At 41.9% G+C, this 123,720-nt stretch overlaps 3 protein-coding genes, 1 long non-coding RNA gene and 1 other non-coding gene across 11 annotated transcripts; all 5 read left to right on the forward strand.

Moving 5' to 3' along the window:
* Nucleotides 1–4,447: 4,447 nt before the first annotated feature.
* Nucleotides 4,448–56,616, forward strand: LOC117068569 (signal-regulatory protein beta-1). 7 transcript variants are annotated; one of them, XM_033185929.1, is made up of 6 exons: nt 4,448–6,149; nt 14,115–14,468; nt 17,220–17,537; nt 18,126–18,458; nt 23,367–23,481; nt 24,006–24,952. In XM_033185929.1, the coding sequence occupies exons 1-5, from the start codon at nt 6,074–6,076 to the stop codon at nt 23,477–23,479; spliced, it is 1,194 nt and encodes a 397-aa protein (XP_033041820.1). In that variant the 5' UTR covers nt 4,448–6,073; the 3' UTR covers nt 23,480–23,481; nt 24,006–24,952. The 7 variants fall into 7 exon arrangements, 4 of the variants coding, with proteins under 4 accessions (XP_033041820.1, XP_033041819.1, XP_033041821.1 ...); XM_033185928.1 differs by having other exon boundaries at nt 24,105–24,952; XR_004431174.1 differs by lacking the exon at nt 4,448–6,149 and adding an exon at nt 21,150–23,118 and having other exon boundaries at nt 14,075–14,468; nt 24,105–24,952.
* LOC117068570 (signal-regulatory protein beta-1-like) lies at nt 33,832–56,616 on the forward strand. The gene is given in 6 exon segments (XM_033185932.1): nt 33,832–34,024; nt 43,076–43,429; nt 49,718–50,035; nt 50,623–50,955; nt 55,431–55,545; nt 56,148–56,616. Coding segments are annotated over 5 exon segments (1,191 nt in total). The 5' UTR covers nt 33,832–33,951; the 3' UTR covers nt 55,544–55,545; nt 56,148–56,616.
* Nucleotides 56,617–62,691: 6,075 nt separating this feature from the next.
* Nucleotides 62,692–87,556, forward strand: LOC117068568 (signal-regulatory protein beta-1-like). Its single transcript, XM_033185926.1, has 5 exons — nt 62,692–64,129; nt 67,833–68,180; nt 70,082–70,429; nt 86,582–86,896; nt 87,129–87,556. The coding sequence occupies exons 1-5, from the start codon at nt 64,057–64,059 to the stop codon at nt 87,446–87,448; spliced, it is 1,404 nt and encodes a 467-aa protein (XP_033041817.1). The 5' UTR covers nt 62,692–64,056; the 3' UTR covers nt 87,449–87,556.
* A 4,496-nt stretch (nt 87,557–92,052) lies between these two features.
* LOC117068572 lies at nt 92,053–95,115 on the forward strand. Its single transcript, XR_004431176.1, has 2 exons — nt 92,053–92,247; nt 94,927–95,115. It is a non-coding gene; the product is annotated as an uncharacterized LOC117068572 (long non-coding RNA).
* Nucleotides 95,116–99,914: 4,799 nt separating this feature from the next.
* Nucleotides 99,915–100,018, forward strand: LOC117069210. The gene has a single exon (XR_004431450.1). It is a non-coding gene; the product is annotated as a U6 spliceosomal RNA (small nuclear RNA).
* Nucleotides 100,019–123,720: the final 23,702 nt, after the last annotated feature.

Here is a 123,720-nt window from a genome sequence, read left to right on the forward strand (position 1 = left end):
CACTTTATTAAAGGCACCTTTTGCAAACCACCCTGTACGTAACGTCAATTCTCCCGTCTACTCTGACATTTTAATTTCTCTTTTCCTGATTAATTTTTATTTAGCATGTATTACCATAAGAATTATACCGAATACAGGCAGCCCTAACTTTTCATGGAGTGCAGGATTGCAAGAATGACTGTGCATCCAGAAACCCAGGAAAGCAATCTCCACATCCAATCAGAAAAACAGTGATCATTTTGTGACCTTTACAATGTTTTGTCAAAATATCGGAAACTCTCATACTGTCAGTTTCAAATGTAGAAGGCAATAAAAAATAATAAATGAATATTTATTAGTACACCGTAATTCAAAACATTGGAAACATCGAGCGTTCAAGTATTTTATTTCTTTGTAAAAATGTTTCAAGAGTAGTTGAGAGAGTGCTTACCTCCTTCTTGTACACTTCTGATATGGAGCAAGCATCCTTTCTACCTGGGTGTTTTATCACCTTCCTAAGTTTGGATTTGTTTCTAGCACCTTAGCATTTGCATTTTCAGTGTGGTGAAATCTCTGCAAAAGTTCCTTTCACGTGAAGATTTTTGCTGTTGTCACATCCTCAGGGACACCTTCACCCTATTTGTCAGCACCCCATCCCATATCTGTTAAATTCACCTTCTCTAAGTTCTACGGGCTGCCTATCTGAAGCTTCTCAAACACTACCAGGATCTACGTTGCCTCCACCAGCTATTTATGCTTCTATAACGCCACTGACATTCAATTTGAACCTTACCTCCAGCATTTTCACTGCTCATTTATTCACTGCATTTTCACTGTGGTTGTCCAATCTGTCTTTCAATTATTGGTTTCCCGAAAATGTCACGCGGGCTCATCACCAGTTACATGAGGTTGCAGTCTTGTGTGAGCCTGTGCCCCTGGTCTGTGGATTTCACAAGTGCCTCTCAGTTTTTCCCCCTATGGTGAGACAGGATAGCTAGAGGGGACTGGAGTTGGGTGCTTGCCTTCCCCAGGGAGGTTAGGCTCTGATCAAAGTCCAGCAGATTAGGCTCTGGTAAAATAGTTTCTCCTGAGAGCTGGGCTTGGTAAGAAGAAAGAGCACTCTGGTGTTTTTCAAAATGGTTCACTTTCCCCTCCCCACCCCACAGGAAGCATAAGTGAATATTTCTCTCATATTCACTCTGAGGACCTAATCAAGCTCCTGGAGGTAAAACTCACAACAGTGTTGGAGTTCCCTGTGACTGGGTCCTCCTGGAATCTGGAATCTGTTTCTCAGACTGGCCCACGCCAAGTCTCTAGCAATTCTTCAATTACAGTGCACGTTTTCCTACCCTGGCACTGGTTCCCATGGAGGTTTTGGCTTCAGGAAGTTGTAATTATCTATATCATTTTATCTAACTTCCAGTGTTGGAGACAGTGGTCTGTTCTGTGACCTCATTTCTCTGACAGACCTAAGAAGAGTTGTTATTTCTTATTTGTTCATCTTGTTACTTGATGTTGGCTCTAGGGACTTTTTGCAGGGGTCATCCAGGAGTTTTGGTTCCATCCTTAAAAGCTACTACGATAACAAGACCTCAAACTTTCCACACCCAGAATTTCAGTCTCTGAAGATCCAAACTCAGTCCTTAGCTACAGGGCCCCATGGATCAGGGCTGTCCAATGAGGAAGGGCCATGGGAACCCTGGCATGAAGGGAGTGCCTCTGGGACAGACAGCAGGCCCAGAGCAGTCAAACTCTCTCCACTACTGCCCAAGGCTCCCAGGCGTGGGACCCCCAAAGTGGATATCAGCAACTTCCCAGGAGTGGCAACTGTGCCTGTTTCCTCTTTTACTATGAGGCTGTGCCAGTCTCGTGGCCTTTTCCTTCCATGGCAAATTCCCTCCTCAGATATCATGGCAGGTGGGGCTTCTCCTTTCCTGCAGGGCTTAGAGGCTGGGGTCTCCCCATGATAAACCTTTGAACAGAGGAGGCAATGGCCATAGCTGTCTTCCAGCCCACCTGGACAACCCTTGCCTCTTTATGCTATTGGGACTCACAGGTGAGTGCAGCCTGTTCTACCAAGGTGTATTTATATGTAATATATCCTCACCCTCTCAGCCCATCTCACCCATTTCTATAGATTTCCATTTGGGAACATTTTCTTCTCTCCCATCCCAACAGGAGACAAGATTTGGAGCACCTTTTCCATGAGCATCTGTGCAGACTCTTACTGGGATGTGCCTTTCCCTAGTCATAGTGATTTTCTGAGGCCATGCTTGTACCATGACCCTGGTGCTAGTAATGACTTCGTGACTATAGAACTGGACACATGACCCACACTCATCATGTGGTGGTACCTGCACACCCCCCAGCCATTGGCCAGGATTGTTGCAATTGCATCATAAATCCTCTAGGACAGAGAGTCTGTTTTTTAAAGGTATTACCAAAACACCACCTAATAACTATAACATCTAACTTTTGGAGGACAGTCAGCAATTATTAAGGAATTTGCATATGTTAATCCATTTTATCACCATAGCAAACCTCTGAAGTTGATATGATTATTATTTCCATTTTATATTTGAGAGAACTCAAGAAGCAGAGATGTTAAATAGATTCCCTTAGGTCACACAGCTAGAACTGATAGAACTAAATTCAAATCTAGAAGTTCTGATTCCTAAGACCACAAGCTTAACCTTTGCTCTTCTCAAACATCCACTGACTCCTCACTTGTCCCACAGCCTTATCTCATTATCTGCACCTTGTGTCATGAGTGCAGGGCTATACTTGACAGAAAGAGAATTTTAGTTCATGGTTCCCCAGGCTCCTGGTTTTCTCAAAAATTCAGGCTGTATCTGTACTGCACAAAGTCAACCTAAATTTGAAATTCAATTCTCCACATGATTTCCACAACATTTTTCACTCGAATTGTATCTATGCATCTAATAGATCTTCAATGAAGGATTGGAGTTCACAGGAAGTCATCTTGCTGCTTTAAGTAGAGATTCTGCCAAAGTATGGAAACTATTCTATCAATATTTGAGTCATATATTTCAAATTATAATTTTTGAAGGCATAATATTTTGTGACTCATCTTTCAGGTTAGCTATTACTTTCATAAAAGGAAACATTTGTCTTTCAACTATTTGTGCTTTTTACCTTAAACTACACTTCTTAAGATAGTATTTCTATTGCAACATTTTCAAACTATTTTGTGTTATAGTTTTTGCCATTGCTATATTTATACCTATTGTCATTAGTTTTTTTTTTTTAATTTTTTGTTATACTTTAAGTTCTAGGGTACATGTGCACAACGTGCAGGTTTGTTACATATGTATACATGTGCCATGTTGGTGTGCTGCACCCATTAACTCATCATTAGGTATATCTCCTAATACTATCCCTCTTTCCTCCCCCCACCCCATGACAGGCCCTGGTGTGTGATGTTCCCCTTCCTGTGTCCAAGTGTTCTCATTGTTCATTTCCCACCTATGAGTGAGAACATGCGGTGTTCGGTTTTCTGTTCTTGCGATAGTTTGCTGAGAATGATGGTTTCCTGCTGTATCCATGTCCCTACAAAGGACATGAACTCATCCTTTTTTATGGCTGCATAGTATTCCATGGTGTATATGTGCCACATTTTCTTAATCCAGTCTGTCATTGATGGACATTTGGGTTGGTTCCAAGTCTTTGCGATTGTAATTAGTGCCGCAATAAACATACATGTGCATGTGTCTTTATAGCAGCATGATTTATAATCCTTTGGGTATACACCCGGTAATGGGATGGCTGGGTCAAATGGTATTTCTAGTTCTAGATGCTTGAGGAATCACCACACTGTTTTCCACAATGGCTGAACTAGTTTACCGTCCCACCAACAGTGTAAAAGTGTTCCTATTTCTCCACATCCTCTCCAGCACCTGTTGTTCCCTGACTTCTTAATGATCACCATTCTCTCCCTTCAAAGGAACACAGCTTCTCGCCAGCAATGGAACAAAGCTGGATGGAGAATGACTTTGGCGTGTTGAGAGAAGAAGGTTCCAGACGATCAAACTTCTCCGAGCTAAAGGAGAAAGTTTGAACTATTAAAAGTGAAGGCCATGGAGTGTGACAACCTGTGTTCTAGTTCTAAAAGCTGGGTGATGTTGAACAAATTTATTATTGCCTGTGTGCCTCAAGTTTCCTCACCTGTAAAAAAAGGTTAATAGTAGTGCTAATTTCCTGGGGCCAGACTGATGAATTAATAAGGTAACTGACATAAAATGCTTGGCACAGTATCTGGAGCACAGGACATCTACAATAAACACAGCAGCTACTACCCTTCATGTCATCTAGAGACTAGTTTCTTGTTTTAAAGTGTAATTTGGCATCGATTAACGTGATTCTATCATTTTTATATTCATTTCTGTGAGTGTGGAGAAGGAGGTGATGATTTCACCCTCTGTGCATCTGCCACATTGAAACAGAAATTTGGGTGGAAATGTGATGACTTTTACAATTTCATTTGACAATTACTCATGATAGGTGAAGGATTACAAGCCCAGCATGGGAAAGAGAGGCTTCCAGACAGGTCTTTCTTAGTCATAGATGATGCAGGAGAAACCATTTCTCCTACCAAGGAAGTTTTTCTGAAGCACAAGCATATCAGGGAAGCAGTGAACTCTTCCTGTACACAAATGTAATTATAGCCACAATTTTTTGCTTATAATTAAATATGAATCAAGTCTTCTGTATGGTTTATATTACTCTTACCACATCACTACAAGGTGCATGTTATAACTTCCATTTACATGTAATTAAGTTAGGGCTTAGAGAAGTCAAGTGTCTTGCTGAAAGTCACACAGCTGGAGATTGTAAGAAAAGGAATTCATCTACAGATGGACAAAAAGCAGGGTAAAGAGGATCCAGAAGGAGTGACTGATCTCAGAATGTCAGAGGTAGACCAAGTACACCACATAAGCTGGGTCCCAGAAGTCCTGGGAAGCTGGGAGAAGGCCACTGGTGGGAAACTCAGCATGCAGTAGGAATGCATTTAAAAGCAATATTTGAGTTCCCTCTTCACCTGGCACCATGAGTATCAATAATAACCTACTGAATCTCAGGGATATATAGTCATTATCTCTTTTGATGTTCACCAAAACACGGCAGTGAGACTTATTATCCCAAGGTTAGAAGGCAAAACTGAACCTAGGTAGGCCCAGTAACTTCCCCAACTCCTTAACACATCTTCTTAGCCAGAGTATTTATTCTCCCGCCCTCCTCAGTTCCCATCTGAACACAGTGATGAATGGAATAGGTGTTCTGTGTACAGAGCAAAGAGTATTGAAATTGATGTGACTGCCCCAGGAATCTGCCCTCCAAATTCTCCCCCATAATAAGCCTATACCCTTTCCATAACCCATAATCCCCATCTCACCCCACAAAACAGATCCTTATTACCCTAAGCCCACTTCCTCTCCTGGAAGAAGTCAGGAAATAATTCCTTCTTCTGGGTGCAGGCACATGAAAGTGCTAAGGGCCACCTGAGACTGAATTTGGGTGAAGTTTTGCCAGTTATATTGATAAAGGTTTGGAATAGGGAACCATTTCAAGAGCAGACCTGGTTCCTCTCCAACACTGAGCAGGTCCTGTGATCCCTCCTCCTGTCCCTAAATGAGTAGTACTTGGTTGAGGCTAGTGCAGAATGAGACCACAAGCCAACCACATCCTGGGGTCTTGAGATGGAGAGTTTAGGAAACATTTCATAACTACAGATCCTTCTTGGCTTAACAGCCCCAAATGGCAAATCACCAAGAAGACATAAAGATGGGGTTAGGAGTAATGTGGAAGGAAATCAGACCTCAGGTGGGAAGGAAGCATTATTTCTGCTAAGCCTGTCTGATTCTCCTGAAATGGAGCGTGAGTAACTGCTTGCATTGTAGCTGCTTGCTGTGCCTGACTTCTATTTCACAATCCAGAAGCAGGTTACTGCCTCACTCCATCACAGCCACTTCCTCTTGAACTCAGGGAGGTAGGGCTTGTCTTGTCTCCTCAGAGCAGAGTCTGCGATCTTCTCAGCACAGACGTTTGGACAGAGCAGGCTCTTAAGTTCTCCAGAATGCCTGTCCCAGCCTCCTGGTCCCACCTTCCTGGTCCTTTCCTGCTGTTGACGCTACTGCTGGGGGCACTCACAGGTGAGCATTGCCTTGGGTTAAAATCTTTTTCCCTGCCCACTGAGACATGGCCTGCCCCTGGACTTCCAGGGATTCCAGACAATGACAAGGGCTGCCAAGAAAGGCCAAGGATTAAATAGGCCTTGACTGAGAGCAGAAAATCAAGGAGCTGAGTGCTTTCTCTGTGCATCTGCAGCTGGCTACCAGAGGCACTGAACCACAGGATGATTCAACCACCACTACAATTACTTACATTTTGATATTTCAATTGACAAAGCAGAGAAAAATCATTATTTAAATCCTTACCAGTGCTGAGGCGCTAGGGTCAAGCAACATTCCCAAGGCCACAGACTGAGCTCAGAGGCACCCTAACAGGGTTATGTGACTCCAAGCCCAGCCCTCTCTCTTCACCACTGTGAGGAGATGAAGTCTGTAATGGTGCTCACTTGAGATGGCCAGTGGTGTAGTGTGTCCTGGGAATGTTCAGCCACAGTTCTACCTAAGGGTGCTCCTCACTGTGTCCTCTGTTCCCCCATGCTCCTCCCTCCCCTGTGACCTGAATCTTACCACCCATTTCTCTGTGACCGCTTCCTCTTTAAGAAGTTCCACATTTGCTGCTTACTGGGTCCTATATTCCTTTCCTAGGGCTTCCATGACAAAGACCTGCCTGCTGTGCAGCTAAAACTACAGACATTTACTTCCTTGTGGTTAGGGAGGCTGTAGTCCAAGATCAAGGTGTCAGCAGGGTTAGTTTCTACTGGGGTCTCTCTCATTGGATTGTAGAGGGCCATTTTCTCTCTGTGTCTTAACATATGATCTTACTGTGTGTGTGTCTGTGTCCTCATCTCCTCTTCTTTTGAGAATATCAGTCATGTTGGATTAAGGCCCACCTCTATGACCTCATTTAACTAAATTCCCTCTTAAAGACCCTGTCTCCCAAACTGTAACATTCAGAGGTGCTGGGGATTAGAGCTTCAACACGTGCATTTTGGGGAACACATTCAGCCCATAACAGGTACTACAACCTCCCTTGGTTCTCTTAACTTTCCCTTGGATAATTTCTTTCCCCTTCCCCAAGACAGGCAGGATTGGAGGCTCTTTCCTTGTGCAGCCTGGGAGAGCCCTGCTTACTGCATCCAGGCAAGTTGCCGGTCCTGATCCCTTCTCAGGCCATGGAGCCGACCCCAGAACCAGAGGGCTGAGTACAGCAGCCCCTCAGTTCCCCACTGGGCCCTGCTGTGATGTCACCTCACAGGCCCTAGAGGGCAGGGGTCTCACTTTTCAAATGACTTTTCTCACACGTACACTGTACACAAATGATAGCAGTAAGAGGTTAACAATTGAGCTCTTCCTACCACGTAGACACAGTTACTAGCATTTTGCCCGTTTTAACTCCACTAATCCTCACAACATCCCTGTGTGAAAGCTACAACTATTATTTCCTACTTGCAAACAAGGAGTCAAGAAGAGGGAAGAACTTCTCCATTCATTGTCTTCTACCTCAGTCAGTGGAGCAGCTGGAATTCAAGTCCAGGTCGACCAGCTCCAGAGTTCATTCTTTTAGTCATGTTATGCTACTAGCAGAGATATTAGAAAATGCAGGGAAGTAAACGTAGAATTAATTATTGCCTACCACACTATTTAGCAACAACCAGAGTTACAATTGTGATGTATGTACTTCTAAGTTTGTTAATAACGTGTTGGACGCTTTCTATGGGCCAAATATTTTCCTGAGATTTTAACGTGTGTTGTAATTTTATTTAACACACAAAACAAACTTGTATACTATCACAATAGGTCACACTTTACTATATATTTGTGAATGTATCTATATGTGTGTTTATACATATGTATATATATGTATGTATTATATATATTTGCAAATGTGTGTATATATGTGTGTGCATACATATGTTTATGCATGTGTGCATATAAGTAAGTGTACAGGCACACACAGGAGATTTCATTTTTTATCATTGTTTCTCCAAGTTGCTAATGTCAATGAAATTGTTAATAAAATATTTTATTTTTACTTGAGAAAACTATATCTACTTATCATGTATATCATATTAATGAAATATGTGTACATTTCAGAATGACTAATTTGAGGTAATTAACATATGAACTACCTTGTATGTATGTCATTTTTGTGGTGAGATCTCTTAAAATCTGCTCTCAACAATTTTTGAGAATACAAATCGTGTTATGAACTCAAGACTCCATATTGTACAAAACTGTGGAACTAATTTCTCCTAATTAAACTGAAATTTTGTATCCTTTGACCAATATCTCCCAAAATGCACCCTCTGCCTAGTGCCTGGTAACCACTATTCTACTCTCTACTTCTATGAGTTCAACATTTTAAAATTCTACATATGAGGGGCATTATGCAATATTTGTCTTTCTGTGCCTGGCTTATTGTACTCAGCATAACATCTTCCAGGATCATTTATGTTGTTGGAAATGACAGGATTTCCTTCTTTGGTCAGGCTGATTAGAATTCCATTGTGTATATACCACATTTTCTTTCTCCATTTATCTACTGATGGACACCTAGGTTGAGTCAATATCCTGGTTATTATAAATAATGCTGCAATGGACATGGGAGTGCAGACATCTCTGTGACATGTTGATGTCGTTTCCTTTGGATATATGCCCAGTGGTGAGATTGCCAGATCATATGATAGTTCTATTTTTAATTATTGGAGGAGCCTCCATCCTGTTTTCCCTAATGGCTCTACTAAATTACATTCCCACTAACTATATGCAAGAATCCCCTTTTCTCCACATCCTCTCCAAAACTAATTATCATCTTTTTAATAATAGCCATTCTAACAAGTGTGAGATGCTAGCTTACTGTGGTTTTAATTTGCATTTATCAGATGAATAGTAAGGTTGAGTATTTTTACAGGCCTGCTGGTCATTTTAGTTTATTCTTTTGAGAAATGGCTCTTAAGATCTTTGGCCCATGTTTTAGTTGGATAATTTTCTTAATATCGAGTTGTTTCACTTCCTTACATATTTTGTATATTGACTTTTCATCAGATGTATGGCTATCAAATACCTTCTTCCATTCTGCTGGTTGTCTTTTCACTTTGTTGATTGTTTCCTTGGCTGTGTATAAGCTTTTTAGTTTGTTGTAATTTGTTCATTTGTAATTTGCCATTTGTCTATTTTGTTGTTGTTGTTGCCTGTGCTTTGGGATTCATATCCGAAAATTCATTGCCCACACCAGTGTCATGGCACTTTTCTTCTAGTACTTTAACAGTTTCAGATCTTACATTTAAGACTTTAATACGTTTTGAGTTGATTTTTGTATGTCATATGAGGCAAAGGTCTAATTCATTCCTCTACACATGGATATCCAGGTTTCCCAACACCACTTTTTGAAGAGACTGACCTTCCCCATTGTGTCTTCTTGACATTTTTGTCAAAAGTCAATTGAGTGTAAATGTGTGAGTTTATTTCTGGGCTCCCTGGTCTGATCCGTTGGTCTATGTGTCTATTTTTATGCCAGTGCCATGCTGTTTTGATTACTATGGCACGGTAGTCAATTTTGAAATCAGGCAGTGTGATGTCTCCAGTGTTTTTGCTCAAGATTGCCTTTTCTAGTCACAATTTTCTATGACTAATGTGAACCTGAGGATTGTTTTGTCCATTTCTGAGGAAAATGTCATTAAAATTTTACTAATAATGAATTGAATCTGTACATCTCTCTGGGTAGTATGTACACTTTTAACAAAAGTAATTATCTAATCCACAAGCATGAATATCTTTCCATTATTTGTCTTCTATTTATTTTTCATCAGGGTTTTACAGTTTTTTGTGTGGAGTTCTTTCATGTCCTTCGTTAAATTTGTTTCTCGCTATTTTAGCTTTGTTGATAGTAATCATGAATGAGATTGTCTTACTGATTTCTTTTTCCAATAATGTCATAGTAATGACAGTAATATACATGATAAATAGGTAAATAAAATAGTAAATTAATCAGTCATGAGTGAAGATAAAATAAGGTATGTGTATATAACTTTTTTTACCTTAGAGAAGTTTTCATATATTCCTATTATGGATGTTTTTGTCTGCAAAAGATGTGCACATTTGTCAAATGCTGTTTTACATCAAATGAGATAATCATGTGTTTCTTCTCTTTCTTCTATAAATATGGTGTACTACATTGTTTGTCATTTGTATATTGAAACATTCTTGTATTCCAGGAATAAATACCACTTGCTCATTGTATATATTCCTTCTGTTATGCTGTTGAACTCAGCTAGTATTTGGTTGAGGATTATTGCATCAACAAACCCAGTAATAGTAATGCCAACTGGTAACAGAAAGGTGTGCAGCTCTACCTGGCAGTGATCTTAATTTTGTGTTTTCATGGAAGTTTAGATTGCAATGAGCTCCATTTCAGATAAGCAGAGCATGGCTCTGGGACAATTTATGGTTAATAATTACAACAGGAGAGTATGCTCCTCAGATCTGGACTCTAAGCCAGGAGAGCCCAACAGATAACCAGAAATTTGTTGTTGTAATGGAGTATAGCAAAGGCCGAGAGGGGCATTATATTTGCCTCAAAGGCCCTGGGGAAAATGTGTGGCCATCATGAGTGGTTTAGAGACTTCAAGAGGCATGAAAGACATTGCCAAAATCTCTACTTTTAGGTTGATCATTTGAAGACACAAACAGGAGTGGTTGTTGCTTTTAATTTATAAGTAAAATTTGTAAAGAAGAATATGTTGCCACTGGCACCCCAAAACAACTTAGAGATGCTGGATTATGTGTCATTAATATGTGTATCACTTGAATCTCCTTTGAAGAGGTTGTTATCAGTTTATGTCATCCTGTGCCCTTGAAGAAACGTGGATGTCATTATCGATATTGGAATAGGTCTACACCTTAGGATAGAGTCTTGGTCGCACTCCAAAAGGCAACGCAAAGCTGTACATGGCACAGCACAGGAAAGCCATCAGGGTAAAAAGCCTTCTTAAATTAAAGTAGCCAATCAAAGTAGCAAATCAGTAAGGCATGAACAGTCACAGGGCTTCTCCCAGGAACTTTCCACCCCAATTTAGAATGATTCTATCCTCATTGCCGTTAGTGTTGAAAATGGTAGAGTAAGTCTTGCTGGTTGAGTCTTAAAGCATCACTCTAACAGGGCCATGAAAAGTTATTGTAGAGAGGCATATGAAATGGAATGATTTATTCTATTCACAGGTCCTAGAGGGGGTGGGGCATGCCACACAGGAAGCCATATGGGTGGAGTTCAGGGAGTAGCCTCAACCAAGCAGAAGAAGAGAGATGGGAAGCAATTACCTTTACTGGGAGTCATGATGGAGGACACAAAGAAAAAGCACGGTGGGTTTTACTAGAGTGTTTCAGTGTCACTAGGTCACAGCAGAGGAGGACAAGAAGAGGAATTGTGGCAGGGACCAGCATTGTCACACTGATTACCTCATCATGTGTTTAGGGTGCTCACAGCTTGTTTGTGGGATGTTGAGGCATCAGGAAAATACGATCTTTTTTAAATGTACACATAACTGGACACCTTTATTTCTTCATACAACTTTTAGTTGCCATGTAGCATCCTTTTATTTCCACCTGAAGCACTCCCTTTAGCATTTTTTGTAGGTAAGGTTTAGTAGTAATGGACTCTCTTTGCTTTTGCTTATCTAAGAATATCTGAATTTCTCCCTCATGTTTGAAGAACACTTGTCTTCCCAGGTATAGAATTCGTGGTTGACAGGTTTTTTCCCACGTTCAGCATTTTAAACTTATCATCCCGCTGTCTTCTGGCCTGCAATGCTTCTGAAAAGAACTCAGTTGATAAATCTTATTGAGGGTTCCTTGTATATAAGAAATCACTTCACTCTTGCTGTTTTCAGAATTCTCTCTTTGTCTTTGGTTTTTCAAGAGTTGGAATATGATACGTATTATTGTGGATCTCTGGGCTTGTCCTTGAGTTAAATTTGCATTTCCTCAGCATCTTAATTTCTAGATTTAAGAGTTTTATCAAGGTTTGCAAACATTTTGGCCAATATGTCTTCAAATAATCTTCTGCTCCTTTCTCTCTTCCCTTTTTATTCCCCCTGGGACTCTAATAATGTTATTTTGATTCATTTGATTATGTCCCTCAATTCCCTTAGATTCTGTTCTCTTTATTTTATTCCTTTTTTCATCCATACTTCAGTCTCAATAATTTCAATTATCCCATCTTCCAGTTTTCTGATTTTTTTCTACCAGCTCACACCTGTTGGGGAAATCTCTAGTGAACTGTATTTATTGTACTTTCAAATCCTAAGTTTCCATTTGATTTGTTTTATAATTTTTATTTCTTGATATTATTTTGTTAATGCATGTATAATCCTGTGGTTTTAGTTTTTTATCCATTGTTTCCTTTAGCACATCAATGGCGTGATCTCGGCTCACCTCAACCTCCGCCTCCCAGGTTCAAGCAATTCTCTGGCCTCAGCTTCCCAAGTAGGGATTACAGGCATGCATCACCACACCTGACTAATTTTGTATTTCATAGAAACGAGGGTTTCTCCATGTTGGACAGGCTGGTCTCAAACTCCCAACCTCAGGTGCTCGGCCCACCTCTGCCTCCCGAAGTGCTGGATTATAGGCATGAGTCACCGTGCCCAAAACCACTTCAAACATTTTGAAGACAGTGGTTTTAACATCTGGGTCTAGCATCAGGGCGGACATCATATGTAAGAAAGGTCCTTACAAGAAGGAGGAAGGAGATTAATGCCTAGAGAAGGACATGTGAGGATGCAAGCAAGAGGTTAGAGTGATGGGAAGATGTAACTGCAAAAAAGGAACATGGGCAGCCTCTAGAATTTGGAAAGGCAAAAAACAGAGCCTCCAGAAGACACATAGCTTTACTGACAACTTTTTTAAAAATTGCGCATATGTAAAGCGTAACACATGATGCTTTCATGTGCATGTATTTAGTGAAGCAATTGGAGACACCCAGCATCTCCTATAGTTACCCTGCACATGTGTGTATGTCAAGAGCACATAAAATATGCTTTTAACAAAAATACTGAATTCAACACAACATTTTTAATTGGAGGCCTCATATTGTACCTTCATTCTCTGGACTTCTTTATCAACCATCTGCAATTTGTATTTTCTGACCTACATCTCCCCATCACCTCCCCCAATTTCACCCCTAGTCACCACTGTTTTATTCTCTACCATTGTGTATTTTTCTTTCGTCATTACCCCTTGGTTGTACCACAGTAACATTATTTTGGACTCCTGACCTCTGCAACTATAATATGATAAATTTCTTTTGTTTTATGACACTGAATTTTGGTAATTTGTCCCATCAGCATTAGGAAATTAATGTAATCTGATTAAGCTATGAGTGAGCAATCCCTAGGGGCTTAAAACATTGTTGTGTTTACATTTTAAGCTGAATATTCACTGTGGGTGAGGATTCTGCATGCTATTGTCATTCATGCATTCAGGCTGATGGAGCAAACGAACACCGTCAGAGTCTCCTGGGTCTCTGTGGAAGGCAGAGGTTAATCCATAGGTGCTCTTGCAGTTGAATATACAGCCCACAAATTATACCCATCACTTCTGCTCACAACTCAGTGGTCTAAAGAAGTCATAAGGCCTTGTAGAATCAATGCAATGGTCCAGAAAGTACAACACTCCATGTGGCCAGAGAGTGGAGGATCATACATCTGCCAAGGCATGACACTTCCAAGGAGGGCTCAGGAGCTCCACTCAGGTCCTCAATCCAAAGTGCTACCTTGAAATTGAACCTCTGTGCTTCCATGTCTTTACATGTAATACAGTCATATGTTACAGGCTTGTTGTGAGGGTTAAATGAGATAATATACAGAGTGTGCTGAGCTCAAGGCCTGCTCTTTGTGTGTAGGCAGTCAATGAAAGTCATTGATAAACACTTGAGGAAACCCAGAGGATCATGTAAGGATGAAAAAATGACTGCTTTGTGCTCCTTTTCAGGAGTGTTGGGTGAGGAGGAGCTGCAGGTGATTCAGCCTAAGAAGTCCGTGTCAGTCACAGCTGGAGATTCGGCCACTCTGAACTGCACTGTGACCTCCCTGATCCCTGTGGGGCCCACCCTGTGGTTCAGAAGAGCTGGACCAGGCCGGGAATTAATCTACCATCAGAAAGAAGGCCACTTCCCCCGGGTAACACCTGTTTCAGACCTCACAAAGAGAAACAACATGGACTTTTCCATCCGCATCAGTAGCATCACCCCAGCAGATGCCGGCACCTACTACTGTGTGAAGTTCCGGAAAGGGAGCCCCGACGTGGAGTTGAAGTCTGGAGCAGGCACTGAGCTGTCTGTGCGTGGTGAGTACAGCGCGGGCCTCCTTCGTCCCCTGGTGTGTGACAGTAAGTCAATAATTACATTATCCATTCTTAGAGCAACAATCAGGTGTGGTGGTGGCTGCTCATTTTCATGATCTGATGTCATCCCTTCTCCAGATCACATGAGTTGAGGCTTGGAGATGTCATGGTAGTTGCTCGAGGCACCACAGCTTATGTTTGATGGAAAAGACGGCATCCCCAGTCTGTGGCTCTACAGTTCTTGTCTTTCCAGTCTGACCCAGCCCTTTGGTTTCATAGACGAGGGAACTGACAATTTGAGTGACTTGCCCAGGCACAGGTCTGGACTTTGCCTTCTGCTTCCAGAGAAGGCTTCCCCCTCAGGGTGGCCCAGTCTCTTCTTTATGCAGCAGGCACTCACTGAGACCCCACTGTGCACCAGGCTCTGCCCTGGATGCTGTGCAAACAGCAGTGAATGAAACAGCCCAAAGCACTTCCCCACCAAGCTTACATTCTCTTCCCTTCTAATGAAGAGAAATCCATCCAGGGCATGGAGAGTGTAAATCGTGTCTTTCTTTATTTAATCTTCAGAAACACCCCACGGGGAAGATTCCTGGAAGGTATATTCACTGTTAAATCTGATGGCCTGGTGGGAGGAGATGCCAATAAGTTTAGCATTTGCTGCGGGTCCATTTGGGAAACCCTTGTGGGATTCGGGGACTGAGTCACACAGTCACCACGGGCTCCGAGCAGAGCTGCATCATCTCAGAACGTCCCTCACCTCAGGAAAGAGGTCCCACAACTGGGTGACTTAGGAGTTCCCCATATAAGGCAGCAACAAGGGTCATTTGGGGTTTCCTGCTAGAGGCTCAAGAACCTCGTCCTCACTCTTGAATTCTGGAACGTCAGCACAGGAAGGAACTTCAGACCATCCAGCCCAACCCCCTTTAAAAATGGGAGACTGAAGCCAAGACATGACGGGGCCTTGTCCATGGTCACAGGGCCAATTACTGACAGAATTGGAGCCAGAGTCCATGTCTGAATCGAGGCAGTCTCCTTCCTTCCCCAGTGTTGGATGCTGTCTCCATAGAAGAGCCGGGTGCATCATAGGTGCTCAATAAAAGCTCCTCAAACAGAACCACAGGTCAGAGAGCCAGCATTTCTCTTTTCATCAGTTTCCCACAGGTTCACAATGCACCTCACGTGCAGACACTAAAGTCTGTTGGTGATTGGAAAACTTCTCCCATGAAAATCTTTCCATATGGAGATTCCATATCAGGACATAAAGGCTTGCTCCATTGTTTAAAGCTGCTGAATACTCCAATTAATGGAAATATCAAATTTTATTTTACAGTCTTCTGTCAATGGATATGTAATTTATTCCCAACTTTGAGCTACTAGAGCAATTCTTCAGTGGATGACCTTATACATGTGTCACCCTCTTCAGATGGGAAATTCCAACTGGACGTGACTTTCCTAGGCCAGAGGATATGTATGTTTTCATATTTGAGAATATTGCCCAATTTCCCTCCTAGATGATGTAGCAATCAGGGCTCCCCACAACCCTTGAACATAGGTGGGGAAGGTGGCTTTATCCTGATTGTGCAGGTATCACAGGCAAAGGCACGGAAGTTTCCAGGTGGTGTCTCCCCAGCCCAGGCAATCACAGCCGGTGGCTCAGGTGTGATTCAGACTGGCTAACTCCTAGAAGGGTATTCACCCCTCTTAGCCATGCTGCCGGCCTAAATGATTCTCTTGATGAGACAGGAGGGAGGCAGAGGGAGGCAGAGGGAGGCCAAAGACCACCAGTTGTGCCAGAATCTCCTTAAAACCAGTGCTATGGGGGAGGAGCTATTTGTTGCCTCCTTTAAAGATGAAGACACTGAGGCTCAGAGAGGAGACCTGAGTGGTGAGCAGGCTGGGGAGCCAAAGTTCATCCCCACCAGACAGACTTACAGCCCCTGTCTCCGCAGCACTCACTCAGCTTTACTTTTTAAAGTGTGGAGTAATGCTCCAACCTTCTCTTTCCAAACACTTGCATTATTCAGTTATACAGCAAAACCTATCAAAAGCAAAACAGACTGAAATATTGGTGAAAAGAATAAAAATACGGGATAATTCACAAATACTTAAAGAGAGACCTCTGTGTATCTGTAAAGTCTGGGTTAAAGATAGTTCTGTGTTTATTTTTGAGAAGCATCTTCTGTGTTTGATCCAAAGCAGAACTGCTTCCATTGCCCCATTTAATCCTGGCTACATCCCAGGAAGTAGAAATGCTGTCCTCCTATTTTGCAGATGAGGAACTGGGTGTGCCAGGCCACCTGTCTCCTGAGCTGAGCAGCCTGGTTGCAGCTCTCATGGTGGTGCCACTTTGCCATTTTTCCCTGTATTGGCTCTATAAATGCCCTCTCAGAGGTTGGTGAGCTCTCCGGGGGAGGCCGGCTAGGACCAGTTATTAACATGGAGGGAGACCAGTCAGTAATTTTGTTCCTATGCCCAGACTGGTGGAAGCCACCCTGTGTGGAGAGGACTGTGAACTCAGGCCTGGACTTCCCTCTGGGCCCTGCCCCTACTCACTGTCTGACCATGGGCTGGTTCTCACCTCTCAGAGCTGTTGTGGCCTGAGCTGTAAAAGGAGAATAAGGAGACTGCCCTCCCGACATTATTAGAAAGATTAAAGATTAATGTCCATGAAGGTCCTTAACATGTCACACGCTTATCGTTAGTGATGGTCATCTCAGTCATGTCTCCTGTTTATCGATGCTCCTTTTGCAGCCAAACCCTCTGCCCCCGTGGTATCGGGCCCCACAGCGAGGGCCACAGCTGAGCACACAGTGAGCTTCACCTGCGAGTCCCACGGCTTCTCTCCCAAAGACATCACCCTGAAATGGTTCAAAAATGGGAATGAGCTCTCAGACTTCCAGACCAACGTGGACCCCGCAGGAGAGAGCGTGTCCTACAGCATCCGCAGCACAGCCAGGGTGGTGCTGACCCGCGGGGACGTTCGCTCTCAAGTCATCTGCGAGGTGGCCCATGTCACCTTGCAGGGGGACCCTCTTCGTGGGACTGCCAACTTGTCTGAGGCCATCCGAGGTAGAGGACCCTCAAACCCAGCCTAAGCCCACTTCTGGCTGCCAAGCCCACTCCCCTCTCCACAGGCTACTGCTCTAGATCTTGAATGGCCCAGAATCGAATCCCTGACGATGCTGCCCACCTGCCATGCACCTAGGTGTGCTGGTCACTTACCATCATTTAAATGGCAGCTGTCAGGGGACCAGCAACCACGTGCCAAGCTCTGTGCTAGAGAGTTTCATTTATTTCACCAAGAGCAACTACAATTAGTGAGCACCTACTGGGAGCCAAATCCCTGTGTGCTTGGTGATTTCACTGATTTTGCTACTGTTCTTACCTTCCAACTGCATGCAAGGGGTTGTGCTTATAGATATCACTCATTCTTAGCCTAGTAGGAGCTACCAGTCCTTCAGCACCTACTGTGTGCCAGGCACTGTGCTTAGTAATTTCACTCATATGCAAAGAGCACCCTCAATGTCTGAGCACGTGCTGCCTGCCTAGCACTGTCCTGGTGAGGCCCTCGCCGTGGTGGTGGGAGCTACATTATGGAGCCCTCCCTGTGATCTGTCTGTGCCACAAGGTCAGAGCTTCTGCCCTGTGCTGTTTCAGTTCGACCCACCTTGGAGGTTGCTCAACAGCCCATGAGGGCAGAGAACCAGACGAACGTCACCTGCCAAGTGAGGAAGTTCTACCCCCAGAGACTGCAGCTGACCTGGTTGGAGAATGGAAATGTGTCCCGGACAGAAATAGCTTCGACCCTCATAGAAAACAAGGATGGTACCTACAACTGGATGAGCTGGCTCCTGGTGAACACCTGTGCCCACAGGAATGGTGTGGTGCTCACCTGCCAGGTGGAACATGATGGGCAGCCAGCGGTTAGCAAAAGCCATGCCCTGGAGGTCTCAGCCCACCAGAAAGAACAGTGCTCAGATACCACTTCTGGTAAGGTTACTTCAAATTTTTAATTTTTATCTTTTTCTTTCATGTTAAAATTAATATTTATGTTTGTCATAAAATAAGCTAGAAGCCTATAAATATAAAGTAGAATTTTAAAGTCAGCATCATTCTTCCAAACCTCACCCTCCAAGAGTCATCACTATTAAGAGTTGGAGGTACAACCTGACAGACTTTTTGACATAAATGTATACTGAATGAGGAAGAAAGGAGGCAAAGGGATCCTGTGTTCGTTGCATTCTGCATCTTGCTTTTTACCCCTGACAGTTATTACATTCCCGTTTTTCATCAGCCACCCTGTCTCCTTCCTACTCCTTCTGACCTCTACCTTGTCTGTTCCTTCCTAAACTTTTCCATTCATATCTGTGACCTGCCCCCAGCAGACTTCCGCATCTGCTGTATGAATTTCAGAAAGACATGTGGAGTCTAAGCCTGGACCAGGCCCCCAGGTGACCATAAGTGGTAAAAGCATGGGCCTCATTTGGGTCCTGATGATGATATTTGACCAATAACAATCACAACAGCGCTCTGCAGATTTATTATGTGCAAATTTCTGTTCATCTATGATCTCCTTTCCTGCTTCAACCATCCAGTGAGTCTGGAGTTTTACAGAAGGGGAAACCAGGACTTGGGGAGCAATAGGGGATATTGTTGAAGACAATTAGATCAAGGCATTAGACCAGATGACTGGTCCAAACTAATCAAGGAAAGTCTGAGGTCCTGAGGACAGGGTCACTACCAGCCTATAATGCAAATTTATGTTAGTTTGAGAAATGTTCCCTTTCTGCTGGGACACAAAATGTCCCAAGGATGTGAATTTGGCCAGTGTTCCCCCATCTATGACCAAAATAGATCTTATTTCCCTCTCATATAATACCAGGAGGGGTCTCTATTCCAGAAGACTTTTAGAAGGCCCAGGTTCCTTCCCACATACTCTATGGCATTGGCTTTATCTACTGGGTCAATGCTGGGTTGCTCATTTGTCCATGTCTCTGCCTGCTGGAAGAGTGAAGACAGGAAGTGGAGGACAACAATGTCCCCTATAATCAGAGATGTATGGAAGGTGCATAGTCACGTCCACTGCTCACCCAGTTATGCGTGCCCATGTAGTTGCAAGAGGAGTCCACAACTGGGTGATCTGATAATTGAGGACATTTTTTACAAAAACAATATCATTATGAACAATAAAATGTGAAATTTTTATACCATTAAATTTCATAAAATTGTTAAAATAATTCTCTCACATCACCTAAAATGTAGCATACATTCAAATTTCCCCAAATTTCTTTTGTAACCATTTTTCTGTGCACCAAATTTGGTTTCAATTTATCTTTAAATGTTTGGTAGTATTTTTCTATGAAGTATCTGTACCTCAAGAATATTTTGGGGTACTTTGAAATTATGAATTCACTTTCCTCAATAGTTTAGGGCTATTCACATTATTCATTTCATATTGGGTGAGATCTGGCAACCTGTGCTTTTCAAAGAGTTTTTGGTCCATTTTATCTATGTCATCATATTTCTGTGTGTAGAGTTGTTTATAATATCCCTTATGATCCTTTTGATGTCTGCAGGGTCTGTAGTGATAGCCCTCGTTTCATCCTGATATTTAAAATGTGCCATTTCTTTTTTCTTATTCATCAACCTTGTTATACTTTTTCCCATTTTATTGATCCTTTCAAAGGATCAGCTGCTTCAGTTGGTTTTTGTATTTTTTTTATATTTTAATTTCATTAATTTTCTGCTCTCTTCTCTTTTTATTAATTCTTATCTCTGGCTTGTTTCGGGTTTATTTTGCTCTACTTCTTATAGTTTCTTGAAGTGGGGGATTTATATTATTGAATAGAGATGTTTTCTCTTTTCTGTGTCTTTTTTTGGGGTCATGTTCTATGGCTGGGAGCTCATACTGAGGGGATGGGTCCCAGGTGCCTGGCCTCAGGGCTGTTCCTCAGTCCTCAGGTCCCTAACCAGTCTGCCTTCCTTTTTCACCTTGGAAGTTCTCCTATGCCTGCTCCTCATGTTTCCAGAGTTCTTAGTCTTGCTTCTCGAGGAGGAGCGGGAAGAGATGAATCTGCACCATCTGTCTGAAGCGGAATTTGCTTTTTAGACTTCCATCCACTCACTGGAGCTCCGACCAGGGCTGCCATTTTTGGGTGCTTTCAGTGTGCTGGATGTAGCATCCTTGCTCAAGTACTATGGCTGGAAATGCATGTTAGGTTGTCTAGGCTGGTACACAACATGCAAGATGCCTTATATGATGTGCTGCACCAGCAGTGTGGCAGCCTAGTGAGATTGTGCACTAGGGTGTGGTGAAGGTTCTCTTTTGACCCACAGTGATTTTGCAGTTTGGCATTCTTTGTTCAAGTAATACTCAGAGCCAGGTTTGTGCAAAACTTACTTTTCCTTTTTTGCTTTTTCTTTTGGTTTGGGGAGGTTAGTTATAGAGATAATTAGTTATGCTGCTGCAACTGTCCCCAGAAACCCAGAAGATGACTGATGATCAAAAGTTCTTTGACCCAAACATTCCCTCCCACATCTCAGGGTCCCGCAACTTCCCCATCAAGGCCCTGGCCCAGCACAGCAGCCTGTTGAAGCTGAGATTCATCCACCTCTGTGGTTCTGCTACTCTTACAATGATCCGGAACCCAATCTTCTATTCTTTCTGCCCTCTGGCTCCAGGAGATAACAATCTACACTGCTGCCAAGAAGTCCTCTGGTTTTCACACTGAGCCTTAATTCATGATAAGTTACTTTTAGCTTCTCATCATCTTTCCCCAAAGAATTGATGCCCAGCAACAGCCATCAAACATCTTAGTCCTCATAACTACCATTTCCCAATCCAGTTTCAAATGGCTGATGCCAAGGAATTTCCTTCCTACTTCACTGCCAGCGAAAGTTGTATTGATTGCACCATAGCTGCAAGCCAGGGCCAGCCCAGCTCCACTCACTACCAGCCCTGGGGTCCTCATTGCCAGCTAATCTTGATGAGTGGTCAGTTTCCAAACTTACATTTTAGAGTCTACTTTTCAGACCATTTCCATTGTCAGTTTTGCTAGGAGGTCAACTGGAGGTGGATACAGGAATTCAGGAAGCACGTTAGAGAGCTGTCAGGGTCAATATGCCTGAGGGACTAAGGCAGAAGTGTAGGAAAGGGACGTGCTGAGCCACAGTACAGGCAGGACAAAGACCCAGCTGATTCTTCAGAGAAGCCAAGGACTGAGAGAGTCCCTTAGAGTTGTGTTAATTGAGGAGAGCGGCGTGGCCTTCCTATTTTCAATTCAGCCAGTCTTTCTATGGGCTGCCCCATAGAAGGAGGAGTGAACTTGGAGAGTGCAACTCTCCTCAAGGGAGACAAAGTTCCAGAGAGCCACCCAGCTGAGAACTGCCGGCCTCCAACATTCCAGCCACAGATGCTGAGATCTCCATTCCTTCCTTAAGGACCCATCAGCACCATTTTATTTCCCAGAAAACATACATGAAAACAGAAGTAAACATAACTTCATTTGTTTGCTTTTAACAGCAAAAAAATGCTCATTGTAAAAATGCAAAGAATCCAAATGTGTGCTCCCCCAGACCTGTCTGTCCAACAGAGAGATTTCAGATGGCACCCGCTCTGGGGTCGAGGAGAGCTTGATGTCTGAGTCCCTTCCAAGCATGAGAGTCATGCTTTGACTTACCAGGGTGTTTTCTATCCAACACAGTATATTAGGCCCAGCCCCTCAAGGGCCTCCCCAGCTCTCAAAAACACGGGGTCCCCCTTCACTGCTGGGGCTAAACAGCGCAGCCTGCAAATCTTTCACTTTGAAGCCATCCTCATATAAACAAAAAGCATGTTAGTTGCTTGCTGCATGTAGAATCCAATTAAGGAGAGTGAGGTCTGATACAAAAAAAAAGTGAATTTATTCCAAAGTTAGGCTGGGGAAAGGGCACAAAGTGTCCTGCCTTTAAATGTGCCACTTCCCCTTTGGAGCAGAAAGCAGACACTTTCATAAGGTAATGGGGATGGGACCAAGGGCAGGGGTCCCTCTGCTAGTGCCTGGTGACTTAGCTACCCGACAGTTGAGTTGGCGCCATCCTGGGCAGAAGTCAGTTGTAAAAGTGGCCAAGGGGGCATGCTTTCCATATGCCCTCTTGGTGGATGAAAGTCTGGAAGCTACCCCTGGAGGTGAAGTTTCCGTGGTGGGTATGCTTTGGTGTGCCAACTTGCCAGGAGAGATCTGTCTTGGAGCACACAGAAGAACTTGCCCTGCAGGGAATATCTGGTGAGGGGTAGGTGAAAGGTTATATTTGCATTTCTGAAGGGCTAAGTAGGAAACTGGGAGCAGGGGGAAACGGGAAAGAAAACAAAGAGAAAATAAACTACCTCTTAGCAAACTGGGGGTACTCGATTATACTCATGACCCCTACCTGCCCTTTCATAATTGTTCCTATGACCCTGCAAAATTGGACTTGTCTTGTTCAAAAGGACACAGTCTCAGGAATCATCCTAAGGGACATGATGGGCTTCCGTAAGTTTGGATGCAAGTGACCTTGTGACCCTCCCTCAAGTTTCTGAACCTCAATCTCCCCATCAGAATGGAATAATAAACCCTGCCCTACAGGCTTGTGAGGATCAAGTGAGGGACTCGGGTGCCACACATATGAATACGTGAGTACACATTCTGTCCATTTTGTCCCTCCGGGAGGACAGCCTGGCAGCCTGGGACAGGGTAAGGGAATGAGGAATCTCTTTCCCTGGCTTCTGCCTTATGTTGCAGCTAAGGCAGCCAGGGTAAGATGTAGTTTCCAAAGATTTGGAGCAGTGACAGTCCCAGGTAGCCTCAGATGGGGTAAGTGGGGTCCTCTGGGATGGCATCCTGGGTAGCCCCTTCCTAACTTCTGTCTCCTGATTTCCAGGCCCAGTACTGGCTCCCACTGCTCCACTTCTCATAGCTCTCCTCCTGGGCCCCAAGGTGCTGCTGGTGGTTGGTGTCTCTGTCATCTATGTCTACTGGAAGCAGAAGGCCTGACTGTAAGTGTGGGGGATGGAGGCCTGACCAAGGGCTGCCCCAAAAGGGCAGGGCCAGCAGGAGGGCCCAGCCCACATATCATGCAGCATCAGGGTCAGTGGAGCTTAGAGAAGGTGACAGAGCTCCCTCCACATCCTCAGAACATTCAGGGAACCTTCTAAGAGGCTCCCAAACCCCAGTAAGTATGTGGGTGCTTGAGGAGGCATAAGCCAGGGTGTTCAAATGTTTTAACAGCACCCCAGGGGTCTCATGAGGAGGTGAGAAGAGGAGCCTGAATCAGGGGCTACTGAGTGGGTGGTCCCTTGCAGGCCATCTCTAGATTATTTGATGCTGAACTCCATGGGCCCAAAGGAATCCCCACTGTCAAGTAATGTTGAGAAACCACAGGTGGGCAGCTCTTAGGGCTGTACCCATTCTGACCCTCTTTATGCCTGAGTGGAAGCAATGAGGGAAGGAACACCAGGACTCGGGAAGAGGGCTGAGCCGGCAGAGTCCTGTCTCAGGGCTGCCTGTCCACTTGCAGTAGGCATCCCAGAAGGGGACCAGCACCGGGAATATAACAGCCTCCCAGGAAATGTTTCTTAAATGATGAGCAGATGATTAAATAAGGACATGTTATCCACAGCTCCTTCCCTCCTCCCCTGCCTCATGGGAGCCCCAGTCTCTGCCGCCTCCTTCCTTCCTTGAAGGGCTCTGACTGAAGAAGGGGCTGGTGAGAAGCTTCCTCAGACTCAGCTCCAAATGCCTCCCCTCCCAGGACATCTTCCTGCCCACAGGTTCCTGTTGCTCCTTTGCAGAGTCCTTGATTCTCCAGAGCAGTCTTCATTCATGGTCCTGAGCAGAGGCCATGGGATGGGGCTCTGGGGAGTGACTCATGACACCTCCCTAGGATGTGGGAAACACGCCAAATCTAAACCCATCAGGACACCTCTCCTCCATCATCTTGGACTGTCCATAAGCCACAAACTGCAGTTCAGATTCTCAAGAGTTATTCTACCTTCTGGATTCCTGCCTACCCAATTACCCAGCCTTGTTGAGATTCTCTATTGCCTGCTGAATACAAATTAACACTCATCCTGGTTTTAAGGAGAAAAAATGATTCTCCTTCCTCTTTGTTTAAACATATGATATAGTTTGGATATTTTTCCCCTACAAATCTCAATGTGAAATTTCATCCCCTACGTGGGAGGTGGGGTCAGGTGGGAGGTGTTTGGGTCATGGGGATGGATTCATCATGAATGACTTGGTGCTATTTTGGTCTATTAGTACCCACAAGATCTGATTGCTTAAAAGTGCCTAGCAGCTCCCTCTTCTCTCTTTCTCTTCCTCTCTCCCCATGTTACGCCAACTCCACTTCACTGTCCACTGTGAGTAGAAGCACTCTGAGGCCCTCCACAGCAGCAGATGCAAGTACCATGCTTCTTGTACAGTCTGCAGAACCAAAAGCCAAATAAACCTCTTCTTTATAAATTACCCAGCCTCAGGTATTCTTTAATAGCAACACACATGGACTAAGACAGTGTGCTACTCCTCACACCTAGAAAGAAAGCAGCTCGCCCTCCTCTCTCTGTGATGGAAACACTAGTTTTTCTATCATCCTGCAACCTTCCCAGATCTGTTGCTCATGGTAAAAATACCGTGACAGTCCTAAAGCCGTGGAGTCCTTCTTGATTTCTTCTTTGTTTATACCTCATATTCAGTTCTGCTTCAAAATGCTTACGTCCCCTGGTGAGATGGTAAGTGTTTGACAATTGACTCTTCGAAAGAACAAAGAAGGCTGAATTGTAGTGTTTGTCAATTTCTGTGGGGTGAATACTCCCAACATGGCCCATTTCAAGCTTCTAACACTTTAACAACTAGAATACACAATTCCTGAAAATTTAACAGTTGGCTCTCCTGAGCCAGTCCCAGCCTGCTCCGGCACACACAGGAGTTGTACCCATAACCTGCACACTTCTCACCTTCACCACTCCTGCATGGTCCCAGCCAGCATCATCTCCTCCTGGACCACTTACAGAGCTTCTGCTGGATTGCATTTTTCAGCCTCAGTTATTTTTTGGAAAAGTCAAATCCTGTCATTCCTCGGCTTCCTCCCCGCGACAGCTGCATGGCTCACTCTCTTCTGTCCTTCAGTTTATTAAAGGTAACTTCTGTAAACCACCCTACATAAAATATCCATTTTCCTCTCCACCCTAGCACTCCAATGTCTCTTAACTTGATTAGCTTTTCTCCCTAACACTGTATTATATTGTTATATATATTATACTAAATACAGGGCAGTCCTTACTTTGCATGGCAGTGCAAGATTATAAAAATGACTGAAAACACTGAGACCCTGGAAAGCAACTCTACATCCAAAGGGGAAAATAATGACTCCTCTGTGATCCTCATAATATTTATCAAAATATTAGAAAATATAATATGTCAGTTGCAAATGTAGACAGAAGGGAAAAATATTTAGTTCATGGTAATTCAAAGGATTAGAAACATTGAGGATTAAATTATTATTTCTTTGTAAAACATAGCAAGGATAGTTGGAACAGTGCTTGTCTTCTTGTATATTTCTGATGTGGAGCAAGCATAAGATGATGAGAATACTGGTATATTTTGAAACGGTGCCCTTTCCCCTTCCTCTTCAGAAAGCACTACTGAATATTTCTCTCATACTCACTGTGAGGACCAATCAAGCTGCTGTGGGTAAAATTCGCAGAAGTGTGGGAGCTCCCATGACTGGGTTCTCCTGAGTTTTTAACTCAGACTGGCCCTCACTGAACTTACAACAATTCACCATTCACGGTGCAGGTTTTCTGACCCCAGCAGTCATTCCCGTGGAGGTTTCCAATTCAGGAAGTTGTAATTCTCCATATCACCCTGTCTGTCCCTCTAATTTTGCCCTGTGACCTCATTTCTCCGACAGATCTAAGAGGAGTTGTTGTTTTTTGATTTGCTCAGCTTGTTACTTGATGTTGGTTTGAGAGACTTTTTATAGGGATCACCCAGGAGATTTGGTTCCATCCCCAAAGGCTTCCGAAGCCACAAGCCCTCAAATGTGCCACACCTGGAATTATGGTCTCTGAAGCTGCAAGCTCAATCCTTGGCTACAGAACCCTATAGGTCTGAGCTCTCAAATTAGGAAGGGTCATGGGACCCCTGGCATGAGATGAGAGTCTCTGGGATATAGAGCAGGCTCTGTGGCAGTCAACCTCTCTCCAGTACTGTCCAAGGCTCCCAGGTCTGGGAACCCCAAGCACAGATGTCAGCAACTTCCCAGCAGTGGCAACTGTGTCCACTTCCTCTTTCACAATGGAGGATGGCCCCAGTCTCATGCCCTCTTCCTCCCACAGCAACTTCCCTCCTGGGGCATCATGGCAAGGCGGGGCTTCTCCTCCCCTGCAGAGCACAGAGTCTGAGGTCTCTTCATGACAATCATTCAGACAGATATCCCCAGCCCTGTGTCCCAGCTAGCCTGGACAGGCCCTGCCACCTCCTCTGCTTGTAGGACTCACAGTTGTGTGCAGCCTGCTCTACACAGGTGTATTTCTATGTGATGTCTCCTCTCCCTCTCAGTCCATCTCACCTGTTCCTCTAGATTTCCACTTGGGAGCATTTTCTTGTCTCTTATCCCAGCATGAGGCAAGATTTGGAGCACTTTTTCTATGAGCATCTATGTAGGCTCTAATTAGGATGCACCTTGCCCTAGTCATAGTGATTCCCCCAGAGGCCATGGCTGCACCATGACCCTGGTGCTGAGCACACGACCTCAGCACCCATGATTCTAGGGCTAAGCACATGACCTCAGCTCATCACCATGGTACCCCCACCTCCCCTAGACACTGGCCGAGGTTGTCACACTGCATCATAAATCCTTGAGGGCAGAGGATCTGTTTTTTAAAATTGTTACTATTACTAAAACTCTACCTAATAACAATAACGTCTAACTAATATCTATAATAATAATAGCAAAACTGAATATCTAGGTTTGGGGACACAGTCAGGTATTATTAGGCATTTTGCATATATTAGTTCATTTAATTCCCATAACAATCTTATGAGGTTGGTGTGATTATTATGTCCATTTTACAGCTGAGGAAACTCAAGAAACAGAGAAGTTAATAGTATCCCCAGGGTCACACACTTGGTCGCTGGTAGAGCTTGATTTCAGACTAGGAAGTTTTAATTCCTAAGCCCACAGTCTTAATCTTTAGTCTTCTGGAGGAAGCATCCATGGGCTCCCAGTTCCTCATGTGTCCCAAAGTCTTCTCTGGTCATCTGCACCTATTGTCGTGAGTCGGGGTAAAATATGGTAGATGAAGGGGGAATTTTAGCTCACGGATTCCAGGCTCCCAGTTCTTTCAAACATTCAAATTTTATCCATGCTGTACCAAGTCAACCTAAAGTTGAAACTGAATTCTGCATGTGATTTCCACAAAAATTTTTTACTTGAATAAGCATCGATGGATCTAGCATATCTTTATTGAAGGATTAGAGTTCCTTGAGAACTCCTTGACAGTTCCTTCCTTGGGAAGGCAACCTGCTGCTCCAAGCACAGATCCTGCCATCTTCTGACACTATTGCATCAATTTTAAAAATTTTTGTTGTTGTTTTTTTTTTTTTGAGACGGAGTTTTGCTCTTGTTGCCCAGGCTGGAGTGCAATGGCGCAATCTTGGCTCACTGCAACCTCCACCTCCCGGGTTCAAGTGATTCTCCTGCCTCAGCCCCCTAGTAGCTGGGATTACAGGCATGCACCACCGTGCCCGGCTAATTTTGTATTTTTAGTAGAGCCACGGTTTCTCCATGTTGGTCAGGCTGATCTTGAACTCCTGACCTCAGGGGATCCACCCGCCTTGGCCTCCCAAAGTGCTGGGGTTACAGGCGTGAGCCACTGCGCCTGGCCTATTGTATCCATTTTGGAGTCCTATATTCCAAACTATGATTTTTGGAGGCATGAAACTTTATGTCTCAAGCCTTCCAAGCCAATTGCTATTTTCATGGAAGGAAATATTCCTCTTTCAACCACTGGTGTGTTTTACCTTAAACTATGTATCTTTAGATATTAATATTTCTGGGTTTTTCTTTCTTTTTTGCTTTGTAAACAGTAGACTTTATACAAATATAAACTTTTGCACCTTCAAAGTTACCACTCCAATAAAGACACCTGTTAAAATCAGCAAAACATCTTGAAATATATTTTAACAATGTACAAATGTATTCACAACATAATATCCTGATTAAGAGACTCCACTAAGTTTATAGTACCTACAACACAATTTACAGATGCCTACAATAGTTTCTAGGTTGGTTTGGTTTATAATTAAATCTACTACTTTAAGAAATACCATTAATACAAATGCATAATCTATAACATTCTCATTATAGTAAGAAAAAATATAGATTCGTGAAACAAAATGTCTTTACCCATTATGTGAATATGTAAATGATTATTCTCATTAAAATATAAGAATAATGTGTTTTTAGTAATAAAAGATAAATTTCATTAGGTCAAAGAGCATTAAAGAGCTCCAGGAGGTTCCAAAGTAAAATCTGGTTACCCTCTTATAAAATAAATAGAACAGCACAATTTCTGAGTATTTCTTAAACTCAAACTATGATAATTTCATTTATATTAACTGGGCCTTAAGTAAATGACTTCTTACAAATGAAAATAAACAAAACTTTAGAAACTAGGTAATACCAATTCACTAAATTTGGTTTTTACCCATTTGTGTCTGTCTAAGAAATTTTACCATGAAGTACATATTAAAAATGAACAATTATTTCTAATTTACACATGAGCCATTGTGCTCACTCATACCATGGAAACAAAACTTGCTTCTGAAAACAACCTACAGAAATAATATGTAAACACATAAAGTTTTCAGATACACTAAGAACATCCTGTGTTCTATGGATCAAGTAGCAAAGGCCTACATTACATATACCAATAAACACACTTTGGTTAATTTGGGATATATTGATATTACATGACCTTGTGCATACCTCTGTACACCATTAAATAAATTTGGACATTTGTAGTGACAACACACTTTCTAGCCCCCAGTGCTGGAAAGAAAATAAAACCTTAATATGAAAACTACTTTCATTTGTTTCAAATAAAGTTATCAAGTGAGAAAAAAAAAAAGCCAACGCTTTTTGTTGCAACATAAACTGAGATCTAAAAGGTTCAGACTCAAGAATCTCTTAGGTTGCACCCCAACATCATAAAACACATAAGCTTTCTCCCTCTATTTAAGAAATCCGATCATGTCTAGTGTTTACTCTGAAGGAGAAGAGGGCACTGTATTAGTCCGTTCTCACACTACTATAAAGAACTGCCTGAGGCTGGGTGCAGTGGCTCACACTTGTAATTCCAGCACTTTGAGAGGCTGAAGTGGGAGGACTACCTGAAGTCAGGAGTTCAAGACCAGCCTGGCCAACATGGTGAAACCCTGTCTCTACTAAAACACAAAAATTAGCCAGGCATGATGGTGGGTGCCTGTAATCCCAGCTACTCACGAGGCTGAGGTGGGAGAATCGCTTGAACCCAGGAGGCGAAGGTTGCAGTGGGCCCAGATCATGCCATTGCCCTCCAGCCTGGGTGACAGAGTGAGACTCCATCTCAAAAACAAACAAACAAACAAACAAAACTACCTGAGACTGGGTAATTTATAAATAAAAGATGTGTAATGGACTCACAGTTCTGCATGGCTTGGGAGGCCTGAGGAAACTTACAGTCATGGGGGAAGGTGAAGGGGAAACAAGGAATGTCTTACATGGCAGCAGAAGAGAGAAAGAGTAAGGGGAGAAATGCCGAACACTTTTAAACCATCAGATCTTGTGATAACTCACTCACTATCATGAGAACAGCATGGGGGAACCACCCACATGATCCAATCACCTCCCACCAGGTCATTCCCTTGACAAGTGGGGATTGTAATTTGAGATGAGATTTGGGTGGGGACACAGAGCCAAATCAAATCAGACACTAAAGGCAAATATCACTCACAGCACGGACAGGCCATTAGTCCCAACCAGAAGATTCTTATTTCAGCCTCTAAGACAGTTTTACTCTCTTAAGAGGATGCCTCCCAAGACTCAAATGCCCGATGGCCCTTTCCATTGTCATCAATGTGATTCCACCAACATAGTCCAATCATTACTCTGCCAGTGACATTCTTCACTGCACAAAAGCCACCTGACAAAGAGATCATTGTCACCACACAGTCAAGAAAGCTACTTCTGGGCAATTCATGGAGAAAATAGATGGCAATTGCACTGACTCAAAATAATTAAAGAAAAAGTGATGCCACTGGATATCTGGGTTTAGATTTCCTTGGTCTATTAGTTGTCTACCCTTCTAAATCAAACAGTGAAATATCTTCAGTATAATCATTACTGTGCCTTCAGAGCCAGCCCTGGGCACCGCCACCCTCTCTGCAAGCGCTCAACTCCTCAGTTGTTTCTGGGAACTTTTTTGACACGTTTTGTGAGATATCTTTTGTTATTCCTATATTTACACCTATTTACATTACTCTCTTTAGGTGTGTCTGTGCTGAATCCTAAGGGATTGCCCCACATGATCCCCCAACCCAATAACTTACTACTTACGTATATATTGTCGCCTAGTCAACCTACTACATTTTTTAAAACTGTCTTCAGTAATTATGTTTTCATTTCCAAAGTCTCTGTTTTGGTTATTGCTCCAAGAAACCTGTTACTTCATGCCTGATTATTCCTGTTTCATACATGCCTGATGTTGTTTTATGGATTTACTTCCCTTTTGCTATCTTTATAAGGTTACTATGTATACTAATTTTAAATACCTTTTTATATTTTATTTTTTCATATGTTCTCAGTTGTGAAGTTCTCTTGATTGCTGTTAATGTTTTTGAGTTATTGTTGTTCTTGGATTGGTTAGCTATCTCTCATGGTGCTACTGTTCCCCAAATCTTCAGTGATTCCTTCTTGCGCTGCCGTCTTTCCAGAAATAATGCCCCACCCCATGTGATGGGGTTATCAGGGCCTCCTGGAGCATGGCACCTGCCACAGCCTCACTGTGGGGTGGGGGCTGTTCCTAATTGAGGCTATGGCTTCTTCTCTGCGTCTTCCTGAGGGATGTCTCTCCTTTCATATGACAGATGTCATAGTGCAAACATTAAAAGTGAAGTCTGTGGCATGTGGCAACCTATGCTCTAGTTCTAAAAGCTGAGTGTTCTTGAGGAAATCCGTTACTCTCTGTGTACCTCAGGTTTCCTCCCCTGTGAAAGGAGGTAGGTTAATAGCAGTGCTTACCTGATGGAGTCAGAGTGATGAATTAATGAGGTAACTGACATAAAATGCTTGACACCATTTCTGGGGCACAGGACATCCTCAGTAAATGATAACTGCTACTATTCCTTCACGTCACATGAAGACGATTGTCTTGTTTTTAAGTGTAATTTGACATGGATTAACACAATTTTATCCTTTTTCATTTTCATTTTTGTTGGTATAGAGTAGGACGGGAAGATTTCACCTGTGCACATGTGCCACATTGAACAGAACTTTGAATGAGAATATGATAACCTTTACACTTTCATTTGACAATAACAGATGAAGGACCTAAAACCCAGCAGGTGACAGGGAGGCTTCCAGACAGGCCTTTCTTAGTCATAGATGATACAACCATTTCTCCTAACAAGGTGGTTTTTCTAAAGTGCAACTGTGGCAGGAAAGCAGTGAACCCTTCCCATAAAAAAAATTATAGCCACTTTTTTTTGGTTAAAATTAATTATGAGTCAAGCACTCATTATGGTTTATATTATTCCTACCACATTTCTACAAGGTGCATGTTGGTGCATGTTATAACTTCCATTTACATACAATCAAAATAAGGCTCAGAGAAGTCAAGTGTCTTCTTGAAAGTCACACAGCTGAGAATAGTGAGAGAACAAATTAATTTGTAGATTATAAGGAGCAGGATGCAGAGAATCCAAGAGAAAGCAATTGATCTCAGAGTGGCAGGGATAGTCCAAGTACATCATATAATCTGGGTCTCAGGAGGCCTGGGTTGCTGGGAGAAAGCCACTGGTGGGCAACTCACCGTGCAGTAGAGATCCATTCAAAAGCACCATTTGAGTTCCCGCTCTTCACCTGGCACCATTAGCATCAATAATAACCTACTGGGTTTCAGGCATGGTACAGTCATTATCTCCTTTAATCGCCACTAAAACACTGCAATGAAATACTTATAACGCCCAGTTTAGAGACCAAAACTGAGCGTAGGTGGGTGCAATGACTTCCCCAACTCCTTAGTACACCCTCTTGGTCAGGGCAGTTATACTTCCTCTCTCCCCATTTCCCATCTGAACACAGTGGTGAATCCTGTAGGTCCTCCGTGCAGAACAAAGGATATTAAAGTTGATGTGATGGCCTCAGGAACCTGTCCGCCATATTCTCCCCCAATCATAACCCTATCCTTTTTCCGTAACCCACAACCCTCACTTCACCCCACAAAACAGATCCTTACTAAACTAAAACTACTGGCTCTCCTGGAAGAAGTCGGGAAATGATTTCTTCTACTGGATTCAGGCCCATGAAAGTGCCAAAGTCCAGATTAGACTGAATTTGGGCTACGTTTCGCCAGTTATATCAGTAAAAGCTTAGAATACCCGGGTGCGGTGGCTCAGATCTGTAATCCCAGCATTTGGGAGGCTGAGGCGAGCAGATCATGAGGTCAGGAGATCGAGACCATTCTGTCTAACACAGTGAAACCCCATCTGTACTAAAAATACAAAAAATTAGCCGGGTGTGGTGGCGGGTGCCTGTAGTCCCAGCTACTCCAGAGGCTGAGGCAGGAGAATGGTGTGAACCTGGGAGGCGGAGCTTGTAGTGAGCAGAGATCGGGCCACTGCACTCCAGCCTGGGCGACAGAGCAAGACTCCGTCTAAAAAAAAAAAAAAAAAGTTAGAATAAAGAATCATTTCAAAAGCAGACCTGTTTCCTCTCCAACATCAAGAGGGTCCTTGGGGTCCCTCCTGCTGCCCCTTGCTGAATAGCACTCGGTTGAGGCTGGTGCAGAAGGAAGCAACAAGCCAACCACATCCTAGGGTCTTAAAATGGAGAGTTTAGGGCACAGATCACAACCACAGAACTTCTTGACCCAAGACCCTCAGCTGGCAAATCACCAAGAAGACCTGAAGATGGGGCAGGGGGCCATGTGGAGAGAACACAGGCCTCAGTTGAGGAGGGAGCATTATTTTTGCTCAGCCTGTCTGGTTCTCCTGAAAATGGAGCATGAGTAACTCTGTGCTTTGTAGCTGCCTGCTGTGCCTGATTTCTATGTTACAATCTAAAAGCAAGTTACTGTCCCAATCCATCATAGCCACTTCCTCTTGAATCGAGGGAGGCAGGGCTTGTCTTCTCTCCTCAGAGCAGAGCCTGACATCTCCCCACCACAGACGTTTGAACAGAGCAGGCTCCTGAGGTCTCCAGGATGCCTGTCGCAGCCTCCTGGCCCCACCCTCCTGGTCCTTTCCTGCTGCTGACTCTACCGCTGGGACTCACAGGTAAGCATCGCCTTGGGCTACAACCCTTTCCCTTTGCTGCCGTGGCAATGCCCTGCCCCTGGACCTTTGGGGATTCCATACAACCACAAGTGCTGCCAAGGAAGGCCAAATATGGGGCCTCAGAGCAGGAAATCAGGAGGGAGCTGAGCACTTTCTCTGTGGATCAGCAACTGGCTACCAGGGGCAGCTGGCTACCAGAGTCACGGATGGTTGAATCACCACCACCACAATTACTTACATTTTGATCTATTTGACTAACACAGAACAATCATTATTTAAATCCTTACCAGTCTTGAGACTCTGGGGCCAAACAACCTACCCAAGGACAGAGCAAGCTCAGAGACAGCCTGAGAGGGCTGTGTGACTCCAGACCCAGCCTTCTGTATTCAACACCCAGAGGAAGTGAAGTCTGAAATGGTGCTTTCTTGCGTTGGGCAGAGATGCAGTGTTTCCCAGGGATGTTCAGTCACCGTCCTCCCTAAGGGTGCTCCTTACATTGTCCTGTGTTCCCCCGTGATCCTTCCTCCCCTGTGACTTGAGTCTTACCACCCATTTTTCGGTCGCCTCTTCCTCTTTAAGAAGTTCTGCATTTGCTGCTTATTGGGGCCTATATTCCTTTCCTAGGGCTTCCGTAATAAAGAACCACAGATTGGGTGGCTGAAACTAGACATTTACTTCCTTGTAGTTGTGGAGGCCAAAGTCCAAGATCACAGTGTTGGCAGGATTAGTTTCTACTGAGGTCTTTCTCCTTGACTTGTAGAAGACATCTCCTCCCTGTGTCTCAACCCATGGTCTTCCCTCTGTGTGTGTGTCTGTGTCCTCATCTCTTCTTATGAGACCGTCACTCATATTGGATGAAGGCCCACTCCAATGACTTCATTTAACTGAATTGCTTCTTAAAAACCCTGTCTCCAAATACAGTCACATTCTGAGGTACTAGGGTTGGAGCTTCAACACATGCATTTTAGGGGACACATTCTGCCCATAACAGATACCAACACACACACACACGTGTGCAGTGGTCCCCAATCTTTTTGGCACCTGGGACTGGTTTCATGGAGGATAATTTTTGCAAGGACCTAGAGTGGGTGGGTGGGGTGGACGGTTTTGAGATGAGACTGTGGCACCTCAGATCATCAGGGATTAGTTAGATTCTGATAAGGAGCACACAACCTAGATCCTTCACATGCACAGTTCACAATAGGGTTGACACTCCTATGAGAACCTAATGCTGCTGCTGATGTGACAGGAGGCAGAGCTCAGGCATTAATGCTCACATAGTGGCTGCTCACCTCCTGCTGTGCAGCCCAGTTCATAACAGGCCACGGACCTGTACCCAACCACAGCGTGGGGGTTAGAGATCCCTGCATGTGTACATATAAGTGATTGTAAGTGTGTACACACACACACATGAGATTTCATTTTTTATCAGTTTCTCCAACTTTAATTTCAATTAAAGTTTAAGAAAATGTTTTTATTTTGATTTGAGAAAAGTACACTTCTCATGTACAACATGTTATGACGTGTACATTTCTGGATGACTAACTTCAGCTAATTAACATATGCATAATCTTACACACTGACAATTTTTATGGTGAGAACTCCTAAAATCTATGCACTTAGCAATATTGAAGGATATAAATCATCTTATTAACTATAGACTCCATATTGTACAGTAGATATCTGGAGCTAATTTCTCCTATCTGAACAAAAATTTTGTGTCCTTTGACTAATACTTACCCAGCTGCACCACTTATCTAGCCCTGGTAACCACCATTCTACTCTAGTTCTTTGAGTTCAACTTTTTTAGATTCCATATATGAGAGAGATCACGCGGTGTTTGTCTTTCTGTGCCTGGCTTGTTTCACTTAGCATAATACCGTCCCGGTTCATTCATATTGTTGTAAATGACAGGATTTCCTTCTTTTGTACAACTGATTAGAATTGCATTGTGTATGTATGTAGACCACATTTTCTTTATCCATTTATCTGTTGATACACACCTAGGTTGATTCCATATCTTGGCTATTGTAAATAATGCTGCAATGGACATGGGAGTGCGGATATCTCTGTGACATGCTGATGTCATTTCCCTTGGATATACGCTCAGTAGTGAGATTGCTGGATCCTATGATAATTCTATTTTTAAATTTTTGAGGACACTCCATACTGTTTTCACTAATGGACGGCCTAATTTTCATTCCCACCAACTGTGTGTAAGGGTTTCCTGTTCTCCACATACTTTCCAACACTAGTTATCATCTTTTTAATAATAGTCATTCTAACAAGTGTGAGATGATAGATCACTGTGGTTTTAATTTGCATTTATCTTAAGAATGGTGAGGTTGGATATTATTTATATGTTGACTGACCATTTTAATGTATTCTTTTGAGAAATGACTATTTGGCTCATATTTTACTCCGGTTGTTTTCTTATGTTTGAGTTGTTTGACTTCCTTACATATTTTGCATATTAACTCTTCGTCACATGTATGGTTTGAAAATATCTTCTCCCATTTTGTAGGTTGTCTCTTTACTTTGTTGATTGTTTCCTTGGCTGTGTAGAAACTTTTTAGTTTGTTGTAGTGCCATTTATTTATTTCTGCTTTTGTTGGAACTTTTCTTCTAGTACTTTTACAGTTTCGGATCTTACATTGAAGTCTTTAATACATTTTGAGTTGATTTTTGTATGTGGCATGAGATGGAGGTCTAATTTCATTTCTCCATACATGGATATTCAGGTTTCCCAACACCCCTTTTTGAAGAGACTGACCTTTCCCCATTGTGTCTTCTTGACCTTTTTGTCAAAAGTCAGTTGAGTACAAATGTGTGAATTTATTGCTGGGCTCTCTGGTCTGATCCATTGGTCCATGCGTCTCTTTTTGTGCCAACGCCCTGCTGTTATGATTACTATGGCACTCTAGAAGATTTTGAAATCAAGCTGTGTGATGCCTCTAGCTTTGTTCTTTTTGCTAAAGCTTGCCTTAGCTATTCATGGTTTTCTATGGCTAATATGAACTTAAGGATTGTTTGGTTCATTTCTGTGGAATTTCATTGAAATTTTGCTGATATTGAATTGAATCTGTGGATCTCTTTGGGTAGTATGAACATTTTACAATAGTAATTCTCCAATCCACAAACATGGGTATCTTTCTGTTATTTGTTTTCTATTTTTTTAATCTGGGTTTTATAGTTATTCAGTGTGCAGGTATTTCAATTCCTTGATTAAGTTTATTCCTAGCTATCTTACCCTTTCTGGTAGCAATTGTAAATAAAATTGTTTTACTGATTTCTTTTCCCAATAATTTGCTATAAGTGTATGAAACTACTGATTTTTACTCATTGATTTCATATGTTATATCTGTGGCCTATTTGTTTGTTGATTCTAAAAGTTTTTAGAGATTTTAGGGTTTTCTCTATGTAAGACAGTATCATATGCAAACAGGGACAATTTATCTTCTTCCGTTTTGATTTGAATGACTTTTATTTACTTCTTTTGTGCAATTATTCTGGATAGAACTTCTGATACTATATGTTGAATAGAGATCTTGAGAGTGGACATCTCTGTCTTATTCCTGATCTTAGAGTAAAAGCTGACAACTTTTCACCATTGGGTATGATGTTTGCTATGGATATGTCCTGTATGGCCTTTATTGTGTTGAGGAACATTTATTTGATATCTAATTTCTTGAGAGTTTTTATCATTAAAAAATGTTAAATATTGTCAAATGCTTTCTTTGCCTGTGTTGTATGGTCATATGGTTTTTGTCCCTTGTTCTGTTGAAATAGTGTATCACATGTAGAGATTTATGAATGTTGTACCATCCTTGAATTCCTGGGATAAATCTAACTTGATCATGTGGAAACATAGAGCAGTAGTAGTACTAGTAGTAGTAGTAGTAAGACTTCCCTTACTGTAATCTTCAACTCATTTTTTAGTCTACAGGAAAGCACATTAAAGAGATGTTTGATTTTCTCTGTTGCCCAGTCATTCTCCCTCCTTTCTACCTCAGTCACCTTACCCCTGAAAATCCCCCAAGCTGTTAAGCTAAGCAACAGGTAAGCAGGCTTCTTAGTAAAATACACTTTCCCTCAAAACAGAACTTTTGCGCATTCCTCTCTTGGTGTTTGCTCTTCTATTAATGGTAGGGGTGAAGAAGAAAGAAGGGGATAAAAGTAACAGAGAATCATGCCTATATTATCTATATCTATCATTATATTCATATCCATGTCCATATCCATATCATCACCTAATGTCCATTGAAGCCTCCAAGCCTCAGGAAATCTACCAAGTAATAACTTTACAATTTTTGAATACCCACCATGAGCCAGATACTGTGGGAAATCGCTTACATTTCTGACCTCGGGTAACCATTATATCCAAGTTCACCCTCCAACACAAATAAGGAAACAGAAGCACAAAGTGCTCCTAGGTTACTCACTGGTAACTGGTAGAGCTACGATTTGAACTCAGGCACTTTGACTCTAGAGATCACAGGTTTCACCATTGCTCTTCTCAAACACTTTTGGTCTTGATCTTATTCCATGAAATTTCTGCAGGTGCTGCTCATGAGGGCGAGAAGGTGATGTGGTGTGAAGAGGGTTTGTGGTTTTCTTCTCCTTGACTCTTCTGATTTCTGCGTGTATACAAATCAATATTTTTTCACCAATTCACCCACATGGGAAACACATTTCCTGGCAAATTTCATAAAAGCAATTCACTTAAAATACAATATTTAGTCTCCTGGGAAAATGTTCCACTGAGCAATTCACACATTATACACATATTTAACAAATACCTACTATGTTCCAGGACCCAACAAAGAACATTGTTGAATGAAAAAGAAAAACTACGTGCCCTTTTGTTGCTTGTCTCCACTGGGGAGAATGACAGTAATCAATATACATGATAAATAGGCAAATAAAATAGCATATTAGACAGCAATAAGTGAAAATAAAGTATGTGTATATGACTTTTATTATTTTATAGAAGTTTCATATATTCATTTTATTGATGGTTTTTGTCATAAAAAGATCTCCAAATTTGTCAAATGGTCTTCAGTATCAAATGAGTTAATCATGTGTTTCTTCTCTTTCTTCTATAAATATATATATTACATTGTTGGTCATTTGCACATGGAAACATCCTTGTATTCCAGAAATAAATGTCGCTTGCTTGTATTGTATAATTCTTCTAATATGATGTTTAATTCAGTTTGCTAGTATTTGGTTGAGGATTGTTGCATCAACAAACCAAGTAGTAATAATGCCAATTGTCAACAGAAAGGTGTGCAACTGTACCTGGCAGCGATTTTAATTTTGTGTTGTAGTGGAAGTTTACATTTCAATGGGTGTCATTTCAGATGAGCATAGCCTGGCCTGTGGGACAATTTATGGTTAATGATTTGCAACAGGAGAATATTATCCTTAAATCTGGACTCCAAGTCAGAAGATTCTAGTAGGTAACCAGTTGGTTGTTTTAATGGAGTATAGCCTAGGCCACAAAGAACACTATTTTTGCATCAAGGCCCTGAGGAAATATATAGCCATCATGAGTGGTCTAGAGACTCCAAGAGGCATGAAAGACATCACCAAAGACTCCACAGAGAAGAGATATTTTTGTTTGTTAATTCATTTAAAGACACTAACAGGAGTGCCTGTTGATTTTAATTTGTAAGTAAAATTTGTAAATTAAGAATATGTTGCCATGGGCATCCCAAAAAAAACTTACAGATGCTGGATTATGTGACATTAATATGCATATCACATGAATCTTCTTTGTAGAAGTGTTACCAATATCATTGTGCTCTTGAAGAAAGGTGGATGTCATTATTGATATTGGAACAGGATCCTCGCTTCAGGACGGACACCCATGGCAGCACTCCAAAAGGCAACACAAAGCTGTACATAGCATAGTACAAGAAAGTCATCAGGGTAAAAAGCCTTCTCAAATTGTGGAGCCAAACAGAGTAGCAATTCTGTAAGTCATGAGGAGTCAAAGGCAATTCCTACAAACTTTCCACCCGAGTTTAGAATGATCCCATCCTCATTGCCATTACTATTGAAAATGTTAGAGTGACTCCTGCTGGTTGAATCTTGGAGGATCACTCTAGCATGGCCATGAAAAGTTAATATGAAGAGGCGTATTCACAGTTCCTAGAGAAGGGAGAAGGGCAGGCCATGAAGGAAGCCATGTGGGAGGAGCTCCCAAGGAGCAGGTTCAATCAAGCAGATGGGTAGGCAAGAGAGATGGGATTCCTGGGCAAGTGCCTTTACTGGCAGTCAAGGTGAGGGACACAAGCAAAAACCATGATAGGTTTTACTAGAGTGTTTCAATGTCACTAGGTCACAGTAGGGGAGGACAAGAAGAGGAATTGTGACAGGGACCAGCTTTAAAATACTGGTTACCTGGTCACTGGGCAGGATGCTCACAGCTTGTTTGTGGGATATTGAAGCATGATTCTTTAAAAATATACACATAACTGGACATCTTTATTTCTTCATACAACTTTGAGTTACCATGCAGCATCCTTTCATTTCCACCTGAAGCACTCCCTTTAGTATTTCCTGTAGGTAAGGTTTAGTGGTCATGAACTCTGTTAGCTTTTGTTTATCTGAGAATATCTTAATTTCTCCCTTGTATTTGAAGGACACTTTGCCAGGTAAACAATTCATGATTGACATGTTTTTCCTCTTTTAACGTTTTGAACTTACCATCCCTCTATCTTCTGGACTTCAGTGCTTTGTATAAGAGCTCAGCTGAAAATCTTATTGAGGGTCTCCTGTATGCAAGGAATCGCTTCTGTCCTGCTGCTTTAAGGATTCTTTCTTTGACTTTAGTTTTCAACAGGTGGGTTATAATGTGTCTTAGTGTGGGTCTCTGAGTTTATTTTTTAGTTCTACTTCTGTTTTTTCTGTGTCTTAAACTCGTAGATTCCTGTATTTTATCAAGTTTGTGAAGATTTTTGCCTACTATGTCTTCAAATAATCTTCTATTCCTTTCTCTCTTTCTCTTTTTTCTCCCTGGAACTCTAGTAAGGTGTATGTTGATACATTTGATAATGTCTCACAGTTCCCTTAGATTCTATGCTCTAGACTTTATTCTATTTTCCACCCATACCTCAGTCTCAATAATTTCAATTATTCCATCCTCCAGTTTTCTGATTATTCTTCCACCTGCTTAGACCCATTAGGGAACTCCTCTAGTGAACTTTTAGTTATTGTACTTTCAATTCCTAAGTTTGTTTCATTTCTTCATATAATTTCTCTTTTTTAAATTCTCATTTTGTTAAGACATTTATATTCCTTTAGTTCTTCATCAGTTATTTCCTTTACCTCTCAGCATTTTTAAGACAGCGATTTTAACATCTGGGTTTAGTATCAGGGTGGAGCTAATACATCACAAGGGTGCTTATAAGAACGAGGAAGGAGATTAATTCTTGGAGAAGGACATTGAAACATCCTTGTATTCCAGGATGTTTGCATATGAAGATGCAAGCAAGAGGTTAGAGTGGTGGGAATATGTAACTGTGAGAAAGGAATGTGAGAAAACTCTAGAATTTGGAAAGGCCTCCAGAAGACACACAGCTCTGCTGAAAGCTCTTTAAAAATTGTCAAAATGGAAGGTGTAAAACATGATGCCTTCATATACGTATACATATATATGGTGAAATGATTATTAAAGTTAAGCAAATGGACACATCCATCATCTCCCATAGTTATGCTGCATGTGTTTTATGTCAACAGCACCTAAAATGTGCTTTTGAAGCAAAAATACTGAATTCAATACAGCATTATTAACTAAAACCCTAAGATTGCAAATTTATTCTCTGGACTTCTTTGTCAGACTTACTGCAATTTTGTATCTTTTGACTTCCCCATCACCTCCCCCAAGTTCACCCCTAGTCACCACTGTTTCATTCTCTACCTTTGTGTATTTGACTTTTATCATTTCTTCTTGATTGTATCCCAGTAACACTATTTTGGACTTCTAACCTCCAGAACTATAAAATGTTACATTTTTTTAAGACACTAAGTTTTGGTAATTTGTCACATCAGCATTAGGAAACTTAGGTAATGTGATTATGCTATGGGTGAAAAATTACCAGGGGCTTAAAACAATGTTGTATTTCTACTGAAAGCTACATATTCAGTGTGTATTGGCAGTTCTGCATGCAACGGTCATTCACACATCCAGGCAATGGAGCAGGCCCCATCAGAGCCTTGTGGGTCTCTGAAAGGGAGAAATTGATCCATAGAGGCTCTTGCAGTTGACTGCACAACCCACAAATTATACCCATCACTTCTGCTCAAAACTCAAGGGTCTAAAGAAGTCACAGAGCCCCACCCAATCCAGCGATACAAAAAGTGCCACCTTCCATGTAGCCACAGTTGGAGGCCATATTTGGCAAAACATGGCACTTTCAAGGAGGGCTCAATAGTTCTACTCAGGTCCTCAACCCAAAGCTCTACATTGAAATTGAACCTCTTGGCCAGGCGCAGTGGCTCACGCCTATAATCTCAACAGTTTGGAAGGCCAAGGCAGATGGATTGCTTAAGCCCAAGAGTTAGAGACCAGTCTGGGCAACATGGTGAAACTGTGTCTCTACAAAAAATACAATAATTGGTCAGGTATGGTGGAACGCACCTGTGGTCCCAGCTACTTGGGAGGCCAAGGTGAAAGGATCACTTGAGCCTGGGAGGTTGAGGCTACAGTGAGCTGTGATTGAGCCACTGCACCCCAGCCTGGGCAGCAGACACAGCAAAACCCTGTCTCAAAAAGAAAAGAAAAGAAAAGAAAGCAAACAGAAAGAGGAAAAGAAAATAAGGAAAAGGAAAGTGAACCTCTCTGTGCCTCAGTGTCCTCACTTCTATTGCAGCCTTATGTTACAGGCCAGTTGTGAGGCTTAAATGAGATAATGCATGTAGTGGGCTGAGCTCAAGACCTGCTCCTAGTGTACATCCAGTCAATGAAAGTCATTGATAAACACTTGGGGAAACACACAGGATCACATAAGGATGAAAAAATGACTGCTTTGTGCTCCTTTCCAGGAAGGTTGTGTGAGGAGAAGCTGCAGGTGATTCAGCCTGAGAAGTCTATATCAGTTGCAGCTGGAGAGTCAGGCACTCTGAACTGCACTGTGACCTCCCTGATCCCTGTGGGGCCCATCCAATGGTTCAGAAGAGCTGGACCAGGCCGGGAATTAATCTACCATCAGAAAGAAGGCCACTTCCCCCGGGTAACACCTGTTTCAGACCTCACAAAGAGAAACAACATGGACTTTTCCATCCGCATCAGTAACATCACCCCAGCAGATGCCGGCATCTACTACTGTGTGAAGTTCCGGAAAGGGAGCCCCAATGTGGAGTTGAAGTCTGGAGCAGGCACTGAGCTGTCTGTGCGTGGTGAGTACAGCGCGGGCCTCCTTCGTCCCCTGGTGTGTGACAGTAAGTCAATAATTACATTATCCATTCTTAGAGCAACAATCAGGTATGGTGGTGGCTGCTCATTTTCATGATCTAATGTCACCCCTTCTCCGGATCACGTGAGTTGAGGCTTGGAGATGTCATGGTAGTCGTTCGAGGCTCCATGGCTTGTAAATGATGGAAAAGACGGCATCCCCAGTCTGTGGCTCTACAGTTCTTGTCTTTCCAAAGCTGACCCAGCCCTTTGGTTCCACAGATGAGGGAACTGACAGACTGAGTGACTTGCCCAGGCACAGGTCTGGACCTTGCCTTCTGCCTCCAGAGAAGGCTTCCCCCTCAGGGTGGCTGAGTCTCTTCTTTATGCAGCAGGCACTCACTGAGACCCCACTGTGCACTAGGCTCTGCCCTGGATGCTCTGCAAACAGCAGTGAATGAAACAGCCCAAAGCACTTCCCCACCAAGCTTACATTCTCTTCTCTTCTAATGAGGAGAAATCCATCCAGGGCATGGAGAGGGTAAATCGTTTTTTTTTCTTTTTTTAATTTAATCTTCAGAAACACCCTAGGGGGAAGATTCCTGGGAGGCACATTCACTGTTGAATCTGATGGCCTGGTGGGAGGAGATGCCAATAAGTTTGGCATTTGCTGTGGGTCCATTTGGGAAACCTTTGTGGGATTCGGGGACTGAGTCATACAGTCACCATGGGCTCTGAGCAGAGCTGCGTCATCTCAGAATGTCCCTCACTTCAGGAAAGAGGTCCCACAACTGGGTGACTTAGGGGTTCCCCATATAAGGCAGCAACAAGACTTATTTGGGGTTTCCCGCCAGAGGCTCAAGAGCCTCGTCCTAACTCCTGAATTCTGGAATGTTAGCACAGGAAGGAACTTCATACCATCCAGCCCAACCCCCTTTACAGATGGGAGACTGAAGCCAAGACATGACAGGGGCCTTGTCCATGGTCACAGGGCCAGTTAGTGACAGAATTGGAGCCAGAGTCCATGTCTGAATCGAGGCAGTCTCCTTCCTTCCCCAGTATTAGACCTGTCTCCATAGAAGAGCCGGGTGCATCATAGGTGCTCAATAAAAGCTCCTCAAACAGAACCACAGGTCAGAGAGCCAGCATTTCTCTTTTCATCAGTTTCCCACAGGTTCACAATGCACCTCACATGCAGACACTAAAGCTCGTTGGTGATTAGAAAACTTCTCCCAAACGTACACCCTATCACTCCATAGCGAGATTCCACATCAGAACATAGAGAGCTGCTCCAGTTTCTTTACAGCTGAAAAATACTCTAACCTATGGAAATATCAAATTTTATTTTACAGTCTTCTGTTGATGGATATGTAAGTTATTCCCACCTTAGCCACTAAAACTATCATGCAGTGGATGACCTTGTACATGTGTCACCCTACTCAGGCAGGAGACACCCACTGGAAGTGGCATTCCTACGTCAGAGGATAGTGTGTTTTCATATTTGAGAATATTGCCCAATTTCCCTCCTAGATGACATAGCAATCAGAGATTACAGGCATAGGCCACCACGCCTGGCTAATTTTGTAGTTTGTAGAGACAGGGTTTCGCCATGTTTTTCAGGCTGGTCTCGAACTCCCGACCTCAGGTGATCCGCCCACCTCAGCCTCCCAAAGTGCTGGGATTACAGGCATCAGCCACCATGTTCGCCCTACTTCAAACATTTTTAAGACAGTAGTTTTAACATCTGGCTCTGGTATCAGGGTGGACACAATATATAAGAAATGTCCTTACAAGAAAGAGGAAGGAGATTAATTATTGCAGAAGGACTTGTGAGGATGCAAGCAAGAGTTTAGAGTGATGGGAAGATGTAACTGTGAGAAAGGAATGTGGGCAGCCTCTGGAATTTGGAAAGGCAAAAAACAGAACCTCCAGAAGACACATAGCTTTACTAACAGCTTTTTTAAAAAACGTGTATATGTAAAGCATAAAACATGATGCTTTCATGTACATGTATGTACATGAAAATGTGCATTGCCCAGTAATGTCTGAAATCAGCTCCTCGTAACCCTTCAACTTAGACAGGGAAGGTGACTTTATCCTGATTGTGCAGATAATATTGGCAAAGACACTGAAGTTTCCAGGTGGTGTCTCCCCAGCCCAGGCAATCACAGCCAGTGGTGGCTCAGGTGTGACTCAGATCTGCTAACTTCTAGTAAAGTGCTCACTCCTCTTTGCCACGCTCTCAGCCTAAATGATGAGTTAGATGAGAAAGGAGGGAGGCGGGGAACGGGGCCAGAGAGCAGTGGCTGTGCCAGAGTTTCCTTGTAACCAGTGTATGAGGGAAGAGCCATTTGCTACCTCCTTTAAAGATGAGGACACTGAGGATCAGAGAGGAGAACTGACTTGGGATCAGGTCAGGGAGACAAAGCTGGAACCCCCCAGCCTGATTCACAGCCCTTGTCTCTGCAACACTCAGCTGTGGTTTTTCAAGTGTGGAGAAATGCTCCAACCTTCTCTTTCTAAACTCTTGCATTGTTCAGTTCTACAGCACAAGGTGTTAAAAATAAACCAATAACCCTGTAGGGGTAGGAGGGGTTGACTTTACACTCCCATCAGAAAGGTCCTGCATGTATCCCATCATATGCCAAGCTGGTTCCTAAAGCACAGGTCTCAGCACACGTGAAGCATTTAGGACTCTCCCCTCATGTTATGCTGTTTCTCCTTCACTCAGCAGCATCCATTGAACAGAGTAGAGCCTCCTGCAGCCCAGCAGAGCATATATCTGCCCGCTCATGGCGCTGAGGACTAAGGATAAGCAGATGAGGCAGTTCCTAGAGAGTGTTTGGGGACCATGTGAGCAAGAGTTTAGATTCTCCCCTCTGGCTGTCAGGAGCCCACTTTCTTTTGTTTATGGCTGCAGGGTAAGCAGGTCTGGACACCCAGGAGGGAGGCTTCTCCCTAACATTGCATGATGTCTGGAATCTCAAGGGGACAATTGAGGTGGCAGTCAGTGTTGGGGCTCAAGAACCTAAAACACTTGCTCTGTTAATGGACGTAACTGCTTGGTGGGACACAGGAAATGCCCACTGGGACACATGGAGGATGAGGAGACAATGCCTTCATTTTGTTCAGCCTCAGTTTCCTCATCTGTAGAATGGAGACAATCAAGGACTCCTTTAGCAAAGTGGAAAGGATTTAAGGTTCTCTCTGTAAATCACCTAGCACACTGTAGGCACCCCCAAAGTGAGGTATTATTTCAAGATCATGTGATCTTGAGCCAGTCTTGCCTTCCCTTGAGTCCTTGGGTTCCCCATCGGTGCGATGCTGATTATCATGGCCCCGTTCCGGGTTCTGTGAGGATTGCAGAGGATGCGCACAGAGCCCCTCATGGTGGTGGTGTTCAGGTTATTACTGAGCTTCTGCAGAACGATGGTTAGGAGAGCACGGGCAGTATCCCAGCTGCCTGGGCCTCTTCCCGGCTCTGACTCTTCCTGGCTCTGCCACCTGGGACAAGGCACTTTGCCACCATAGGCCTCGATGTCCTCACCCTTTTAATGGTAACACTGACCTCACAGACTGGGCAGAGTCTGAAGAAGTGAAATCGTGTTAAATGCTTAGGGCATCAACAAGCACACAGTAAATGCTCAATAAATGTGAGCTTGTTAGGGTGAAGCTATGTGACCTCAGACAGGTCAGGGCATCACTAGGCCGCAAGTATAAATGGGGTTTGGGTTGGGGTCCAGTGGCTTTCAACCTTGGCTGCTCATTACAATCACTGGGAAAACTATCAAAAAAAAAAAAGTTAACAAAGCTGGACCCAGGATCCCCCTAAAAATGCCAGTTTAATTGGTCTAACGTGGGCCTGGCATCTAAAGTTCTGAATGGCTCCAGAAGATTCTCACACACATCCCCCTAGCAAAAGTGGTGCCCCAGGTACTGGGGCTTTGAGAACAGCTTTTTGGGCCATGGGTGCTTCAACACAGACATGCTGGGAACATTCTGGGAGGCCCCAGAAGCCTGGACAGGACCCCTCCCATGCTACTGGCCTCAGGGCCCAAGATAGGAGACTGGGACAAAGCCTCGCTCAGATGCAGCCTCAGTGCTGGGGAACCTTCTGTCTTGAAAACGTTTGTATCTAAGCAGGTGCTAGAGTCCCAGCAAATCCTCACTCCTCAGCCCCAGAAGCCTCCCTCCCTCAGCACTCCCAAATGTCACTGAGGTATCTTTTCCCTCCTTCTTCCAAAACGCTTCCAGCTTCACCTGTGATCTTACTTGAAAGCCAGTTCACCAAACATGGTGGTTGCTGCTCCTTTTATCATTTGGGTTTTTCTGGCAGCTGCAGTGAATAGGGTTTGAGCCTTTCCTTGGTGTTTCTGCTCCTCATTGTTCTGTTGCCTAAAGAACAGCTATGCAGCTCCAGTAGCAGTAATGACCAAACCTCATGATTATAGTCACAGGGGTTATTTATTAAGCACCTACTACATGCCAGGCTATGCACTTGCATTTACCCTCGCTCATCTTCCCAGGGTGGGGTTTCTATCTACTTTTGGTCCTTGGCCAGCAAGGATCCTCTCAGAGTCTCGCCGTACACAAGGGCTCACATGAGGACCCCCTCTAAGAAATGGAGGGAGGATTAAAGTGCTGAGATGTACAGAGAGAGCAGCCAGCGTCAGGCGGCCAAGAAGCCCTCAATAAATGGGAACTGAAGAGAGCCTCTCAGCCCTCTAGGGACACCCATGCTGCTGGTCTCTCAAAGACTTGACATCTTCAAGTGACACCCTCCTTACTGTGCTCTCAAAATATTTCACGCATATTAGGGAGCAAGATAATATTGGCAAAGGCAAACATGTGTAATATGTGCTTTCTAAGACGACAGCAGAAGGTTCAAGGTAACAATTAGCAATTTGCAGACACCCTTAAAACTCATCTACAGGGAGAAACCACCTCATTGTTCTGATTCTCCAATGTGTTTGCTTTCAGGGCCCAGAATAGGTTTCTGCCTGTTGGTGTGGCCTGGGTCTTTGTCCCTTGTAATTAATTAACAATGAAAAAATTAACCCCCTTTGGCTTTCTTAGAACTCAGCAATTCTTGTTTTTGACCCAAACCTGACCTAATTGAAGATCCGGATGCCAAAAACAAATTTCCTATTTTCAAATGTAGGACTTGCAGCAGGTTAGAACTACTAACAACAACAACAACGATTGTTAGGAAGGCCAAAGGAAAGAGCATTTATTGGAAAAATAAAGAGGTGCAATTTGGGTACAGTGAGTCAGCAAAACCCTGAATAGTGTCCGGTATGGAAACACAGGAAAGGTTTTTTATAGGGGGCTTTCACAAAACATTGTTTTCGGGAACAGTTCATTAGCTGGTCAAAATTCCTAAACTGCAAACCTGTTCTCATTGGCTATTTAATTAAAGTACTCCAGGTGAGAGAGATCAAAATCCCACGGACCCTGGCTTCAGTTAGTTGTTATCCAGGTCTACAGCAATGTACTATGGCTTGACCTTTAGCAGGTGTCATTCCAATGCTCTTACAAACTGTGGGTTCTATGTCAAAGCTTTATCCTTAATTAATGCCTTTTATTTGACAGAATGAAATATTTGTGAAAATAATAAAAATATGGAACGATTCCTATTTGTATAATACCTAAAGAGAGACCTCTGTGTATCTGTAAAGTCTGGGTTAAAGATAGATTTGTGTTTAATTTTGAGAAGCATCTTTTGTGTTTGATCCAGAGCAAAACTGCTTCCATCACCCCATTTAATCCTGGCGACATCCCAGGAAGTAGAAATGCTGTCCTCCTATTTTGCAGATAAGGAACTGGGTGTGTCAGGCCACCCTTCTCCTGGGTGAAGCAGCCTGGCTGCAGCTCTCATGGTGGTGCCACTTTGCCACTGTTCCTGACATTGGCTTCTATAAACGCCCTCTCAGAGGTTGGTGAGCTCTCCGGCGGAGGCCAGCTAGGGCTAGTTATTAACAAGGAGATAGACCAGTCAGTAATTTTGTTCCTATGCCAAGATTGGTGGAAGTCACCCTATGTGGAGAGGACTGTGAACTCAGGCCTAGACTTCCCTCTGGGACCTGCCCCTACTCACTGTCTGACCATGGGCTGGTTCTCACCTCTCAGAGCTCTTGTGGCCTGAGCTGTAAAAGAGAAAAGGAGACTGACTTCCTGACATTATTAGAAAGATTAAAAACGAACATCTCAGAAGGTTCTTAACGTGTCACACACTTGTCGTTAGTGATGGTCATCTCAGTCATGTCTCCTGTTTATCGATGCTCCTTTTGCAGCCAAACCCTCTGCCCCCGTGGTATCGGGCCCCACAGCGAGGGCCACAGCTGAGCACACAGTGAGCTTCACCTGCGAGTCCCACGGCTTCTCTCCCAAAGACATCACCCTGAAATGGTTCAAAAATGGGAATGAGCTCTCAGACTTCCAGACCAACGTGGACCCCGCAGGAGAGAGCGTGTCCTACAGCATCTGCAGCACAGCCAGGGTGGTGCTGACCCGCGGGGACGTTCACTCTCAAGTCATCTGCGAGGTGGCCCATGTCACCTTGCAGGGGGACCCTCTTCGTGGGACTGCCAACTTGTCTGAGGCCATCTGAGGTAGAGGACCCTCATACCCAGCCCAAGCCCACACTTGGCTGCCAAGCCCACTCCCCTCTCCACAGGCTACTGCTCTAGATCTTGAATGGCCCGAAATCGAATCCCTGACGATGCTGCCCACCTGCCATGCACCTAGGTGTGCTGGTCACTTACCATCATTTAAATGCCAGCTGTCAGGGGACCAGCAACCACGTGCCAAGTTCTGTGCTAGAGAGTTTCATTTATTTCACCAAGAGCAACTACAATTGGTGAGCACCTACTGGGAGCCAAATCCCTATGTGCTTGGTGATTTCACTGATTTTGCTACAGTTCTTACCTTCCAACTGTATGCCAGGGGTGGTGCTTGTAGATTTCACCATTCTTAGCCTAGTAGGAGCTACCAGTCCTTCATCACCTGCTGTGTGCCAGGCATTGTGCTTAGTAATTTCACTCATATGCAAAGAGCACCCTCAATGTCTGAGCACGTGCTGCCTGCCTAGCACTGTCCTGGTGACGCCCCCACTGTGGTGGTGGGAGCTACGTTATGGAGCCCTCCCTGTGATCTGTCTGTGCCACAAGGTCACAGCTTCTGCCCTGTGCTGTTTCAGTTCCACCCTTCTTGGAGGTTGCTCAACAGCCCATGAGGGCAGAGAACCAGGCGAACGTCACCTGCCAGGTGACGAAGTTCTACCCCCAGAGACTACAGCTGACCTGGTTGGAGAACGGAAACGTGTCCCGGACAGAAATGACCTCAAGCCCTCCAGAGAACAAGGATGGCACCTATAACTGGACGAGCTGGCTCCTGGTGAATGTATCTGCCCATAGGGATGATGTGAAGCTCACCTGCCAGGTGGAGCATGATGGGCAGCCAGCGGTGAACAAAAGCTTTTCCCTGAAGGTCTCAGCCCACCGGAAGGAGCAGGACTCAGATGTCACCCATGGTGTGGTTACTTCTCATTTTTAAATTTTGTCTTTTTCTTTAATCTTAAAAGTAGTATTCATGCTTGTCATAAAATAAGCTAGAAGTCTATAAATATAAAGTAAAATTTTAATGTCAGCTCCATGACCCCAAATCCTACACTCCACGGGTCACTACTACTTAGAAGGTTCAAGGTGACAATTGGCAACTTGCAGACACCCTTAAAACCCATCTACAAAAGAAACTGTGCATCAAGAGTTTGATGCACACCTTGATCAATCTTTTGGCGTAAATATACATTAAAGGAAAAAGGAGAGACGGACGCGATGCATTTGTTTATGAAGTCCTGTGTCTCGCCTTCTTCTGCATGTCTCATCAGTGCACCACCTTCCCCTTTACACTTTCTAACCTCTACCTTGTCTCTGTTCTATTCTAAACTTTTCCATCCATGTCTGTGACCTCACCCAGCAGTCTCCGGCATCTGCTATATAAATTTCAGAAAGACAAGTGAAGTTGAAGCCTGGAGCAGGACCCCAGTTGACCTGGTCACAGCACAGGCCTCTTCTGTGTTCCGATGGTGATATTTGACCAACAATAATCCCAGCCACTCTGCACATGGACCATGTGCAATTCTTGTTCATCTCTGATCTCCTTTCCTGCTTCAAACACCCAGTGACTTTGGAGTTTTACCAAAAGGGAAACCAGGACTCAGGAAGTGATAAGGGATGATGTTGAAGACTTCTGGCCATTACATCAGGTTATTGGTCCAAACTAATGATGGTAAATCTAGTCCCTGAAGACAGGCTCACTACCAGGCTATCATGTGAATTTGTGCTAATTAGAGAAACTCTCCCCTTTTGCTGGGCTTTGTCTCAAGGACCCGAATTTGGCCAGTGTTTACCCTCTCTATAACCAAAATATGTCTTATTTCCCTCTCATATAATACCAGGAGGGGGACCCTCTCCTCCAGTCACATGACAATCTTTGAGTGCTTTGACCCAAATATCTCCTCCCACATCTCAGGGTCCCACAGCTTCCCCAACAGGTCCCTATCCCAGCATAGAAGCCATTGAAGCTGAGATTCATCCTCCTTCGTGATTCTGCTACTCTTCTAATGATGGCCGGGGCCCAATCTTCTATTCTTTCTGCCCTGAGGTGCCAGAAAATAAGAATAAGGACTCAGGTTCCTTCCAAAACAGTATGATGTTTGCATCATCTCCTGGTCAGGGCTGAGTCACTGATTTGTTCATGTCCCTGCCTGCTGGAAGAGTAAAGACAGGACATAGAGGAGAAAAAACGTCCCCAATCATCAGAGATGTGTGGAAGGTGCATAGTCATGTCCACTGAAAACTTTGTCACGCACGCACCTGCAGTTGCACGTTGAGTGATCATGTGATCAAGGATATTTTTCACAAAACCAGTGTCATTGTCCACTGACATTTTAAGCATTCAAATAACTAAATTCATTAAGTTATTAAAATAATTTCCTCATATCATCTAAAATGGAGTATACATACAAATTTTACCAAAACTTCTCAGCTCCATTTCCCTGTGTATCAAATTTGGTTTTAATTTATCTTTAAATACTTATGTTTTCCTATGAAAGATCTGGGCCTCAGGAATATTTTTGGGTATTTTAAAATCATAGATTCAATTTCCTTAATAGTTTTGGGTTATTCACACTTTTCATTTCCTATTGAGTGAGTCCTGGTGAGTTGTGTTTTGCATAATTTTTGGTCCATTTTATCTCAGTTGTCACATTTATGTGTGTAGAGTTGTTCACAATATCCTCTTATAACTCAATGGTATCTGCAGGGTCTGCAATGGTATCCCACGTTTCATCTTGATACTGAAAATGTGCCATTTCTCTTTTCTTTTTCTTCAGTCATGCTAGAGTTTTTTCCCATTTTATTGGTGTTTTCGAAAGATCGACTCTGTTTCAGTGGGTTTTTGTATTGTTTTTGTGTTTTCAGTTTCATTGATTATCTGTTCTGTTCTCTCTTTTTTTTTCTTTTTTTTTTTAATTAATTCCTATTACTCCTGCTTGCTTTAGGTTTACTTTGCTCTACTTTTTGTAGTTTCTTAAAGTGGGAGTTTATGTTTATTGACTTGAGACTTCCTCTTTTCTGTGTCCTCCCTTCATCACTTTCCATAGCTGGGGGCTGGTATCTGGGGGTTGGCTCCCTGGTGTCTGGCTGCTGGGCTGTTCCTCAGTCCTCGGGTTCTTAACCTTGCTCTTCCACCTTGGAAGTTCTCCTATGCCTGCTCCTCATGATATTTCTTAGGTTCATAGTTGTACTTCTCAAGGTAGCACAGGATGAGATGATTCTGTACCATCTGGACAAGGTTGAGTTTTTCCTTAGACTTCCTACCACCCACTGGGGCTCAGACCAGGGCGGCCATTTTTGGGTACTTTCAGTGTGTCTGACATAGCATCCTGGCTCATATGCTAAGTCTGGAAATGCATTTTAGGTTGTCTAGGCTGGCAGGCAAACTGCAGGATGCCTTCTGTGACGTGCTGCATCAGTGGCGTGGGAGCCTAGTGAGAGACTGTGCACTAGGGTTGGATGAGAGTTCCCTTTTGACTCACAGTCATTTTGCAGTTTGGCCTTCTCTCTTCAAGTAATATTTACAGCCTGGATTGTGTAGAATTTACTTTTCCTTTTTTATTTTTTCTTTTGGCTTGGGGTGGATATTTATAGAGACAAGTAGCTATGCTACTGCAATTGTCCCCAGCAGCTCCTAAGTTAACTGACAATCTTTGAGTACTTTGACCCAAATGTCTCCTCCCACATCTCAGGGTCCCACAACTTCCCCGTCAGGGCCCTACCCCAGCATAGCAGCCATTGAAAGTGAGATTCATCCTCCTCTGTGATTCTGCTACTCTTCTGTGATGCCCAGGACCCGATCCTCTATTCCTTCTGCCCTGTGGCTCCAAAAAATAAGAATCTACACTGCTGCCAAGAAGTCCTCTGGCTTCCGCACTGAACCTTAACTCATGATCAATCACTCTTAGTTTCTCATTGTCTTTCTTCCAAGGATTCATGCCCAGCAACAGCTAACACCTTAGTTCTTATAAGGACCATTCCCCAATCTGTTTTCAAAAGGCTGAGGGAAAGGAATTTCCTTCCTGGGGTTACACCATCCGCCCCACTCACCACCAGCCCTGGGGTCCTCCTTGCCAGCTGATGAGTAATCAGATTCCAAACTTATATTTTAGAGTCTGCTTTCCAGACCACTTTCCAAGGTCAGTTTCTCTGGGAGGCCAACTGGGGATGGATAAAGGAATGCAGGAAGCATCCTAGAAGGCTGTCAGGGTCAACAAGCCTCAGGGAATGAGGAGGCAGGAGTGTAGGAAGAGGGAGGTGCTGAGCCACCGTGCAGGCAGGACAAACACGGAGCTGCTCCTGCAGAGAGGCCAAAGACTGGAGGGTCCTGTAGAGTTGTTTTTCCCAAGATAGTTGCATTCCCAATGCAGTCTATCTCTCACGTGGCTGCCCCCTAGAAGGAGTAAATTTGGGCAGTCCAGCTCTCCTCAAGGGAGAGAAAGCCCCAGAGAACCACCCAGCTGAGAACTGCCGGCTTGCAACACCCCAGCGGCCACAGATGCTGAGGTCTCCCTTCCTTCCTTAAGGACCCACCAGCACCATTTAATTTAAAAAAAAGAGAGAAAAAATTAATACCTTTGTTACTTTTACCAGCCGAAACCCCTTATTTAAAAAATGCAGAGTCCAAACATGTGCTTCTGTAGATCTGACTCTCTGTGTCCAACAGAAAGATTTCAGATGACATCTGCACTGGAGTTGAGGTGGGATAGATGATGCCTGAGGCCCTCCCAAGCATGATACCCATTCCCTGACTCACCAGGGTCTTTTCCAGCCAGCAGGTTTCATTAGTTCTTGTCCCTGGAGGGCTCCCTGAGATCATGAGTATATGGGGTCATCCGCCTACCCCTGGGGCTAAGAAGGGCAGCGTGCAACTCTCTCACTCTGAATCCATCGTCACACCACCTGCCCACCCTTTCCTAATCATTCTTATGACCCTGGGGTGTTGGACTTGTTTTGGACTCAGGAGTCACCCTTGGGGACATAATGATGGGCTCCCCTAGATTTGGATCCCACTAATCTCCTGGCACTCCCTAAACTCTCTGGCCTCAGTTTCCCCATCAGAATGGAATAATACTCCCTGCCCCACAGGCTTGTGAGGATCAAGTGAGGAACCCAGTTGCCATACATATGAATTCCTGAGCACATACTCTCTCCACCTTTTCCCTCCAGGAGGATAAGCTGACAGCCTGGGACAGGGTGAGTGAGAATGAGGAGCCACTTTCCCTGGCCTTTGCTTTCGGCTGGAGTCTGGGAAGCCAGAGCCGGATGCAAGTTCAAAAGCTTCAGAGCACTGATGGGCCCAGGTAGCCTCAGATGGGGTAAGTGGAGGCCCCTGAGATGAGCTCCCAGGTGGCTCTTCTCATGGCTCCTCCTCTTCCCTGATTTCCAGGCCTGGCACTGGCTCCTACTGCTCCACTCCTCGTAGCTCTCCTCCTGGGCCCCAAGGTGCTACTGGTGGTTGGTGTCTCTGCCGTCTACATTTGCTGGAAACAGAAGGCCTGACTGTAAGTGTGGGAGAGGGAGGACTGACCAAGGGCTGCCGAGAAGGGCCAGGCCAGCAGGAGGGCCCAGCTCACTTGCCATGCAGCTTCAGGGTCAGTGGAGTTTACAGAAGGTGACAGGGCTCCTTTATGACACCTAGGAGTTTCAGGGAACCCTGTGTGGGACTCCCAACCCACAGGAGGTGTGCAGGAGTTGGGATGCTTCAAGGGGGTTCAAAGGTGTCCCCAGTGCCCTTGGAGTCTCATGGAAAAGGTGGACAGAGGGGTCTAAGTGACGGGCAGCTGAGTGGGTGGTCCCTTCCAGGCCACTGCTGGGACTCCATGGGGCTAAAGGAATCCCCACTGTAGAGTAATGTTGAGAATCCCCAGATGGGCTGCTCTGAGGGCTGCTCCTGCTCTGATCCTCTGTGTGTCTGAGTGGAAGGGAGGGAGGAGGGGGCATCAGGACTTGGGAGGAGGGCTGAGCTGGCAGAGTCCTACCTGAGGCCTGCCTGTCCCCCTACAACAGGCATCCCAAGAGACCAGCCCCAGAAACATAACAGACTCTCAGGAAGCATTTCTTGAATGATGAGCAGATGAATAAGTGTGAATGTGTTTTCCCACAGCTCCTTTGCTCCTCCCCTGCCATGTGGGACCCTCAGTCTCTGCTGCCTCCTTCCTTTCTTGAGAGGTTCAACCTGAGAGAAGGAGCCAGTGAGAAGTTTCTCCAGACTCAGCTTCAGACGCCTCCTCTCCCGTGACGTCTGTCTGCCCACAGGCTCCTGTTGCTCCTTCACAAGACGTTGATGCCCCAGAGCAGTGTCTCCATTCATGGTCCTGAGCAGGGGCCATGGGATTGGGCTCCGGGCACTGACTCACAGCACCTCCCTAGAAGGTGAGAAACACGCCAAATCTAAACACACCAGGACTCCTCCCATCCATCGCCTTGGGACTGAACATAAACCACAGACTCTCTCCGGGCTCTCAAGAATTATCCCATCTTCCGGATTCCTGCCCACTCCAACTCCCCCAGCCTTGTTGAGGTTCTCTATTGCCTCCTGAATATACATGAACCCCTATACTGATTTTAAGAAAAAATGATTCTCTTTCCTCTTTGTCCAAGCATCCTATCCCTCAAACCCAAAAAGAAAGAAGCTCTACCTTCTCTCTCTGAGATGGGAACAGTATTTCTTCTAGCATCCTGCAGACTTCCCAGTCCTGCTGCTCATGGTGGAAATGCTGCCACACTCCAACATCGAGGAGTCCTCCTTGACTTCCCTTTACAACTCGTATTCAATTCTGCCTACAAAATGCCTATGTCCACTTACATGCGATGGTAAATGTTTAACAGTGGACTTTCTGAAAGGGAAAAACCAAAAGCTGTTTTGTAGTGCTTGCCAATTTCTCTAGTGTAGTAACTCCCAACCTGACCAATGTCATACTGCCAACAGTTAAACAATCAGATTGCAAAATTCCTGAAATTTAACAATTGGTTTTCAAGGGCCAGTCCAAGCCTGCTGCAGGACACATCTGAGTTACATCCATATCTGCACACTTCTCACTTCCACCACCACTCCCTGTCCCAACCAGCATCATCTCTTTTGGGACCACTCCTCTGGCTTTCATTTTTCAGCCACAGCAATTCTTTGGAAAAGTCAAATCATATCACTTCTCTGCTTCTTACCCAACACAGCCGCATGGCTCCCACTCTCCCTCCTTCAAGTCTCTGCTCAATGTCACTTTGTTAAAGGCACTTTCTATAAACTACCCTGTAGAAAATATTATTTCTTTTCTCTGTCCCAGCATTCTCATTTCTCTTATCCTAATTAATTTTTCTTTAGCCCTTATTTACATAAGTATTATGCTGAATACAGGCAGCTCTTGCTTTTCATGGTGGTGCAGGATTGCAAAAATGACTGTGCAACCTGAAATCTAGGAAAGCATTCTCCATATCCAATTAGAAAAACAATTATCAGTTTGTGACCTTTACCATTTTTTGTCAAAATATTAGAAACTCTCACACTCTCAGTTACAAATGTAGAGGACAATGAAAATATAATGAAATAAGTATTTATTTGTGCACTGCAATTCAAAGCATTAGAAACATTGAGAGTTCAAGTGTTATTTCTTTGTAAAAATGTATCAAGAGTAGTTGGAAGACTGCTTGCCTTTTTCTTGTATATTTCTGATGTGGAGTGATATGGTTTGGCTCTGTGTCTCCATCCAAATCTCATCTCAAATTGTAATCTGCATGTGTTGTGGGATGGGCCCGGTAGGAGGTGACTGAATCATGGGGGTGGACTTCCCCCTTGCTGTTCTCGTGACAGTGAGTTCTCGTAAGATCTCAGTGAGTTCTCATGAGATCTGGTTTTTGGAAAGTGTGTGGCATTTCCCCCTTCGCGCTCTCTCTCTCTCTTCTGCCACCATGTGAAGAAGGTCCCTGCTTCCTTTTCTCCTTCCACCATGATTGTAAGTTTCCTGAGGCCTCCCAGTCATGCTTCCTGTTAAGCCTGTGGAATTGTGAGTCAATTAAACCTCTTTTCTCCATAAATTATCCAGTCTCCGGTAGTTCTTTATAGCAGTGTGAGAGTAGGCTAATACATGGAGCAAGCATCACTTCTTTTTATTTTTTTATTTTTTGAGATGGAGTTTCACTCTTATTGCCCGGGCTGGAGTGCAATGTCGTGATCTTGGCTCGCTGCAACCCCCACCTCCCTGGTTCCTGTGATTCTCCTGCCTCAGCCTCCTGAGTAGCTGGGATTGCAGGCATGCATCACCACACCCAGCTAATTTTGTATTTTTAGTAGAGATGGGGTTTCTCCATGTTGGTCAGGCTAGTCTCAAACTCCTGACCTCAGGTGATCCACCTGCCTTGGCTTCCCAAAGTGCTGGGATTACAGGCATGAGCCACCATGCCCAACCAGGAAGCATCATTTCTATTATACCTTCGTGTTTTGCCATCTTTCTAAGTTTGGACTAGCTTCCAACATGTTATCCCTTGCATTTTCAATATTATGAAATCACTCCAGAAGGTCCTTTCATATGAAGATTTTTGCTGGTATTTCAACCTTTGGGACATCTTCAGCCCTTTTATTACCACTCCTCTCCCATTTGTGGGAGTTTGTCTTTACTACCTCCCTCTGGCTGCCTATCTGAAGTTCCTGCATCAGGGTCTACATTGCCATGGTCAATTATTTGTACTTCTAGAATTCCACTCACATTCAATTTGAACCTCACTTGCGGCATTTTCACTTCTCATTTCTTCACTGTAATGTCATCTTGGTTGCAAAATTCCTCTTTCAATTATTCATTTCTGTAAAATGTCATATGGGCTCATGACTGGGAGACAAGGAGGCAACCCAACTATAGGCTTTGTTGTATAAGTAGGAGATTCATAAGGACCAATCACCAACAGACTTTGAAAGATGCAACATGACTGGTTACTGATCATGACAAGCTTTTGTTATTTCCATGGTGATTTGTGGACTGAAGAGCTAGCCCAGAAATTTGCACTCTATGCAAATTACAGTAAATTTACTATGGCACCTAAATTTTGAGACTTGTGTTGTGGGACTGATGTTACTTAACTAAACTATGGTAAGTGAAATGCATGCATGTCAGCACCAAAGTGAGAGCTGCCTGTATTTGTCTATCTTACACAAATAGAATGTCAGTTCTATCATGGCGGGTTGGGGGTGGGGGAGGATTATCTGTATCCTCAGTTGCCAGAACTGTGTCTGCCATATAATAGGCTGTCAATTTTTTAAAATGAGTGAATACATCATTGAGACCATTGGTTTCTACTAGGTGTTGGATTTCAAAAGAAACACTTCTCTTCATTTGATCACTTGGCTTGTGTACTGTATTCTCAAGTTATTTCTTTAAAGACTACTCTCTCTTCTTTCTGTTTAAAACATTCCATCAAAAATTAAACATCCTCTAGAAAGTAAGAAAGTGCTAAAAAGAAAACAAAGTCAACCCCAAAACCAAAACCCACAGTGACTGGAGTACATCAAAGGGGCACAGGAACCAACTGAAAGAGCTCCCAAAGGACAAAACTGGAACACTTTCAGCAAAAAAATAAGTAAAGTAGTAATGAGTTATAATGCAAAGTATAAAATAAATATCTGAGTCCATACCGATATAAATAAATGATTGAATAAATTAATGGAGAAGAAGAGAAGAATCTCCGGTGCAGAAAAGTCCCAGGTAATTTATTTATACACTCCCCCCTAAAGGAGGTGGAACATAACTTCCACTCCAGAAGTGTGGGCTGTGCGTTGTGACTTTGCAAAGAGTACAGCATGAAAAAAAGGAGAAAAAATAACTTTCCAGTGGAAAAACCTGACAAATACAGCTTCAGCCAGGTGATCAAGAGTTCATCAACAGTTATAAATCAACATTAACAATCATAAATCATGTCACTAATATGTACCTTTAATATGATGTGATGAAGATAACACTTTTCCTCTGTTACCTTCCCCCCAAAACTCACAACCCCAATCTAATCATGAGGAAAACATCAGACAAATTTCAATAAGGAGGTATCCTGCAATACCGGGCCCAGAACTCCTCAAAATGGTCAAGGTCATCAAAATCAAGGAAAGTCTAAAAACTGTCATAGCCAAGAGAAGCTTGAGGAGATATGACAAGTAAATGTAACAGGTATCCTGGATGGGATGCTGGAACAGAAAAAGGACGTTAGGTAAAAAGAAAAGATCTAAATAAACTATGAACTTTGATTAATCATAATGTATCAATATGGGTTCATTGATTACAATAATTTATCATACTAATGTAAGATGCTAATGATAGGGCTCAATTTTTCTGTAAATCTAAAACTGTCCTTAACAAATTAAATCTATTTAAAAAAAATTAACGTCTTGTCCTCAGCTAGATTTTATTTGCCTCTTGCACCCCGTGGGGAGCAATGCAAAGAAATGTGTGGTAGGGAGACTTTGTTAATATTCCAAAGTTTTATCTCACTTCACAAGTCTGAGGTTTCCTTTCCTCTCGTCCTTCCTCTGTCCCCTACCAGAGCTCACCCCAGACCTAGGCACTCAGATCCCAGAGGAAGTGGCTTCTCAATCCCCCGTGATGCTCACCCTAAACTTTTCCCATTAGTAAAACCCAGGTCAGACCATGTGAGATCAGAAAACTCTGGGTTATGTGAGTGAGCTGGGATAGCTCTGAGGACCTGACTATGAGTGAGTGAATAATGTCCTGAGCCCAAGTCTTCACAGGAACAAGTTGTTCCCAAGAGGAGTGTAATGGATGCTGAGAGGCACCTGGCTGTGGAGATGGTCCTCAGCATCAGCCCTATTTGGGATTGTCTCAGCTAAAGGGAGCACCCTTGCTTAGGTCATATCTGGGAACAGACCACATCTCATCGGACTCATCAACCTAGTCGTATAAAGGCCCAGCTCTCTTATCCTAACTCAGAGCAACTCTGGAGGAACGTCTTAGTACCAGGCTCCATGCAAGGTCAGCTGAGGTCTTCACTGGGACTTCATTGCAGCCCAGCTTCTTTTTCTACCCAGTCCTGCTTCCCTCTTCTCCCATTCACAACTGTTGATCCTAAAAGTACTCCCTGAAAAAAAACCTACTTGCTCATCTTCACCCCAGAGTCTGTCTCCCAGGAAAGCCAGCGTGGGACAGTGAGGCTGTGCTACATATCAGAAAGGTGGGGATCCCTTCATCTCTAAGGGAGCAAGTCAGTCACGGAAGAAGGCCTTGTTTATAGTACCTCCGGGTTAATGACAATCCACAAACATGTTTATTCAAGAGAGGGACATAATTAAATCTATGTTGTAAAAAGACCAGTCTGGCTGAAGAAGGAGAAGGAGATTATAGGGAGCAAATAAAAATGGGGATACTCTAGTGAGAAGGCAATTGTTTTTATTCAGGCAAGAGATGATGATAGAGATGGAGAAACAGATTAACTCACAAGGGATTTAGGAGGTAAATCCAATAGGGCCTGGCAGGGGCAAGATATGAGTGTGAAACTATGCCCTCAAAGAGTTAAAGAAACCAATTACTAACAGAAATTCTTGAGTTTACAGGATAGCAGATAAGAAAAAAAAAAAAAAAAACTTGCTAAACTGCGGAAACTTCCTCCACTTGTAAGATAACAAAACTGACTAAAATCTGTTGGAACCAATATGGCCAACTGGATTTTGCTCAGAATGAGCTTGCTGATGTCACAGCCTGAATTTCTACCACATATTTCATAATAATGCCCCAGGGTTTTTGCACATGGGACCTGTGAAGAGGCATGGAGAGATAACCGTACCTGCCCAAGGACTTTCCAGACCTCCCCTTTCCTTTCATAAATCATACTAATCCCAGAATCCACCCCCTCAACTTTTTCTAATAAAGCTGCTGCCTTGAAGCTAGCACATGGAGCTAGATTTGAGCTAGACTCCTGTCTTCCTGTTAATTTGCAATAAAAATCTCTTCGTTTCTCAAAAGCCTGGTGTCACAGTATTGGCTTCTAGCACATCAGGAGGCGACCCCCTTTTACTTGGTAGCAAGTGGATAAGTGAGGGTATAGAGCATGAGTCCCTTCCTGGTTTGACAAACTGCATAGACGATGGTACTAAATACCAAACAGGCATGGTGTGGGAGAAGATAAGGTTTGTGAGTGCAGATCTGAAACTCAAACTTGAATATTTAAGGTATACAAAGGGGCCAGGCGCAGTGGCTCACACCCTCACACCTGTAATCCCAGCACTTTGGGAGGCCGAGGCAGGTGGATCACCTGAGGTCAGGAGTTCAAGACCAGCCTGGCCAATATGGTGAAACCCTGTCTCTACTAAAAATACAAAAATTATCCAGGCATGATGGTGGGTGCCTGTAGTCTCAGCTACTCAGGAGGCTGAGGCAGGAGAATTGCTTGAACTCGGGAGGCGGAGGTTGCAGTGAGCCGAGGTCATACCATTGCACTCCAGCCTGGGCAACAAGAGCGAAACTCCATCTCAAAAAAAAAAAAAAAAATGTGTATATATATATATATATATGTGTGTATATATACACACACACACACACACATATATATATACACACACACACAAATGAAGATATCAAGACGGTTGCAGGATATACAGGCGATTACTCAGCTCCAAGGGTGTGGATTCAGGATTTTAACCTAGATTATGTCTGATTCAAAAGCCGGCACTCTTGGGTACTGACCTGTGAGTACTGACTCTCCAAGGAACTTAGAGTCTAATGAAAGGTGAGAAGATTCCTCAGAGTAGGGGAAGGGGAGGATGAAGGAGGCTGGAGAAATGTTCCTGTCTAGTTCCAAGCAGGGGCCATGGATTGGAATTCCTTTGTGGAATTCATCATTTCAGGACAACGGGATAGGATGATGACATAACCAGGGGATGGGGAGTTTTGTCATCTCAGAGAGAACGTGCCAGCCTGGCTTTGCTTTCTTTTCCTAGAGGGTCTAACACCTCTCCTGGCCCTGACATCTAGCTGGTCCCTGAGGAGGAAGCACAAGTCATGAGGAGGCAATGGGGAAACAGGATGGCAGCCAGTGCCTGCCTATGGGTGCTTGGACATTAAAGGGTCACCAGCTGAGTATGGGCTGAGGGTCCCTGAATACAACCTTTGTGCTTAGGGAGAACCCATTCCAGAGCTGAGAGAGAAGGATGTCAACATGCTGCTTCCTCCCTCTTTCTGGGAGCATTTCTTCTGCCCCTCCAATCCCATCCCTGAGAGCTGTTCCCAGGTCCAGCCCAAGCAGGAGAGGCAGCCCTCACCTTCCCAGGTGTTTGTAGGCATGTTACTCTCCCTCCTAGAGAGCGTTCCCCACAGCTCCGCCTTCCCTGCAGGCCCCGTCCATCCTCTAAAGCACAAATCATCATCACCTCCACAACTTGAATATCTTTCTCAGCCACGCCTGATTCCTCTGCAGGAAGGAAAAAGGAAGCAGTTCCTAGTAGTGTATGGAGGGACCTACAGAAAAACCAAGAGCCCACAGCAAATATTGCTTGTTTTTTTACCTCTGACAACTCTAGAGTGGAAGAAAGGGCATTCATTGTAAAGTTCAACTCTTATCATGTGGATGAGGCTATAGACATCTTGTCTCTTTCTTCAGCTGTGCAGCTCAGAGAGGCCCAGATATTGAGCTCATGCAGGAGCTAGACCCACACATGCCCATCATGAGGTTGTGGCCTTGGTCCAGCCTGTTTGTCTGAGGCTCCTAGATAGGCAAAGACCATGAAGTTGGGGAGAACCTCTGAGATGGGATAAAAGTCAGGAAGGAGTATAAGTCTGTGGGTGTCAAGTCTCCCAGCCCCAGCAATGCTAAATATTTCCAGCAGCAACTTCTTAGCTTGAAGCAACCTTGTCTGTTCAATTTTATAATCACAAAGGAAAAAGTGTCCCAGTCCCCTGACCTTTCCTCTCATCACAATCCCCTTCCTCTGACATCACAGAGGCAAGAACTGTCCTCTCTGCTCAGAGAACTGAGTCAAGGGCATCTCCAGGACAGACATTCAGGCAGAGCAAGCTCCAGGTTTCACCACAATGCCCATTCTTGCCTCCCCACTCCACCCACCTCTGCCTTCCTTACTGCTGTATCTGCTGCTTGAACTGGCAGGTAAGTGGGGCCTCAGTGTGTGTGTGTGGTGGGTTCTCCCCTCTTCCTATTTAGTGAACCCTCCCTCACCTGTTCCCATAAAATTTCCTTTGGGAGGGTTTTCTCCGTCTTATCCCAGAACAGGCAGAACTCAGAAGACTACACTGGGATGGCCCCCAATTCTGACAAAATCTCCCAGTGGCCATGTCTGTTGCAAATCTCTTTGTTCAGGTAAAGGACTCACACCTATGGTCACAGGGCTGGGCACAGCACCCATCTCAGCTCTCACCCTCCAGCCTCTGGAATCAAAGGATGTGTAATTTATTTTATTTTATTTTATTTTTATTTATTTTTTTGAGACAGGGTCTCACTCTGTCACCTAGGCTGGAGTGCAGTGGTGCGATCTTGGCTCACTACAACCTCCACTTCCTGGGCTCAAGTGATTCTCATGCCTCCACCTCCCAAGTAGCTGGGACTACAGGCATGTGCCACCAAACCCAGCTAATTTTTGTCTTTTTTTGTAGAGATGGGGTTTCACTATGATGCCCTGGCTGGTCTCAAACTTCTGAGCTCAAGAGATCCACCCGCCTCAGCCTCCCAAAGTGCTGAGATTATAGGCATGAGCCACCATGCCTGGCCCCTGGCACGTTTTACACTTCTTTCTGTGAAATTCAGTTTTTTATTTCTCTGTTGCCACTGTATTTGGCTACTCTTAAAAAGTACTGCAAACTGGGTGGTTTAAATTACAGAAATTAATTTTCTCACAGGTCTGGAGACTAGACACTCAAAATCGAAGTGTGGGCAGGGTTGGTTCTTTCTGAGGATTGTGTTCTATGTCTCTCTCTGAGCTTCTGGCAGTGGTAGCCTCAAACATTTGTTGGATGGCAGGTGGCACCACTCTCCCTGTATCCTCACATCATCTTACTACTGTGTATGTCTGTCTCTGTGTTCAAATTTCCACTTCATATAAAAACAACCACCATATCGGATTAGCACCCACCTCAATGACCTCATTTTAACTTGATTTTCTCTGTAACAACTCTGTTTTCAAGTAAGGTCACATTCTGAGCTACCGGGGGTTAAGACTTCAACGTATATTTTGGAGGCATACAATTCAACTCATAATAGCCTCAACATGAAATTTTAATAACTTAGATATATTCTTTGTTGGTTTATGTACTGCATTTATATCTGTCTGTGCTTTATACATAGGAAGGCTAAGTATAAAGCTTGCTCTTCTTATTCAATGCAGAGTTAAGGATGACTAAAAATATTTAGGTAAAAGCTAACTTAAGATACTTAAAGCTAGTAAAACTCACTTGAATTTGTAACTGTACTTATTGGGTGTGGTACACAGACTGTAAGGTGACTCCCAACTATCCCACTCTTATGTAAGACTACACTGGGATGGCCCCCAATTCTGACAAAATCTCTCAGTGGCCATGTCTGTTGCAAATCTTTGTTCAGGTAACATGCTTCTATCTGTGTGTTGTGTGTAACATGCTTCTATCTGATAGAATATGGCCAAAGTGATGCACTGTCACCCCCTCGAGTATGTTAGGTTGTATAAGATCTATCACACTAGAGTTTTTCTTGCAACTTCTGGCCTTAAAGAAGCAAGGAGCCATGTTGAAAACTGCCTGTGAGAAGGCCCACGTGGCAGGGAACTGAGGGAAGCCCCTAGAAGTTGAGGGCCCCAGTCCTACAACCACAAAGACCTAAATTCTACCAACAACCTGAGTGAACTTAGAATGAACACTTCCCCAGTCAAACTCCCAGATAAGAACACAGCCCACCTGGCACCTTGAGTGGAGCTTGGTGAGACCTTGAAGCAGAGAACCCAGCTAAGCCATATCTGAATTACAAATTGACAGAAACTGTGAAGTATTAATATGTGTTGTTTTCAGCCACTAAGTTTGTGGTAATTTGTTATTCAGCAATAGAAAAGGAATACACTGAGTAAGATTGCAAAACCATACAAAAATAAAGTCCTCCATTGCTTTGTAGAACTTATTTGTTTTTAAAGGTGTACAACTTGGTGGTTTTTTAAATTTTATTTTGGTTTTAATTGATAAATGACAATTGTATATATTTATGTGGTATAATGTGATGTTCTTATACATGTATATATAGTGAAATGATCAAATCAGGCTAATTAACATATTCATCACCTCACATACTTATCACTTCTTTGTGGTAAGAACTTTTAAAATCTACTTTCTTAGCTATTTTGAAGTATGCATTAACTATAATCACCATGCTGTGCAATAGATCATCAGAACCTATTCCTCGTGTCTAACTACAACTTTATAGGCTTTGACCAGCATCTCCCATTTCCTTGTCCAACTCCCCACCACCCCAGACCCTGGTAACCACATTCTATTCTTTACTTCTTTGAGTCTGGCTTTTTTGGATTCCACATATAAGCGAGATTCCACATATAAGCAAGATCATGCAGTATTTGTCTTTCTGTACCTGGCTTATTTCACACCATAATATCCATGGTGTCATAAGTGACAGAATTTTCTGATTTTTCTTTTCTTTTTTTTTTTTTTTGAGACGGAGTCTCGCTCTGTTGCCCGGGCTGGAGTGCAGTGGCCGGATCTCAGCTCACTGCAAGCTCCGCCTCCCGGGTTTACGCCATTCTCCTGCCTCAGCCTCCCGAGTAGCTGGGACTACAGGTGCCCGCCACCTCGCCCAGCTAGTTTTTTTTTGTATTTTTTAGTAGAGACGGGGTTTCACAGTGTTAGCCAGGATGGTCTCGATCTCCTGACCTCGTGATCCGCCCGTCTCGGCCTCCCAAAGTGCTGGGATTACAGGCTTGAGCCACCGCGCCCGGCCAGAATTTTCTGATTTTTAAAGGATAAATAGTATTTTGCTGTGTGTGTGTGTGTGTGTGTATAATCACATTTTTATTCATTTATACATTGATAGGCACTTCAGTTGTTTCTATATTTTGGCTATCATGAATAACACTGCAATTTTGTAGAACTTCTCTTGTAGACATTTTGTGTATCTGCCATGAACTCAATGTCAGTGTGGCTTGTGTGATACCCAAGAACATGTGACGAGCAATTAAGTACTAAGGAATAAGATTTTATTGGGTAGGATTCAGCATTGACAAACCAACCACTGTAATATCTAAGATATTCCTATACTCCAAAAACCGATTGTCATCTTTTATGGAAAATAGTAACTTCACTGAGAATGCATGCCTCAGTGTTTACTCTGGGAGAGGTGAATGAGTGGCCTTTCACACTATAGAGGACCCGGTATTGGAGGGAGCTGCCTCCATATGCAGGTCACTCCATATGCACTCCGTATGCAGTATGTTGGTTATCAACGTACTGTCCTTAGCTGGGGCCGTATCCCTGATTCTGAGACAATTAGAAAAATCTGACCCAAATTATATTTTGCATATTCTCGTTTAATAAAATATATTCATATATTTATTTAAAATATGTTTATTTAGTGCCTAATATATTTGCAGGCCATCTTCATGCCCCAATGCAGAAGGAAAGCGCCATTCTCCTATTTGTACACTAGTACCCTCCCCTTCACCTCACTTGGCACCCAGCATTGTAATTTTTATATGACTGGTGCCATCACATGATGCTGAAATAAAACTATCATACTGAGATCCCACCTTGACCTATAACCAGACCCTCAGAGCATCTTGAGCCAAGACAGAGAACATGAGAGATGATTCCACGTTTCTTTCCAGGAACTTCAGATGAAGAGTTCCAGGTGAACCAGCCTCAGACTTTAGTGTCAGTCAATCCTGGAGATGTCCTAACCCTGGCCTGCAATATGTCTGCTCTGTCCCCAGAAGGGCCTGTCTTGTGGTTCAAGAGCACTGGGCCAGGACAACAATTAATCTATAGTTTCAATGGAAGCCACTTCCCCAGAGTAACTCCGGTGGAAAACACAATGGTTGATCAAACTGACTATTCCATTCGCATCCGTGACGTGTTGCCAGAGGATGCTGGCACCTACTACTGTGTGAAGTTAAGGGTAGGACACCCTGACATGGAGTTTTTCTCTGGTCCAGGCACCATCGTGCATGTGAATGGTGAGCACAGCCTGACGCACTTTATTCCCTGGGTTTATGAAGATGAATCTTTAAAACCCTTCACCATGTACCAAATCATCACTACATACTGAATGCTGTGCTCCTTTATCCACAAACTACCCTGTAGACTAGGTTTCTACCAATGGCCTTTCTATTAAGCCATTCTGGACAACCTGTGCCAAATACTGAATCAAGCTATGTTGACAAGCCACATCCTTCTCTGATGCCAACCCCACCAGAACCCATGACATAGGAGACACTTACAAATAAAAAGATACTGGGTATGCAAAGTGCAACTACATGTGTGCACGGCATGACCTAAATGGTAAGAAAACTGGGCCCTAGAAGGCTGACTGACTTCCAAGGTTCTAGGAAGAAACCTGGGCCCAGGTATATGCATTGCGTATATTATGACTTATTTCATGACGCCAAACTTCCAGTTACAGATGCTAGCAGCCACATCTTAGCTTCTGATGGAATATCAACATAGGTGAAGTTTTCCCCAAAATGCCCAGTATCTCCTGGGCCAAAACAAAGGGCCCTTCAGGCAGGTAGACTCTCTACATGCCTCCATGATCCCACTCACCTTCCCATTACCAACTGGAATGTGATTGGGGCCTGATGGCAAGTACCTGAGTGGTCACCACAGTCCAGTCTGAGATCACATTCCCATTCCCCATACGAGTCAATGAGTGGATGTGATCTCCTACCATGGCCTGGCACTGTTGGGGAATTCTCAGACCAGAAGTAGGGGTCTTGTGTATCGATCTCTCCAAAGTCTTTTTTGCAGAAAGCCTTCCCAGAGGGGTTGAGTCATTTCCTGACACTTGAGTTTTCCCAGGTCTGTCCTGAGACTTCCACGCCTAGCCCCACTGTTCTTTCATTCCCAGTATTTTTATTCCCGGGATAACCAGTAATTCCTTCTCCTCACCACCCCTGAATTAACGTCATGAAATACCGTGTTATTAGATGTCCCTCTATTCTTCCAGGAGAACTGACCTTCCCAGTAATGTTTCCCTTGAATCCAGACACATTCCATAATGCCCAAATGGCAATGGAAAATCCACAGGTTTCCCTTAAGTTACATAATGTCAATGCAGACTGCTTTCCCACACTACCTCCTGGCCATGCTAACCAGGGGTTCCCTTTCTCTCTAACCTGCTCCTTAGGCAGTCTGTGGTTTTGACAACCAAGCTTAATAGGAGAGATTATTACCAGGACCTGACACATTGTAGGGTAGTGATGATGACTGTGTAGGAGGGTAAAGGGTGGCCGGTTAGAACCTCCCAAATTGTAGAGGGCCCTTGAGGTTCTAATCTCTTTGTGTTGAGGAGAGGAAACCCTCTCCCTTCTTTCTCTTGAAGAGATAAGCAGTGGAACCATATGCTGTTGCCATGACCACCTCATTCTTTAATTGTTTTAACTTCTTCTCCACATCTCTCAGCATGAACTTCTCTACAAATTCAGAGAATAATCACCCTTCAGAGGAGTGAGTAAGGCCAATCCCAAACTCAGTGGAGATGTGGGGTTGAGGGACAGGACTTGAACCCAGTTCCAAATGTACCGAGTGACTCTAGACAATTAGATGGATAGGGGAACTAGTCTTTCTCCATGAACATTACCCATTGATAATTCCCCCTTCTCCCTCCCTGTCCTCCTGTTACCGTGGTTGAGGGCTGAGGAATGGAACTGAGGAGGAATACATCTGGTCCTCTGAACTAACTCCCCTCCTTCAGTACTCTGGGGAGAAGCTGCCTCCATGTGCAAAGGCCTCTCTTTACTCAGTGCATGGGCATTTATGCATGTCGTTAAAAGAATTAATGAATGAGGCCCAACCATGACCTGTACCCATGCTTAAGCCAGAGAAGGGGAAATGAGAAATGATTTCAGTTTCTTTCCAGGAGCCACACATATGTTCCATGTGCAACAAACAGAGATGTCACAGACTGTATCAACTGGGGAGTCAATCATCTTGAGTTGCAGCGTACCAGATACCTTACCAAATGGACCTGTCTTGTGGTTCAAGGGAACAGGGCCAAACCGGAAATTAATCTACAATTTCAAACAAGGTCACTTTCCCAGGGTAAAAGAGATTGGAGACACCAACAAGCCTGGCAACACAGACTTTTCCATCCGCATCCATGAAATCTCTCTTGCTGATGCTGGCACCTATTATTGCGTGAAGTTCACAAAAGGGAAAGCTATCAAGGAGTACCAATCAGGTTGGGGCACTCAGGTGTTTGTTACTGGTGAGTATGCCTCCTATTCCTCATACCCCCTGGAGTATAATATCATCTCAGCAGTTACGTCTTCTATTCATTCAACAATTGCTATGTGCCAAATATTATTGAAGGTACAACATACATCTGATCTTTTTAATTCTCTCAGAAAACTGTGAGTTAGGTATTTTACAGGAAGAAAAAAAGACTCAAAAGGTTGAGTGATGAGTGATGAGAGCTATTTTGGTTGATTTCTCAATATTCAATCCACCCCCTATGACTAACCTAAGCCAACTAGTATAATTCCATGTTCCCTGCTAGAGGTTTACTCAAATATGGGATGAACTTGGCCAGTTTGGGTCTATCAGAGAAAAATACAGGCTTGCAGAGAAATCTGGTAATCTAAAGTAATTCTTCCCCTTCTTGGCTGGAAACAAACAATTGTGCTGGTCCAGGTTCTTTAAGCAGGCATCTTATGACCATGAGGGGAATAAGGTTGAGAAAAAGTCTAGATGAATGCAGATATGTAACCAGTGTGGATTTGACAATATGCACAACCATACTGCTCCTTGTTCCAATCTCACCTCTGGACTTCTAATAATGTGAAAGAAAACATCTCCTTGCTAAGGCAATTTGCTTAAATCAACAATGTCCTAAGGGCTACAAGAATAATAAAGGCCCCACATCCCACAGTGTGTTGTAGTGTGTTGAACTGCAAGTACAAATCTGTGTTTTCTGCATCCAAAGCCTTTTTCTTAGTGTTTTGCTACTTGTGGTGCCCTGTGAACTTTGGGCAATATGCAGCCTGAGAAATTATTAAATTGGTAATACAATAATGCTAACATTTATTGGACATCTACTATATTCCAAACATTTCATCTATATTATCTACACAATAGCATTTGAATTGCTGGATGCTTGTACTCACTGTACAGATGAGGAACCTAACTCAGGGAGATTTCAGAAGTGTACATAGTAGGGAATAAAGAGGTGGGGTCATCTGGACCCAGTCCAGTATGCTCTATATTAGTGAAGAACATTTACTTACAAGAGAGAAGATCAAATGCATTAATTTCAACCAAAAATATGAGTTGATTGATTCTGTACCTGCAGAGAATTCTGGGTTACTCACAGTATTCAAGGCAGAACTTTTGGAACCAGGGACTAAAGCATTGGATTTAGGGCTTAGTGTTACCAAGACTGTGGCTCTCTGACATTGTCTAATCTCTTCATGGCTTTGTTCTTTCCTGCTGCATATAAACCTTCAGTATACAATAGTGAAAATAAATGCAGAAAGTGTTGATATTCATTCCCCCATCTTACAACCGATGTGGAAAGAGAACTTCTTCCTACCGACCTTCACAAATGAGTTCTAGGGAACTATCCACATTAGCCTTTTGTATGCCTTGTGGTCAACATTTTATTCATTGTTGCTAGGGAGAGGAGGTGCCATGGGAGATAACCAGTCAACCCAACGGAACAAATGCTAAGCAGGTTGAAAACAAAATATGTTCATCCACCACATGGTCCACGCCCTACCTTATCAGATGAGGAAGTTGAGCCTCTGAAAGGTTAATGGGCTTGTCTTCCAGGCTATGGGTACTGGAACCCTGATAGACTCTTCTCAGAACCCTTTGGGTTTATGGCTTTGCCTTCTTCTTAATAAGAAGTCTCTAGTTAGAGTGGAGGTGTAGGAGTGCATGACAGCTGTTTAGAGGGAGAATACTGTGAATGAGTTCAATATCCTTATTAACATTCAAATGTTCTGAGTCAGAAATGTACCAAACTTATGCCATTTCTTAATAAATAAAAATGTATACATATATTTTTAAAATACTTAGCTATGTATTAGTTTCTTGTAGTTGCTGTAACTAATGGATACAAATTTGACAGCTTAAAACAACCGAAATAGACCATTATGGGTGGCATAACAGCACAAGGAGTTCCAAGGGCCCACTCCATGGAAACTGGTGAAAATCATTTTTAAAAAATATTTAGAGTCTCTGGAAATAGTATTAAGGGCATATCATAAATGAAGAAATAATTTTTAAACTACTAAAACTGGGGAAGAAAAGTAAAAGTCTGATATTTGAACCAAAACCTCCCTTTTCCCTGTCAAAGTCTACACCCCATGGCAAAGAAGAGGAATCAACTGCACCAAAATAATCCATCCAGTCACTCAACAACTGAACAAGCAGATGATAATAACAAGCCTTGGTGGTTGTGAGGGAGATCAATATCCAGAGTTTCTACAATATATTATGTAAAATGTCCAGTTTCAAAAAAAGTGAGACATGCAATAGAACAGAAAAATATGACACATATACCAAAAACAAACCAAAAAAAGGTATCAGAAACTGCTTGTTATGACCACCAGATGTCAAACTTAATAGGCAAAGCCTTTGATGTAACCATTACTAATATGTTCAAAGAAACATGATTAAACAAACCATGATTAAATAAGTACAGGAAAGTAAGATGATAACGTTGCATCAAATAGGAAATATCAATAAAGAGATAGAAATTATTAAAAAGAACCAAATGGAAATTTTCTTATTCAAAAGTATAACAATTGAAAGAAAAATTGCCCTAGAGGGAATTAACAGTAGATTTGAAGAAGCAGATTTAGCAAATTTGAAATAGATTAATGTAAATTATGGAATCTGAAGAACAGAGAAAAATTTAACGAAAATAACATTTAAACAATGAACAGCGCCTCAGAGAAATGTAGGCCATCATTAAGCACACCACATACATGTAATAGGGATAGCAGAAGGAGAGGAGAAAGAGAAAACAGCAGAAAAAATATTCAAAGAAAGAATAGTTGAAAATTTCCCAAGTTTATTTATTCAGCTGGACTGAAGATTGAAAAAGGAAACTCAAATTACTAGAATCAGAAATGAAAGAAGGAACATTATAAGTAACCTTATAAAAATAAAAAGAAATATTAAATAATACTATGAAAAAATGTGTGCCTATAAACTAGGTTTATATGATGAAAAAGACAAATTCCTAGAAGACACAAAAATTACCAAAACTGGCCCAAAAATAATAGAGCATTTCAAGATACCTATAACAACTAAATAGATTAAATTGGTAATAAAAAATTACCCTGATATCGAAACCAGACAAAGATATCACAAGAAAAAGACACAGACCAAATATGTCTTATGTATATGGACACAAAAATCCCTTAGAAAATACTAGTAAACTGAAACCAGCAACATATAAAAAGCATTATTCATGTTGACCACGTGGGATTTATCCCATGAATACAAGGTTGGTTTAACATCTGAATGTCAATTAATTTAATACAACACAATATCAATAAAATAAAAAAGAAAACCACATAATCCTCTCAAGATGGTAAAAAGAATTTGGTAAAATCTAAAATTCTTCTATTTAAAAAAGTACTAAAAAAACTAGGAATAGTAGGGAACTTTATCAACCTGATAAAGCACATGGATGCAAAACCCACAGCTAACATCATATTTAGCAAAACCCACAGCCAATGTCATAATTAATGAGGATGGTTAGAAGCTGTCCCTATTAGATGAAGAATAAGACAAGGATACTCCTGTCACCATTTCTACTCAACATTGTACCAAAAGTTTTAGTCAGGACAATTAAGTAATAAAAACAATCCAAATTGGAAAGGATGAAGTAAAACTATCTCTATTCACAAATGACATGTTCTTGTATATAGAAAATCCTAAGGAACCCACTAAAAAACTGCTCAAACTACTGAGCAAGTTCAGCAAGCTTGAGAATATAGTTCAATATACAAAAATCTATTACATTTCCACACACTTGTAATGAACACTAAAAATAAAAATACATTTAACAAAAGAAGTGCAAATTTATACTCTGAAAACTATCAAAAAAAGTTGAAAGAAATGAAATAAGATGTGAATAAATTGAGGATTTTCCCATTTTCATGGACTAGAAGATTTAAAATTGTTAAGATGGCATTATTCCCCCAAATTGGTCTACAGATCCAACACAATCCTTATCAGAATCCCAACCTACTTTTTTGTAGATATTGACAAGCTGATCTTAACATTCATGTGGAAATATGAAGAACCCAGAAAAGCCAAAACAATCCTGAAAAATAAAGTAAGATAACACATGTTTTTCTTTCAAACCTTACTACAGGCTGGGCGCAATGGCTCACGCCCATAATCCCACTACTTTGGGAGGCTGAGATGGGAGGATCGCTTGAGGACAGCAGTTTGAGGCCATCCTGGTGAACACAGTGAAATCTCATCTCTAAAAATAAATAAATAAAATAAAAATAAAAGCTTACTACAAATCCACAGCAATCAAGGTAATATGGTACTGGAACAGGATACACCTATAGACCAATAGAAAAGAGAGAGTCCAGAAACAAGCCCATATATCTGTGGTCATGGTCAACTATTTTCAACAAGTGTGATTATGAGGAAAGAAGCATCTTTTCAACAAATAATGCTGAAACAACTGGATAGCCACACACAGAAAACAATGAAGTTGAACCCCTACTTCACACGATACACAAAAATCAACTCAAAATGGTTTGAAAGCCTAAAAATACCTATAAAGCTCTTATAATAAAACATAGGGATAAATCTTAATGACATCAGATTTTGCATTGGCTTCTTAACCATAATATCAAAAGCATGAGAAACTAAAGAAAAAATAGATATATTGGACTTCTTAAAAATTAAAACCTTTTATGTTTCAAAGGACACTATCAAGAAAGTAAAAAGATAACCCACAGAATGGGAAAAATATTTGCAAATTACATATCTGATAAGGGCCTTGAATTTAGAATACATAAAAAATTTCTCCAAAGCAGATAATAAATTTGCCAATAAGCACATCAAAAGAAACTCAGCATAATTAGTCCTCAGGGAAATGCAAATCAAAACTATAATGAGATAAAACTTTGCACTAATAAGGATAGCTAAAATCAAAAATCAAATTATAACAAATGTTTATGAATTGTAACCCTCATACACTGCAAGTGGGAATGCAAAATGGTGACGCCACTTTGGAAAATAGATAGGCAGTTCCTCAAACAGTCAAACATAAATTACTATATGACCCAGCAATTCCACTCCTGGGTATTTACTCAAGAGAAATGAAAACATATGTTCACATAAAAATTTGTGCACAAATGTTTATAATAGCACTCACACTATCTGAAAGGTAGAAACAATCCAAACATCTATCAACTGATGAATGGAAAAGCAAGATATGATCTATACATACAGTGGAATATTATTAAGCTGTGAAGAGGAATGACCTACTAATAATACATGCAACAACATGGATAAACCTTGAAAGCATATGCTAAGTTAAAGAATAAAATAACAAAAGATCACTTATTCTCTCTAGATTCTTCCTCTCTGTGCAGGGCATCTCTGAAAGAAAGACAGCAGCCCCAGTCAGGGGCTTATAGATAAAACTCCCATCTCCCTGGGACAGAGCACCTGGGGGAAGGGGCAGCTCTGGGTGCAGCTTCAACAGACTTAAACATTCCTGCCTGCCAGCTCTGAAGAGAGCAGTGGATCTCCCAGCACAGCGCTTGAGCTCTGCTAAGGGACAGACTGCCTCCTCAAGTGGGTCACTGACCCCCATGCCTCCTTATGGGGAGACACTTCCCAGCAGGGGTTGACAGACACCTCATACAGGAGATCTCTGGCTGGCATCTGGCAGGTGCCCCTCTGGGATGAAGCTTCCAGAGGAAGGAGCAGGCAGCAATCTTTGCTGTGCTGCAGCCTCCACTGGTGATACCCAGGAAAACAGGATCTGGAGTGGACCTCCAGCAAACTCCAGCAGACCTGCAGAAGAGTGGCCTGACTGTCAAAAGGAAAACTAACAAACACAAAGCAATAGCATCAACATCAACAAACTAGATGAGCATGCAAAAATCCCATCAGAAGGTCACCAACATCAAAGATCAAGGTAGATAAATCCATGAAAATGAAGAAAAACCAGTGCAAAAAGGCTGAAAATTCCAACAACCAGAATGTCTCTTCTCCTCCAAAGGATGACATCTCCTCACCAGCAAGGGAACAAAACTGGATGGAGAATGAGTTTGACAAATTGACAGAAGTAGGCTTCAGAAGGTGAGTAATAACAAACTACTTGAAGCTAAAGGAGCATGCTCTAACCCAATGCAAGAAAGCTAAGAACCTTGACAAAAGGTTATAGGAACTGCTAACTAGAATAACCAGTTTAGAGAAGAATACTAATGACCTGATGGAGCTGAAAAACACAACACAAGAACTTCACGAAGCGTACAGAAGTATCAAGAGCCAAATCTATCAACCAGAAGAAAGGATATCAGACATTGAAGACAAACTTGATGAAATAAAGTGTGAAGACAAGATTAAAGAAAAAAGAGCAAAAAAGAATGAACAAAGCCTCCAAGAAATATGGGGCTATGTGGAAAAGACCAAACCTACATTTGATTGGTGTACCTAAAATGATGGGGAGAATGGAATCAAGTTGGAAAATACACTTCAGGATATTATCCAGGAGAACTTCCCCAACCTAGCAAGACAGGCCAACATTCAAATTCAGGAAATACAGAGAATGCCACAAAGATACTCCTCGAGAAGAACAACCCTAAGATACATAATCATCAGATTCACCAAGGCTAAAATGAAGGAAAAAATGTTAAGGGCAGCCAGAGAGAAAGATTGGGTTACCCAAAAAGAGAAGCCCATTAGACTAACAGCAGATCTCTCTTCAGAAACCCTACAAGCCAGAAGAGTGAGGACCCACATTCAGCATTCTAAAAGAAAAGAGTTTTCAACCCAGAATTTCATATCCAGTCAAAAAAAAGCTTCATAAGTGAAAGATAAATAAAATCCTTTACAGACAAGTAAATGCTGAGTGATTTTGTCACCACCAGGCCTGCCTTACAAGAGCTCCTGAAGGAAGCACTAAATATAGAAAGGAAAAACTAGTACCAGACACTGCAAAAACATGCCAAAATGTAAAATCCATCAACACTATAAAGAAACTGCATCTACTAATGGACAACATAACCAGCTAGCATCATAATGACAGGATCAAATCCACACATAACAATATTAACCTTAAATGTAAATGGGCTAAATGACCCAATTAAAGACACAGACTGACAAATTGGATAAAGAGTCAAGACCCATCAGTGTGTTGTATTCAGGAGACCCATCACACAGGCAAAGACACACATAGGCTCAAAATAAAGGGATGGAGAAAGATCTACCAAGCAAATGGAAAGGAAAAAAAAAAGCAGTGGTTACAATCCTAGTCTCCGATAAAACAGACTTTAAACCAACAAAGATCAAAAAAGACAAAGAAGGGCATTACATAATGGTAAAGACATCAATGCAACAAAAAAAGCTAACTATCCTAAATATATATGCCCTCAATACAGGAGCACCCAGATTCATAAAGCAAGTTATTAGAGACCTACAAAGACACTTAGACTCCCACACAATAATAGTGGGAAACTTTAATACCCCACTGTCAATATTTGATAGATCAATGAGACAGAAGATTAACAAGGATATTCAGGACTTGAACTCAGCTCTGGACCAAGCAGACCTAACAGACATCTACAGAACTCTCCACCCCAAATCAACAGACTATACATTCTTCTCAGCACCATATCTCACTTATTCTAAAATTGACCACATAATTGGAAGTAAAACACTGCTAAGCAAATGCAAAAGAATGGAAATCATAACAGTCTCTCAGAACACAGTGCAATCAAATTAGAACTCAGGATTAAGAAACTCACTCAAAACTGCACAACTACATGGAAACTGAACAACCTGCTCCTGAATGACTACTGGGTAAATAATGAAATTAAGGCAGAAATAAATAAGTTTTTGAAACCAATAAGGACAAAGACACAACGTACCAGAATCTCTGGGACACATTTAAAGCAGTGTTTAGAGGGAAATTTATAGCACTAATGCCCACAGGAGACAGCGGGAAAGATCTAAAATCGACACCCTAAAATCACAAAAGAACTAGAGAAGCAAGAGCAAATAAATTCAAAAGATAGCCGAGGACAAGAAATAACTAAGATCAGAGCAGAACTGAAGGAAATAGAGATATGAAACACCCTTCAAAAAATCAATGAATCAAGGAGCTGGTTTTTTGAAAACACTAATAAAACAAATAGACTAGATTAATAAAGAAGAAAAGAAAGAAGAATCAGATAGACACAATAAAAAATGAAGAATGGGATATCACCCTGATCCCATAGAAATGCAAACTACCATCAGAGAATACTATAAACACCTCCATGCAAATAAACTAGAAAATCTAGAAGAAATGGATAAATTCCTGGACATATACACCATCCCAAGGCTAAACCAGGAAGAAGTTGAATCTCTGAATAGACCAATAACAAGTTCTGAAATTGAGGCAGTAATAGCCTACCAACAAAAAAAAGCCAAGGACCAGATGGATTCACAGCCGAATTCTACCAGAGGTACAAGAGGAGCTGATACCATTCCTTCTAAAACTATTCCAAGCAATAGAAAAAGAGGGACTCCTCCCTAACTCATTTTATGAGGCCAGCATCATCTTGATACCAAAACCTGGCAGAAACACAACAAAAAAAGAAAATTTCAGTTCAGTATCCCTGATGAATATCGATGCAAAAATCCTCAATAAAATACTGGCTAACCGAATGCAGCAGCACATTAAAAAGCTTATCCACCATGATCAAGTCAGCTTCATCCCTGGGATGCAAGGCTGGTTCAACGTATGGAAATCAGTAAACGTAATCCATCATATAAACAGAACCAATGACAAAAACCACATGATTATCTCAATAGATGCAGAAAAGGCCTTCGATAAAATTCAACACTGCTTCATGCTAAAAACACTCAACAAACTAGGTATTGATGAAATGTATCTCAAAATAATAATAGCTATTTATGACACAGTCAGTATCATACTGAATGGACAAAAGCTGGAAGCATTCCCTTGAAAACCAGAGCAAGACAGGGATGCCCGCTTTCACCACATCTATTCAACACAGCATTGGAAGTACAGGCTGGGGCAATCAGGCAAGAGAAAGAAATAAAGCGTACTCAGATAGGAAGAGAGGAAGTCAAATTGTTTCTGTTTACAGATGACATGATTGTATATTTAGAAAACCCCATCATCTCAGCCCCAAAACTCCTTAGGCTGATAAGCAACTTCAACAAAATCTCAGGATACAAAATCAACATGCAAAAATCACACGCATTCCTATATGCCAATATTCAACAATCAGTCAAATCATGAGTGAACTCCCATTCACAATTGCTACTAAGAGGATAAAATACCTAGGAATACAACTTACAAAGGATGTGAAAGACCTCTTCGAGGAGAACTATGAACCACTGCTCAAGGAAATAGGAGAGAGGACACAAACAAAGAACATTCCACTCTCATGGTTAGGAATAATCAATATCGTGAAAATGACCATACTGCCCAAAGTAATTTATAGAATCAATGCTATTCCCATTGAGCTACCATTTACTTTTTTCACAGAATTAGAAAAAATGACTTTAAATTTCATATGGAACCAAAAAACAGCTCGTATAGCCAAGACAATCCTAAGCAAAAAGAACAAAGCTAGAGGCATCATGCTACCTGACTTCAAACTGTACTACAATGCTACAGTAACCAAAACAGCATGGTACTGATACCAAAACAGATATATAGACCAATGGAACAGAACTGAGGCCTCAGAAATAACACCACACATCTACAACCATCGAATCTTTGATAAACCTGACAAAAATAAGCAATGGGGAAAGGATTCCCTATTTAATAAATGGTGTTGGGAAAACTGGCTAGCCATATGCAGAAAACTAAAACTGGACCCCTTCCTTACCCCTTACACAAAAATTAACTCAATATGAATTAAAGATGTAAACGTAAGACCTAAAACCATAACAACCCTAGAAGAAAACCTAGGCAATGCCATTCAGGACAAAGGCATGGGCAAAGACTTTATGACTAAAACACCAAAAGCAATTGCAACAAATGCCAAAGTTGACAAATGGGATCTAATTAAACTAAAGAGTTTCTGCATAGCAAAAGAAACTATTATCAGAGTGAAGAGGCAAACTACAGAATGGGAGAAGAATTTTGCAATCTATCCATCTGGCAAAGGGCTAACATCCAGAATCTACAGGGACATAAACAAATGTACAAGAAAAAAACAAGCAACCACATCAAAAAGTGGGCAAAGGATATGAACAGACACTTTTCAAAAGAAGACATTTATACAGCCAACAAACAAATGAAAAACAGCTCATCATCACTGGTCATTAGAGAAATGCAAATCAAAGCCACAATGAGATACCATCTCAGTCCAGTTAAAATGGTGATCATTAAAAAGTCAGGAAACAACAGAGACTGGAAAGGATGTGGAGAAATAGGAATGCTTTTACACTGCTTGTGGGAGTGTAAATTAGTTCAACCATTGTGGAAGACAGTGCGGTGATTCCTCAAGGATCTAGAACTACAATACTATTTGACCCAACAATTCCATTACCAGGTATATACCCAAAGGATTATAAATCATTCTGCTATAAAGACACATGCATATGTACGTTTATTGCAGCAGTATTCACAATAGCAAAGACTTGGAACCAACCCAAATCCCCATCAATGATAGACTAGATAAAGAAAATGTGGTATATACACACCATGGAATACTATGCAGCCATAGAAAAGAATGAGTTCATGTCCTTTCCGGGGACATGGATGAAGCTGAAACCATCATTCTCAGCAAACTAACACAGGAACAAAAAAACAAACACCACATATTCTCACTTATAAGTGGGAGTTGAACAATGGGAACATATGGGCATAGGGAGGAGAACATCACACACCAGGGCCTGTTGGGTGGTGGGGGACAAGAGGAGAGACAGCATTAGGAGAAATACCCAATGTAGATGATGGGTTGATGGGTGCAGCAAACCACCATGGCACACATATAACTATGTAACAAATCTGCAGGTTCTGCACATGTATCCCAGAACTTAAAGTATAATAAAAAAAAAAAAATCACTTCTTAAAAATAATTCTGGCCAGGCGCGGTGGCTCAAGCCTGTAATCCCAGCACTTTGGGAGGCCGAAACGGGCGGATCACAAGGTCAGGAGATCGAGACCATCCTGGCTAACACGGTGAAACCCCGTCTCTACTAAAAATACAAAAAGCTAGCCGGGCGAGGTGGCAGGCGCCTGTAGTCCCAGCTACTCCGGAGGCTGAGGCAGGAGAATGGCGTAAACCCGGGAGGCGGAGCTTGCAGTGAGCTGAGATCTGGCCACTGCACTCCAGCCGGGGCGACAAAGCAAGACTCCGTCTCAAAAAAAAAAAAAAAAAAAAAAAATTCCATTTATGTGACATACTCAGAATAGGCAAATCTATAGAGACAGAAAGTAGATTAAAGACAGAACATTTCTTATGATTTGGGGGATGGTGGAAAGATGGGGAAAATGGAGGTTATTACATGAAAGGCATGGAGTTTTTTTTGAGATGATAAAAATGTTCAAAATAACCGATGATAAAAATGTTCAAAATATCTACAAACAAATATCTGCAAATATTGAATTGTACATTTTAAATGTGTGAATTGTATGGTATGTGAATTACATCCCGATAAAGTTGTTTAAAAACCAGAGTTAGTCTCTCACAGTTCTAGAGCCCAGAAGTCTGAAATCAGTATCTCTGGACTGAAATCAAGACATCAGCAGAACTGCTCCTTCTAGGGATTCTAAGAGAGAGCATATTGCCTTTCTCTTTTGGCTTCTGGTTGCTGCCAGCATCACTGGCCTGTCAGCAGCATAGCTTAAATCTTCAACGCCAGTGTCTTTAAATCTGTCTGTGTTCCATTTTCACATTGCCTTCTCACAATTATGCTACCAGATTATTAACCAATCTGCATCAATCATCTAACAAATTACCTAAACTTAGTGATTTCAAACAACAAACACTTATCGTCTCACATTGTCTGTGAGTCAGGATTCTAGACATGGTTTAGGTTGAGAGACCTTGGTTTAAGGTCTCTTATAAGGCTGCAATCAAGGTGTCTACCAATAGTGCAATAATCCAAAGCCTCAACTGGAGAAGAATCTGCTTCAAGCTTACTGCCATGTCTATTGGCAGGCCTCAGATCTTTGCGGGCAACTGGCTGAAGACATCAGATATCTGCTTCATGGGCTTCTCCATAGGACAGCTCACAACATGGCAGCTGCTTCTCCTCAAGAAGCAGTAGAGAAGGGAAGAAGAAGATACAAGTCACAATTTCTTTATAAGCTATTTCAGAAGTGACATCCTGTTAGTTTTACTTTTCATTAGAAGTGAGTCACTAGATCCAGAAGAGGGGATTACATAGTGGTGTGAATGCCAGGAGCTGGAGATCATCTTAAAGGTTGACTACCACAGCCACTCTCTCAGTAACTAGAAGGACATGCAGACAAAATGTCAGTAAGGATACAAAAGATTTGATCAATGTGATTAACAAATTTGATGTAATTGAGCACTGCACCCAACAACTGAAAAACACATATCTTTTTCAAGCCCATGTGAAATATTAACTAAAATTAATCATGTGCTTGGTCAAGAAGCAAGTCTCAACAAATTTTGAAGTATCAAAATTATATAAGTATGTGTTCTGATCATTGTGGAATTAAACTGTAAATATTTACAAAAAGATAATTAGAAAATCCTCATATGTTAAGAATTTGGGGGATGATCTAAATAACCAGTTTATCAAAAAAGAAATTACCACGGATACTAGAAAATATTTAGGACTAAATAATAATTAAAATACTGCACACTAAACTTGAGGCATGTAGCTACTGCTGTACTTGGAATTTATAGCCTTAAATCCCTGTGTCAGAAAAATAAAAATGATTGAAACCCAGTAATAGAAGCATCCATTACAACAATTTAATAAAACAGTGACAAAGGTTTAATTTTAGTTTGGTCAAAATTTCAACCTTTTCCTTTATGGTTATAGCTTTCAGTGCTTGTTTAAGAAATCTTTCCTTAATCCTTTAAATCCTGAAGACATACTCTTACATAGCTTCCTATAGTTAAGCTTTATAGTTTTGCCTTTCACATTTAGTCTGAATCCCCATATTTGTGATAAGAGATTTTATTTTTCCCCATATGAATATCTGATTGTTCCAACTTCATTTATTTTAAAAATTTCCCTTTTCTTCACTGCTCTGCAGTGCAAACTTGTCAAAAATTAAGCATCCATATGATGGATCCGATTTGGGGCTCTCTAATTTTTTCCATGTTTTCTTTGTTCGTCCCTTCAAACACCACTATCTTGATAACTACAGCTCTGTAATAAGTTTTTGTACTTGGTAGAACAAGTCATCCCACCTTATTCTTTTTGGTTATGCTTGGCCATTTTCATTTCCATGAAAAGTTTAGAATATCTTTCTCAAGTTCAGCACACACTCACATATGCACACACACATAATTTATGGGATTTTAATTGTGATTACACTGACTTTTTATCAGTTGGGAATAATTCAAATCTTTGTATCTTCATATATGCCTATGCATACATTTCTTTATTTTTACAATATTATTTTCTATCAATGAACATGGTATGTCTTTTCATTCATTGAGATCCTTTATAATGTCATTCAATAAACTTTTGTAGTTTTTACTATAGACATGGTACACCTCTTGTCAGATTGATTCCTCCATGCTTTATATTTTTAATATTATTATAAATGAGATCATTTTAAAATGTTTTTAATTTTCTAATGTTTGTTAAAATTGAATTTACATCGATTTTGTACCTAGTAAACTTGTTAAATTCTCATATTATTTCAAAAAATTTGTCTATGGATTCTTTTGGCCTTTCTTAAGGCACAATGGCATCATGTAGTAGTAATAACAGTTTAACGTATTTCATCATAATATTTATATGTTTTATATTCCTTTATGACTTCATAAGCAAACTAGAATCTCTGATGAAAGATTGGATTTAAATTCTGGTGGCAAGCCAGATTACACTGACTTGATTTCAAAGCTTTCAATGTTTTACCTTTGATTATAATGTTTGTTGTATTTTTAAAATTAGGATGAACCATATGATATTGCCTATATTCTATCATTTTTCATATAATAAAAATAGCAATTCCATATGGTTCAATCTAATGGATTATCTCTATCAGATTAATTCACCTCTATTCTTAGTTTACAAATAATTTCTAAACATAAATATTAACATTTAATGTTTTTCCTGCATCTATTGAAATGGTAATATGGTTCTACTGTCTTTCAATTTGGAAATGTGATGAATAACATTATTTGATTTTTTTTTATTTTTATTTTTGTTTTTATTTCTTTGAGACAGTGTCTTGCTTTTTCACCCAGGCTGGAGTGTGGCGGTGCAATCTCAGCTCACTGCAGCCTTGACCTCCTGAGCTCAAGTGGTCCTCCCACCTCAGCCTCCCCAGCAGCTGGAACTACAGGCCCATGCCACCACACCTGGCTAATTTTTGTTTTTTTTGTAGAGGTGTGGTTTTGCCATGTTTCCCAGTCTGATTTTCTAATATTAATTCAACTTTTTATTTCTGAAATAAAACCACTCTGGTGATAGTGTGTTATTCAGTTTGCTGAAGTTTGTCTGAGATTTTTTAACATATATTCAGAAGTAAGATAATAATCTATGTGTTTTCTTTATATTACTCTTGTTGGAATTTTGTTGTTGAAATTTTGCTTCAAAAAATGAGTTGGGAAGTCTATCTGCTTTTTCTATTTTTTAGAAAAGATTACGTAAGATAAAATGTATTCATTACATAAATGTTTGGCAGATCTTTCCAGTGAAGTCATCTAGATCTAGAATTTTCATTACAGGAAAATTTTTTAAATTACTGATTCAGTTTCTTTAATAATTCTGATACTGCCCAGGTTTCTTATTTCTTCTTATTCACTTTTGATAAGCTACATTTTTCCAGATAGTTTTTCACTTTTTCTAAATTTTATATTTTATATTGGCAAAAGCTATTCAATATATCCAATTTTTATCATTTTAATGTCTGCAAGATTTATAGTAATGCCCCTTTTGCACATCTGTGATTGTATCTCTCTCTCTCTCTCTCTCTCTCTTAATATTTTATTTCCTCTCTTTTCATTTTCACCAGAGAATTATATGTTTTCAAAGAAGCAACTTTTGGTTTTGTTGATCCTCTATATTTTATGCTTGCTTTTTGTTTCATTCACATTACCTTATATGTATTACTTCCTTTACTCTCCTATTTACTGATTGCTTTTAAGTTTTGTTTATGTTTCTCATCGTGTATAATTTGACCCTTATTATAGTTACCTTTATAAATCTTTAAAGTCAACTTTACAAATCTCAATGAGTTGTGTTTTTAGGATCTTGTCTTAAAGTTCTTTTCCACCTCAAAGACATATAGATATTTCCTTATCTTTTTCTTCTTATAGTTTTATTAAATTTTAGATTTAAAAATTTAATCTGTTTGGAATTTATTCTGTGTACAGTCAAATATAATAATTTAAAATTTTTTATTCATTTGATTTTCTAATCTATCAGTTTTTTAGTCAGCAAATAGATTCACTTAAGTTTTTTGTGTCAGTTTACATTATATTTTTTATTTCTTCTCAATTATTGTTTATTCATGACTTTTTGTTTCATGGCTTAGGCCAGAATCTTCAGTACATCATTGAATAGATACAATGAGAATAGGTATCCTGTTGTTGCTGACTAAAGGACATTCTTGTAAAGTTGCACATTAAAGATATTTTGTTTTAGGATTTTTGGTAGATAAGCATTAGGCTAAGAACACTTCCTTCTATTCCTTGTTGTCTAAACCTTATTAAATGAGAATGGGTAAGTAGGAGTAATCAATACCAAGAGTGAGAAAGACATAGGAATATGGCTCCTGAACAGAGAAACAGTGTCACCTGAGTCAAGATCACAGGCTGTGTGGTCAGATAAACCTGTTTTCCGGTCCAGGCTTTGCAAATTGCTAGTATTTTTTATTTTACCTCTACCAGCTTCAATTTCCTTATCTATAAAATGGACATTATCATACCTAATCACGGAGTTGTCAGAATTAAAATTTTATAAGGCACATAGAATACTTTATAGCTTACCAACACTAATTGTTTATTCATCTTCCTTCTTGTAGCTCCACCCTCTCTCCCTGTGGTAATAGGCCCCTTGGAGAGGGCCTTGCTCGGGCAGACTGTGAATTTTAGTTGCATGTCCTACGGCTTCTATCCCAAAAATGTCACCCTGAAGTGGTTCAAAAATGGGAAGAAACTCTCATCCCTCCAGACCCACGTGGTTCAGTTAAAGAACAGCAATGCCTACAAAATTGTCAGTACCACGGAGGTAGTCCCGGCTCTAGATGACCTAAACTCTCATGTTACCTGCAGTGTGTACCACCGAAGCTTGCATTACCCTCTCCATGGGAAGGCTGATTTGTCTGAGACCATAATAGGTAGGTAACACCACATTTGCCCGGCTTTCACGTGTCTTTGGAGCATACTTCTTCCCAAATTTGCTCCAGGGAACAGGCTTAAATAATAACAGGTCATTCCAACTACTGAACATCTACTATGTGCTAGGCACAGCGACATGCTAGGTAGGTGCTAAGTAAATGGCCACCAAGCAATAAGCAGATGGATCTGATTGTTTCATGACATCTGAGCATGTGTTCTATGCTATTTCAGTTCCACCCAAGGTGTCCATTCTTCAGCACCCTGCCTCAAATAACAAGATCAATGTCACCTGCCAGGCAGAGGAGTTCTATCCCCAGGACATGCAACTGACCTGGCTGAAGGATGGAAGTGTCTCCCAGAGAGATGAGACCCTGACCCCCACCAAGGGCAAAGATGGACTGTACAGCATGCAGAGCTCCATCCTGGTGGAAAACAATGGCCATGAGGAGGACACTATGCTCACCTGCCAGGTGGAACAAGATGGATGGCAGAAGATCACTGTAAAAATGACATTTTGGGCCTCTGCTCACCTGGATAGGTCTCAGTTGTAGCCAAAAGCAAGGCCTCCATGACTTATTTAAGGAGGCTCCTTCATCTTTCCATAAAACGTTCTTTTTCAGATTTATAAAAGTTTAAATTATAAAAGCAAAGCCCACTCTCTTTCTCATTCTCTTGCTGACTCATGCACTCTCGCTTTCTCCTTTTCCCTCACACAAGTGCATGCACACACACACACACAACCAAAAATCGTATAGGTCTTTATCAAAAATTAAATCTCCATTAGGAATCAAGTACACCCAATCCAACTCCCTAGAGAGATCTCTTATATATTATTTGTTGCCCTTTCTTTTAAGGTCTCATCTATCCACAAACAGGATTTCAGGTACTAGGATTTTAAGGTACAAGGTCATAAGAGGACTAGATAATGTCTGAAACTCCTGCCAAGACAGGGAGTCTGTGTTTCCTTGAATGATCTTAATGGTTTCTTGCCAGGAGATTTTTTAGTGTTTTTATCATTTTCTGATTAAACCCAGGTCCTTCCTGGTGCTGAGCAGAGCAGCCTTGAAATTCTCTCAATAGGAACACATCTACGTTCCACTTACTGTCAGTGTAGACACATCCTTCTGTGCCCTGACGTGGTGGTGTTCTCCCAGGCTCCAGGCTCTGGGTGTCCCAGGTGTCTGGATCTCCTGCCCTTTCTTGATTCAGAGGGGCAGCAAGGATGAGCACAGTGTTTGACAAACATAAGTTTGATTCTCACTACCTTGTGATCCTGGAAAGTTTATAAAATCTCTGAGCCTTGATTTTCTCAGCAACATAGAAATCATAATACCCATCTCATAGGACTATGCTGAGCGCTAACAAGGTAATACAAGGTAGTTAAACGGTTGGAGCTGCCTCCTTTTTCCTGGACAAGACCTAGCCCAGCAGTGTAAGATACATGTGTCCTCACCTGGGCTCCTGTCTCAGGTATTTGTGCTGGCAAGGCACAGTGCAATGGGAACCGTTGTCTAAGATGGGCCCTGCGAGCCTCAGATGGGAAAGTGAAAGTCCTGGAGGATGGACTTCCTTGTGCCCTCTGATGATACTTGTTGCCCACCCTTCCTTTTGTGACTCTCCTCCTAGGCCACAAGGTGCTGCTGGTGATGGAGTCTTCACCCTCCATTCTGCAGGAAGTAGATGGCCTAACTGTAAATTGAGGGGAGGTCCAGGGAGTCAGGACAAGGTTGTGGTCACAGCCTGGTCTGGGATCAGGCTAACGTTAGGGAAGAAGTCATTCCAAGAAGAGCCCACAAGGACACATGGTGCCCAGGTTCATCTGGCAGCAAGAGAGGAGCACATCACTCTTACTTCCCCAGGAATTTCCTGGAATACACTAAGAAGCTCCATCTCAGATGTGGTGATGGGGAAAGAGGGGCTTGATCAAGCATTTGCAAAAGATGTCTTCAGGAAAGGAGAGGGGATTAGGACCCAAGGAGGAGGCAATGTCTCATCTCACAAGGCTAGATATCAACTCTTTGTCCTCCAGCAGCATCCATCCAAGGGAGCATCCAAAATTAAGGGTAGAACCAAGTCCTGATCAAGGATGAGGTAGCTGTGAGGCTACTACTGTGGTTTAGTTAATCAGTGTCAGGCTCCCAGGGTTTCCAGGGATGGGGGAGCCCCAAAAAGGGGTAAAAAGAAAGGGCAACTGTAGGATCCCCAAACAGACAGGGATCCTGTGGCAATAACGCTTCTGGGGAGAGCTAGATCAGAGACCAAACACCTGGGGTCACTGTCAACACTTACCATGAATCCACTGGCCATTTCCTCCTGGGTACAAAACACCTGTTGAGCATTCTCAGTGGGAAAGAGAGCTAAGCCAACCTCTGTTCTCACTGAGGTGTGTGCTCTAGCAAGTAAGGAAGACTTCCAACATAAACATCTGATTACAATTCTTACAAGGTACTAAGGGCACTCTCAGTTTATCTATAACAAGGAGGAGAAGGAAGTGGTCATCTGAAGTTCAGGGAAGAGCAGCATCTTGGGAGTGAAAGGGCTGGCAGCTGAGGCTGGCAAAGCATTTGGAGCCAGATCAGTCAGGAACAAGAGAAAAATCTTCTATTTTCCCTAAGAACAGTGGGAAGCCACTACCAGAGAGAAGCATGGTCAGATTTCTCTAACTTTCTAAAAGTACCACTCTGGCTACAGCGTAAGGAAAAGACTGAAATAGAAAGAGTAAGGGAGGCAAACTGGTAGCCTGTCCAAGCCAGAGATGATAGTGGAGAGAGAGATGCAGGAGGATTTAAGATCGCTATGCACTGAAGGTTTTTGTCCCCTCCAAATTCATGTGTTAAATCCTAATGCCCAGTATGACGGTATTAGGAGGAAGGCTGTTGGGAGGTGATTCGGTCATCAGGGTAGAGTCATGAATGGGACTAGTGTCCTTATAAAAGAGGCCCCAGAGAGCTCTCTTGCCCCTTCCACCATGTGAGAACACAGTGAGAAGCTATCTATGAACCTGGAAGTGGGCCCTCACCAAACACCAAATCTGCCGGCTTCTGGGTCTTAGACTTGCCAGGCTTTAGATACGTGAGAAATAAATTTATGTTGCTTATAAGCCACCCAGTCTATGGTATTCTCTTATAGTGGTCCGAACAGACTAAAGATATATTTAGATTAAAGGATATGGGGAATGGGAGGAGTTATCAAAATCAAAAATGACACCAAGGTTTTCTGGTTTAACAATCAAATCCCATCTCAGTGTATAACATACACTGAGATGAGGACACAGAAGAAAGAACTGATGGGATGTGAGTGATGAGTATGCTCTGTAGTTGCTTAGTAGACAGCAGGGCATAGGCCGGTGGATGGCTTGCCCACTTCCGTGCAAATACCACCTAAGTCCAAGATTCTGACCCACTGTTCCTTCTGGCCCCAAAGCCTGCCTTTTAATCCCTGTATTCAGTGTTCCTGCCAATAAGGAACAACAAGTCCAGTGAAGGAGGCAGAAGCTAACGAGTGGTGGTAGGGAAAATGTTGCCAAGGGTGCTGTCTACTTACTATTGCTGCATGGCAAAACACCCCAAAACACAAGGTAAAAAAAACAGCCATTTTATTATGATCAATGACACTATGGGTAAGGAATTCAGACAGGGTACGAGAATGACTTGTCTCTGCTATATGTTGCCTGGGGTCTCGGTTGGGAAACTCACCTGGGGATGACTCAACTGCTGGGTCATCTGGAAGCTTCTTCTTTTACATGTCTGATGATTGATAATGGATATTGGCTGCATCTTAGCTAGGATGTCAGCTAGAACTCTTACATGTGTCCCTGCAATGTGATCTCTTCATGCGTGTTAGTTTGTGCTTCCTCATAGCATGGTGGCAAGGCTCCAAAAATGAGCATCCCAAGAGAGCCAGGTAGAAGTACAGGGAATTATTATGGTCTAGCCTCAGAATTCACATCACATAGCTTCTGTTACAGTCACAGGCCTGCCCAGACTCAGGGGGAGGTAACATATGCCTACATCTCCATGGGAGGAGTGTCAAAGAGCGTGAAGGAAGAGGGACCTTGTTGCAATCAGCTCTGGAGAATAGAATCTGTCATCAGGAAGACAGAGATTAGAGTTAGAACAATGAGTGCTAAATGGAACACTCTGACCAGTTCCTTGTCAAGAAATCCCTCTCAGAAAAAATGTTTAACAAGCTAGAATAAGGTGTCGAGGGGAGAGGGACACTCATCATGCTACAAAGTAATCAAATTCTATCGCTGGTTGGCCCCTTTCATTCCACCCTTTCTCATCACCAACATCCGGTCAGCCACTGGCAAGGAGGCAGGGGTCAGGAGCAGTGGGGAAACTAAGTCACAGGAGGCAGTGTCTGGCACTGGGCCCACAGAAGTGATGAGCTCATGGCTAGAGGCTCTGGACGTGATTTCATGTGCAGGTGGCTGCTGCTCAGAAGGAAGAGAGGAGGTGCATTCTTGGTGTGAGCATTTCTACAGCTCCTCCACTCCCTTCTCCCAAGAGGTGGCCCCAGACTAGGGACAGACAAAAGAGATACCCCTCCTCCTCCCAGCTGTGTTTCTGCATGTCACTGTTTCTACAGTATGAGCACCGTAAGGCCTTGCACCTCCCGCTTAACACACACAGGCTTCTTCCCCTTTCCTCTAAAGCAGAAACTATTCTCCTCCTCCCAAGATCTAACCCCTTGCTCACTCAAAGCCACTTCCCCTGTAAGTGTACTTTGAAGAGCCAAAGCCGCCCATCAGATGTGGCTTCAGGCTCATTTTCACAACTGACACCTCTGGAGTGGGGAAAAACAGGGACCCACACCTGTGAAGCCCCATTCCCAGGAGCTCTCCTCCTGACTAGCTGCACAGTTCATCTGAGCCCAGGTCTTGGACTATCACAGGAGGCTGGCCACACCCTTCTCTATGACAGACCCTGTTCCTGGGCTCCTGAACGAGGAAGGGTCACCAGCACACCTGACACAAAGTGAGGGTCCCAAAGGACAGAGTCTCGGTACTAAGGGTGTCTGCCAGGCCCCCTCCAAGCACCTTGGGACACTTACATCAGTAACTTCTTAGCTTTTATCTGATTCCTATTTCACAGTCTAGAAACTGGAACTGTCATAATCCCACAGCCCTTTCCTCCCATCATAGTAACTTCCTCTTATATCATGGAAGATACAGTTCTGCTTCTCTCAGCAGAGCAGAATCCAGGACCTCCCCAAAACAGACCTACAGGCAGAGCAGGCTCCAGGGTCCACCACGATGCCCGTCCCTGCCTCTCGGCCCTGCCTGAGAGAAACAACAGAAACGATTTCATCCATCCCTGCTGCTGCCTCTGGCTGCTGGGACTCACAGGTGAGTGCCCCCACCCTCAGGTACCATGGGCAGGGATGCTTTCCTGAGTTTGGCAGCGGTACCATTTGGCCACCTGCAGTGGGGCAGATGAATCTCTGTTGTTCTAGGGCCTCTTTCTTTGCTGCCCCTTCCTCTTTAAGACACTTCCCTAAATAGTTTGTTTTATAACATGTGTCTCCAAAACAAATCCCGCCAGAATTCTTATCGCTTGGAGGGGTTGCTGTCTCTCCTATCCAGGCATTTCCCCGTGACAGGGGTGCCCAGTCCCTCTCACTTCCTACACCCCTGACATCCTGTGAAGGTTCCACAACCCCATAGGCCTGACCTGCAGAACCTGATGCCATCCTGAGGGAAGAAGTAGAGGAGCAGGGTTTGACTTCTCGGTCCCCAGGAGGGAGACAGGGATGCTGTCATTGAGATGAATACACATGGATGGATAGGTGATTAATAGATAGATTAGATAGATAGATAGATAACAAGTACTACACATACAATGTGGAACTATTAGAAAAAAATGCTAAATCATCCTTTTTAGACTAGTAAGTCTCCCAGAATCTCAGTAACCTAGGATTATGTTCTTGATGTGGCCATTTCTCCTGCCTGTCTACTCCCTTCTCTCCAAAGCTGATCTGGACAGTCAGGAAGGGCACCCATCCTTCTCCCAATGGTATTAACATCTCAGTTTAGACTCCACCTAATAAAGTGGTGAAAAGCACAGGCATCTAAAAAAAAAAAAAAAAAAGCCAACAGGCCAGGGTTCAAATCCAAGTTTCATCATTTGTAGGCTGTTTGACTATGGATAAGTTACTCAACTTCTCTGTGCCTCTTTTCTTGTCTGTGAAATCAGGATAAATAATAATGCCTTTCCAATAAAGTTGTGGTGAGAATCAAACTAGTTAATTAATATAGTTAAGTGTTTGGAGTAACGTGTAGCACACAGAACCACCTACGTGAACTCTGGCTGTTACAGCCTTTTAGGGCTTAGGAAGTGCGAATATGAGCACATGAAAATCATCCTGCTGCATCAGGCCATTGCACCACTCACTCTGTGTCTTTGGCAAGTCTATGTCTTCACTTAGAACTCACAAAAGTCATGGGAAATGAGAATAGTCCATCAGGCTTGGTAGAAGAAGGAATTGAAAGCCACAGAATGGTGTGGGCTTCCTAGAATTACCAGGTTGTCAGGGCTGGAAGCTAGCCTACTGGACTTGTGGTTAAAAATGGAAAGTGCATTTCACAGAAGTCCTTCTATGAGCATAGTCCTGAGGGTTTCTCAAAGATTTTCAGGTTTCAGTCTCACAACAAAATTGCATGAGAAGTTTTACTTTCCATGTTGTATACATTACATAGATAAGAAATCAGAGCCTCAGGGAGGTTATTTTCATCAATGTCATCCATTTTCTGTTGCTTAGAATAGAATACATGAAACTGGATAATACATAAAGAAAAAGAACTTATTTCTTATAGTTATAAAGGCTGAAATGTTCAAGGTCAAGGGGCCACATTTGGTGAGAGCCTTCTTTCTGGTGGGGACTCTCTAAAGAGTCCTGAGGCAGCACAGGGTATCTCATGGTGAGGGCACTGAGCATGCTAGCATACTGTACTTGGGTCCCTCTCTCTCTTCTTGTAAAACCAACAGTTCCCCTCCCATGATAACCCATTAATCCATTAATTTACGAAATAATGCAGAGTTCTTACGACCCAATCACCTCTTGAAGACCCTACCTCTCAATAATGCACATTGAGGATTGAATTTCCACAAGAATTTTGGAGGGGACAAATATTTAAACTATATCAATCAAGCAATAGAGGAGGTATTGAAATCTGGGTCAATGGGATTCCACTAGCTCTTACTTTGACCTCTTCACTGTGCTGCTTCTATATACATCGAACTTTTAACAAAAATAGGATTACACAAAATATGGTGATTTATTCATTCTTTTACTCAATGATAAATTGGGGATCCTTTTCCATGTAAATATATATGTGTCTGCAGCATCACTATATCCCCAATATATACATCAACATTATCATTTCAGTCACTACATAGTTTTCCATTTTGTAGTTGTACCATCATTTTCCTAACTCACTCCTATTCTTGGACATGGGCCTTACATCAAACTTTTCTAGATTGTAAATACTATGATTGTCATTCCTTTACAAAGCATATTCACCCTTGTCTGATTGTTTCTTTTGAATAAGGCCCTAGAAGAGGAATTACTAAGTCAAAGAGTATGAGTTTTATTGGGAAATTGCATTTCAAACATGTTTTTTGGTTTCAAAAACCATTTCCCAATAAAACGTGAGTGTCTCAATATCAGTAATACATTATCTCACCACACACAGCACAGAAGCAGCAGCAATGGACAGGGGTGACCCAAACAGATTTTGGTTAAAGTATCTCCTCCACTTTACTTGTTTAAATATGGGTTTGTCACATGTACATCGATCATAAGATCATGACTATAATGCTGTATTGCCATCTGGAGAGATTGTGTCAATTTTTATTCCCATCAGCAGTATGTGGGAGTGCCTGCCTCACCACACCCTTGGCAACACAGAAAATTGGCAATCTTTTTCATGTTTGCTAAGCTAATATTCTAAAAATTGTGACTGCTCTTAGCTTGCAGGAGGGAGAAATGTTTTATTTTATTTTATTTTATTTTTATTGTATTTCAGGCTTGCTGTCAAAATAATCCAAACAGGGAAGAAATGTACAAGTAAACAAGAAAAGCCCCCAAACTCATCTGGCTCCCTGGAGACAGCTACTTTTTAGGAGTTTCATTTGCCTTCTTCAAGAGAGCTTTCTTTCACTGACATAAAATGCCAGCTTGATCGTACAGTAAATCTGTCTATTTATTTGGGTCCTGTTCTAGGTTCTCTCTTCTGTTTCATTGACCTCTCTGCTTGCCTTGGTACCAACCTGCCTCTAGTATTTATTGCAGCCTGAAAATGTGCTCTAACTTTCATATGCTGAAACCTGTGTACAACTTTTGAAAAACTTTTCCAGTTAGTCTGTCATGGAGGTTAGCAATTTGTTTGTGGTTTAACTATGCACTTCACTGGATTACCGGGGTTGTTGAACATCTTTTCTAGATGTATGTCTTCTCTTGTGACTTTCTGACTGTGTCCTTAGCAAGGGCTGTCTGTCTGTCTTGTCTCTATGTGTCTCTTGATACCCAGTTAAGAAATGTGACCATCCTAAAAGCTAATACATGATATGGAAAGAAAGAATTAGTGGGGCTTCAAATGCAATCTGAATCCAGGCACCTGGACCACAGCCTCAGCCGCAGCTGGAGCTTGGAGCTGACCTGTGTTCTTCCAGGAGTGGCAGGTAAGGAGGAGCTGCAGGTGATTCAGCCTGAGAAGTCCATATCAGTCACAGCTGGAGACCATGTCACACCTGGAGACTGGTCATTGCACTGTGACCTCCCTGATGCCTATAGGACCCATCCAGTGGTTCAGAGGAACTGGACCAGGCCAGGAATTAATCTACAGCCAAAAAGAAGGCAACTTCCCCTGGATAAGAACTGTTTCAGACATCACAAAGAGTAACAACATGAACTATTCCATCCATATCTGTAGCATCATGCCGGCAGAGCCGGCACCTACTACCGTGTGAAATTCCAGAAAGGGAGCTTAACGTGGAGATTAAGTCTGGACCAGGCACCCAGATGTTTGTGCATGGTGAGTACAGATCCCTAGAAATCCAGCGCATTGTCCTAAAACAAATTACAATCCCTGGGAGCCCAGCCCAAGGGTCCCCCTTTGTTAGCCCCTGTGCCAAGGTTATGAACAGAAGATGAGGATAGTGAGGGGTCACAGTGAAGGAGCAGGGTGAAATGTAACTCCAGGGACATCTATCGGTAGACTTCTAACTCTTTAGAATCTTACAGCTTCCAAAGGCCCACAAAGCACAGTGGGTAAAGTAGACTACAGGGCCAAATGGCCTGGGATCAACGTCTTGCTCTGCCATTTACATGCTATGTGACCTTAATTCTATTTTTCTTTTTTACAAGGTCTCTCTGTGTTGCCCAGGCTGGAGTGCAGTGGCGTGATCCTAGCTCACTGCAACCTCTGCCTCCCAGGTTCAAGTGATTCTTGTGCCTCAACCTCTTGAGTATCTGAGATTATAGGCATGTGCCATCATGCCCGGCTAATTTTTTTTGGATTTTTCTTAGTAGAGACGAGGTTCCACCATGTTGGCCAGCCTGATCTCGAACTCAGGACCTCAAGTGATCCTCCCACCTCAGCCTCCCAAAGTGCTGGGATTACAGGCCTGTGAGCCACCATGCCCAGCCTATGTGACCTTAATTCTTAATTAAGATTCTTAATGTTAAATTCTCTGTGCCTCAATGTCCTTGTGTTTAAGGTAGGGATAACAATAGTATCCACTTCATAGATTTGTTATAAGAATTATAAATGTGAATGGGCTTATAAATGGAAAACACTTAGAAGAGTATCTGCTGTATAATCATAATTCTATTATTATATATCGTTAGTACTCAGGATACTACAACCAATTAAACTTAAAAACATAATCTTAAAAGCATGGAACCACAGATTGCCATAAGATATGAATGATAAATTTATTGAGGCAGAAAGTTACAACAATCACATGTAGCATGTAGATTATTGATATAGAATATGTAATTCCTACATTTCTTAAATTTTGTTCTGTATTTCTATAAGTTCCGTATATTCTTGAGTTTGATCCTGGCTGATTCAGTCATGGCCGAAGACAAACCCTGCAAGACTCTAAACAGCACTCATTAAAGGAAAGCCTGGGAAGCCCAACAGTTAATTCAGACATACTTGTATTGGTGAATTAATGATTATGATTCTTTAAAAAAACAGGTGTGATAATTTACTGTAACAGAATCATAGAAACAGAAACATACATCATGATAATTTAGGGGACTTTCAAATTTTAGCACCTTACAGCCATGGAGAAACAAAGAGAATGGTCGGTAGTCTTTAAGGACAAAGAGAATGTCATACAATTTTAAAGAGTTGAAACTAAAAAGCAAGTTATGGACAAAGCACTGTGAGTGACATCAGCACGAGACGCTTGAGGACAATATTAGACTCTAGAACACAAGGAATAGTGCCTTCAAAATTCTTAGGGAAAATTATTTCCAAGCTAAAAAATACCCAGCCAATCTATGGAGTTTGCAAGATCATCGAGAATTGCTTTTTATATCCCCTTGTGTTTTACCAAAATAGGAGTCAAACGAACAAACAAACAAAAAAGGTAAGAATGAGAACTAGGAATAGGGGATTGGAAACCCTAAGATAACAGCTGTGTAGGAGGCATAGAAATGGCCACTGGGCCATTCCAGAGCAGGAGGACTTGCAACATCACTAGGGACATCTCCAAAAGATAGAATGAATAGAATACTTAAATAGTCTTCAAACTCATGCCCATCATTTCTAACAGTATTTAATATTACGTTGAAGTATTTGTCAATGCTTTTAGAAGGAGAGAGCAACAAAAATCATATTAATTGCAAAGGAAGTGGGAAAACTATCTCTCTTTGTAGATGATATGATATCTGGAAAACAATAGAATCAACATTAAACTACTATAAAAAACAAGATAATTTAAGTAACATAACAAGTTATAAAATCAACAAACAGAAATCAATGACCTTCATATATACAAAGAAAAACCAGTTAGAACATACAGTGAAAAAAGACAAACACATATACAATAGCAAAATTAAATTAAATTAAATATTTGGGGCAACTTCTACCAAAATAGTGATAGGGACTGGATTTACTCTCTTGCTAAAAATCTGGGCAAATTATTTTAAACAATGGTAGACAAGACACTGGATACCAGGCAACAAAGGACAGCGATCCCTGTGAAATGGGGAACAAATTAAGTGAGCCCTAAGGCTGCCCCAAGAGTATTCTCTGAGAAGGCTTTAAGACCACCATAGAGAAAGAGATAACTCAGGTGGAGCCTGAAGTTCTTCCTGAGTTGATAAGAAGGACCTGGATGTCCACAGAGGCCAAGTGGCTACAGTTTTCAGGGTAGGGCACCAAAGAGCAGAGAGAGAACTCCAAATATCTGTAAAAGGTCCCCCTTGAATATTCAGTGAAGTATTGAAAAGTGTATTATGTACATGAGAAAAGTACATGAGGCCAGAGGAGAAAAATTTCCGGAGCTTACACAAGGCTAAGAATAGTGCCTGATCTTTACAACCTGAGCAAAAAAAAAACTCATAATTCATGAGACATCTGGTAGAATACACAGAAGAGTTCTGCCTCAGTAAAGGAAAAAGAATTAGCCCTAGACCAAATGATGCTGGAGGCCTGCCTTGCAAAGCTTAAGTGCAAAACATGAAAAGTTCAAACCGCTTCCAGGTAATTTAACCATGTCCCAAAACAAGCTCAAGCATATTTATAGAAAGGCAAACTACCCAGTACCCAATGAAGTAAAAGTCACAATATCTGGCATCCAATAAAAAATTACCAGGCATGAAAATGGCAGGAAAATGTGATTCATAATAAGAAAAAGTAATCATTTGAAACTAACCAGAAAAGACAGATGATAGAATTAGTACACAAAGAAATTAAAGTTATTATAAGTATACTCTGTACATTCAGGAAGCTAGAAGAAAAACTGAATATGTGAAATAGATGCATAGAAAATATTTAAAAGATCCATATTGAACTTTTAGAGATGAAAGCTGCAATGTCTGAGATGAAAAATAGACTGAGTAGGATTAATAACAGATAAGACGTTGAAGAAAATAGATTAATGAACTTAAAGGCACAACAACAGAAACTATTCAAAATGACACATAGAGAGATAGAAATGGAATATATAAAGCCACACTCAAATATAAGACAAAAAAATTAAAAACTGTATAAAAGATAAACAGAGCATCAATCAGCAGCTATGGGGAAATTTCAAGTGGTCTAATAGATATGTATTGGAGATACCAGTGGAAGAGGGGACAGAAAGAATATTTGAAGAAATAATGGTCACATATATTCCAAATATGATAAAAACTGTAGACCCACAGATCCAAAAACTCGATGAACCCCAAGCACAAACCAAGATGCACAAACCAATAAAGAAAATATCTTAAAAGCAGCCCCCTAAAAAGAAATATTAAGTACAAAAGAACAAAAAATAAATAAGACAGGAGATTTTTCATCAAAAATAATGCAAGCTTAAGATACATCTTTAAAGCTTTTTTTTTTTTTTTTTTGAGACAGAGTTTCACCCTCATCACCAAGACTGGAGTGCAATGGCATGATCTCGGCTCACTGCAACCTCCGCCTCCCAGATTCAAGTAATTCTCCTGCCTCACCCTCCCGAGTAGCTGGGATTATAGGTGGCTGCCACCATGCCTGGCTAATTTTCGTATTTTTAGTAGAGACGGAGTTTCACCATTTTGGCCAAGTTGGTCTCGAACTCCTGACCTCAGGTGATCTACCCCTACTCGGCCTCCCAAAATGCTGGGATTACAGGCATGCCCCACCATGCCTGGTTATTTAAAGCATTTTTTAAAGGAAAACGATAATTAAAAAGTCATTCTAGAATTTTTACCTAGCAAAAATATCTTTTAAAATAAATAAATTAATTAAGCATTTAATTTATTTGTCTATTTTTTGAGCCAGTCTTGCTCTGTCGCCCAGGCTGGAGTTAAGTACTCACTTTGGCAGCACAGATACTAAGAGTGAAACGATACAGAGATTAGCATGGCCTGTGTACACGGATGGAATGCAAATTTGTGATGCATTCCATGTATTTTCTCACTTTTATTAGATGGAAAGCATTCTAGAGATGTATAGTGGTGATGGTTGCACAACAATGTGAGTGTACTCAATGTCACTGAACTGTACACTAAAAAATGGTTAAGATGGCAGATCTTATGTGTACTTTACCACAATTTTTAAAGTGAAGAATAAAGACTTTATCAGTCATACAAAAGCTGAAAGAATTCATCATCAACAGATCTGCACTACAAGAAATGTTAAAAAGAAGTCCTTCCAACAGTAGTAAAATGATACCAGATAACCTGGATATATACAAAGAAATTAAAAGCAAGAGAAATAGTAACAATGTGGGAAAATATTTTTAAAGTACATTTGAATGTACTTAAAACATAGTCAACTGTTCAAAGCAAATATAATAATAATATATTTGACAGATTATAACATACATGGAAAGTAAAATGTGTAAGAAAAATCGCACAAAGACCAGGAAGAGAGACATAGAAATATATTACTGTAAGAATGTTATGCTATATGTGAAGTGATATCTTATCACTCATGGTAAATAATGATGAGTTAATAATGTATGCCAGAAATCTCAAAACAAACAGTAAAATAACACAATAAAGAGTAACAGCTAATAAACTGACAAAAGAGATAAATCAGAATCATAAAAATCAATCTGAAAGAAGACAGAAAATGAGGTACACTGGAACAAAGAAGAGATGAGGCTAGTAAGTAGCAAGACCATAGATTTAGACCTAGTCATATAAATAATCATATTAAATGTAAATTGTTTAAACACCCTAATTAAAATAAAGTGATTTTCACATTAGATTTTTTAAAGTAGGACCCACTATTTACTGCCTGCAGAGAATCGATTCTCTTCAAAAATAAAGGCACAAATAGATTAAAAATAAAAGGACAGAAAAATATATGCAACATTAACAATAATTTTTTAAATATGGAATGCTTATGTTAATATCAAAGTATATTTAGAATAAAGAAACTATGAGAATATAGAATATCATTTATAATAAACTGATCAAAAATTAATCAATAAAATATACCAATTCTAAATGTTGATGCATACACCAATAGAGTTTCAAAATACATAAAACAAAATTCATAGAATTTCAAGAATATATAGAAAAATCTACAATTATAGTCAGATTTCAACACCTCTCGATAATTGGTAAAACAAGGAGGCAGAAAAACAGTAAAGATGTAGAAGACTTGAACAGCACTATAAGCCAACTTGAGCAAACTGATATTTATAGAATGTTCCATCCCAAAACAAGAGAATACACATTCTTTTTAACTACAAAAGAAACATTTACCAACATAGATTGTATTCTCAGCCATAGATAAGTCTCAGTAAGTTTTAAATAAATCAACTCATGTGAAGTGTGTTTTCTGACCACAATAGAATTAAATTTATTTATTTATTTGATTTTAATTTTTATTTAATTTAACCCTCAGTAGTCATAGAAATTAAATTTAAAAAGCAAATATCTCTAGAAAATCTCCAGACATTTTAAAACTAAATATACTTCTGAGATACACATTACTGAAAAAGAAATCAGAAGAAAAATTAGAAAGTATTTTATGTATGTATGTATGTATCTATCTATCTATCTATTTATTTATTTGAGACAGGGTCTCACTCTGTCTCACAGGCTGGAGTGCAGTGGCACGATCACGGCTCACTGTAGTTTCAACCTCCCGGGCTTGGGTGATCCTCCCACCTAAGCCTCCTGAGTGGCTGGGACTACAGGTGCACTCCACCACGCCCAGCTAATTTTTGTATTTTTTTTGTAAAGACTGGGTTTTGCTGTGTTGCCCAGGTTGATCTCAAACTCCTGAGCTCAAGTGATCTGCCTGCCTCAGCCTCCCAAAATGCTGGAATTACAGGCATGAGCCACCACTCCTGGCCTAGAAAATATTTTTAACTGAATGAAAATGAAAGCATAGCATACCAAATTTGTAGGATGCAGCCAAAAGAGTACTTAGCAGAAAATTCATAGCACTAAATCCCTATATTAGGACAGAAGAAAGGTTTTTTTCAGACTTCAAAAAGTAGGAGAAAAATGAAGAAAGGAAATAATAAGGAACAGAGCAGAAATCAGAAATATAAAATGAAAAACTATAGAAAAAATCAATAGGAACAAAAGCTGATTCCTTGAGAAAATTTGTAAAAGTAATAAACACATATCCACACAGTTAATCAGGAAAAAAGAAAGAAGATACAAATTACCAATATCAATAATGAGAGAGGTGACACTACTACAGGCTCCACAGATATTAAAAAGATTATAATGGAACTTTATGAAAAACTTTATACCAATAAACTTAACAACTTAGATGAAATGGACAAATTCTTTGAAAGACATAGACTGCTAAACTCACTCAAGAAGAAATAAATAGCCTAATTATCTTTATATCTATTAAAGAAATTAAACTTGTAGTTTAAAAAGCCTCCCACAAAGAATAATTCAGACCCAGATGACTTCACTGAGGAATTCCATCAAACAATTGAGGAAGAAGTACTAACAGTTTTAGTCAGATTATTTCAGAAAATTAAAGAGGAAGTGAGGCTTCCCATTTTATGAGGCCAGCATTACAGATAAAGAATCATAGAAAAGCAAAACTATAGATCAACATCCATCATGAACAGAAAATTATTGTAGCGCTATAGTAATCATACAGTGTGTTATTGGCATCAAGATAGACAAGTGGATCAATGGAACTGAATAGAGATTCTAGAAATAGATTCATACATATGGTCAATTGATTGCTTTAAAAAAAAAGTATGAAGGCAAGTCAGTGGAGAAAAAAGAGACTTTTCAACTGTGGTGTTGGGTCATTTGAAGAGTTAATAGACCAATGGAACAGCATAGAAAAATCCAGAAATGTATCTATCTAGTTCCTCCCACCATACACCAAAATAAATTCCAAGTGGATCAGAGATTTAAATGTAAGAAATGAAACTATTTAAGTACTAAAGAAAACATATATATATATTCTTTTATAACCTAAAAATGGAGAAAACCTTCCCAACTGTAACTCAAAATGCAGAAAGATAAAAAAATTATAATTTTGATCACATTGTACAAAAAGAAACTTGTGTATGGGTATGTGTGTGTACTATTTTGCAATTTACATCACAGACAAAAAACAATTCCTAATATAGAGAAAGCTTCTAAAATTTTAGAAGAAAAAGTCATCTTTTTAGAATTAAGGGCAATAAACGGGAAAAGACAAGTTATAGAAAATGAAATACAAATGTTTCAAACATATAAAAATATGCTCAACCATCCTTGTATAGGAAGAAATGCAAATTAAAAACTACACTGAGACACAGTTTCTCACATATCTGCTTGCCCAAAAATCCAAAAGTTCAACGGCACATTCTGTTGGGGAAGCTAAGGCAAAACAAGTACTCCATATTTTGCTGTTAGGAATGCAAAATCATATAACTCATTAAAAGGTGAACTTGGCAATATCTAGCAAAATTACCTCATGACCCAATAATTCAACTTCTAGAAATGTATCCCAAAGATCTACCGATACAAGTGCAGGATGACTTATCCTTAGGCTCTTCATCACAACACTATTTGTAAGAGCAAAAGCTGAGCTGCCTACTAAATTATGGTACGGCCGCAAATTGGGTATTATGTGACTTTAAAAGGGCATAAGGAGGAACTCAGCACACCACTTCAGAGTGACCCACAGCATATCATTAAACAGGAAAAGCAATATATAGAAGAATGTGTGGAGCACACTACCTTTTATGTTTACAAGAGTGAGAAATACAAGCATATGGGTATTGTCTCTTGTTGTTGGGTTTTTTTTTTTTTTTAGACAGAGTCTTGCTCAGTCGCCCAGTCTGGAGTGCAGTGGTGCGATCTCGGCTCACTGCAAGCTCTGCCTCCCGGGTTCACAACATTCTCCTGCCTCAGCCTCCCGAGTAGCTGGGACTACAGGCGCCCGCCACCACGTCTGGCTAATTTTGTTTGTATTTTTGGTAGTGACGGGGTTTCACCATGTTAGAGGATTGTCTCGATCTCCTGACCTCGTGATCCAGCCGCCTCGGCTTCCCAAAGTGCTGGAATTACAGGCGTGAGCCACCTCACCCGGCCTTGTCTCTTGTTTTTTTAGAAAAAGAGGAATAAATTAAAATCATAATTTAAAAATTTACATGTAAAGGAGAAAGGAAACAGAATGGAAGAGACAAGCGGGATGCCAGACTTCTCTGAATGTACTATGACTTACGTTTTGACTTTGTAAGCACATGAATTTTTAAATAATTGATAAATTCCAAAATGAAAAAAAAATCCTAAATCTCTAAATTACTAAATCTAAAGTAAAACTAATTAATCTAACTATATATTGATGGCTTAACTAAACAAAGACTAATTATTTCAAAGGACTTTAAAACACAGAGACAGGTTCAGTGAGAAGCCAACCCTAAGACAAGGATTTGAGTGCAATTAACACCAGCAGGAAATGGTGAAGCCGGTCAATAAAGGGCGTGTTATCAAGCCCACTACCACTGCAAGCGACTGCAGCTGAATGCAGTTGGGAAACTGGGAAATAGTATAGGATGTGGGCAATTCATCAGAGTCAATGACCTGGTTTTTTCACAAATAAATGGCAAGAGAACAAAGAGGAAGTGGAACTCCTTTAGATTAATAGAGGTTTAAAAGACATCAACAAAATGTAACATATGGCTTTAATTTGGATCTTCATTCAAACAAACCAACTGTAAAATTATATTTATGAGACAAGCAGAAAAATTTGACTATTGACAAATGTTAGATGATATTAAGGAATTACTATTAAATTTTAAGTATAATAATGGCATTTTGGTTGTTTTAAAAAAGGAATTCTTGCCGGGTGCAGTGGCTCAAGCCTGTAATCCCAGCACTTTGGGAGGCCGAGACAGGCGGATCACGAGGTCAGGAGATCGAGACCATCCTGGCTAACATGGTGAAACCCCGTCTCTACTAAAAATACAAAAACTAGCCGGACGAGGTGGCGGGCGCCTGTAGTCCCAGCTACTCGGGAGGCTGAGGCAGGAGAATGGCATAAACCCGGGAGGCGGAGCTTGCAGTGAGCTGAGATCTGGCCACTGCACCACAGTCCGGGCGACAGAGCGAGACTCCGCCTCAAAAAAAAAAAAAAAAAGGAATTCTTAACTCTTCTACATGCTGAAGTAGTTAAGAATGAAATAATATCATGTCTGGCATTTACCTTAAAGCAATCCAGTGTCTGGCTTATTTCGCTTAACATAATGTTCACTAGGTTCATCCATGTTGTCACAAATGGCAAGATCTCTTTATTTTATTTATTTTTTTTTTTTTTGAGGCGGAGTCTCGCCCTGTCGCCCGGACTGGAGTGCAGTGGCCAGATCTCAGCTCACTGCAAGCTCCGCCTCCCGGGTTTACGCCATTCTCCTGCCTCAGCCTCCCGAGTAGCTGGGACTACAGGCGCCCGCCACCTCGCCCGGCTAGTTTTTGTATTTTTAGTAGAGACGGGGTTTCACCGTGTTAGCCAGGATGGTCTTGATCTCCTGACCTCGTGATCCGCCCATCTCGGCCTCCCAAAGTGCTGGGATTACAGGCTTGAGCCACCGCGCCCGGCCGATCTCTTTATTTTTAAGGCTGAATAATATTCCACTGTATACATATGCCACAATTTCTTTATTCATTCATACATTGACAAGCATTTATGTTGTTTCTGTATCTTAGCTATTGTGAGTAATGCTGTAATAAACATGGGCGTGCAGATACATTTACAAGGTTTGAATTCATTTTCTTTGGGTATGTACCTGAAAAAAACCTTGCTGGGTTGTATGGTAGTTTTATTTTTAATTTCTCTCACTTATATGTAAAATATAAAAAACAAAACAACTCAGATATACAGAAACAGAGTAGAACAATGGTTACCAGGGATGGGAAGTTGAAAAACTGGGGAGATAGATGGAAATCCATGAGTACAAAATGTGTTATGTAGGATGAATAAACCCAGAGATCTAATGTACAGCATGAGGACTATAGTTAATAGTGTTGTACTGTATACTGGAAATTTGCTAAGAGGGAAGATTTTAGATACTTTTACCACACACAAAAAAATGGTAACTAAGTGGGATATTGGATATGCTAATTTGCTTGACTGTAGTAATCATTTCACTAAGTATATGTATAGCTACACATCATGTCGTACACTTTAAATACATACAATAAAAAATATTAACCCAGCACTTGATGGGAGAAGTGTAGACGAAACAGGATCAGCCATTTGTTGATAGCTGTTAAAATGCCATGCTGAATACTTTCTCTCTGTTTTTATGTATGTTTACAAATTTATCGTAATAAAAAGATGTTTTAATTCAAGTCTATACAATCCCCTGAAAAATCTTTGTGCACTCCTGAATATACATGTACCCTAAAGGGAAGTCCAGTGCAGTACTTCGTAGTTTCAAACATGAAGGAAATCTGGCAGAACGCTTGGGGATGAATTTGTCATAAGTTCACAGAAAATGAAGCAAATGAAAATTATGACACCATTAAAAGAACAACATGATGACAGTCAACAATAATTTAATTGTACATTTTAAAATAGCTAAAAGAGTATAATTCTATTATTTGTAACAAAAACGGTAAATGCTAGAGGGGTTGGATACCCCATTTTCCATGATTTGATTGTTACACATTGCATGCCTGTATCCAAACATCTCATGTACTCCGTAAATATATCCACCTACTACATACCCACAAAAATGAAAAATTTTAAAATACATGTTAAAAAATCTCATCAGAAAACAAAAAGCTGTACAAGACAGGAAATATAATTATGATATATTACATGGCCCAATTGCGAACAATGCTCATTTGGTCATAATAATATAAATGCTGAATACTGATAAAACAAAAATTATTGTGTGTCTTTAATACGAGGATGTGAGGAGGAGAAATGTGGATGGTGGGTAGAAGGAGCTGTAAGAGAGCTAAAGCATCATCTTCCATAGCAGTAGGTAGATCCATACTATATAAAACTGAAAAAAATGAGAAAAGTTGAAGATAACAGTATAAGTATGTTAGTATCAACATAGAAATGCAGAGAGATATGCCCAAAGAATCCGCTAAAATAGTTCAAAGTTGTTGGTCTATAATACTTGCAAGGAGAAGAAACCAGAATCTGCTGTTTCTCGGGGTATACCTTATGTGACTTTTTTTTTGTTTGTTTTGTTTTGTTTTGTTTTGTTTTGTTTTGTTTTGTTTTGTTTTTGAGACAGAGTCTGGCTCTGTCGCCCAGGCTGGAGTGCAGTGGCCGGATCTCAGCTCACTGCAAGCTCCGCCTCCCGGGTTTACGCCATTCTCCTGCCTCAGCCTCCCGAGTAGCTGGGACTACAGGCACCCGCCACCTCACCCGGCTAGTTTTTTGTATTTCTTATGTGACTTTTTAAACAATGTACTTTGGGAAGAAGATAGGGAGGATAAGAGGGGACAGAGGGAAGGTGAACAAGGGAATAACATGGTCAGATCTCCATTTTAGCAAGATCACCACGGTCTGATTTCCAAATGTAGGTTGGAAGAGCTGAGAGGTAAAGTCAGTGAGGTCAGTTGATTGGCCATTATAACAAGAAGAGTAATGATAAAGTTTATGAAGAGGAGAAAACTGGAGATGAGAGATTGTGGTAGGAAGTCAAGCAGAGTGAACCATGAGGGTGATTATTGTGCTAAAGGGTAACTCTCCCTCTTCATTTCTCTCTCTTCTCTTTCCTTCTTCTCTTCACCCTTGCCTGGATCAAAGCTAAGCCCTCTCTTCCAAAGATTTCTGGCCACTCCAACAGGGATAGCCCAGGCCAACTAGTGAATCTCACCTGCACCTCAACTGGCTTCTTTGCAGAAAACATATATGTGAAATGACTCAAAAATGGCATAGAGCTTCCAGCCTTTCAGAGCCACGTCTCCTCACCTGCAGATGTTTCCTCCTACACTGTCATCAGCACTGCTACAGTGACCCTTGGCTTCTCCTCACTCCACTCCCAGGTCACCTGCCAGTTGGCTCATAGTGAATTGCAGAGCCCCCTCAGAGGGCATGTGAACATCTCCCAATTTCTCCAAGGTAAGCCCCCCACACAAATAGGGCCAACCTTTTGTGACCACTGTAGGCTCCCTGCTTGAAGCATGTCACCTACATCCTCCCATTCATTCCTCACAAAACTCGCAGTGAGGTGATGATGAGGTTCCCTGTTTTATATGACCATCCTCCTTCTGCATAATGCCATGATCGGGTTCTTCTCTTTCAGCGCTCCCTTCCTTCTAACGTCTTTGGGAAGTGGAACTTCATTCACTAATTCGACAGGTTTTTGTTGAGCATCTGCTATGTGGTGGCATCATTCTAGGTGCTGGAGATTCTATGGTAAACCAAGCAGACCTGGTTCTGCCTTGCTGAGTTTACAGTCATGTGAACCCAATCAACCAAGACGCAAACAACTGTGTAGTTATGATTCATCACATTTGCTATGAAGAGAAAGAACAAATTGTTGAAATATATGAAAAGGAGAGAAATCCAGTTTACTCAGGAAATGCCTTTTTGAAGAAATGATGTTTGAGCCAAGGCATGAAGAATGAAAAGGAGTCAGCCAAGCAAAGTGCAGTGTTCAAGGCACAGGAAACAGAGCATGCAAAGGCCCTGTGCTGCCGTGGGGAGCAAGACATGTCTGAGGAGCAGAGACGAAGCCAGTGTGGCTGAGGCCTAGTGAGAGGGTGAGTGCATGGAAAAGGAAGAGGCTGGCAAGAGAGGGGCAGGGACCTGATCACTTAGGGCTTCACAGCAAAGAAGTTTCTCCCACCTGAACTCCCCGTGGGAACTCCTAACACCATTGTTCAAACCACCATGCCACCACTGCCTTGCCGCCAGTCACCACCTTTGAAACACGCTTCTTAAACTCACCTGGCAACAGGAGAAGCAGCAAGGCAGGCTACACACACATGCCCTTTCTGGCTCTTACTTCTTAAGGACAGAGTCCATTGTTTATTTCCCGAGTGCAAGCCCAGGCTGTTGTGTTGAATCCAACTTTGCAGAAATATAGAAAGAAAGGCAAAGGAAATTATCCTCACTGCTTTTCAAGTCCATCTGCCTTTGCCTTCAAAGGGGCTTTCCCCAGAGGCCTGTACTGTCCTTTGCCCCCCACGAACCTTAGCATAGTGTGTCTCAATCACCTCCTGCAGATGGGTGAAGTTCCTTCCAGGGGTCCAGAACTCCATCTTTCCTTCTCTCCAGCTCCAGCCGGAGAAAACCAAGGAGACCCATTAATAGCACCATAGTCTCCACAGCAACCCCATAAGGGAGATAATTTATGGTATCATTGTCAAAAATTTAGTTCCTCATTACTCAAACGCCTCCATCCCAAAACAGAAGTCTGTCTTGCTTAACCAAAAGATACCACAAGAGAGCTCGAGCCTGGAAAGTGAATTCCAGCCTCCACATCAATCATCCCAGAGAAACTAGAGGCAGCTGTGTGTCCTTGCTTCGTTCAGATGAGGAAACTGAGGCCCAGAAAAGTGAAGTGACTTGCCCAAGGTCACAGGGTTCTTCAGTAAGCATGCTGGAATTTGAATCCAGTGTTAAACCTCTTCAGATAACTACCTCTGATCTGCCTCCTGTAAGAACCACCTATGCAGAGATGCCAGAGAAAGGCAATACCCAACCCCACTTTCCCCAAGAATGGTTGTCTCAGTCATGGTCAGCCCAGAGATGGGCGTTGTGCTGCTCCCCCAACCTTCTCAGAGCTTGCTGCTCCTTCTGTCCTACCCATATAAGTGAAGACACTCCCCATCAACCAAGTCATCTAAGCCAGAAACCTGTTCTCACCCAACCCATCACCAAGTTCTATCAGATATCACTCCCAAATATTTCCTCAACTCATACATTTCCTTCCACTGCCACTACTTAAACTAATACTTAAGTTCAAGCCAACATCCATCTCTTACCTGAGCAATTGCAAGAGCCTCCGAATTGATCACTAACATCCACCATTGCCCTCTACAGTCCATCCCCAAACTCCCAGCAGCCAAGGGGATTTTATAAAGGAAACCAGATCATGTCTCTCCTTTGCTTAAAACCCTACAGTAACTCATCACTTCTCTTAGGGGAAAAAAAAATCTTACTGGGATGTTCAACTGTGATATTCAAGCATTTTTGTGCATATTTCCCTAAAATAATTGTGAAAAACCATGTAGTCTATCATATATTTTAAAGTTGACATCTAAGATTTTTCATTATAACTTAAATAGTTGCACAGAACATAACTCCTGGAGTATTACAAATGTTGCATTACTCCAAAACATATTCAGTGAAAAAGATAACATCATCATAATTTAATTTCCACCATCATCCATTTAAACATATATAAAGAAGCTCTTCTTTAATAATCAGGCATTTTATATCATTCCTTTTACTTCCTAATGCTGTATTTCCATTCTAACTCCCATGAAGAATTTTACCTTAATGTAACATATTTTACATTGGAAAATCTTTTATTGACTATAAAATCATACAGATACATATCACAGAGAACTATGAGAACACAGAACTCAAGCAAAACCGCATTTATAAATTGAAATTTAAAATAAAATTTTTATGACCATAAGACTCTTAGTGTCAAAAAACATTCTTTTGGATTGAATTACACAATTGATCCAAACAATCTAAATGTATAAAAATTTTTGATAAGTAATTATTAAAATAGCCATTAACATGGTATTGAAATTGCAGTTTGGCGAGGTAGATGGGGGAGTTGATGGTGCTTTGGTTAAAGCAGGCTTCCTGGCCAGCAGTATTTGCAATGTAAAGTATTTTGCATCCCAAAGTCTTTACACTAAGGACAATGCCCCACAGCTAGATTCAGGAAGTGTGGGAGGAAGGCCTTTCTTTTGTGATATGGGAGAAGGAAAATTGAGAAACCGGAGGTAAGAAAAGAAAGTGGCCCTGATGCTTTTTCTCAGGCAGATCAATATAAGTAAACAGTTTTATGAGGGTTCAGGATCTGGAAATTAATTGTATTAAAATAATGTTCCTATGCCTTAGAATGTCTTTAAGTGCCCCTAGGGCACCAATAAGTATAGCCAGCCTCCAGATTGGCTATGAATTCAGCCTCACTCATCCATCCTCTCTCTCATTCACTTTGATCTTCTTTCTAAAGTCCATGGAAACTCAGGGCCTCTGCCCAGGTCCATCCATCTGCTGAGATGCCATCCCCACCCTCACCCTCTCCCAGCACCCCCTTCCTCCTGCCCCACAAACCCTTTTGCCTAATGTTTCACAATTGTTAGGGGTATATAACCAATTATCCCCAAATTTATTCCAGTATTCCAAATTTACTCCATATTCCCTTAAATGATTATACTTTTAGATGCTGTGGGTCAGGAATTCCAGCAAGGCTGGGCAAGGACAGCTTGCTCTCTTCCATGATGGTGAAGCCTCAGCTGGACAATTCAGAGGCTGGAATCACCTGAAGACTCCTTCACTAACATGCCTGGCCATTAGTGCTGACTATTCTTGGCATGGGCTTTTCCTTATTATCTTTCTGTTGCCAGAAAAAGAGTTCCTATTCACATTCCAAGAGGGGGTTGTTGGATCTGATACAGGAAAGAGTTAAAGGTAAGTCACAGAGTACAGTGAGAAGAGATCGTTTGTTGAAAACTACTCACTTACAGGGCGGGGTGTCCTCAGAAAGCAAGCAGAGGAATGCCTCATCTTTGTTTTAAGTTTTTCTTATAAAGACGTCTTGTCCATGTAAAAGCTAAGCTAAGCTGTGTCTACATGCACGTGAGCAGACAACATGACAAAATGTATTATTCTATTGATTTAAAGAAAACTATCCTTAACATTCTAGAGTGTGAGTATATCAAAGAATAACTATAATGATATTGAAAACATATATTGTTATAGGTATTGGGACATGTGGACTTTCCACTGTTGTAGAAATGTGTCTTTGTAGGAATCTTTAGGCTTTTTCTTCGATTGTAAATATCCTGTAACTGTGGGTCGTGACCAGCAAGGAATGTGCCTTGTTGGTTCCAAGATGGAGTTGAACTTAAAGTAGCATTAGTCTGGCTCTCCTAGGCTCCTGCTTCCCCAACATTTCCACATAGGCTAGTTATAGCTTATGGCTGTGTCCCAAGTGTGTGTCCCAAGAAAGAGCTAGCTAGAAGCCATACAAGCTTTTATGACCCAGCCACAGAAGTCATACAGTGTTGTCCCTACTGCATTCTATTCATCAAAGCAGTCACAAAGTCCAGGGGAGCAGAAACAGACTCCTCCTCTAATGCGGAGTAGCAGAGTTCTGGAAGAGCATGTGGGGTATGCTGCCATCATTTTTGGAAAATGCAGTCTGCCACATAGAGTTAACTCTTACTCGTCTTTCATATTTCCACTCAAAGATTTCCACTCAAAGGTTACTTCCTCTGGAGACCCTTTCCTAACCTGCCTTCCTGCAGACCAGGTTAAGTGCCCCTACTGTAGGCTCTTGGAACTCTAGTAGGGATCATGTGACTGCTTTGTTTCCTTCCTGTCCTCACCAGAGTGGGAGTTCCATAAGGCAAGGCAGGGAACATGCCTGTCTTGATTCATGCTGTATTCCAAGAACCCAGCACACTGCCTAGAAAGGTGTGGACACCCCTTGAGCATGCTTTGCATAAAGGAAGAAACTAACGAAGGCAGTGCTATTGTTTCAGTTGTACCTACAGTGAATATCTCTGCACACCACCTCCTAGGACTCCAGGCTGCCATTCTCACCTGCCATGTGCAAAGGTTTTACCCCAAAGGCATTGCCTGGCTAAAGACAAATGGATACTTCAAGACCTGTGAGGCCCTTGGCCCCACCAAGAACCCAGATGGCACATTCAGCCAAGACAATCATATCCTGGTCAACACTTCAGAGTGGAAGGATAAAAAACAGTTCACCTGCCAAGTGTGGCAGAATAACCAGGCTCTGGTCCAGGCTAGCAGGCAGCTGAGCAGACCCAAAGAAGAGCAAGGGAGTCTGGGAGAGTAGGAGCAGAATAACCAAGCAGGTAAAGGCTCAGACCTAGAGACAGACAGGCCAGGTTCAAATGCAGGCTTTACTGTGCTCACCATGTGTGACATTGGAAAAGTCACTTCACCTCTTTCTGAATCATCTATAAAATGGGACAGCAATTATGGCATCCTCTTTAGAGCATTGTGTCTCCAGTACCAAACTGCAATAAGTGCTGCTTTCATCAGCTGAATCCTGACCACCCACTCGTTTTACCAGATACTCCTTTGAATAACTAAGCTAATATGAATTATCTTTCCCCAGTTCCCACCCATCCTCCAAAAGTCATTCAGATTCAACAATTGCTGGGCACCTATTAGGCACTTCGTTTGGGTGCTCCCATTTGATACAAAAACATTGTGAAATGTGTGTTATAATTCCCACTTTACAGATGAAGGAAACTGAGGCTTATATAGGTGAGGTGACTCTCCTCGAGACCAGGGTATAGTCTTGGGACCTGAGTCAGAGGTGGGGCTGAGCCTGCTTGGGGGTCTAATGGAAACAGGATCCAACCTCATCCTGACATTGTTCTGTCACTAGGTACCCCTGTGTGTAACTCCCTCCTGCTCCTTGGCTGGAATTTTCTGTCATCTATGTCTTTAGGAGGAGACTTTCTTCCAGGTAAGGGGGGACCCCAGATGGGATTAGGCTCCCAAAGGTGGGACTCCAGCTGACAGGGGCACTGTGAGAAGAAGCCTGTGGGGCCCTCCCATTTCTCCTGTACCTTGAATGGGTGTTGATCCAGAGGGTCTCTGAGAATTGCACCTCTATCCCCTTGACCTTCCTTTGTCTCTCGCACAGTCAGCCTGAGGTTGTGCAAAGAGGCAGATTCCCCTGGTCAGGGCAGGAGAGAGGGCACTTAGGGAGGAAGAAACAGAGAGAACTGGTATGAAGACAACACCCTTGAGGTAGACTCTAAGGAGAGGTGTGAGAAAATCATGGGCTGTGCCTCAGCCCCTGCTTCCTCTACAGGTCACAGACACTGCAAAGGCAAACCTCCACAATGACGTAGGACCCTCAGTCCCTCCTGACTTATTCAGGAGGACTGGCCTCAGAGGAGGACCTGCCATGATACCTGTAACTGCTCCCCCAGCTTCTCTTGCCGCATCAGCCTTCTGAGACCTGAACAGCATTGAACATCCCTCCTTATCTCCTGCAGCCCCCAGAGGACGGGAGCACCTAGATTGGAAAGGTCAACAGTGAGAGGCAGATTCTCATGCCCTACCCAGGAATGAATTTTCTGTGGAAAGTCTGACCTCAGAGTCCATGATGCTGACCAAGAAACCCAGCAGAGGCAGGATAGGTTCCAATCCTGAGAAAAATAGATACCTGCATTTCTGATGGCTCCTTCCTGGCTCATCAAGGAAAGCCCCTTGTGGGCACCCAAGCTCTGCCATGAAACCTCTACAGCCCCATCATTAAAATTGAGTTCAATGAAACACTTATGGCCAATAAACATATGAAGAAATGGAAAACCTCATTAGTAATCAGGAAAAGCCACGGCAAAACCACACCGAGATGTCATTTTGTCCCTGTTCAAATAGCAAAAATAAAGAAGCCACTGGATTTTTTTTGCATTACTAGTGGGCACATAAATGGACACAGCTGTTTTGGGAAACAGATTGGAAAATTTTGTTGTGTTAAACACTCACATACCCTATAACCTGGCACTTCCACTCTCGGGTTACACTCAAAAGAAACTTGCACATGTGCACCAGGAGATATGTACAAATATGTACATGGAGGCATTGTTTAAAATTAGCAAAACCTGAGAACAATCTACATGCCCATCTACAGTACAATGTGTGATAAACTTAGTACAGTCACAGAAGGGGATATCCTATAGAAAGCAAAACTAGCCACAGCTGCACACAGTAACATGGATAAATTTTAGTAATACAATATTGATAGGGGTAAGCAAGCCCCAGAGATTTCATGCAAAATGGTAGTCTTTTAATAAAGCTAAAAACAGCTAACATTAGTTTTTAGAAATACACAGAAATATAATGAAACCCATATATTTTTAAAAGGAACAAGGAACACAAGATTAAAAATAGCAGTGACCTTGGATGTATGGGGGCAGAAGGATGAGAATTTGGGGTACATAAAGGTAAGTGGAAGTTATCGTGAAGGTTCTAGCTTCCATGATGGATGGTGGCTTCACAAATGTTTATATTAAGATTTTTTTTAAATTGACAGATTAACAATATAAAATTGATATAAGTATGAAGTAGATAGATAGATGCATGGTTGATTGGAAGGGAGAGAGGGAGTGAGGGTGGATGGATGAATGGATGGATGAATGGATGGACAAGATGGATGGATGGATGGGCAGACAGATGGGTGGACAAATGACCAATGGACAGTTGTATAGATGAAGGGGTAGGTAAACAAATTAATAAAAAGAGTCATGCATTGTCAATAATGATAGTATCATGCAACATGAATTATAATAGGTACAATTCTGTGTACTTAAGATTCAAAGGAAAAAAAATAAATGGAGGGACATTATCTAGAGAACCCCAAGTTCTCTTCCTATTGTGACATTCTACCGTTCCATATAAGGAAGAAAAACAGTTACTGGGTGCCACCACGGGCCTGGGACTTCATGTGCAGTTGTATCTCATTTCATCCTCATACCGGTTTTACAAGGTGGGCTCCATGCTCCATTTTGCAGGTGAGAGGACCTTCCCAGTGTCACTTAGATAATAAGTGATAGAACCAAGAAATCCAGATTCAAACCCAACTCTTGTCACTGCTTTCCAAGGAGCCACATGGTCCGGTATTCTAGACACAGATAAGGTGATCTTCACCCATCCTCAATCCATTGCTTCCTGGTCTATCAGCCAGACTGTTCTACAGTGAAGTCCACTTGGTGCTATGGGTGGTGACGGGAAGGAAGATCATATGGGTGCCCTTTCCCAGGTTTGAAATGTGGTCCTGGAGTAGATCAAGGGTTCATTATAAGCACCAAAATGGCCCTGTGAAGACTTGGGAAGATAGTGTAGTCCAGAAAAGCCTTTTACAGAAAAGGCTTTTTGTGAAAGGGAAAGTATGCCCAGAGGAGATAAACATCCTGCTCTATTAGTTTTATTGTGACTTTGAACCTTTGTAGTCACAGAAACAGAGATATTCCCCCTCAGCTATGCATCTCCTTTTCAAAATTTTCTACTTACAATAGAGCTGCTTCAGCTTCAATATTCCCATTCCTGGGCTCCAGTGTTGAGAACCTTGAGGATATCTTGGCTGTCTTCAATGATGAGGGTATCATGAAGCAAGAATTATAATTTACCTCCCCCTTGAAGCAGGACCAGGACTAGGATGAGGCAAAGTTCCTAGGAAACAAAAAGTAAGACACTCATTCTGAGGCCTGAGCAAGGGCCGTGTCAGCATGTATAACACCTTGTGATATGGTCTGGCTGTATCCCCACCCAAATCTCATCTTGAATTGTAGTTGCCAAAATCCCCATGTATCATGGGAGGGACCTGGTGGGAGGTAATTGAATCATGGGGAAAGTTATCTCCTTGCTATTCTCATGACAGTGAGTGAATTCTCAAGAGATCTGATGGTTTTATAAGGGGCTTCCTCCCACCTTCACTCTGCACTTCTCCTTGTGGCTGTCATGTGAAGAAGCACATGTTTGCTTTCTCTTCTGCCATGACTGTAAGTTTCCTGAGGCCTTCCCAGCCATGCTGAATTGTAAGTCAATTAAACCTCTTTCCTTTATAAATTATGCAGTCTCAGGTTGTCTTTATTAGCAGCATAAGAATGGACCAATACATCTTGCGTCTACATTTTGTGCCCTAGGTGCCCTAAGTTTCCATGTCCCATTAATCCTGTCCCCTCCTGTTCATCTGCATGATCACCCAGACCCTTGTCAGTACTTACCTGGATCACTCCAACAGCCTCCTCTCAGATCTTGCTCAAAATGGCCTTTTAAAACATTTTCTTGGGGTTTCAGTGACTCACATATGTAACCCCAACACTTTAGGGGGACCACTTGAGAACAAGAATTCAAGACCTGGGTGTATTTTGCCTGGTTAACGTAGTGAGACTTGGTCTCTACAAAAAAAAATTTTAAATTAGCTGCGTGTGGTAACACACACCTATTAAGTACTCAGGAAGCTGAAGTGTGAGAATCACTTGAGCCTGAAAGGAAGAGGCTGCAGTGAGTTGTGATGGCAACATTGCATTCCAGCCTGGGCAACAGAGCAAGACCCTGTCTCAAAAATGTGTGTGTGTATATGTGTGTGTGTGTGTGTGTGTGTGTGTGATATATATAAAATTTTCTCAAAAACTTTAGCTAGTTCCTCATTCCCCAAATCATGCTTCAAAAAGGACATAGAGGATGTCCCCAATCACACTTCAAGAAGGACACAGAGAATGTCCCAGGTGTTGCATACCTTGAAGCCAGAGGAAAAATGAAGCTGCCAGAAAAATCCCAGTTTGAACATAAAGATTTCTTATCCCTTTAAGGAAACCACCCATGTCCTAAGCAAGCCCAGCTCAGAGTTTCCAGATGAATATTTGTTCATTGCAAAGAAGGGTAGGCCTTTGTTTATTCCACACATATTCCTGAGCACACACTATATTTCAAGCATTGTATGGACACTGAGCAAACATTAGTAAGCATTGGTAAAAGTGGTCCTCACCCTTGTGGTGAGGGTACAGTCTGATGAGGACAGATAGAAAGGAAAGAAGGGTGGGAGTGATACAGGGGAGCGAGGGAGGGAGCAAGGGAGAAAGAAAGAATTTCAAATGTGATGAGTGCTCTGAAGAAAATAAAAGAGTGCACAAAATAATGGGGATTGCAATGATAGAGATCTTCACAGAGTTAATAATTAAGTGCTGCTAGCTAGACAGAATGGTAAGCTAGCAGCCTTTCTGAAAAGGGAACGTTTGAGCTGATATCTGGAAGTTTCAAAGAGCCTGGGAAATACCTTCTTGTTGGAGGGAACCTATTATGCCAAACTTTAAGGTATGAAGGAGCATGGAATGTTCAGGAAGTGGTAGGGAACCAGTGGCGCTGGAGGGTGTGGGCAATGGGACATGGGACAGTGCTGGAGGTATGGGCAGGAGCCAGATTACACAGGGATACTGGTCACAGTGCAGACTTTGGGATTTTATTTAAACAATGGGATGACATTGCAGAGGTAGAGATGCTCAGATGTCTCACTGCCCAGATTGTAAATTACACCAAGCAAAGTACAATATTTACATGTTAAGAAATCACCATGACTTCTGTGGAGCAAGTAGACAGGGGGAAAACAAATACTCAGAAAATTCAAATGTGAGGTTATTGCAGTAAATCCAGAGGCAATGGAGTGGTCTGAGCTAGGTGGTGCCAGCAGAGATGGAGAGAAATTGACTAATGGGAGGTGAGCCTAAAATTGGAAGTGACAGGACTTGCTTGGGGACTGAATATGAAAGGCAATGGAGAGCGAGGATTGGGGATGGATTCATGACAAGGTTGAGCAATGGATGAGATGATGAAGACGGGTGGAGGGATGGGTTTGGTGGTAGAATAGAACTGAATTAACAGTTCCATTTTAAACATGTTAAATATAATGTTGCTTCATCATCAAAGTGGAGCTGTTAAGTAGGCACACAAACAGATGCATCTGAAGTTCAGGAGAGGGGTCAGAGTTGGAGAGTTATTTTTGGAGTCATCTGGTCTGTTGCCAGGGCAGCCAATCAGGAGAGCTAAACTTCCCAGATTTTCCTTTTCCATCCTTCTGGTCTCCCAAAAGCCCTTTGATACAATGCAGTCTCCATGCTCTGGTGCAAAACAAGTATTAATACTTATGCAGGCATGGATTGGAAGAGAAAGCAGAAAGACAAAACGCTTTTATTTGTCAAGATGGCATGATGATAGATACATTTTTCCTTTCTGTTTTCATATCTACTGAGAGTTGTTGGCATATTTATTCAACAAATCACTTTAAAAATAATAAAATATGGTCTGAACTGGTGGTAAAAAGATCTGATATCTGCAGGGGCTAGGAATGCCCCCTAGTTCTCTGTCACCCTGGTCTGTCTTGGTGATCTTCAGTAGCCTCAATGGAAACTGGGAGAAGGTCCTGCAAAGAGAGTAACAGAGACAGAAAGCATTCAAGGTGGGCAGTGAGGCATCTAAGAGCCACTGTACCTTTAGCATCACAGTCAATCTGAGCTAGTAAAGTTTTTGGTACTACTTTGTACAACCTCTTCTCCCCAGTCCTAGTTCACAAATGTGGAAGTTGTGTCTTAAAGGTATTAGGTGATATGATCAAAATAAAACAACACAACTCTCAAGCCACAATTCCAGGTATGCAAAAGTATTACTTTTTAAAAATTTTCCATAATCTAACATAATTTCTATTTTAAGCACCCTACCCATGAGCTTAATCGTGGTCAATTTAGGATCTCCCCCATCAAAACGGGGTCCCCCAGCCTCCACATCCCCAGTGTTGTCTAAGGTGCTTTGGTGACATCAGTCCTTGTAGGGTTGTAAGATGTCCACCCCCTGTGAAGCTCTTGGCAGTAGATCCACATAGGGGCTTCTAGCAATAACTTCTTTCTGATCCCAGAGCTTCTCCACACCAGTGGATTTCAGCTCCACCCACAATCTTCTTAAGCACACTGGATAATGTGGCTACTCTGGCACGCCCAGAAAACTCTGCAAGATGGTCTGAGGTCCTCTCCCACTAAGCCGAGCATAGAGCCCATTCTGCTCCTCTGCTGCCAGGCCAGGCTGGGAGCAGGAACTCCAGGAACCATGTCACCAGGAAGGAAGACACAAGTTCTCCTAACTCCCCAGTTCCTCCAAATTTGACCTGGGGTTTGAGGGAGCAGGTTGTAGGACTCTTGTCAGGGGCCCACCAGTGTTGGTTCTCTTGAGCACTCCTCCCCTATCCCACAAACTGGGCAATGCCCCCTCAAGTAGTCAAGACGGAGGCTGGGTCAGGGGTAAGTGGTGAGGAAGAGGCTGGCTCTGCAGAGCCCATATTTTTCCAAATGTTTGCATCTTCCATCTGGATCTCAGCTTTCAAAACTTAAAGGTGCATTTGCTCTCTGTTTCTGCAGTGACAGCCTCCCATGAGGCAGATGCATCACATTTTTCTGCTGCCTGATTTGGTCACTGAAAAACATACAATACTGAAGGAAAGGTATCGTTGAAAACTGCAGTGCCAGAGCTCTGCAGTGACACCAGCAGGCATGTTTTATAACGATGCGTCAGAAGCCTCTACACGCTCAAGTTGAGTGAATCTCAACCCTGTGAATATACTCGAATTTTCAAACTATACATTTTATATGCATGAGTTATATCTCAGCAAAGCTAGAAAAGAAAAAAAAAGATGCTTACATTAACCATGCAAAACACACCAATTCCCTGTGTGCCTTATCCCTATAAATTTCTGATACTCTTCCATTAGTAAAATGTGGGAAGAGAGAAAAGAATGAGTTTCATGAAAACCATTTGGAACCCTCATTTTTTTCCCAGAGTCCCTAATGGAGGTGATCTCAGTCTTGGTAAGAAAAAGCAAAAAGTCAGATAGAAGGAGAGTTCAGACTTATTTATTATTTATTTACCTGGTTCTCAGAACCTAAAGCTCAAAATCTCCAGTCTGTAGTTTCTGTGATGCTTTAATAAAGGTAGTATTGTACTCATCCATATACAAGGGATTTTTCTTTGTTTATTTGTATGTTTGTCTGTTTTACCATATTCATATTCTGTGCAGAGAGACAGTGAGCTACTGGAATTTTTTCCCCAGAGGCCTCCAGGCAACTCCCCTTCACATCTGATTGGCCAGAATCTCAACTTGTATCCCAGCCTCAGGGGACTGGCTGCCTTAACTGGCTTGGACCAATGAAGATTCATCTCCTGGGGGTGGGCAAGGGCCTAGGTTTCCCTGAAACCATCGCTGGGTGGAATGGCTATTCCGTTAGCAAGGCAGAAGGAACATTTGGCTGTGCAGAGGCCCAAACAAGGGTATCTTCCACAATGGATGGTGAATTCAGTGAGCTGTGGAAAACAGCATCCTGCTAGGACGCAAAGCCCTAGACATTTCCAGGCCTGCAAGGTATTGAATTCATGCCAGAGAAGATTTTGGCTTCAAGCACCAGAGCTTTGGGAGGTTCATCAAATATCCCCAAGAAAGAACTTGTCATAGAAAGACTGAAGCAGGCAGCAGAACTGGCCAACTTCAAATTGGCCAGTTAGGCCTGGAAAAAAGAACAATGGCCATAGTGACCCATAAAGACTGAGAACCAGAATTCGTCCCATTTGTCTTGGAAAGCAACAGCCCCGGTGCCATGATGCAACCCAAGAATGGAGCGGGGAGCTATAGAAAATAGCTACTATTCACTTTCTCTCCAACCATGGTAAGGGCACGTGCTCAAACTGGATTTCATAGGATTAAGAAAAAAATCTTAACATTACATACTTATTACAAAGGAAAAAAGAATACAGTGGAGATGCCTAGAAGACATCACTAAGTAACAAAGTGAACATGATTAGTAAAGGGACCGATTGTGCGACTTCTAACTGGAAGCAATGAGAACACAGCATCACTTCCATATATTCCTGCCAAGACTGCCAAAACCTGACTCTCGTCATGAAGAAGGTATCAGAAAAACACAAAATGAGGGACATTCTACAGAATAACTGACGTATACCTTTAAGAAGTGTCAGAGTCATAAAGGAAAGGGGATATTTTTTCTATATTAAAGAAAACTAGAGAGATATCACAACTAAATGTAACTAGATCCTTTCTCTATAAAAACATGTTATTGAAACAATTGGCAAAACTTGTAGGGAATCTTAAGATAAGACGGTAATAATGTGCCTATGTTAATTTCCTGATTTTGATGGTCTGGGGGTCATGCAAGAAAATGTTCTTATTTGTAGGAAGGATGCAATGAGATATTCAGGGATGTCTTAGTCCATTTGGGCTGCTATAACAAAATGCCATTAGCTGGGTAATTTATAAACAGCAAAAGCTCACATCTCACATTTCTGGAGGCTTGGAAGTCCAAGATCAAGGCACTAGCAGGTTCACTGTCTGGTGAGGGTTTGCCCTGTCTTCCAAGATGCCACCTTGCTCCCTGTCCTCACATGGCAGAGGGGATAAACGCTGTGTCCTCACATGACCAAAGATGGCTAAGGAGCTCTCTTCAGCCTCTTTTAAAAGGGTACTAATCCCATTCATGATGGTGGAGTCCTCATGACTTAATCACTTCCCAAAGGCCCTACCTCTTACTACCATCACATTGAATATTAGGTGATAACTTATGGATTTGGGGAGTTACCAACATCCAAGCCATAACAAGGGACAATAAGGCAATATGTCAGCAATTTATTCACAGATGTTTCTGAAAAGAAGTTCTTTATCCCACACTTGTAACTTTTCTATCAGAGGGAGATTGTTTCAAAAAAATATTTTAGGTAAGTAATATTCAGGTATCATGGAACAATTCATATCACTGCAAAACAGATAGACAGCTAACATACACTGAAAGCTTACTGCATGCCAGACTATTCTGAGTACTTTCCATGTTATAAACTGCTTTACTCTCATAACAACTAGATGAGGTATAACCTATACTTACCTTAATTTTGCAAATTAGAAAAAATGAGACACAAAATTTTATTGACTTGTCCAAGGTTGCAGAACTCCTAAGTGCCTGGCTGGGGTTTGAACCCAGGCAGTCTGGTTCAAACTCCCTTGTTCCTAACTGCCACATACTCTCTTCTGATACTTTTGTCCAGTCCAATGGCCTTACATACCATTGAAATATAGTTCAAGAACTCAAATTTATTTATCCAGCTGGGACTTCCCCCATGAATTTCATGTCCATCTGTCTACTCAACAGCTCCATTTGTCTGCCCAATAATATCTCAAAGGTTACATCCCAAAATCTGGCCTTCTGCTTATCCCCCAAAAATCTTCTCCACCCACAGACTCCCCCATGTCAGCTGATAGAAACTCCATCTCTCCAGCTGATAGAACCAAAATCCTAGGAGGTATGCTTAATTCCTCTCCTCTCTTATCCCACACCCTTTATGTCAGGAAATTATGTTAGCTTTAACAAACATTCGAATCTGACTACTTCTCACTATCCCCATTGCCAAAATTCACCTTTCATCCTCTCGTTCCTGGATTGCTGCAATTAGACCCTCACTGGTCTCCCTATAGCCAGCATAGGAATTCTTTCAAACAAACACCAGATCATGTCCCTCCTCTTCCCAAAATCTTGCTATAGCTGCTCATCTCACTGCAAGTAAAAGCCAAAGTTCTTACCTTGGCCCCCACAGCCCCTCACCACCTGCTTTTCCCAACCCCCTTTCCCTGCTCTATATTTCTTTCCATAGGACTTATCACTTTCTAAGATACTATATCATTAACTTATTTGCTTTATTTATTATTGTGCATCGCCTGCCTCCCCAGTTGGGATGTATACTTCAGTTAATAAGGACAGTGAGTTTTGTCTGTCTTATTCACTGATGTATCCTAAGCACCAAAAATAGTTCTGGTACACAGTGCATGCTCATTATTTGTTGGATGAACGAATGATTACACCCTAAAATCTCTCATATCGGGGTGAGAGAAGAAATGAAGAGAAGGATGAATAGAGAGCAGAAGACAGAGGGGGAAAAAGAAGAGAG

This window comes from Trachypithecus francoisi, unplaced genomic scaffold, assembly GCF_009764315.1.
Source record: "Trachypithecus francoisi isolate TF-2019V2 unplaced genomic scaffold, Tfra_2.0 Lachesis_group21, whole genome shotgun sequence".
NCBI classification, from domain to species: domain Eukaryota; kingdom Metazoa; phylum Chordata; class Mammalia; order Primates; family Cercopithecidae; genus Trachypithecus; species Trachypithecus francoisi.

Excerpts from the sequence above, each read along its gene's own strand:
- LOC117068569 (XM_033185929.1), top strand. The coding sequence starts at position 6,074 with ATGCCTGTCCCAGCCTCCTGGTCCCACCTTCCTGGTCCTTTCCTGCTG. Across the intron at positions 6,150-14,114 it reads ACTGCTGGGGGCACTCACAG|GAGTGTTGGGTGAGGAGGAG; the intron begins GTGAGCATTGCC and ends GCTCCTTTTCAG. Across the intron at positions 18,459-23,366 it reads GTGCTCAGATACCACTTCTG|GCCCAGTACTGGCTCCCACT; the intron begins GTAAGGTTACTT and ends CCTGATTTCCAG.
- LOC117068568 (XM_033185926.1), top strand. The coding sequence starts at position 64,057 with ATGCCCATTCTTGCCTCCCCACTCCACCCACCTCTGCCTTCCTTACTG. Across the intron at positions 70,430-86,581 it reads CACTCAGGTGTTTGTTACTG|CTCCACCCTCTCTCCCTGTG; the intron begins GTGAGTATGCCT and ends TCCTTCTTGTAG. Across the intron at positions 86,897-87,128 it reads TTTGTCTGAGACCATAATAG|TTCCACCCAAGGTGTCCATT; the intron begins GTAGGTAACACC and ends ATGCTATTTCAG.